Below are 144,179 nucleotides of genomic sequence, written 5' to 3' on the forward strand. Positions count from 1 at the left end.
ATTTAAAATGATTTCAATTAATTCTATACTTTAAGACTTATTCGTGTGCATTGAAAATAAATGCAAAAATTGAAATTAAGCTTGGAGTTTTGTTCGTTTTTTTTTAATGGGGCTTACCATGGCGCACGCTTTATAGTTTTACTTTGGACACAAATTGAAAAAAAAAAAAAAAAAGATACAGTTAGTGAAAAACATGACAGGTCTAATTCATGGTACATTTCTGAATATATTTTTGAAATATTGCAAGTGGATATAACGTAATTAATTCTTGAACTTCCAATATTATGTCAAGATGTACTTTACCTATATGCTGCTGTATGTTTCACACACACTAGCACCTCAGTATGCAACAGTTGTGTCCCCTTTCAAACTGCTAGTAAGATACTCACACAAACAGTACTGTTGACTAAAGTTTGTGTTAATGGCTTTAATATTCATCTGTGAATAAATGGCCATTGTGCGACATTCACATTCCCATGCAAAACATGTGAAATGTAACTTTGTCTGAATGTGGGCAGGAAAAAAAAAACAAGCTAATACATAGAGGATACAGCCTCATGTGGTAAAAATCTACAATCATGACAGTTTCACTCGTGTTTTTAACATTATGTACATGGACAGACAACAAAAGTTATTCCATTGCCAAATAAAAAATATTCAAATTCTTTTGTACAGTGTACATACAGCTGAAAGTGCAATATCATATATAGAAAATATATATATTTTTGAGAGAGTTCAGTGCTGCAGCATTCTGTTTGACACAAAAACTCCTTCAGAGGTTGTTGGTGCTGTATTAGAAGATTACCGATAAATATGTTCTCCATTCATCTATTGATGTACATAAATAGAGTTCCAGGATCATTTAAAAGCCTCTTTTGTAGAATCTGGCTATTTGTTGCCATTGTCGCAGAGGTTCTTAATGTCCAGAAATTGCTTGAGCTGCAAAGGACAAGAAAAAGACAAGAACAATATAAGTGAAGAGAACAGGTGGGCATTAACTGTTTACATGCCTTTAACTCTTTCACTAACACTGACGTATCTGCTTATCTTTTCAAGGAGAATCTCCCGCGATCTCTCGCTCTCTCTATTGTATATTGTAGATATACGTATACGTATACATATACGTATACATACTGTACGTATACATAAACGTATACATACACACACATATATATATGTATATATACATACACATAAGTTCCCTCCATAATTATAATAATTATTGGCACCCCCGAAAACTATGTGTTTTTTAGCTTCTAATATATATATATATTTTTTAATTCAAATTATATGGGACCTTAATGGGAAAAAAAGAGAAAAATCCAACCTTCAATACAAGTGCATTCATTCAGTGGGGAAAAAAAATCCCACATAAAGAAAAAATTATTTGACATCAAATAATGTGTGTCACAATTATTAGCACCCCTGTCGTTAATACTTTGTACAACCCACTTTTGCCAACAAAACAAGGTCTGGGGACTGAGCTGGCCATGGGAGGAGCTTGATTTTGTGTCTGGTGAACCATTTCTGTGTAGATTTGGCCATATGTTTAGGGTCATTGTCTTGCTGAAAGACCCAGTGACGACCCATCTTCAGCTTTCGGGCATCTGACCAAAGCACACAGTCCCAGTTGAAGCCTGGGACCGTGTTTATTTTTGTGTGAGACCAAGATTGAGCTTTTTGGCAACAAACACTAAGTGGGTCTGGCGTGCCACGAAAGATGCGCATGCTGAAAAGCACCTCATACCCACTGTGAAGTATGGGGGTGGGTCAGTGATGCTGTGGGGCTGTTTCGCTTCCAAAGGCCCTGGGAACCTTGTTAGGGCGCATGGCATCATGAATGCTTTGAAATACCAGGGCATTTGAAATCAAAATCTGTTGCCGTCTGCCCGAAAGCTGAAGATGGGTCGTCACTGGGTCTTTCAGCAAGACAATGACCCTAAACATATGGCCAAATCTACACAGAAATGGTTCACCAGACACAAAATCAAGCTCCTCCCATGGCCATCTCAGTCCCCAGACCTTGTTTTGTTGGCAAAAGGGGGTTCTACAAAGTATTAACGCCAGGGGTGCTAATAATTGTGACACACATTATTTGATGTCAAATAATTTTTTCTTTATGTGGGATTTTTTTCCCCCACTGAATGAATGCACTTGTATTGAAGGTTGGATTTTTCTCTTTTTTCCATTAAGGTCCCATATTATTTGAATTAAAAAAAAAATATATGTATTAGAAGCTAAAAAACACATCCTTTTCAGGGGTGCAAATAATTATGGAGGACACTGTATGATCGGGACACTAGGGGCACTAACCCCCAAGCTGGGTGCATGGCTCCAACAGATACCAGGAACAACGACTGACATCTCCGTTCAGAAGAGCGCAATCCTAGGGACAGCTAAGATCCTGCGCAGAACCCTCAAGCTCCCAGGCCTCTGGTAGAGGACCCGAGCTTCAGTGGAGAGACCATACTGCCCGGGTGGGCGAGATAACGATTTATTACGTATATTAGGGCTGTCAAATTTAACGTATTTACGGGCGGTAATTAATTTTTTAAATTAATCACGTTAAAATATCTAACGCATTTAACGCATGGGCGGAATGACCCGCTCATGCATTGCCTCAAACAGATTACAATGACGCATTTGAGAGCTAAGAGGCAGAGAAAGGTGTCTTGTTTTGTGCTTTTTCTTAACAAAGGTATGCTATACGCGACGTGCTGGCACTTTGTTTCTTTATTGGCACATTCAGCTTCAACATTAACACAGCTTATGGCTCTCGGCAGGCCGTAACTCTAACTCACTCCTGCATCATGTGAGTAAACAACACTGGCGCCGCGTGCACTTAAAGGTGCCTCGGTTAATTCTATATCAGAATATTACAAAAGGCGAGTCGACACAGGCTTTCATTGGACCGTGCCATTTATTGGCATAAGCTTCGGAAACTCCTTCACAACAAACATAAGTATCATTTAGTGAAAGCACAACAAAAAGAATATCGCTCAAAAAATGTTCACAAAAAGAAAAGCGCTTCAATCTGTATTAATGAGGCCCTATTCTCACACACTTAAACAACAGTGCAAAGAGAACTGGCATTCCCAATCAAAATCGCTATGCAACATACACATAAAAGTTACTGAGACTTTGGTCCAACTCTATTTAAACATTTCGTATAGTTCAACAAATACACTGGATGGAAATATTTATTCACAATATAAAAACTATGAGAGGTCAAGTACGTTGTTAAGCCAGCACTCAAATGAACGTAAGGTACAACGAACCCACAGTAAAACAGGAAACGACGGCGTCAGTCGAGGGACAAAACACACTATTTGGCTTGATTTCTAAGTTAATTTAAAACTCGCCATTGACACCTTGTGGTGTATTTAGTGTACCTAGTTTATTTTTTGATTGAAAATTTTACAAATTTTATTAAAACGAAAACATTGAGTGGTTTTAACATAAAATTAGTATAACTTGTACTAACACTTATCTTTTAAGAATTACAAGTCTTTCTTGTGGATCCCTTTAACAGAAAGAATGTTAATAATGTTAATGCCGTCTTATTGTTATAATAAACCAATACAGTATTTATGTACAGTATGTTGAATGTATATATCCGTCTTATGTCTTATCTTTCCATTCCAACAATAATTTACGGAAAAATATGGCATATTTTAGAGATGGTTATAATTGCGCTTAATTACGATTAATTAATTTTTAAGCTGTGATTAACTCGAATAAAAATTTTAATCGTTTGAGAGCCCTAACACATATATATATATATATACATACATACATACATATATATACATATATATACACATACATATATATGCATACATACATACATAAATACATATATATATATACGTACATATATATACATACATAAATACATACATATATATATACATACATACATACACATACATACATACACATACATACATACATACATACATACATACATACATACATATATATACACATACATATACTGTATATATATATATACATACACACACACACATATATATGTGTATACATACATATATATATATATATATATATATATGTGGGTATGTATGCGCGTGTGTATGTTTATATTTAGTGTGTGAGCTCATCACTCAATAACTAATACATCCAATTAGGTTTCCCAATATATATGAATTGAAATGGCATTGATGCATTACAGCCCTAAAAAAAATTCACTGCCCATGATGAACACAGGCATCAAATATCCATATGTGAAAAATAAGAAAACAATTTTTAAATATAAATATGGATGCATATTAAAATATAAATATATAAACTGGTTTTATGAACATTTAAATGAACACCAGTTTACAAATAATGAACGACGATAAAGCAATAATAGATGACCGTATCTACTGCATGTCAATCATGACAATGCTTGAATTCCATTGTTTTTTTTCCTCTCCGCAGTCCTAGAGCTAATTGAGGTGCAGCTGTTTCAACGAGTGAACAGTAAAAGTGCTAATAAATCGCTCAGCGACTCTTCTGTTAATTTCACACACCTTCTTTTGCCAAACGTTCACAAATGTTTCAGCCAAAGCACAATTTGCACACAATTATCACCGTGGGAAAGCAAATGTAGATTAGACTGGGAGTAGATACACAGGTATAGTAGGTTCATGCCGACCACAATGTGAAGTACACTGCATGCATTTCTGCCTTACTGTTCTTGCTGTATTACACAAAGGTGTAGTGAATCCCGTTGCTTAGAGGAGAGGAAGAGGAGGAGGAAGATACCGCAGATACAGGAGGAAGAGGAGGAGGGGGAGGCGGAAGTGGAGGAGGAGGAGGTGGTGGTACAGGACTGGTAGACTGTAATGGAACTAAAAACGAAAGACAGAGGGAAAAAGAGGATATGATTTGGGCAGCTTTCCAACTGTATCGGAGCATTTATTGGTGAATACAATCTGTCATCAACTTTTCTAAATCATATTCATCTGTACAATACAAATTGAAAATCGTTTTCAGTGAAACTGACTGTGAAAGTATCCTTCTGTTTAAAGCATGTACATTTGTAAATGACATTTTAGAACACAAGTTTTTTTTTATATTTTGTGTGTCCCACAAAAGCAAATCATGCACACTGACTTCATGTTTCTTACACTGAGATAGTGAAAGCATTGAAAGCAGCAGTGAAAGCCAGTCCATTTGGTTTGTGAGGAAGGGTAAATAATCATGTTGTCAGTGCAATGGCAGCCAATGAGTCCAAATAAACTTAACAGCGGAGGTTTTTACTGGCCTTTGATTTCAAAGCCAAGCATCTTTCTATTTGTTCTACTGTATATAGGTAATACAAGGCGATCATACAGTTACATTATATGAGTTCACCGTCATATTGGCTTCATGAGGTAAACCATAACTACAACGTGTCCCGCAACAGAATGAGTTTGGCACCTCTGTAAACACAAAACCTTAAAGTGCCTATGACAAAGCATGTTTATTTCATATTACATGTGGTATTTTATACACCTGAATGAAATGGATCACTTGGATGTGCTTGGAAGCGATAAATATACGTATTTATTAAAATTTTTTAATCCCGCGCTATGAAAATGAGAGACTTCGACCACGGGCTCAGATTGAAGAAGAAGGCGAATGTGACGCCAGCGGACTAATCATCTTCACAATACAGCCATTACTATTGCATGGGGAAGGACAGTGGATTCATCTGATTTTGTGGATTAATTGGTTTATTTTTTGCATCCCGTCAGCCCAACGTGCTGCAGGCTTTTGTTGCTACACCAGGGATAGTGGTGTGAGGCTTTTTGGATTTCAAAAAGATCCTGTTCACCACAAAGAATCGTCAAAACAAGACCGACAATCAAGACACCATTGGATGGAATATGAAGTGGTAGACTACGTGTTTTATGTAATGTCAAATACTTGGATTGTGGCATACATTTTAATAAGGAGGTGGCTTGCATTTTGTAGGTGACAATGCTCCCTGTCCACCGAGAAGGCCACTCGGCCGACGAACAGCAGCTTGTCACACACCATGGTCGCCGCCCGAAAAAGGCGTGCCCGCCTATAGAGCCGCTCAGTTCGGGTTAGCATGTCGCTCTCACGCCTCCTGTTTTGCTTACGCTCTTTCTCCCATGTCTGAATCCGTGGCAGGGAAATGACAAAAGCCCGACTAACTCCAGTTGCATAAAATACCGTTCAGGAGGTTTAAGAAGTTGGCAGTTTTGACCAATATGCAGTAATTTAGCCCTGTCGTAATGAATAAATCCATTTTTAATATTTCATATTCGATTTAGCGCAAGACTGTTATTTGTAATGACCGTACAATTCATTTAGCAATTGGGGAAAAATACTTACTACACAAAAAGAATATCCTGTAAAAATCTTGGAGAATAGAGATAAAAACAATAATGACATTTTGCTGCTCTGTCGCATTTTCCTCGTTCTGAATCTTCCTCCTCCATTGGGCTGAATTCTAAATCAGCTGAAATCGTTACTATGCTGATGTCGTCACCCAAATGGTGGCGCCAGAGCGCGATAATGACAAGGATGATAATGTCAGAATGATAAGGAGTAGCTAAACGGCAGATTGAAAGACTCAATTCTCGTCATCTGCGCTTTGCCAAATTGATGTATATAGTCGAATCGTCTCAAAATATGATTTTAATTCACATAATAATGCTATTTTTTATGGTGTCTTCCAAGGATGTAGGTTTGGTCTCAACATTGGTAGGGACGATATAACAGCATAAACTGCATGTACACTTTTTGCTGGGGAAGGGACATTAATAAGTCCAAACAGATTTGGTGAATGCGGGTCAGGGCTACATTTCTCACGAATATGAACCTAATTCATTGATAGGCTAAATGATCGATGCAAAATACAACATCTGTATTGACTTATACTAACTTTCATATGTATTGGTTCAGGTGATACACCGTTCCATTCAAACCTTTGTTTTAAAAAACTACTGAAGAAACGGTTTGAAAACTTCCAGAATAAATGTCAGGATTTAATTAGCAAATTTATATTTCACTATTTGAACATAACTAAAATTATATTAAAACACACAATAAATACAAACTTTTTATTAATCTTTTCACTAACCAGGAATTTAAAAAAAATAAACATTTCTCTTAAGACCACTCAACATTGTTGAGAAATCTATATACTGTATGTATATATATATATATATATATATATATACACATGCATATATATATATATACTGGACTGTCTCAGGAAATTAGAATACACAATATTCTAATTTTTTGAGACAGTCCTGTATGTATGTATATATACAAAACAAAAATTTTGAACACGAGGGTATTTTAATTTTTAATTTTTTTTTTAAAACTACAAAACCCTAATTGGAGGCGAGAGCATGCGCGAGCAGAATTAAAGATGCCACGATTTTAACGAGATATTAAAAACTCCATGTAGCATGTAACACCGAGTGTCAAAACACAGCTGTGAATGGCCACAGTCGGATTTTTTTTTAATTTTATGGGTGAAACATGGTGATATAACAAGGGTCGCGATGCAGAAATCGCAGACAACAAGGAGCGGTTGAGATTTTCTTTTTCATATAGTTACCCTTTTAAACGTTATTTTTCAATGTTTTTTGTTTGGATCGATTATTTATCATCTAACATATCGGGGAAAATATGACAGTAACAAAAAAAAATACAATTAAGCAATAGTTATGAGGTAGATATCCGTGACTTTTTTACAGTTGCCAAATTTTTCATTGTGACGTAATTCGTTTAAAAGTTTAAAATATGCGAGTAAATAATTTTTTTTAGTCGTTTTTTTTTTTTTTTAAACTAAATATTAGACATCAATTAATGATTCTAAGCTAAAAATGACAGACATTTCGAATAATATATATAATTACTTACCTTCTTTTAATGGCTAGGTTGAAATAAAAGCGGTTGTGCGACGTCTGTAAACGGGGGTTTTCAGGAAAAAAACGGACAAATTCAAAATAGTCCGGAGGCTTAGTGCGTCATAAATCTGCTATGGCAGCATATAGACATATTGTTCTATCAAACACAACAGTTGCTTTGGCTTAAAACACTGCAGTTTCTTTTAAAGAGGGGTGCAAGAGCAGAAACTGCTTTTTCAGTCTTGTCTGTGTTTTCCGCCATATATATGTATGTATATATGTGTATATATATACTGGACTGTCTCAGGAAATTAGAATACACAATATTCTAATTTTTTGAGACAGTCCTGTATACAGTGGGGAGAACAAGTATTTGATACACTGTCAATGGAAAAACCCAATGGGAAAACCCATTGGCAGTGTATCAAATACTTGTTCTCCCCACTGTACATACATACATACACATATTATATATATATATATATATATATATATATATATATATATATATATATATATATATATATATATATACATACATATATACATACGTATATATATATTAGGGCTGTCAAAATTATCGCGTTAACGCGCGGTAATTAATTTTTTAAATTAATCACGTTAAAATATTTGACGCAATTAACACACATGTCCCGCTCAGACAGTATTCTGCCTTTTGGTTTTACAGCAAGGCTTTTTGTGCTGTCTAACAGCGAACTCTTGTGGTCGCTTTGCGACATGGTTTATTGTTTTCCTGCCACTTCAATATGGCTGCACGACGTCTCGGGCTGACGCCTACGTTGTAATGTTGTGCTTATATGATCCTTGGACAAGATTTGTCCGTAAGTATGGTTGTTGTAAAGAATGTACATATTATGTTAGTAAGTGAAATGTTATATTTTTTGTATGAGACGCTTTTTGTTTATGTTTAGTGAACCTGTATAGCGTGCTAAGCTAACGTTGTTGCTAATGTAATGCTTGTGTACTTTTTTTTGTAGTTTTACGATGGTCTAAGAGGACAATGGTTTGAGGCCATTTTATTAATAAATCAGATGAAAAAGGAAGAAGTCTGATTATTAAGGCATCGTTCACTAGCTGTCTAGCTTTGGAAAAAGTAGACGCTTCGGAGTGAGGACAGCATAGACAGATTTAAATGACAGTAGAGTGAAATGCCCACTACAGTCCTTATGTACCGTATGTTGAATGTATATATCCATCCTGTGTCTTATCTTTCCATTCCAACAATTTATTTTACATAATATATATATAATTTACAGAAAAATATGGTATATTTTATAGATGGTTTGAATTGCGATTAATTGTGATTAATTACGATTAATTAATTTTTAAGCTGTAATTAACTCGATTAAAAAATGTAATCGTTTGACAGCCCTAGTATAAATATATATAAATATAAATGGAAAAAAAAAACACTTAGGGAATAACAAAAATAAATAAAAATTCAGCCATCCTTCAGGTAAGACACTACTGCTTTTGTCCGCAAGCACGGCAAAACTGAAAAAAGCCCCTTTGGGCTGCATTAAAACTACATAAATTAGATAAAAATGAGTATTGGGAAGAAAGGGATGAACCTCGGTTTACGAAATTTCTCACAATTTAATTAACGTTAACATTAGAAAATACATACAGGAGGACACTTCTCTCTAAGCAGCTTCCTACTCAAGTCTTGCAGGTTAGCAAACTCACACAGTTTAATGTTATGCTAACACTGATACAGGTTGGACTTTCAAATGCAAAATTAGTGGTCTGTTCCCCACCTTCACAACATTGACGTCTTTTTACTTTACTTACAGTGACTGCAGCTGCTGCTGGCTGAAAAAAAAAAAACCTTGTAATATCCCTCCTCTTTCAAGGGGGCGGAGGAGGCAGCATGGTGCTGGGGCTGTGAGTGTGTGTGTGTGTGTGTGTGTATGTTGTCAAATCATCAGCCAATCGAACGTGCAGTGGAGGGGAAAAATACGGACTGGCACACTCAGCAGTGAAAAGGGGTAAATGTAACTCTGAATATAATGAAAATAATTCACTTAATAATCTATCCTTACAACATGTGGGGAGACAATCCAAATTACCAATATGACTGAAGTCATTACATAATGCAAATAAGGTTGCTTAAAAGTTGGTGGGGACAATTTGACCATCCTGAAAAGTTGATAGTGGTATGTCCCAACCGTCCCTATGCAAACCTACGCCTTTGGTGTCTTCTATCACGGAAAACTTGCATTCCAAAATAGGTGCCTGGACTTTGTTTTTTTTTTTTTTTCCAACCGTTTCATGGACAGTGGGCTGCTATTTAAAAGTAACCCTTTATAGAACAAGGTACTATTTTTAGTAATTGAAGCCAATCAATTGCCATCAATTGAAACCAATGAGTTAAATGTTAAAAAATATATATAATAATTTGTGCATGAAAGAGTTAAATGAACTGTCCAATTTAATTTGCTGATTTAGCAGAAAGCAAAACCTTAAATCAATTTTTTTCTAATTAGCTGAAAGGAATGAAATGGTTTAACTGCTTTACAGTCAGGATAAGGATATAGCCACATTTTGACCCCACTAAATATGTGCTTTTTTTGCCATACAAAATGTTGCTATATTTATATGTAATTACACTGTTACTATATCGTCCAGCTGGAGGAAGGCTTTCATGTGCATTAGTATGGAAAAAGAAAGATTTAAATGAAGGGTGTAAACGAGCATTAGTAGTTTCTTTCCCCCTCTTCTGACAACATGCCACCAGTTCTATTCTCTGACATTCCTCCACACTGGAAATAATGTTATAATTGTTGATTTTTCCTCGGCACAGCTCGACAGTTCGCATGTGACAGGTGTGCGCACGAGCGCGGCCGTGAGTGTGAGAGCCGGCTGGCTGCTATAGAGCAAGAGGAAGATGAAATGAGAGTACGGCGTCTTTCATGCGGCTTCAGAGAGGTGCCGTGCGTTCAAAGAAGTGTTAATGCGATGCAGCGTTTGACTGGGTCATTGATCAGCACACAAAATGGCCTCATCCAACGATTCCTCCCCCGTTTCAAACATTCCACACGGACTGCAATTAGACACCATGTGAGCTCCTGACACGGAATAATGTGAAGTTATTAAGGAATGAAGAGCCCTGCTTGACTCGACACCTCCTCCTCTCCGCCTTCATCTTTTTCAAGCATCAGTCCAATTTTCTTAAAAAAAAAATAAAAAAAAAAAAAACTCAAATGTAGCCCTTTTTCTCTTAATACAGAACTGTTTACAAACGTCTCTCATTCGTAATTAGAGAGATCTAGAATTAGTTACTGTCCTTTGGTAGAAAATTATTATCTGTACATCACCTGATTATTTTATTCCAGACGTTTTTCTACCATTTTTACTACAATATAATATAAAATGTAAACCTTTACTGCTATACATTTCCTCAATAAAACGAGAGCTCTACTCTAACTTTTTAGGTAACACTACAAAATACAAATATGTCATATTTAAGTAGAATTTCCACAATTCAGTACAGTTTATTTACTATATACTGCATGTATAATTTTAATTAATTTAAATAAATAATTTAAATCATGGGGGAACCCAAAGAAAGTGCTTTTGTTGAAACTTTCACCTTTACTCAAGCACATTTCCTAAATAAAATGTTTACTTTGGACACCTGGCTTTTTACAGAGTTCTTCCCCTCTTAGTTAAGAATTTTTTAGGGTTTTGGGTTGTTGCTGTTGTTTTTTTTTTCAGTACACCTAGTGTATAATATGTGTCATTTGGACCTACCTGTGACCCGTTTGCTCTTGAGGGAGGCTTCAGAGGCCAGCATATAGGACATGGTGATGATCCTCTCCTGCTCCTGTAGAACCGAGTCAAGCCCCAGCAGGCTCACTTCAGACTTGTCAGCACATAATGCCGGTGCCAGGTTCTGAACGCTGTTATGTAAATACACAGTGGATATTTTATAGGGTGACGTGCAAAGATTAAAGTATACAGTCACAGACAAAACACATATGCAATTGCTGTGTAAAAGTTTTGCATTTTATTTACTGTAGCAATTATATAGCAGGTATAAAAAATTTTTTGTATTGTCAATAAAATACAACAACTAAATAACATGGAAATTGTAACTCACACTTAGGAAATAGCACGAACACTTCTGTCATTTCCAAGACACAGTATGTGCACTATGTCCTTCATATTGGTTTGCTATGTCAAAATGACTGACGTGATAATAGTTGTTAATATAGCAACGCTTAAAACACTTGGCTCTTCAAGTACTACCAACATCGCTAATATTAAACTAAAGTATAACTACAAAAGACTGTACCATTACGAACAGTTTGAACATCTACAGTGTTCCTAAAAATGTGAGCCATTACACCTAAACCAGATTCTACTCAGGCTGTCGAAATGATGCACAAGGCCCTCTGGAGGGGACATGTGTACCTTTTTATTTATTATTCTTCCTAAGCTAAAATATTTACAAATAAACACTAACCTTAAAAACTTTAACATACAATTTTGTATTCTAATGCCTCCCCGCACCACTTTAAGGGAAACATGGATAGAAAGACTTCTAGGTCTTAAAAGATAAACGTTGGTATGAATTAAAATAATCTGATATTAAAACCTCTCTTGATGTTTTCGTTTTTATACAATATGTAAAATTTGTTTAACTAGTAGCTCGCTATTGTTGTTGACGTCGCAGGGCGGTGACATCACTGGGTTATGCTGCCGGGCTTCCAGAGTATGATTCTAGCAACATAAATGTCATCTGTTCGACCCTTTCAATTTGAACCCGCGAACAACATTAATGAGCATGACAGCACTGTCGATATTTTACAAAATGAGCAGCAAAAGCAAAATGAACACGAAAGACAGGATGAGACGAGACGAGAGTAGGACAAAACCGGTGTTCTGCCAAACTGTGCTACACCGGCGAAACGTTCTACAAGAGACGAATTTGACACTTAAAGTACTACCTTGCGTTTTCAGCTGGTTTTGTTTAGATGCATACAGGCAGACCATACTTAAGATGCGATAAGAAAATACTTAAACGTAATAATATCAAATAAGGGTGGTTTAAATACGCTACGTGACTAATGTGGTCAACGGATCAACAATTTGCTTTAAAGCTGCCACATGAAAACACAATGCTTAAAAGTATGAGATGGAAACAAATGCAAAAAGTATTTTAGGCAATGAAAAAGTAATAAAAGACTAAATAAAAACACAGTAAGATCTTGCCGCTTTTAATTGATGTGCGCGTGTGTTGTCTCGCCGCGATTTAAGGAATTACAGAATAACAGTCCGCGAATACGGAAGCAAAGTAAAACCCCAAATAGCAGACAATAACAGAGGGATTACAGACAAAGGTTTATTGAACACACACAAAACACGCAATCACGAAAAGGGAAACAAAAAAAAAACAACAAAAAAGGGGAAAACCGCAGTGAGAGACAAAAAAAACAAGGCATTGATGCAACAGTAACAAAGGGATATACAAACTGTCAAATGGGAGCAAGTCAATATCTCGACATCCTGCCTAAGATCGGTTTAAAGTCACTACTGATGAACTGGAATTTGATGCAGGTACGACCTCCAGCCATGCCTTACTAGCTTGGCTTGCTAGCTAGCAGAATGTGAGAAAATCATGCCAGTCAGGCCATGCCATACTAGCTTGGCTTGCTAGCTAGCACAGCTAGTCTCCCAGTCCAGTCCAATTACGTCATCATCCCAAGCGTCCATTGTGCGCATAAAACATGGCGCTCTCCGTAGGTCAAAACATGTACTGAATATTATAGATTTTTAATGGTAATATTTATGTATTTGTAATTAATGATTTTAGTAAAAGACAACAATTGTGTCTTATTAGAGCCTACAAGCATTTAAGTCCGGGGTTCCCTTTTACAGATATCACATATTGCTAAATGCAATACTTCAGGCAGTACAGTGGTGGCACCAATTTTCAACAAATGATTAAAATGAAGGTCAGATACCTTCTTTGAATGAATTATGGTTGCTAAATACTTTTGAAATTTAAACCTGCCACGTGGCGTCTTTGGCCATTTTATCAAATTTAGGATCTTAAATTTCCACAAATTTGTTGGATAAAATTAATTTGTAACCAAATCTCAAATTGCAATTTTGGAAAGCTTGTCAAAAGCACAATAAGGACAGCTAAATATCTATTTTTTTCCCCCAACTGTCTGAACTCAGTAGTGTATAGGAAAGAAAAAACTGCACATGAACGATATTTTATTTTAAATATATTTCACATTTAAGTTAATGGTACATATATAATGTGATCCAGCATTAAAAAGTAGGTTAATTCACAGATTCAGTAATTTCACTGCACCAGCAGATCGCCCATAGAAAAACACAGTTTTCAGACTTTTGCAATGTTATTAGAACTTTTGAAGAATTTTCAATAACTAACCTGGACTTTGCTAAAATGCTCTTGATCCGCTCCACCTTCCGATGACGATCCTCCATTTCCTCAGGACTCAGAGGCTCCTCTGGCTCCAAATCTACATATCGCTCTGGAATCAAGACCTTCTCAGGCTTTGACAGCTGTGGAAAAAATTTGAGTCATTCTCGGGCATGAGAAGGCAGAAAAGCACTACTTTTAAAATAGACAGTGCTTTGTAATCACTGATAAAAAGAAGAAATGGTGACTTCCTCTACCTCTTTGATTAAGTCCGCATCGTAGTCTGATGTTTCCACGCCATCTTGGACGGCGGGGGTCCCCGTCGCTGAGCTGAAGGTCAACCAGTCATCCGAGTGCGAACGGGGTCTCTCTTTGTGCTCGGGGGGCCTCTCCTCCCCCTGGACGCTCCTCACACTTTGAGCCTCCTCACCTTGAACTGCCCTTTCCAAAAGTTGCAGGTCAAATTCTTGCTCTCTCCGCCACTGTGCAAAAACACACACGCACACAGCAAGGACACACCGGGACAATTTGCGGGATCAGTGATGAACTACTAATCCAGACTTGCCTCACTAATGAATGGAAATGGGTTTCTTAACTCATTGGCTGCCATAGCCGGCGATAGATGCCCAATCCAATGAATTAAGAACATGGATAAGTACTAATACATTAAGCTTAAAATGGATATCCACAATATGGAATAAAATATATTAGGGGGCAATATTATGATTTCTTTGTCAAACCTTAAGTTGTTGTGTATGTGTGTGTCTGTGTTTGTGTGGTTAAGAGTGAAACAAGGAAGGAAATACACCGTAGCATGCATGCAAACACAAGTACACAAGCATGCTACTAACAAGCTACTCACAATGACAAGGCCAGTACAATGCCGTAAAATGCAACACACATAGATGACACATTCATCAAATTTCAGAAAAAAAGAGAATGACAGTAGGAGTTCATACATGTTTATTCATTGGAGCGGGTGGACAATATGAAAGAAATCACTGTGGTAATACTACCAATGTTTTATTTCGATATTCTGTATACAAATTAACTCATCAGTCAATTCATTAAGTACACCTTTACAAGCTGGTAAGAGCCAACACAAAGCTTTGTTGAATTTACAAAAACAGAGCTCTTGCATAGGGACTCATGATGTTGTAGGCATATTGTGTGACTGTTATAATACTGTCAAACACCAATTACTCATCTTTCAAAGATGAGTATAACAATAAAGAGATTTATTGGAGGCAAGTCAAATTATGATGTTACATGAAAAGCCAATGGAAATTTGCGTATTTAGACCTTATTTTACTCTATCACACACAAACACAGATTCCAAAACTCTAGATTATAAACAATGAAAGCATACATTTTACGTTAGCTTAGTATTTTCTATAAGCAGTGATGGTTTGTGGCTGGTTGTTGATGAAAAGAGGTGGTTGTCAAATTGAAATATAAAGTTTAACGCAGCGCAAGAGAAGTTCTTGATCAAGTGCATCACAGCGGAAAGAATCTTGTTTGATGATTTATAAACATATATATTCGAATTTCCATTTTTCTGCTGTGTATCAGTGTAGAAAAACTTGAACGACAGCCAATATTTCCGGGAAGTAAACAAAATTGTCGTTAGCAGACATTTTTAAATGCCAGAACTCTTTTGGCTAATCACATGCGAGTATTTCAGATAGTCTACAATGACTCGTGACGTCAGTTATACCCACAATTTCCTAGACTATTGCGATGCCGATGTTGTTTACAAGCGAGCCGTCTCTTAAATAGTCAAATATACAAGGATTTTCCTTGAAAAAAAAAAAATAAAGGAGAATGTTGTGTATTTTGTCCTAGTCATGTTTCTATAAATTGATCGATGTTGCCGTAGTTTTATTTCAATGTGGCATATCCACTGCTACCAGTCCGATACAACATAGGAATTATTTTGTGGAACCACCGGTATGAGCACCAAACGGAAGAAGCGACTTGTAAATCAATCATAGTTGAATTGAGTCCATGAGATATACATAGGTTCATTAGCTGGAGCCCTTATCCTCCCCTGGGGCACTGCGGTCTATCCCAGTTGGCAATGTGGCAGAAAAGGGGTTGACCCTACATTGGTTTTCAGCCAATCAAAAGGAACAAAGAGAACCAACCATTCCCACCTATGGACAACCTGGCATGTTCAATCAAACTTTGTGGAGTGGGAGATAACTAGGAGAAAACCCACACAGGCACAAGGAGAGCACGCAAAGTTCCTACAACAATGCTTCAACCTGGGCCTGAACCCTCAATCTCAGAACTGTGAGGCATTGTGCATGTTTTAGTTGTAAATGCTTACTACAGCATATTATTTACAAATTTTACTATGGTTGTACAAATTCAGGGAGGAGCTAATATCAGAGAACATTAAAAGATGGAACTCTTTGGCTTTTTGTAGAACGACTAAACAAACAACTTGACACTAATTGGCAAAGAGAGGCTATGATGCCCATTTCTTTTTTTGTTTTCCTATTAATAGTCACAAACATTTTTACACTTGTATGACAAGTACAGCGTAACCAAATTTGTACTTAACCCATTGTATCCTCAAGTTTTCCCAGACATTTTAACATCCAAACCAAGTGTCATTGGTAGCCTTTCAAAGTACCATATAATAAATATAATCAAAAATTGTTTTTGGTCACTATTGTGACCAGAGGGTTGAAATGGGTTGAGTTAAAACACCGCATAGCCTACCAGTTACCTAATATACAAGTAAAGTCTGAATTGCAGTACAAATATTTGTATCAAAATGCTTTTCTTAGCCATATATACAAAACAATCAAATTAAAAACAGTCCGGCCATATTCTTACACCGCTGCATAAACTACATCGCCATGAGTGGAAAAAAACGAGGCTGCTTTCTGTTCAAGTCAGGGCGAACTCAACGGAAAACACGCTATTTGACTGTAATAAAAGGGGTAATCGATTTTAGAATGCAACATTGGTAAATATTGGTGTATTTTCACACAATACTGTAGCTTTCTATGGTAGTTTACTACGTGCAAATGTGCATATTTGTTAGATGAAGGCATGCCAGACAAGGACAAGAGGAAAGATAGCTTGTGTATTATAAGGGATGTGTTAATGTCAGGAAATGATGATTGCACTGATTGCAACAACACAATGTAAAAAAATCTCCAGAAATCTAACATGATTTGCCTTAATTATGAATGCTCCTGTACATTTCAAGCTCAAAGAAGCAGCAATACCTATATGTATGTGTTTGTAATTTTGCAAACAACATGCGTCAAAAAATAAAGTCTAACATGCAGTGGTAGTGTGGAATGTTGGGACGGTCACTCTCTGTTTGCCTGGCGCCATGCGTGAGAGTGTGGCATGTGACGACGTTGAAGATTAGAAACATACAGATCCAAAGTCGTCCGAGAGTGGGCGGGAGGACACGGAGGCGGAAGAACGCTGCGACGCAGAGGCATGGCGGTCCCCGTGGCTTAAGGTGCGCTTGCGCTGCCGCACCAGAGCCTTTTGGTGCCTTTTCATCCTCTCCAGCTGCTCATCGGCACTCATCCGCCCGCGCTGAGGCACGGAATCCGCAGAGTAGAGACGTTCTAAGGCACTTTTGGATCGCTCCTAGAAAACCAAAGGAGGACAGACAAAAAAAGAACGCGTAAAACATTGGACAGGGAACAGAAAGGAAGTAACAAATTTGGTTTTGGGGGACTGAGGGAAATTGAGCATATCTGTTTATTTCGTCATATTAAAAAAAAATTTGGAAAGCAAAATAGTGTCAATACATTGTCATATAAAATTTCTATGAGTTGTTTCAACATGGCTGCATGTTTGTGGCAGCGGTGAACATTGCTCCAACAGTTCTAGAATCTCAAACTTTTTCATCAAAATAAATCTATCAGTGTGTGTTAACTAATTTACTGCCATAGGCAAGGATATACTGTATGTCCAATCCATTTGATTTACAATATTATTTAAGCATTTAACAGAATAAGTTCCATTTCAGCTAAATAAACAAAAAGTACCAAGTAATTTTGATGTTTATGTCAAAGTTGTTGTGGAAAGATTTAAGACTTTTGATGCCAAGGCATTCTTCTTAGCAAAACGACATATCTTAAGGATGACGATGTTTATCGATGTTTTGCGTTTCAATGATTTGATTGGATTGTTGCTTAACTGATCCATGGATCCAGAACGATGTATCGTTACACACTTAGCCATTACTTAGGATGGAAATCATGTTTTATCAGGATGCTATACGCTACGATATTAGTTGGACAATGATATAAAGTCTACCACTATTCCAATTCAAAACAAGGGGCATTAATCAATTTATTAACCCAGATCGATTTATCGTAACCCTTCTACAAATATATATCTATATAGAATTTATCTGCAGCTATAAATGTATTACCTTAATTTTTGGACTTTAAGGTGCATCTGAGTTTAAGCCGTAACCACCAAATTTCAGTAGAATATTTTATTTTTCCACATAAAAGATGCACTTCATTATAAGCCACAGGCATTCACATGGTATTATGGGATATATATGTACACCAAAGGACATGCAGCTGATTAGCTACTAAAAATCCACAGATGAACTGCACTGGACTATAAACTGCAGGGTTCAAAGCAGTTGGCAAAAGTAGCGGCTTAGTCCAAAAATTACATTAATAACTGTAATTGGAATTGCTATAAAACATTATTACAAGAGCAATATAATCCACACAAATTTGTCCAAGTGACGTTATAAAAGCATTAATACTCGCTCGTCATTCAGATCATCATTATTTGTTCTATGAAGCCTCACCTTTACACCAGGAGCTGAAGTCGCTCTTCGTAAGGTCACATAAGAAGAGATGCTTGAGGAGTGATTCATTCTGAGGGAGGAGCCGGATACTCCTGAGAGGAAACAAAAAGCACTCTAAAACATTCCATCTCAGGTCTTAGTAGATGTGTAAAGTGCAACTTTCCAGAAGCAGACGTGTCAACCTGGCCTTACCTCTGCTTGGTAACGTTTGATAACCTCCGTTGTGTCCTGACGACGTCATGCCAGTGACGCTGGAGCCGTCTCCTGCACCCACCAGCTCAGGATCGCTCAGGAAAGGCCTGAGCTCAACCTGTCACATGCGGAAGTTACATTAACCAGGAACAACATACATTAACAGGGTATAACATTATAAAATGGGGGCGTTGTTTTGCTGCTCATGACATCGCCTGTTTTGACACAGAAGAAATGTTAAAGACCCACCTGTGATGTTATAAATAATTGTTTGATATTTATCGGGAAAACACACACTTTTGTAAAGGACATGGCTAGAAACGTAACATTCTGCATAGGAGTGGGAACCTCTTGGTACCTCACGAAACGATACGATTTGCAATACAAAGCTCACAATGATACAACGATTATCGATACACTGGTCAGGAAATCCTTCTAGGATATTCTACAAACAACTAATAATCAGAAAAACAAGCTTCTGCTGTGAATTGGAATGAGTACATCACTAGTAGACGTCCAATCCATTTGAACTGGGAGGGTGGCAGCAAATGAACCATCGTTCATTCGCTACCATCCGTCCCACTTCAAAAGGATTGAACATCTACGGCCGTCAGTGGCAGCCATTGCCAGGCAATGAGGTAATTTTGGGCCATTTAAGGTCATTTACCCGTTGATGTTCAGTTACTTCCTGTTGATTTTGGGGTATTTTATGGGTCACTTCCTGTTTATTTTGAGTTACAGAACAGGAAGTGACCTGGGAATCACCCAGATGAATAGACAGTGACTCAAACTCAACAGGAAATGACCTGGAAATGCCCTAAAATGAACCGCAAGTGACCTGTAAATGCCCTGAAAATCTGACAGAATGACTGTAAATGCTCTGGTTTCGAATGAACAAACGTTCCCAGTCTAAATGGATTGGACGTCGTGCAGCGTCAATGGAGCCTTAGAGTTAATTGAGACACTATTATGATGGAAGATTTTGGTAGCAACTTGTTGGTTCCTTTTCATTTTTTACGACATTGACACCTTTTTAAAACTTTATCTCGATACTTGGCAGGAGCATATCGATAACCTTTCGGGATACAAAGTATCACGATTAGGGCTGTCAAAATTATCACGTGAATGGGCGTTAATTATTTTTTTAAATTAATCATGTTAAAATATTTGACGCAATTAACGCATGCACTGAATGACCAGCTCGCACATTGACTTAAACATATTACAATGAGGCCGTTTATGGACATTAAGAGTGAAGAGAATGCCACCGGCCGCTTGGGGGCAGCGCCGTTCCATACTAATGTTATTTCTTTTAAACGTGGGAGAATTAGTAGTTGTGAGATGTTTATGCTGTGCTCCACACATATTTCGGTAAGTTTTCTTTCTTTTAGTGGCAATTAGGTGTCTCTTGTTGTATTTTGGGTAAGATATGTACAGAGATATACAGTATATTTTATAAAGGCGAGTGGACAAAGGCGTTCTTTGGACCGCGCTGTTTATTGGCATAAGCTTCTCCTTCACAACAAACATAAGTATCGTTTAGTGAAAGCACAACAAAAATAATATTCCTATCTCTCTCAAAAAAAAATAATGTTCACAAAAAGAAAAGCACTTCAGTCTATAGTAATGAGGCCCTATTCTCACAGTTAAACAACAATGCAAAATGAACTGACATTCCATATCAAAATAGCTATGAAAAATACACGTAAAACTTACTCAGACTTTGGTCACTCTATCCTTATTATTGTTATTTTTATTCTTATTATTATTATATTAACTCTACTTTTGATTGAAAATTTTACAAATTTTATCCAAACGAAAACATGAAGAGGGGTTTTAATATAAAATTACTATAACTTGTAACTATAACATTTGTCTTTAAAAAACTACAAGTCCTTCTATCCGTGGATCACTTTAAAAGAAAGAATGTTAATAATGCCATTTGTGGATTTATTGTTACAATAAACAAATACAGTACTTATGTACAGTATGTTGCAAGTATATATCCGCCTTGTGTCTTATCTTTCCATTCCAACAATAATTTACAGAAAAATATGGCATATTTTAGAGATGGTTTGAATTGCAATTAATTGCGATTAATTACGATTAATTAATTTTTAAGCTGTAATTAACTCTATTAAAAATTTTAATCGTTTGACACCCCTAATCACGATATATCACCATTTCAATATTTTGTCACACCCCTAATTCTGTAACACTGCTCTGTACCTTAACATCTCCATTTTGGCCTATCTCTCGGTCCCTCTTCCGTTCGTCAGACTGTCGCTTGAGTCCGCGCACTGACGTGTGTCTGATAACTGTCGTCTCCCTGGGCAGGGGGGGCACGGCAGGAGGGTGCTCATCAGGACTGTATACTTGAGGTAGAGGCGGTCGGGGGGGCACATCTTCCTCAGCCTGCATATAAAAATGATTTATTACTTAAACTACAGTATTTGTTGTTGAGCCAACTCCCTTCCAAGTTCTCTTTTGCCAAAAGCACCTGTTTTCTTTGTATTTTAGTAAATTAAAGCATATAAGGTAACTTTTATAAGTACCTCAGCATATCTGGAATTCCTGCCCCTCCCTCCTGAAACCAGGCCACATCCAGCAGGTGTGCATGTTTTATCCAATTTACAGGTTGGACGTCAAACAGGTGGAGCGGCCACATGTGCAGGCTATATCCACGAGCAGCCTTGAAAAAGCCATTGGACGCCACACTTGTTTAGTTGTCAGTTGCATCATGCCATGTTTGCATTTTCTCTGTGATTCCCGGCTAATGGGTTTTTTGCCCTCATCCCAGGACCTGTCTGCATGCCTCACGTCGGAACCTCATGCCTGAATTTACCCTGAGCCTCGTCTGCCTCATGCCTGTCAGGATGCTCTGGATTCTCGCAACAAAAAAATGTTGTTGACCACAGTCAGTTGTGCTCTTGTCTGCATTTGGATCCCCTTAGATCCACTAACCCTAACAATAAGTAGAATTAAGAATATTTAGCAAACCTTTCCAATCAATCAACTTTATTTGTATAGCACATTTTAAAAAGCCGCAAATGAGCCTAAAGTGCTTTACATACCATAAAACAGCAAAATAGGTTAACATTCAAAGATAAAAGAAACACATAAATAAAATAAATAAAAGACGAGGTCATAAACAGTCATTGCACATTACAAGCTGAAGAAAAATAAAATGTCTTAAGGTGTGATTTGAAATCCTTAAGTGAAGGGGCCTGTCTAATAGTAAGTGGTAATTGGTTCCAGAGCCTGGGCGCCATCCCCGCAAATGCACGGTCAACCCTAAGCTTCAGCATTGATCTTGGGACTTCTAGAAGCAGGTAGTCAGCTATCTGAGGGTTCCGGTTGGACTGTAAGGCTGAAGCAGTTCTGACAGATATGGCGGCACAAGATTATTCAAACATTTAAAAGCAAATAATAATATCTTAAAACGTATCCGGTAATGTACTGGGAGCCAGTGAAGAGATGCTAAAATCGGGGTGATATGTTCGCGCCTGCGTGTTCTAGTTAGGAGTCGAGCAGCAGAGTTTTGTACAAGATGCCGACGGGCCAGTGCAGCCTGACCGACGCCTGCATACAAAGAATTACCATAATCCAACCGAGTTATGACAAAAGCATGAATCAATTTCTCCAAATCAGAGCGTGAAACAATAGATTTCCCCTTAGCAATCGGGCGAAGCTGATAAAAACTTGCCTGGCACAGCCAGACTATTCTCCCTGTATTTTTCAAACACTGTGAGAAATAGTCTGGGACCCAGCCCATTAACGGCCACTCGAGCAAGGTACAAAATCAACCCTCCAATCAGATTCGTTTATTTGCGTGACATGTTCTCAACGAGTAACGTCACTCTTGCGCGCCGAAACTCGTCTCTACAACAACACAGATGGCGAACGGGAGAGCCGAGAATATGTTCCAATCGGCGGTAAAATCAGTTTTAAATTACCAAAAACACATCGAAACAAGTCATTGACAACAGTCAACATGGCTCGCGCTAGCCACGTTGAATAAACTTCTCCATTCTCCGCTCACGCTAATTACTTTTTGCTTTAACAAAGTCACGTCTGCCCGTCGCTGATTGGTCCACAGCGCTGTCTGTTTGCTGTGGCTTGCTCCGCCCTCGGAATTTGATCCGCAGGACGGTCGCCAGACTCAATCGCTGGAACAGCGGTGAGTCTGGTATACCAGGCAAGATAAAAACAGTCCCGTACAACACAAGAAATCTGCTTCTCATATTTAAAATCAGAATCAAATTTGACCCCCAGATTTTTGACATAGTTCTTAAGAAACGATGAACCGAGGTCAACATTCAGGGAGGTCTGGTTCCTTGGTCCGAACACCACGATTTCAGTCTTGCTTTCATTCAAACTTAAAAAATTAAGTTGAAGCCATGACTTTATATCAGTAAGGCATTCAATGAGTTGACAGAAAGTGCCATTTTGGGTCATTGGAAAATAAATCTGACAGTCATCAGCATACAAATGAAATCAAACACCATGTTTCCTAATAACAGAACCAAGAGGCAATAAATAAAGCAAAAATAAAAGAGGGCCGAGAACAGATCCCTGGTGAACCCCGTGTGGAAGTGATGCCTTTTTGGACATGAAATTGCCCATTTTTACACAAAAACTCCATTCTTTAGGTATGACTTGAACCATTCAAGAGTGACACCTTGAATGCCCACACTGTGCTCAAGACGAGGAATTAAAATTTCATGGTCTACGTTATCAAATGCTGCAGATAAATCTAAAAGAACTAAAGCAACAAACTCGCCAGAGGCTGGAATGGTTCCAAAATCTGCTTTTCTTTAACGAATGGTAGCAGCTGACCATAGATAACCTTTTCTAATATTTTAGAAATATATGGAAGATGAGAAATGGGCCTAAAATTTGAACAAAGGGTGGAGTCTAGGCCTCTTTCCTTCATTAAAGGTTCTACTACTGCATGCTTAAAGTCACATGGCATTGTGCCAGTAAGGAGACTACAATTAATAATTTTGAAGACGTGTGGGCCAAAGATGTCAAAAACATCATTAAATAAGGGGGAACCTGAGGGCTTTATATTACTAACAATGTCTTTGACAATAGAAGGAGAAACTTGCTCAAACTGAGCAAAAACAGATGAACAGTGCACGGGAAGAGAAGGATCATTGCAGAATGGTCTTTTGAGTAGAATTGTCTGATATTTCTGGCCGCCCCATAATAAATGATAATATCGGCTGATAAAATAATTAAAAATACTATTGGAAAAGGTCTGTATCTGTTTTGCGCCAGTATGCATGTTGCGTTATAAGGTAAGGTTATAGCTAGTGTTAGGTTTTGTGTTTGGTTTCTCCTTGTGTGACTTGTCCCTGTGATTACCCATTGCTCTCACCTGTGTGTGTTTTCCCAGTGTATCCTGCAATCTGCATCCACCTGTGTTACCCAGCTGTTCCTCGTCTCGTTACCCCTTGTCTGTGTATATAATGACCCAGTTTCTTGTCACTCCTTGTTGCGTCATTGTCTATGTCCGTCTTTGCAAACTTCAAGTCCGTTCCAAGCCCTCGTGTACCAGTCCCTCTGATTTAAGTAAGTTTTGTTTGAATATTGCCCTTTGATCCCCAGTGGTTTTGGTTGTACTTTGTGTTTTTGTTAGATATCATTAAAACGTTTTTTGAGTTCATCGCCATCTGCCTCCTGCCTTGCATTTTTGTTTCTCTGCATTTGGGTCCACACCACCTGCCTGCCCGCGCATTCCCTGACAGCTAGGGACAGTAGCTGAGCTTAGAGTGCCCTCTGGATGTCTCTAAACTAAGATGCTTGGGGTTTGTTAACTGAGGAAAATACTCTTACCATTAATGAACAATAAATGAAATGAAATATAATGAATTTTAAACTTTTGAGAAAGTTTGATAACCACACATTTACAAGAATGTTGACCCTGTTTTAACAGAGAAAATAAGAAAAATATGGCCTTAGATGTGTGCAGTGGAAAAACATTAATAGTCGTTGTACTAATGACAACTAAGAGTGTACATAGCTGAATATCAAGGATATCAAATACATAAGAAAATTTGTCACTCACCCATGTACTTCCAGTCGTGGTGCTTGTAGAGTGCAGTGAGGGCTGATGACTGTGACTGGTGGATAGCGTGAAAGTTGTGGCATTGTGGCTTCTAGGACTGAGGTGGGGGCTGTGCTGCTGCTGCTGCTGCTGGGACAATCTCATCTCCATAGCAGGCGGGCTTCCAGATATTGAAGGCACTGATGACGCTGACACACAAGGCACAAATTTCCTCTCTGGGGAGGATTGGATGTCAAATGAGTACAGACTTCACAGAGTGTTTTCTCCATTGGGCACATTCAAGGCATTTACAGTGGAGAAAACATTACGGGCTATCTGGGGACACAGCTTATACATTACTCACAAAATGTTGGGGATGTATGGATGCAAGGTTTTAGTGTACAATTACCTGGGTTAGTCACAGAGGAGATAGTGACTTTGTAGTTGTCTTTACTGCTGCTGAGGCCTGCGATAACATCCTCGATTCTCCAAAGCTCTTTCCTCATCTGGACTTTTTCTTGCTGCTCATAAACAAACAAACACACATTTAATGTCGGCCTTGATGGTAAACAGGTGATATGACAATTAAGTGTTCCGCAGGGCGAATTGATTGATTTTCAACAATGGAACTCAGGAATGCCAAAAATAACAGCCCAGACAAACAATGTTAGTTATATATCTTAGTTTATATATAAATATTTTTAATACAGTGGTATGGAAATGTTTGGGGACCCCTGATTATTTTCAAGATTTTCCTTTGTAAATCACTGATTGCTTGGAACAAAAATTTCAGTTAAAAATCATATGGCAGATGAACACAGTAAAACTTGAGAAGTTTATAGGGTGAACAGAAAGTGTCTAATAATTATTTAAACAAAAATAGGCTGGTGCATAAATTTAGGCATCCCTATCTAAAAATGATCAATATTTAGTAGAGCCTCCTTTTGCAGAAATAACAGCCATTAAACGGTCCCTATAGCTTCCAATGAGGGTCTGGATTTGGGTTGAAGGTAATTTTGACCACTCTTCTTTACAAAAATTCTCCAGCTCAGTCAGGTCTCCCCCTCCCAATCACTTAGCTTTGAGACTTCCTTACCCCCCTCCCCTTCTTTCCCTCGTATACAGGCCCCCCACATGGTGTCAACCGGAAATACATTTAGCTGACGATAGCACCAACATATTAATAGATAGTGTACGCGTTTAATGTATTTTTTGTTGTTTGTTTCTTTTCTTGTGCTTCTTTTCTTCTGTTCCCCCATAACTCCTTCTTGTTCGCTGCTTTGTCATAATAAACGAGGTATGTTGAATGATCACAATGGGAATATGTCATACTCTCAATTTGAAACATTAAAACAGTTCAGACCAACCGGACACTTAGACTTCTATTCTCCGTGTAAAACAGCTGAACAGGACAGGTTTTAAAAAAAAAATTTAAAATTAAAAAAAAAAAAAAAAAAAAAAAAAAAAGACTTATCAAACAAATTTTGAGTTCCAACATATAGTACTAAAGATTTTTTAATCAATAGAAACACAAGGCTGCCCAAATTTATGCACCGGCTATTTTTAACTATTACGAACTTTCTGTTTATCCTGTGAACTTAATTTCACTTCTCAAATATTTCTGTGTTAATCTGCCATATGATATATTTAATTGAAATTTGTGTTCCAAACAATCACTTAATTTACGAAGGAAAATCTTTACAATTATCAGAGGTGCCCAAACTTTTGCATACCACTGTAAATAAATAAACACAACTACTGCCTAACACTGACAATACTTAAAATACACCCAGAAAAACACAAAAAGGACTTCATGTTACATCTTGTTTGCTCAAAAACGGCTCTATTTGATGTGTAAATGTCAAGATTTTGGAATCCTCCCACATGTTTACATGCATTCTAGAAAACAAACAACATTTTGCACCTGAGAAAGGTCAGTACGAGTCATATGTCCATGCAGGGCCGCTTTTAGCCAATCCACATCTTTCTCCAGCCTAATGTACTCTTTCCACGCATTTTCCATCTCCTGCAACACAAGTCCTATTTAGTGCTTCAGTAAGCACCGGCACATTTACTGACATTTACTTTGAGAGAACAATACATGAATCTGACAAAAGTTCAATGTGTTAAATTGGACTACTGAGACAAACGTGTGACTGACTGTGGATACTTGGGATATTTCCGCCCTGATGTGCACCACATCCTCCTGCAGTAGTTTTTGCTGGTAGGCAATTTTCTCCATATGGGCTGGTTGATCTTTGTACTGCTCCATCTGCTGGTGGGATACATCCAACACTGACTCCAGCTTGTCCTGGACAGAGACGTGAGCATATTCAATGAAAGACATACTTTTTGTCTCATTCACTCGACTATATAAGGAGATCTAAACCTTATCTTCTTTTAGTGTGCGTATCCTAGCTTCTAGCTCCTGCAGAATCTTGTCTTGTTCACACAGTCGGCTTAATTTCACCTGGAGAGACAAAAACAGATATAATAAAAGAAGGAATAATTGTTCCTTATAACAGTGTAAACGTGTAAATCAGGGAGAAGCAAACAGAGCTTTGCTGGTGGACTCATTTGTGTTCACTTGAGCAAGATCTTGAGCAAGATAGCATTAAATGATCTTCTCTAAGTGAATATGTCAATAAATTTCAGCTAAATCTCAGGAGGGCATTCTCTCTGCAGTGCGGTGGGTAAAAAAAAAAAGGGGGGGGGTCTCTTCATGTAGTAACAGCCATTATGAGCAATTGTAATCAAAAATCCATATAATTTCCAATTCACTTTTTGTTCAAAGTGTGTTTATTGAGAGTGACGGATGTGTTTTCTCAGAAATGGGTTATGTGTTTATGAAAACAACATAAGCCTGCCAAGTTCACAGTGGTTCTCACACTGTGTATTTTTCTCCCATCTACTTATCATTCTGTTCAATTAATTATTAAGCTGTTTTTATTTTGCCGAGGCCGTATATTGTTGTTTTTAATTGCATGAAATATTCATTGTTCAGACAAATTTCTTATAAATTGTTAAAGTGGAACAATGCTAATGATGAAAAGCCAGGACATTCATCCTATTTACCTCCATTCGCCGCAAAACAAAGAGTGTGTGAAGCGGCGGCGAGCAAATCAAACTGAAAAATTTAACAGCTCAACATCCAAAAGTCCCATTACATGTATTTTTCCCTTTAAATTGCAGCAAGGAAAATAAAAGCTGTGGTCGATACTCTCAGGCCCTCACTGTGCAGTCTGCTTGGGAGTCCCCACTGTGTTGCAGTGTACTTACGCTCCCTTGCCCCCTCCCCTCTCTATTTAACATAATTTAACACACACACAAAGCACACTAAAAGTCCCACTCCTGACAGCGACTAAGAAGAAGTACTTGCTGGGGGAAAAAGCCCATAAACATCACGATCCACTTACATCAGCATCACTTTCAGCTATTTTCACCGGCCTTTGCGCTTCTTTTCTGAGGCTTTCTCGTCCAGTAACCTGAAATGGCCCATAGCCGCAAACAAAATAGAATATTTAATACCATTATGACCACACAGTTCGATGCTCTCTTGCTCCCAGTTACTACATAAATATTTCAGAGAATCTTAACAAACAGCAAACAGTGTGGCTACAAGACAAGTCAAGTCATATGGATTTAGAAAAAGATCACAGAAGCAGAAAGCGCATGAGCTGGAAAAACATAAGAAAACATAACAAAAGTTAGAAACTGAAGGCATGAAAATTTAGGCGACTAGACACCAATGAAATATTACTCAATGTGCGTGTGTATGTGTATGTGTTCTGCATACCCTTAGAGCAGTACTTCTCAAATAGTGGGGCAAATAGTGGGGCGGGCACCCCTAGGGGGGCGCAGAGCGATGCCAGGGGTGGCGTATGTGACCTCGGGGAACATATTTTTTTGCCATACTAGAATAATGTATCATTTTCAAAGTATGCGCACTATTTTTTAACAAAACGAGCACACAGCAAAGAGCAATGGAGAAATGACGAGCTAAGACGAGGAAATATGACTAAGCATATGTAGCATTTGGCTTTGACTTTTAATACAGTGGGAGATAAGACCAGTCTGTGTCTAAAATGTTTGCAACGGACAGCAGGAAGCCACATCAAATAAGATGTCACTTATAAACATTAGATCCCACTAACATTGATAAGCCACTTGATTTTTTTTCAGCCAAGACGTGCCGAATATTGCCAACAATCGTCCTGCTTTGTTTCGCAGTGTTACATCAGTAAACCAGCGAGCACTGTTAGCATCTTATAAGGTGGCATACCAAGTTGCTCAGTGCAAAATAGCAAAAATAAAAAACTTTCCTACTGTCTAATGACACTGTTGTTTTTGTTGGATTATTTTTTGTTTTTACAGTTAAATGATTATTTGAATTTATTAGTATTTATTGATTGGTTTTATTAAAATTTATTTTTCAGTATTAGATGGTCAAAAAATGTACCATGAACATATTTTTACAGATTGGATGTGACTTTTTTTTTTTTTTAATTCAGGCAAAGTGATGCACTTTGTCTTTTTTATACTTTTTTGCAAGTTGAGCTACATATTTTTTCTTTAATATTAAAAAAGACACAATATTAAGCATAGGTATACTTATATTAATAATTTATAGGCAAATGATACAAATTACTGTGGTGGCAAAGAGTTGTGTGTGGGGGGGCGTGTAACGTTTACGTCTTCCTATGGCGTAACAGAAAATAATTGAGAAGCACTGCCTTAGAGTATTGCATCCCTTATTTTCGCAATATGACTAACCCTGATGATTTGTAATTAGAATTGGACAACGGTACAAATTGATTTTCTAAATACAAAAACAGCAAAGAATATAGTAATTTGTTAAATGTTAACATAGTTTTTTAAGTTTCAAAAATATAGGTCATGCCATTATTTTATTTGCACCGTGAGTAGGGCTGCCACAAACCATTTTGACCAATTTTGATGGTCAACTAACTCATTATTTTTTTTCTAATTAGTCTACTAATCGGCTCACATGAATCACAATTTATTTACTGTTACCAACTGTATAACACTGGACTTAACATTTTAGCTGAAAATGTGCTTTGAAACCAAATACTATGCACGGAATAAAGTTAGGTATGAATACCCTGGAACTATGTAACTGTACTATTGTTTTTCCAAAGCAAAAGCAGATGATTGCAATGTCTTTTGATTCATTACAAAGATTATCAAGAAATCTGAAAATATTTAATGTTAAGAGGCCCAAAGAAGCAGATTTGGTATACAAACAGTAAAAAATTCATTAATTTAATACTTGATAATTCATTCATTCATTTTCCATGCCGCTTATCCCTCACTAGGGTTGTGGAGGTGCTGGGGCCTATCCCAGCTAACTACGGGCAGTAGGCAGGGTACACTCGAATTGGTTGCCAGCCAATCGCAGGGCTAGATGATTATTTGAAGATAAATTCAGTAATCGTGGCAGCCCCAATCATGAGTAAGGTTAGTATAAAATTAAGTGAATACCTACTTTTTCACTATGTAACAGAGATGTAATAACAGCCCTTGTGAATATATATTATGTATGTGCAATAACCCTGAAAATTTACATCCAGACAAAAAATATACACACAAAGAGATGATGCATGCACTCCCAATAATCCTGTAGACGATATCCCATCACCAAATCCTTTAAAAGCAAAAGAAGTGTATACACTAACAAATATTCAAATGTACGGTAGTCATCCAATCCTTATGACATGCAGGAAAGTACTAGTATTTTGTATTAATCACATCCTTCCCATCATGTCAATTATGTAGCAGGACATTATTGGCTCATATAACCCCAGCGGATGTAGTAAATTTGATCCCAAGCAGATTTAGATTGCAGGAACAATTTTTTCTTACATTCCAACAGCTTCCAAAAGTTGGCGTGGAATTTTCAAAGCCACTGTAAATTGATACAGTCAGCGGCTCATGACTTTGAATCTGTTTTAAAACAGGAAATGAAGAGGTTTACAAAAAACACTGTTCAGCAGTCAATGGACTTGCTGCAGGTCCGGATGCAAACTGGTAGCAAACGTTCAGAGATCTGGAATGATTTTTAAAAAAAAACAATAGACGGACAAAGCATGCATCAAGAACCCGTTCATTTTTACAAACTACTGTGATGGAAAACTACAAAAAAAAAGGAGATACAGTAAATAAAGAAGATGTAATATTATTCAGAATAAAGTAACAATTTGCAGACTTCATCAACACGATCCAAAAGAGATGGCACAGGGTCATGTTTACCACTGTGTTGCATCAACAATCAATAAATGTTTGACAATGGAATAATTGTCGAGGCTTTGTAGGTGGGATTATTTCCCATTATTGCTTGACATACAGCTTCAACTGTTCAACAGTCCATGTCTAGAATGCAGGCAGGCCAGTTCTCGCACTCTTTCACTACGAAGTTACGCTGTTGTAACACTTGCACATCGAGTTTAGGCATTTACTTGAGAAATAAGGTGGGTAGTCCATGAAAAAGATGTTGCTTGGATGGCAGCATATGGTTCTCCAAAACCTGATTATACCTTTCTGCATTGACGGTGCTTGTGAAAGCTCCCCATGCCACACACTCAAGCAAACCCATACCATCAAAGATGCTGGCTTTTAAACTGAGCGCTGTTAACAACTTGGATTTTTTTTTTTTGTCCTCTTTAGTCTGGATGACATGGCATCCCAGATTTACATAAAGAACTTCAAATTGGGATTTGTTTTACTACAGAATAGCCAAATGACTAATAAACATAGTTAGCGATAAAATGGACAGCTTTTGTCACCCATCACAGTGACAGAGTTAATAAAAAAAATAAAGGCAGTTGACAAGAAAGTTATTCAATTCAATGTTTAGATTCTGGTAGATAAGCATGCTTTGTAATTGTAAGGCAGGTGAATTGAAGAGATGGGATGGTGGAACACAAAAGGGAGAAAAATAGGACAAAAAAAGGATACTGACATTTAATTGAATGAGGCCCACCTTCAGATCTAGATACTCCAGGTCCTTCTTCAGTTGTACATAAGTATCATCAGCCTTTAAATGAGGAGTGAAGAGATACATTATTCAAAATGAAGCTAAAGAGGATTATGAGCTAGGCCAAAAAACATTTTTAAATGAGTTGCTCTCAATTTTTATCATCTGGAAATACGTGCGACATCATAATGAAAAGATCCATTGTAGCTCATTATTGTCAAGCCAAAATCAATATTAAGCCATAAATGAGCAGTGCAGCATTGTCACACAAAGTGAAACTGGTATCACTCTCCTATGACTCGTACGCTGCCTCAAAATAACAAATGCAGGCATGAATGTACTTTGTTTATTATTATGAATGCAAGTGCAATCCACGAGCAACATGCTTTCAAAGTCATTTAGAGTGTGTCAAATCTTCACACGGCCTCGTGCAATGAAGTCCAAGACGTCAAAATGCCAGTGAATGACAAGGAGGGAATGCTAAGGATCAGCTGGGTTGGGAAAGGGATGGGTGGTCAGTAGATGACGGCGCACTACTGAGGGGTTGGGGGGCGACTGTGTTGTCGAGGAGGTTTAAGGAAGTGCGAGATCCCTGACCTGCACGCGGGGGCCGTGGAGGCCGTTGTGCTGCTGACGCTGCAGATGAGCGAACGCACCACCCGCACCGGCACTGGCTGGGCTTTGTCCACCGGCCATCTTGGCCTGGTGTCTCCGCAGCTGAATGAGGAGAAGAGTCAGCTCCTCGGGCTGGAGCCGCACCCGGCCGGGTTTAGAACACAGTGGGAGCCAGCGGTTACTCGTGACTAAACACTCTTTCAAACCCCATTCAAATAGTCGTCATATTAAAAGGGCCCAAAGGGAGGGACACCAGAGCACTTTTATCGACGGACGTAAAGTAGGCCAATCCTGATCGGGAAAGGTATGACATAGAATATTTAATGGATGTTGAGGTTGGTCTGGATCTAAGGGGACAGATTGCACATGTTATTTAATTCTTTATAATGCAGTGGTTCTGCTCAGTTTGGGGAAAAAAATCTGGAAAACGGGCTTTCAATTGATCTCAAATAAAAATTCAGTTTCAGGTACCAAGCCCTGATGAGAAAAGTGAAAATCAGTATAATAGTAATATTGTCTAGATAAAATACAAGTTTAACAATCAAAATAATGTTTTAAAATGTAATTATTTTAAATCAAAATAACTGTAATGGATTAGCTCCTTGATAAATAAATGGCAATTAAAGGATATATAGACCCTACCCACGTGACGTCACAACTCCGCTCTCCTGAATGGTACCGCCCAACTGTCCGTCAAAACATAGTGTTAACCTGTTACGGCTACGTACATTCCTCCTATTTACGGCGTGTTTTTCTGATCCTTAACATTAATAATCAAAATGGTGAAGGCGTGTGTGGCTGTTGGTTGCACTAACAGAGAAGATGGAAGGAGAGACTTGAAGTTTTACCGTATTCCGAGGGATCCAAATAGGAGAGCGAAATGGACGGCTGCAATTCGACGTGAAAACTGGGCACCAAAAAAATCACCACAGACTATGTAGTAGTCATTTTATACCCGGTAAGATGCATTTAAGATATACTTAGAGGGTTTTGGGCTGACAAATAACCACAATTAAGATCATTGCTAGGCTAATCGCCGACAACATACACGTATGTATGTAGTGAGAGTGCTATCGCTAAACCATATAAACATTAAAAGCCTTAACTCCATTGACAAACGACATGAAATACATTAGACTTGACAGTGGATGTTAGCAATAACAAAAGATTTTGAATTGAAAATTTCGTAACTCACCTTTCCAAGCACAAGATAGATTCCTGCCGAATTTTCGTGGACGAGGACCTGTTTCACCCAACCAGCAACGAAGTATTTATAAGCCTCCAAGCTCTTAAAGTTTTTCAAATTTTCGTGACAATAGGCTGATTTTGTGTGGACAAGATAATTGTAAATATCAGCGTAGCAGATGTCAGGCAGACAGGGCGAAGACAGTGGGTCGAAAAACATCGATTTGGGCATCAAATATGGATCTGGCGACTGTATAGAACGAAGCTTTTCCACATTACGCCTTTTATGCAACACATCCAGTGAGTTTACGGCATCAGAAAGCACCGGGTCTTCCATGAAATGCATTTTAAATTCCTCGATCAATTGAAACCAATGCTAATACAGAGACAAAATGACGGACAAGTGGGAAGAACCATACAGCGAGCACGTGGTTTTGTGACGTCGGTGGGTAGGGTCTATATATATGAATTATGATACATGAACAAAAAAAAAAATTAAATCATATTTAAAGTCATTTTTAACTTTAGGATCAAAATATAAATGATTAAAAAAATAAATGATTTAAAAAAAAAAAAAAAAAACTCATTTCTTTGTTTCCCGTTTTCCCCCAAAAAGTGTTCCAAATGACGAACTTGTTATTGAATTCGATAAACAACAAACATAAAAAACCCAACAACAAAAAAACACCAATTATGATGAAACATCTGTTCTAAGAACAAAAGTTGGAATACATGAATTCAAGATACACAAGTGTGAAATGTTCCATGTTCCCCAGGAAAAGTGAGAGGGTTCAATGGAAACGGGCACATGAACTACAGAAATGTGATAAGTAAATGCACTATATATGAGTCTAAAATAATAAAACATTGTGATACTCAATAGTCATCAAAAATGTGACATATCTTCTGGAACATGAAAGTATAAGGCAAAGAGTTCATACCGTTTTGCCATGCAAGCTGGGTGCACTGACAGTGTGTGTGATGTAGCCCATGGCTGGCATGGAGCGTCTGGCAATCTGGGAGGTCTGTGGAGGAAGCAAAAGGAAACAAGCCCATCCACATGTTAAACGAGCTCACATAGTGTTAAATCAAACAGAATGTCTAAAGGCTTCAAAGTTGAAAACATTGCTGGAAAACAAATATGCCTACACAGCATTTTTTTTCTACTATTGGAAACAAGGTGCGCCCCTGACTTTTCTGATGCTACAGGGCTCGGAAAGATTTGACATTTTTGCTTACAACACAGAATTAGTGAAATGCGGGCGGGCCCGCTATGGCGAGCCTTAAAAGGACACAAACAACAAGAGATTTAATTAACTCCACATAAATTAGAGCGAACCTGCTTTCTTAAAATAACATTTGTTTGCTACTAGCAAGAGAAGCACTGTGAGCCGTTCCCTCAGAGATTCCCAAGCCACTATTTTTTGCTGTATAATAGGTTTTTTATTTAAATGCGAGATGAGAAGAAAGGGCGCGCTGCTGATGTTTGAGATAGACTAGAGATGTTTATAGGGTGCTGGCGAGCCCTGGGCACATTGGATTAGATGCTAATAAAACATCTCTCTTAATGATATTCCACTGGGACCAAACGCATCGCTATTACCAGAACCTCCACAGCTTTAAAGATGCTGGGTGCACCAAACTTAAGTTCAACTGTGGGTAGTTCTCGCAAACATTTGCTCCCTTACATGGTCACTGTGGTTGCCTTTGTTTGGAAAATATACTGTATCGCATCCATATTATGAATGTATGCCTATAATTAGTCTCAAACACAAGGGGGAAAGATCGCGTGTATGAAAGGGGTCAAATGTATGTATGAGTGTGTGTGGTTGGAGATGTTTTTGCAGGGCGTGGACGACAGCACCGCATAACTGCGGCAACGTTAGTATCAAAAGACGTAGACGCTCAGGCTCAAACCACCTGTGGAGTGGAGTGATGTGAGTTAACTTGCAATGCAGGAGTCGGACATCTGTCGTTTGTTTTGATTTTCATAACAGCTTCAATATCTTTGATGTAGAATAAATGCTTGGTTCCTCACTAGTATGCATCTAAGGTAAATATTACCAGTGTGTGACTACATACAGGACACTTCTGCATATCAGTATGGTAACTTTGGCATATGAGTAGGACAACCAGATGGACTGAAAAACAACGTTACCTAACCATTGACAACTATGCGCTACTAGTGTTACTAGTGAAATGGAGAAAAGAAGAATAGAAGCATTAGGTACATTGAACATTGAATCATCCATTTTGAGTGGGAGGACTGGAAGTGATCATTCCTTGCCAGCCCCTCCCAGTTCACATTTGGATGTCATCAACTGGAGCAAACTAGATAAACAGTTTTACATAAAGTATTTAAGAATATATATTCAGTAGCGTGGACAACCGGCTTAAAGTCCCGGTTTTAATTAACTAGAACTACCAAGGGTGGATCATTTTAATACAAATCCCTTTTGTATCCAGACAAGGGTCATCTGACCCTAATCAGCATTTCGTTTGTGAGCATTGAGGTCCTCATTAGTCATTCCCATTCACACTCACAAAATCACAAAGTTGGATTGCTCCAATTAGCATCTTGAGTGTTTGCAGGGCAGGACCACCTTGGCTTTGTCGGACAGTGGACCGTTCAGGCAAGCAATCGGGTGGACAACCTTTTTACATATTCTAAAAGCTGCAGTTTGCTTACGTACAAGGGACGGTGTACTAAAAAAACAAAACATTTTTATGTGGTGATATATGACACTTCACCCTTTTCCCGAGGCTAGGTGTTGGAGGTTGTTGCCGAAGCAATTTTTCATTCTGTGCCTTCTTTGCGCCCACACGAGATTGAGCCAATTCCTTTGCAAGACCCACCAAGAAGTCCACCCATCTCTCTTGCCTTCCGATGCATGCCTGATACAACGCATATGCATTCAGTGCTGCAATGTCAATCATATTGTAGAACACGGCGACTGGCCATCTCCGTGTTTGACGAAGCCAAGGGAGCCCTGGATTTGCAAATATTCAAGATGCTAACTGCAGCCATCCAGAGTGAATCCCCCTCTTCACACCTAGGCAGCGACTCCACAGGAGTGTGTAGGGGGGTTTTAATACGCTCTATGTACTCACTAGTAGCTCAGCAGACTAGTCGAAAGATTGGGTCTTACGAACACTTTGCGATACACGTAGAAGTTAAGTTGGATGTCAGGGATATTGAATACATTTTTCTACATTTCTTGGTTCAAGCCAAGGTATTATGGGCATTGCTTTGCCCCCATTTTGTGGCAACTTGTTGTCAATGAACTATGTTTAAGTGAGAGGAGGAGCTTTCATTAACATAGAACTTTACTATCATCTTGTGGCATCAAGGCCATGGAACTGTACTGAATTGAGTTGAGGAGCTTAACTAAAGGGGTCAGACCTGTGAGAGGCGAGTGAAGATGTGAGCAGGGGATGTCGCTCCAGTTTTGTCCTCACTCGACATATCATCAAGAGGCCTGACTGTCCGTCTGCCCGAAGGTGTGTGCGGCCTGCGAGGTGACAGGGGCTGGAAAGAAGGGGAGACGGATGGTGGGACTTCACACGGCGACGGCGGCACAGAGATGGAGCGTGGCATTTCCACAGTGACCGTGAAAGAGGATGAGTCAGTGAAGTTGGGGCCGGCGTATGCGGGTGCTGTGGGGCTGCCGTGCCGGAACTGCTGCCTCTGCTGCCACTCGTACAGCTGCCACACCATCCCCTCCTTGCTGGCCACGCGCTCATCTGTGGACATGCGGAAGTGGCTCAGTCGGTCGTGGGCGTACTTGTAGTCACTGGGGAGGTTAAACGAGGGGGAGGTGCTGCCGGACGGGAGGCGGGGGGACTTTGGCATTGACTGGCAGGACGTGTCCGCTGTGCTGACTTTGGACTGTAGGGGGGGAGTTCGCCGAGGGAGGTTGTACTCAGCAGAGGGGGCGCTGACATAGAGACAAATCACAAACAATTAAATGAACAGAAGCTCAAGGGAAAGCTGTTTGAGTGCTTATTCATTCAATATAATTGACATCCAACCTCCTGTCTGTGTGCTAGTGTACTCTTTGTCCTAGCTCGTGAGACAATTATGGCATTTTTTTTCATTACTGCATAACATTTTTGCATACTAGTAAGTACAACTTAAGCATACTGGTAAATACACGTTCCTCCTAAGGCAACTCCGGTCAGCACTTTTAATGTAACTAGTAGGTTCTAGGAAGTTATTACTGTGACAAACTCTACACTAGTTAGGCAAAGTACTATAGTGCTAAATGGTAGACACCTGTGATATCATAATATATATGTAATAAAAAATAAAACTGCTTTTCCAAATACAATTACAGTACCTTGGGGTTTTTCTGTACTTTAAAAGTGAGGATCTAATGTTGGCCACTAGAGGGAGTTATTTAGCCTTGTTTGTGTCACATTGCTTTCAGACTACAGGACACTTACTAGTACATTCAAACGAACTAGGAAGACTCTCACTGACCTTTTTGGCGGGTCGCCCTTCTGAACTTTGACCCAATGCTCCACTTGAGCCAGAGCATTTTTCCTCTGTGCGTGTTTCTCTGCATCAGCCCCCCTTGGATACAACAGGTTTCCATTGTGGTGTTCCGAGGGCACAGGCACTTGCTGGACGCTCAGATGGCCATTCCTTTGAGGGGCACCATCCACAGAGTTTGGCGAGAGCCTCTCCCTTGGATCAGAAAGTCTAGGCCTCCCTTGGACCTCCAACACATACCTCCTCTCTTCTCCGGGGGATAGTCGAACACCATCTTCCCAAGGGTGCTCTCTGTCTGTTTTTGGAAAGGTTTCTGTCTGGGTTGTGGTCTGGTTGACGTGGTTGCTTTGAGGAAGCACCTGCTGTACACTTTTCTCTGGCTTCTCAATCTCTCTGGAAGGAGGTAAAGAAAAAAAAAATATGAGTCACTGATTAAAACTTTTGCTCATGACTCTAGATAATCGAACCAACTAGTCAAAAAAAAGCTCCATGATGATACAGTATTTGATTCATAACCACTGTCAATCTGCCACAAGAGACAAATTTTCCTATTTCAATTAACTGGTCAGAAAATTATTACAGACAACAAACAATGGATGTGTTGTCATCTGTCGGAAATATACAGTGACTGAAAATTAACTGCTTTTCCACTATCTCTACATCTACATTATTTGAGAATATGTAATATGGCGGAAAACACAGACAAGACAGAAAAAGCAGTTTCTGCTCATGCACTCCTCTTTAAAAGAAACTGCTGTATTTTAAACCAAAACAACTGTTGTGCTTGATAGAACAAGATGTCTATATGCTGCCATTGCAGATTCATGGCGCATTAAGCCCCCAAACTATTTTTAATTTGTCCGTTTTACCCTGAAAACCCCTGTTTACAGATGTCTCGCAACCGCTTTTGTTTCAACCAAGCCATAAAACGGAGGTAATTAATTATATTTATTATTCAAAATGTCTGTCATTTCTGGCTTATAATCATCAATTGATGTCTCATATTTCGTTTAAAAAAAAAAAAAAACGACTTTAAAAAATTATTCGCGCCCATATTTTAAACTTTTAAACAAATTATCTCACAATGAAAAAAATGGCATCTGTAAAAAAGTCAAGGATATCTACCTCATAACTCGCGTAATTGTATTTTCCTTTTTTTTTTTTTTTCTTGTTACTGTCGCATTTTCTCCGGTATGTTAAATGATAAAAAAAATCGATCCAAACAAAAAAATAGAAAAAAAGTTTAAAAGTGTAAATACATGAAAACGAAAATCTCGACCACTCCTTGATGTCTGCGATTTCTGCATCGTGACCCTTGTTATATTACCATGTTTCACCCATAAAATCTAAAAAAAAATCACGCTGTGGCCATTCACAGCTGTGTTTTGACACTCAGTGATACAAGCTGCATGGAGTTTTTGGACGAAACAAGGTAAGTACGCGATAATATCTCCTTGAAGTCATGGCCTCTAATTCTGCCCTCGCGTGCTCTCACTTCCAGATAGGGTTTTGCTGTTTAAAAAAAAACTTTAAAAAAAAAATTTTTTTTTAAATGCCCTCCTGTTGAAAATTTTTCTTCCGACAGAAAATTGAGATTTTAAGCTTTCCAATAATGTATCACACATGCATATTGGACAATTTTGATAGTTGGCTAAATTGGGGGTCTCAGAGCGGAACTTCAAGTCATCTGAGTGTTTTCCGCCATATACTTATAAGTAACTCCCTATTTTGAAAATACTGATATATTGTATTCAAATGTTGCAATATTTTTTGTGTATGTTCCTTGATGTATGGCAATCAAATCCATGTTCTCGTTTTCTTTTCAGTTCTGTTAATTTGTTGTAATTAAGTGGTGAATCAGGACTACTGGCTGGCCACTTGAGCGACCCACTAAGACCCAATCATCTTCCAGAAAAGTTTCTTAAAGGGGTTGGTTGAAATAGCAAGTCCACTCAAACAAACTAACGACTTTGGAAAAACTTGAAGGGCATATACAGTGCCTTGCAAAAGTATTCGGTCCCCTTGAATCTTGCAACCTTTCGCCACATTTCAGGCTTCAAACATAAAGATATGAAATTTAATTTTTTTGTCAAGAATCAACAACAAGTGGGACACAATCGTGAAGTGGAACAACATTTATTGGATAATTTAAACTTTTTTAACAAATAAAAAACTGAAAAGTGGGGCGTGTAATATTATTCGGCCCCTTTACTTTCAGTGCAGCAAACTCACTCCAGAAGTTCAGTGAGGATCTCTGAATGATCCAATGTTGTCCGAAATGACCGATGATGATAAATAGAATCCAACTGTGTGTAATCAAGTCCCGTATAAATGCACCTGCTCTGTGATAGTCTCAGGGTTCTGTTTAAAGTGCAGAGAGCATTATGAAAACCAAGGAACACAACAGGCAGGTCCGAGATACTGTTGTGGAGAAGTTTAAAGCCGGATTTGGATACAAAAAGATTTCCCAAGCTTTAAACATCTCAAGGAGCACTGTGCAAGCCATCATATTGAAATGAAAGGAGCATCAGTCCACTGCAAATCTACCAAGACCCGGCCGTCCTTCCAAACTTTCTTCTCAAACAAGGAGAAAACTGATCAGAGATGCAGCCAAGAGGCCCATGATCACCTGGATGAACTGCAGAGATCTACAGCTGAGGTGGGAGAGTCTGTCCATAGGACAACAATCAGTCATACACTGCACAAATCTGGCCTTTATGGTGAGTGGCAAGAAGAAAGCCATTTCTCAGATATCCATAAAAAGTCTCGTTTAAAGTTTGCCACAAGCCACCTGGGAAACACACCAAACATGTGGAAGAAGGTGCTCTGGTCAGATGAAACCAAAATTGAACTTTTTGGCCACAATGCAAAACGATATGTTTGGCGTAAAAGCAACACAGCTCATCACCCTGAACACACCATCCCCACTGTCAAACATGGTGGTGGCAGCATCATGGTTTGGGCCTGCTTTTCTTCAGCAGGGACAGGGAAGATGGTTAAAATTGACGGGAAGATGGATGCAGCCAAATACAGGAACATTCTGGAAGAAAACCTGTTGGTATCTGCACAAGACCTGAGACTGGGACGGAGATTTATCTTCCAACAGGACAATGATCCAAAACATAAAGCCAAATCTACAATGGAATGGTTCAAAAATAAACGTATCCAGGTGTTAGAATGGCCAAGTCAAAGTCCAGACCTGAATCCAATCGAGAATCTGTGGAAAGAGCTGAAGACTGCTGTTCACAAACACTCTCCATCCAACCTCACTGAGCTCGAGCTGTTTTGCAAGGAAGAATGGGCAAGAATGTCAGTCTCTCGATACGCAAAACTGATAGAAACATACCCCAAGCGACTTGCAGCTGTAATTGGAGCAAAAGGTGGCGCTACAAAGTATTAACGCAAGGGGGCCGAATAATATTGCACGCCCCACTTTTCAGTTTTTTATTTGTTAAAAAAGTTTAAATTATCCAATAAATTTTGTTCCACTTCACGATTGTGTCCCACTTGTTGTTGATTCTTGACAAAAAATTAAAATTTTATATCTTTATGTTTGAAGCCTGAAATGTGGCAAAAGGTTGCAAGGTTCAAGGGGGCCGAATACTTTTGCAAGGCACTGTACGTGAAGTGTTGACTCCCTTCCTCCCTCAAGAGTTTCTTGTGAAATTAGTTAATGCGGTTACCTGGTTGGCTTGAGAAGTTGGTGGTAAATGCTGGTGCCCATATCAAATTTTAAATACAGTAAATTATAAGTATTTTGAAATTAGTTACTTTTCAATCACCCTGCATAACTTTTATGTCAATGTAAACCAAAAATGTTTTAAGTATTCCAAAAAGTAACAGAATAAGTTGTCTTTCAGCTAAAACTCAGCGTATTTAATTTCCATCGACATGCGGATACACTCTCTCTCATTGCTGTCTTCACAGGCAATCCCACAAATCAAAGTATTCAAAGTCAAACACAAAGAAATAATAAAAGTAGTACTATAGACAATTAAGTCCCATCCTGCCATCTTGTGGCAAAAAGATAATATTTAAATAATAACAAGCAATAGGAACATTATTTCAACATCAACTGAGGACACATTTATGAATACAAAATATTTCTCCCAACATTTCTCTCAACACGTAACGTGCAATACTGTAATCCTGTCTTCTTGATATTTAATAAAAAAGACAGTTCAGGCAGGATTCCTTTCTATGACATTTTACTTATACTATTATACCTAGGCATGTCTAGATGAGTAATGACATTTTACACTGTAATTCTTGAGCTTGAATTTTCTCTATGCTTATATAGTAATACACATGGGGGGTGGGATGTCTATGTACACAACTAAAAATATTCTGTATCTAAATTTTTCTGAAATTATTGTATTAAATATGGTGGTCTTTACAGCAGGAATACCTAGGTGACAGGATATATTTTTCATTCTCTTGTTTTTATACATCATTATTTTTTTAAAGGTTTTGTGGACAATAAAATAACATATTGATCGGTATGTTACATTTTTGGATATTTCATAATTGTCCCTTGGCTCAATCAATATTGGGAAACGCATGTTGAATGTGATTCTGTTAAGTCACACAAGCCTCCAGGTGGCGTCATCACACAGTCCAAAACCAGTGATATACTGCACTGTATTTTCATATAAGACAGTCAATTTTATCCATATAACCATTTACATAGGGCAGTTCACATTGTCTTGAGGTGCAAAAAAGACCCCGTGCAGATGTGCCACTCTTGATTCGAGCTAACGTCCAGCTGGCAGAGGTCAGCATATCTAGATGCTCCTGAGTCATTATCATGGACCTAAACAGATGGCCAGAACCTGACCTGCTAAAATGGAGCCTCAGACAGCTGGATACCTATCTATCATATTCATCGGAAATGCAAATGTAAGTAGAACTCTGTCAAAATTGTGCATTTAGTTGTTTTTTTTTCATCAACATCTCACTCTGTTTGTCATGCTTTAATGGAGGAGGCAGGATGTTAGTTCTACAGTTAAAAGGACAGCCAATGGGAGAGGAGAGGCTTACTCCTTGGGGCGAGACCAACCTCTTAATGGTGTGACTCTGCTGCATCAGCGCTGCCTGGTTCATGGCCCGGATCCAGCCATTCATGTCCTCTTGTGTGTCCGCACTAAAGAAATACGTCCGCATCCCGCAGTGTTCAGCCTGAGAGCCAATCACAGAGTTCTTATTGTAGATGTAGGAGCGCATTCCTGTGTGGCTTGCCTATCAGAGGTACACAGAGGAAGAGTGCAGATGTGAGAACTACAATAACCATTAGTCATGTTTAGAAAGACTGACAACTGCTAATTAAAAAAGAAAAATCACCGGGGAAAGAGGAAGCAAGTGGTGCATCATAAACAAAAGCTTTGTTTAGTTTATGGCAAAACTAATCAACCATACAATGGAAAAGATACGATTAGCAATGGGATATATCTTAATAATTAATAATTATTCAAACACAACCTTTATGAATATAATCCTCTTTTTTGTATATGACATGAAAGGTTGATGCGGTACATGGGCTTCCCTCTATTGGTACACGAAAGAGTTCTATTTACCTAATAAATTTGCATTCAAATTGAACTGTTTCAAACCTTTTACTGATTAACGGAATCATACGCTGTATCCCACTACTCAGAACTGTGGCTTACAATAATTTTAAACCCACTGCCTTGATTGTTCTGATCTTACCACAATGCTGTCTTTTAATGTTAGGTCATGGTGGTGGTACATGTAAAAAGTTTTCAGTACTACTACTATATGAGCAACATCTGTTAATTATTTCACTCAATGAAAAGGGATCACTTATGTCCACGATCATAAAAACACATCTGCTGATATTACAGAGAAAGAGTTTCTATGACACTGCATCAAATGTCTTTTACAATGCAATCATGTAAAAATTAGATGCCAATATAAGTAAAAAAAAAAAAAAAATCTTGAGTTAAACAGTCTGTATGCACAAAAAAACAGTCATGTATAAAGTTAAACAATCCCTCTATAGGTTTTTTTTTCTTTAAGAATCAAGCAAACATCATTTATTATCTTGTATAAATCAAAAATAGTATAATCTTTGAAAAGTACACATATGTAATCGTACCCTTGCCATAAAAATCACTGTAGCAATTTTACAGTTCTGTTGCAGAAACACCTCTCCTTTATGTTGGGAAGCTGTGAGTGATACATTGTAATAAAATATACTGGCTATAGTGGCCATATCCTGTAGCGCAATTCAGATATTGTAGGATGACTAAGTGTTGATGGAGACAAGCGACACAGATGTTTATAAATAATGAAAATGGAATGTGTTGAAAATGTTTTTTTTCACAAAGGTGGCAAAAGTACTCACACTTTACAAAGTTTGTGAAACACATAAAAAGAAAAAGACTGGAAAATGTAAGATTACTGATTCAACTCCAGTACATATTCTCACATTTTTGGACTATAAGCCGCACTTACCAAATTTGACAGGATACTTTTTTTTTTCATATAAACATCACACTGGACTACTAAATTATACTACAAACTGAAGGATTCAAAGCGAGGGATAAACATAGCGGTTTTGGTATTATGGTATTTAGCTCTTAATATGTTACAAACTTTTGAAGATAATTGCTAAAAATGTGAAAAGACTAAAAGCTGTGTAGTACCCATTTGAGGAGATGCAGCGTTAGAACTATTTTTTTACGATTCCAATTTTTTTTCCATGGCTAAAACAACATTAAACATTATGTTAAAGACATTACTAGCCTATTTTGACCCAATAAGGAGTGGAAAAGACTACCGTATTTAATTCAGGTAACACAAATGGATAAATAAAACACAGATTCTTGGACAATCTACTTAAGAACATTATTTTACTTCCCATATTTATTTCCCACTGCTGAACTTTTCCACAGCGATGATGACAAAATGATGAATGAGGATGACAGGACAAATACCAGAGCCGATGGGAGCAGGATCTTTGATGGTAGCTCACTAACTCAATTACTTACCTCTAAGTTGTAAGAAAAACAAAATTGGGACCACTGAAACTAGAATTTGACACAAAACTATTAGAAAATTTGGTAAATAGTGCAAACATCATATATTTCAAACCTGCACTGAAATTGCAGTTTCCTGAAGTGCAAAACCAAAAACAAATGTGCCACCATCTAAATAAGGCAAACTATTTACTAAGATTGGTGACTCCCCAAAGGGCTCTGGCATTGATGCACCGAATACGACTGTTTCATGACAACACCCCACTAATGCACATTTAGGAATGCACATATAGATCAGAAAGAATGAGGTGAGATCAGATGGGCTGAGGATCACTGGCGGCGATGCTGAAGTGAAATCAAATACCTACAGTATTCATGCAAGACAGGAAGCTTGCGCGATTCAGGACGGCCTCTCGCAGAGAGAACAGTACTCACGCCGCCCGCACACACACAACCGGTCACAATGGAAGGCAATTGACCAACAGGGAATGAGAGAAACACAGTGAGATGAGAAAAATAAAAATAAAGAGAGAACAATAAGGAGATCAGAGCAGAACACATGAAAAACAACTGATGGCTCGGACTGTTAACTTTCCTTGACAGGTCATTAGTGAGAACACGCTCGATACGGGTTTCCAGATGTCATCAAAACAAAAGTTAATGGCAAACGCTTTTAGATGGCCACAATACATCCCACTGGACATTTTCTAGGCTTCCTCAATGCATTTCAATATACAATTGGATGAAAGTTAACCCCCGAGTTTATTACTTGCCACTTGATCTTAATTATTTTTTTCTGTGCAGTGTTGTTTTTGGCAGTCCTTTAAATTTTCGTCTTACTCTTTTGGACGATAATATTTATTAGTCTTAGTCATATTTTAGTAATCTCAAAATATGTTTGTCTACGTCTAGTTTTTGTTGACAAAAACTCAAGACTAATTTCGTCGAGTTTTAGTCGACGTTTACTAAAAATGCTTTCGCCTGTAAAACTAAAACATTTTACTCCAAAAATTAAAAAAAATAAATGTTTCCAGTATTTATAACTATTTCGAGTGAACATCGAGAGACGGGCAAATATTGTAGCGTCTAACATGGACAACGCCAACTTAGTGATTGAACACTCGACAGGAAAACAGTACATTATTTTCAATGAATTAAACCATATATATATCTGACACTGTTACGAAGCAGGGTAACTGCACATAAATGTCACAAATTGTGAACATGAACATGTTACAGAAACCATTGCGCACTTTCGTCTCGTTCTCGTCTCATCTGACGAAATCTGGCATCAGGCATGTTATGTTTTAGTCTCCCAAAACACGTTTTTAGTTCTTTATCGTCTCGTCATCGTCATGAGAAAAGTTTTGTTGACGAAATATTTTTGTTATCGTCATGGTTGAAGAAAACAACACTGTGTGTTTTCAGTAGGTTTCGGCACTTTAAAAGTCTTGATGATTGCGTCAACTAACATTTTTGAATGTCAACCATGTCTGTTTTTTAACCCTTTAACACCGAACGTGTCGGCAGTGACGCGTTTACGCATATCTATATATATATGTCACGCTGTAATTACATAACCCACGTGCCGCTGGTTGGTCTCATTTGAAAGTGCAGAAGTTGATGTCCACACCAGTTTTTATTTGAAGTCAATCGACCAAGAAAAACGAGAGATAATGTCATTTCAATTTTATATTTTTATTGCACTCATAAATATGCATTAAAACGCTGCATGGACCATGTATCTATCTCCATATTTCCATCATTTCTTGTCCTTTTTCAAAACCGAAAGCAGCACTAAAGACTACATACACAACAGCCGTTGTGATGTCAAGAAGGACGAACCGAATGTGATCATTTTTAATACATTTCCGACGAACCGAATGTGATCATTTTTAATAAATTTCCGAGCGAGGTGCCAACTAATGAGAGGGAGGCATGCCAAGCAAGCAATGGCCGGTTGGTTTGAGCGAGCGACTTTGAAACGTGCAGAATGAATCTAAAACTACATTTAGCGCAAGCTAATGCATTATTTCATTAACTCAAGGAAGAAGGTGAGCCATGTGTGTCATTGTTTTCTTTGGATGAGTCGCCGTCTCGGCGAGTAGAAGTGACAGCAGCGCGCAAACGGCGAAAGAGTAGGCTGTGTGACGTGTGTGACGCAGCTCTGAGTGCGCAAAAAAAAAAAAGAAGAAGAAGAAAAAAAGAAAAACTTTATTTGGTCGCATGCCTGATAATATTGAAGTGAATTGAACTATTTGTCAATATTTTTGAAAATACTTTTTTTTCAATGTTATTTTTTTTTTTCTTCACTATAATCTTTTCAATTTTATGTAGATGTGTGTTCGAGAAGCTTGATTGCATGTACGTATTTACTTTTGATAAGGTGATGTGTACAACACCTAACTTCACAAAGAGATATCGTCCAAACCCTTTTTGTGTTAGATGATATATATAATCTTTTTCTCACTATTTTGCACTGTATATAACCTGTTTTGACCATAGTATGTGTAACGGCCAAAAACGCCTATGACCATACCTGCTTTTTGTGTTGAATTGTCAAACATAAAACTATTCAATCTTATTTTTTTCTATTGAATGTTTATCCTAACAAGTTGAATAAATATTATCAGGCTTCAAAACGGTTGGTCGAGCATGTTTGGTTGTCAATGGGACATCAACATTACAAATTTTGAAAAAAGATTTTGGGATTTTTTTTGGCTTTTTGGGTCCAAAATGTGGATTATAATTGGTCAGTGAAGAAAACAACAGTTTGGACATGAAGTTCAAGGTGTTCTGAAAAAAGGGACCCAACTTGGCAATTGTAAACATTTTTTTCTTTGAAATATAAAGGCAACATCAAATGCATGCAAATTCGGCCAAAATAGGCTTAGGTGTTAAAGGGTTAATCAACATACTAGTTGAAATGGGAGTTATGGAGTGTGATATGATTTACAATACATACAGTATACAATAACTATAATTGAAAACATACCAGATGGTTTAAAAACTAACTCAACTAATACAAAACGCGCTCATGAAAAAATGATTACAATATCCCCTCAAGCTTTGTGGTTAAAAATATGGTCACAGACAGGTCCACTACATTTTGGTAAATTATTTTCATCAAACTTTTCACAAACTAAAAATAATATTTTTTCCCCATGTTCGTATTTCATGCACTGCAAGTGTAAATGTTACATGGAGGGTGCCAATGTAAAATCTAATTTGTAGTTAATCTTCATCCAAGACAATGTTGACTATACATACTGTACGTTTACTGCAGTATACACACCACTGTATATTTGAAGTGTTGTCAGCACGGCTATGCATTGTATGAAAATAAATACATGGACAATTTATCAAAGATGTGATAAAAGTTGACAGAAGTGCTTTTCACGCTACTTTGCATATTAGTCACAGTTAACTGCAGTCTGCAGGGCTGGAGCGGGCTACATCTATCATTTATACTCCCAGCAGCACAATTACCTTACATTGTTGAATGATAGTCTAAGACAAAACTCATCCAGAAAGTTTCAAGACACTGAGTGTAAGCCTCCATGTTAATCCAGCAACAAAGTACTAGTAGAATATAGAAGCATGGATGATTGCAACAGAATTGCCTGCAGCTCCAGAGCTACATCAAATATTCAGGCACTTTGTTTCCACAGAGGCGTAGTACAATATATAAGATTGTCACTGTAGTGGAAATAAATGAATGCTTTAACCGCCTTCCCGTAAAATACACAAGAGACGTGTTTAAACATTATCCTGAACAAGCGCCTCTTCAAACTTTACCACTGTTGCTGTTATACTGCTGTTAGTTACAGTATGTAGCCTTCAAATTCCTTGCAAAAATTGTGACTGTCACAGTAACTGGATGGCTGTTTTAGCGCCATTAAGGCAACTTTACACAATCGTTTTTCCTTCTGCCCACCATCAGTGAAAACAAAAGAAAGAGACCTCAGATAAGTCTCCCTTTCTTGACGTACTGTACATATGCTAATTCATGCTGGAATCATGCCTGGAATACGTAACAGATCCTCTGCAGCAGAAGCAGCCACCAACGGAGGTTATTAAAAAGAGGGTTAACAACCAGATCCCCACCATCTGGAAGAAAGAACTCCTCGGAGCTCATTTTCTGATGTACATACAAAATACTCTTGATCCAGAACGTAAACGTACTGTTGTTGAGAGAAAAGGCTGACTATTTTAGAATAATTGAATGATCACTGCCAGCCTTCCCAGTTAAAAAAAAAAACTCAGCTAGTGAGTTAATACATGTATTAATACCTAACATAGACCCTATAGTACACTCCTAGGCCACAGTTCAAAGCGAGCTTCTACAGCATCAGCGAGCTCTCGTTCTGAGGTATCAATTAGTATAACAAAATAATTTACAAAGTCTTAAATATACAAGAATGAGACATGATCTAGTGGAGAATGTCTTTTGTAGTTGTACAAATACAGAGGCGTACACACTACAAAAATCTATGTGGGAAGAGTTGGGATATCCATTAGCAACAATTTTCCCCAACCGATAGAGGATATGTGACTTCATCATGGTGTTGCCAAGAAAAAATATTGTTACCTTAAAAGCATACTTGCGATTGACATGGTCCTCAGGCGCAACCGGTGAGATTACGTAACTGGGCAGAGGAATGCTACCAAGGACCGTCTCCTCACGGCTGTCTGAAGCGACAACCCCAAAAAATACAACAACAGCATGTCAGTAATTTCAACCAAAACACACAAAACACAGAGTTCTGCCAAGATGTTTTACGATGTTTACAAGAGATTTTGGATTTACGAGCCGCAAGAAAGTGTGTCGTAATTCGTGGGTGAAAACTGTACGAGCGAGGCGATTTTGCACCACCAGAAGAGAGGCGAGGGCTCAATGCTAACATCCTTCACTTACAGTATATTCAACAACAAAAAATAAAAAGTTATTGTGGTTACCTCCTTTCAATCCTTTCACTATTTTGTTTTGTGTAAATATTTCAACTCATAAATGTCTATTGAACGTCTGCTGACAGGTTAAGTGGGACACCACTAAGGTCAAAATATTTTCAGAGCAGCCGATTCCATATTGCCAAGAATTTTAGAGCATTTTGTCAACATTTTCAAAGCCCAATATTGTGTTCTATGAATATATAAAACTATTGTTCTAATTAAAAAATGCTCTTGTTTCACCAGAAAAAAACAATGTTGATTCTCCTACTTTTTATTATTCTTCAAGTAACCAGAAGGGATTTATTTAGTAATCAAGTAAGAAATTTACTATTTCTTTATTTAGGAATCAGTAATCAGGGAGGCAAAGTAATTAGGACTTTGAAAAAAACACAGTCGACTGAGAACCAGGACTGGACACCAACCCTTGGGCGGCCACGAGAGAGTCTCTAAAATTTGGCAGCAATAAGTTCAGCGTGTCCCCTGCCTACTGCCCGTAGTTAGCTGGGATAGGCTCCAGCACCTCCGTGACCCTCGTGAGGAAAAGTGGCATGGAAAATGAATGAATGAATGAATCTCGTACATAAAATGGTGCACTAATGCCACCTGCTGGAGGTTTTCCAGCAGTAAAGTTGCCATGCTCGAAATCAAGGCACAACCTCACAAAAGGAGGAAGCAAAACTTAATTTCTATGTTTCTAAATATTATTGACATAAATAGCTTGGCTTAGCCACTCTAGGTTATGATCGTTGCAACATTTTAAAAGTATGTGCAACATATTTGTTGTGTTAAGATGACGAACACACGAATGCCCAAAAATATCAGGTGAACAAGTGTCCCTGTATATGAGTAGGTTGCCAGTGCGAAGTGAAGTTGACTCGACGTTCAATATTTACTTTACACACTCCGCTCAGTGAACCACAACAGGAGCGATTAACAGTGCTTAAGTGTTACAGCTTTAGTAAAGATATTATTAATAAAAAAATGTATCTTCTCCTTGCAGACAGACATACTCCGATATCATCAATCATTTTGATTATTGCTTTGAACCTGGAACCAAAATGGCACTCACCTTTGTAATAAAATAAGCAGAAGTCGGACAAAACAAACCACTTTCGCTTCCAGAGTCGCATTCCAGAGCTGTCCTGGAGGTTGAGAAGGAAATGCATGTTGTGGTTAGGGTAGAACTATCCGATTTTAAGATCGAGATCATTGATCGAAAAAAAATTGTGTTCAATTCAATGATCAGTCGTTTCATATTTAATTGAACATAACATGATGCTGATGGTAACTGACTAGTTTAGAAAATAATCAGATGTTGAGGATTTTTATGACGTTTATTTTAGTTAGTTTAGTTTTACACTTCAACTGAAGTCAACTCTAAACACATACAGTAACAAGGAAAATTACACATACTGAACATCAATATACAAAAAAGATTGTTTTCGGAACGCGCTCGCTAGCTTAATGCTAATCTAGAATCGAATACGCCATTCGAGCGGTAATTAAAATTTGTGTAGTGTAAAAAGAATAAATATTAACACAAACAAATGCCACCACATTTAAGCTAGGTTCATACTGCAGGTTTTAATGCACGAATCCGATTTTTTCGTGTTTTTCCAACTCGAGTGAGGCATTAACTTGACAGTCTGAGCGGGACAAGTCGCATAGAAGTGAATCATTTCAAATCCAATCTGGGTCACTTTCGTATGTTGTTTCAATCCGATCTGGGCCACATTTTTCCAGAATGTCACGGCGGTCTGAACTGTCAAGCCCCCCAAAATCGAATTAATGCAGCAATTACGTCATCAAAGAGCGAGAGAGACAGGGTGCTTCGGTTGCCGTGCAGCTGTGCGTTAGCGCCCAGCTTGCTTTGAACACGGCTTTGGGGAAGGGTCGGGCTTGACAGCAGTCATGAAAAAATAAAATGGGTTGAGGATAAGCCTGAGAAGGCTCAGTTTTCTCTCTGCTTCATATGAGCAATATTTCAAGATTGCTTAGACGGCCGTGAGTCGGGTCAAACTGTCCGTATGTGTGTGTGTCATGCATGGACAATGCGTGCATGCTATCGATCCATATAAACTTTGAATATAAGACTAAACGGGGATTATTTATGTCCGTTATTTGTGTCCTCTTTTTGGAAATCAAAATATGATCACCTTTAAATGACGTTGAGCCAGCATGTGTGTTCATTTGTTTGGATGCGCCTGCACATGCGGGTCAGTTTCCTCAGCGCATCTCAGACTGCAAATTAGTGTGCATGCGTGATACTTGAACGGGCTCAATGGACAAAGGCAGTCTGAATGGGCAGGCCAAAAAAACAGATATGACAAGAAATCGGATTTGTGCATTAAGACCTGTGGTATGAACCTAACCTTAGTGTCATATAATAGAAATATAAAAACACTCACACGAATATGCTCTTTGTACATGGCCCATAACAAGTTATATCAAACATCGACTCTAAAAAAAAAAAATGAATGAAATGAAATTTTAAAAAAATAGGGAAAAAAAGAAAGCGCTCTTCTTCCTCCACCAGTGTTTGAATGCTTGCACTTTTCTGCCTCCCAGTGGCCATGGTGCATGCATTTAAATGCAATTTGAGGGAGTTCACGATATTTTTAATACTGTATTTATTTTTTTATTTAATTAATAACAGAATTGACTTTGCATGTTTGCATGAGAAGCTTAATCGTAAGAGGTGACGAATGAAGTGAAGTCATTCTGGATAACCCCAAACTTTTGAACAGTAGTGTAGTAGAGTTGTCCGATAATGACTTTTTAACCAATAACCGATATCCCGATCGTGTCCAACTCCAAAATCCGATAGCGATATCAAACAGATGCCGATATATGCGGTCATGAAAATATTTTGGCTAATTGTATTATAATGCCCCACTGGATGCTTTAATAATGAGGAATGTAACAACTTCAAGGTTTTCCAATTAAACATTCTGCGAAACATAAGAGAACAACTTCAACTGAAGTTATGGGAAAACGTGCCAATATTGCACCATTATATTAATTATTCAACTAAAAATAGTGCAAACATCAGTTTTTGGATCAGGTTCTTGCTGCGATAATCCTGGTAAGTACAAAGTGTCAATAAGGAACTACCATTTCACGTATGGCTCTCACAGTCATTTATTGTTCATTTTATTTGTGCACCATGAATGTAAATTGACTTTGCTCACTTAACAAGTCCCAGGCATTTTAATTAGGATATGTCTAGAGGTTATTCTAAGCATAGCTGCTGTGCTAAGCTGTGACTAGCCATGTACAAAGGCTGCAGGCTTGTAAATTAACTTTGAAACCAACATTCGTATTTGCGCAATCCAATGCCGATATTTTACGCTATTATTTTAAATGATTTAATAGGCCGATATTATCGGTCACTCAATAATATAGAGCACCCCTAGTGTACAGTATATAATTATGTTCACTTACTGAAAAGCAAAACTGGTGAGATAAGTATGATGAGTCACCTGTTTATAAAGCCAGCCCCTTACAACCACTGGGATGTTGAGGTTTCGTTTAATAGCTTGATCCCTCTTGCCAAAACTATGGCATTTGCTCGAACCTCTGGATCCCTGCAAGGACACATACAGATAAACTGCTGTTAAAATGCTTGGCTGATTTATTGATACAAAAAAGTAGTGAGTCTACCTGTTTGAGAGGTGCATTGACCTTCATCAAGTAGATACTATTTCAAAAAGTGTCATGCCTTTACAACAAGATGAGAAAATACTAAACCAACCAAGGATGAGAACATCCATTTATAAATATACAAGGTCATTGCACAGTGTGTAATACTATCTGACATTTAATTACTTTTCACAGGATATTTTTTAGCAGAAACCTTCTGTCCGCTTTGCAGGCTTACAACAAAAAGGAGTTATTCTCCATTTTATGGATAGGGGGGACAAAAAAGACATTTCATTCAAGTGACACAACCATGTATTTATTTTATAAAGAATAAAGCCAGTATTGTCCATAAAAAATGTTAAACAACCCTGTCAGTGAGACCATTTTCAGAGTTTTTTGCTTTATCATCTTTTGACATTTTCTGACATTTGTATGCTTATATACTTTTCTTGACATTCGTGTCCCCGTTATTAGACACAAATCATGAAACAATCCCAAACTTCAAACATTTTCTCAGTGTTAGGTTCTCTTTCGTCCTGGCTCGCACTTTTTGCGACACGAGTCTGCATTTTGGAAGAGATGGATCACTGTAATTTTGCGGGTGGGGTGGGGGGTAATCAGCATACCAAAATTGCATATAAAGAATTTGCAAATAGTTGTGATATACTGCACTCTGCAATGCAAAGCAAGGCAAGGCCAGGCAAATTTATTTGTAGCATAATTTAACACAAAGTAATTCAAAGTGATTTACATAACACGAAAATCTGAAAGACAATTGAGAAATAGCAACACAAATAAAATGATACATAAAAGTCACATTAAATCGATAAGAATGTTAGAAAAACCAATTAAAACAAGAAATAGAAATAAAACCAATAAATGGATTTAGGGGTTATAGGAGGGAAGTTATGTATACGTTGTGGTAAATAATTGCTTTTTTAGCCATGATTTAAAGAACAAAGAAATTTGTTCTTTGTTCTTTGAAATTTGGGAATCATACAACAATATGCTGTGTCACCCTGCTTGGTTCTTGGTTGTCAGAACATACAGAAGACCGGTTCCAGACGACTTAAGGGGTCTTGATGCTTCGTAGGGGTCAAACAGATCAAGCATGTATTTTGGTCCCAGGTCGTTAAGTGTTTTGTTGACCAGCAGTAAGATTTTATAGTCTATTCTTTGACTCACAGGAAGCCAGCGTAATGACTTCATGACCGTTGGAATAAAGTCCACTTTCTGTGGATTTATAAGGACTTTGGCAGCAGGATTAGCTGCATCTTCCTGACTTATAATATTTTGTAAAGACCTGTAAATACAGTGATCCCTTGCTCCTTCGCGCTTCAAACTTCGCGCCCTCTGTCCATCGTGGTTTTTCTTTTTTTCAATGAAAAAAATAAATAAATACAGTATTTGATTGAGATGGACCAATCCGACCACGTGCAGCCTCTCACTCTCCCTCCTATTGCTTTTCTTGCTCAGCAGGCAGCTGGACACAGAGTTTGCTTTTTTAAGTTTACGATGAGTTACAGGGGTGCTGCTTTGATCATGTCAGAGAAGCTTGGTAGTAGGGTTGGGCATCGTTTGAAATTGAACTATTCCGGTTCCAATTCCGATTCCACGTTTCGATTCCGGTTCCAAACGATTCCCGATTCTGATTCTTTTAAGAGGCAGGGTAAAAAAAAATAAAAAATGCAGGGTCCAAAAATTGCATAGTTTATATTAAAGTCTTAACTTCTCAACATTTTTTTTTAAATTAAATGAACTTCTCACAGGGCTAATTATAACTTGTATATAAATATCAGTCCATTTTTTCCGCTCGGCGGTCAGGGCATCGAAACAAGGAATCAAAATTTTAAAATTCGAACGATTCCGGGAGCATCGGAGTGTTAGAACCGGTTCCCATCGATGCTCGATGCCCGATGCCCAACCCTACTTGGTAGCGCTATCTTCTTAGCCGCAAATCTGTCAATCATCGGTGAGCTTGTTAAACACTAGCGGTAGTGTGCTTTGGCAAAAGAGTGAGAGTGACAAGATTCTTAGCCGTGTGAGTGGATTGGAGTGGACTCACTCAATAAAGCATTTAATAAAGACAAGCATTTTGCTACGTTATTCTTATTTAAAAACAATTTAGTTGGACAGTAACATGTTAAAACTTTTTTGTAAATTATACTTTAGGGGAAAAGAGGGGAAAAAACATGTCACATGTATCCCCTTTCCAATGCTAAATCTAAATAAATACATTGAACACACCAATTTTTTTTTTTTTTTTTAAATTATGCTTTGGGGGTAAAAAAGGAAAAACAGGTCTTATGTGTATCTCTTTCCAATCCAAATCTGAATAATTACATTGAACACACCACAAAAATAATAATAATATATAAAAAAAAAATATATTTTTTTTTTATGTAAATAAGCTCTGCCTCTACTTCGTGGATTTTCGATTACCGCGGTAGGGTGGCGGTCCCCATTAACCGCGAAAAACAAGGGATCACTGTACTCTAGTGCAATTCGATCTACTAAAAATAAATGCATGGATACCTTTATCCATGCCTTGTTTGAACAGAAGCCCCTTAATTTTGGCTATAGTTTTTAAGTGGCAATAGGTAGATTTAGTGATGAACTTTAGATGGCTGTCAATGTTACAACTGCACTTTACATTCATACTGCAATATTATGGTGTGACTTAATTTGTGATGGCATAAAAAGTCTAAATGATTCGCCTTTTGCTGTCCAGTTCTATTATGCAAGGAGAAAATGAAAAAATGTAGCACAATGAAGCTATTAATCAGAATGAGATAACGTCATCTACAGTTGATTAAATCAATTTATCAACATTGGTGTTTGTGGGATCCCAGGGGAGAGAAAAAATAGTTTTCAGACAAATGATTTTTTTCACCTTTGAGGTCGAGGCAGAATCCATAGTCGCAGAGGCCATAGGCTTGGAGGACTTTGTGACCATACTGGGTGATCTGTGATTGGACATGCGGGACTCGATCCTATGCTTGCAGAAGGAGATTTGGTAAAAGAAAAAAAATTGTCATAAGAGCACAACTGCATTGTGATATTCCTTCTACCGTTCAGACGTGAGAAGTAACAAAATTTGATCATTTTATTTCGCTAACTGCAACGAAACAGGTTTCTAATCAAAATGGATAGTATTACAATTCTAAATATCTCCTGCAGAGACCTGTAGTGCAGGCACACTATTGATTTGTAGTGGTGGTTGCATGACATTGTCCCATCAGCCTTATTGAATTCTTACAGCGATGGACTTACCACGGACATTGATTATGCAAATATAAATGTATTTGACATAAACACTCCAGTGTTCAGAATAAATAGATATTTAAGCGACGAAGCTGTCACTTAATACTTTAGTAAGTCCACATCAGTGTTCAGAAAGCAACACTAGACCACAGTTGGAAAAGACGTACAACTGTGCGCCATATTATTTTCAGGATTAGAGGAGATTCCTGTGCAAACCTGCTATGTTACTTTGAAACCTTAAGTAAATATATGTTATTTATATAGCACTTTCCACATAGAGGACTGTGCGAATAGTCTTACATATAGTATCTAACATTTAAAAGACCCACATTAAAAAGGTAACACAAGAAAATACCAAGCACATTAAATCTACCACGAGAAACTGCAATTTCTGGAGAAATTACTAGGGGGCTTTGCTGTGTGGAGATACAGATCTTAGGCCCGCGCAGGTTGGTTTGGGGACATGTCCTGGTCATATAAGGTCATTTGGGGACAGTTGGGGGACATGCCCTGGTCATATCAGGTCATTTGGGGACGTTTCCTGGTCATATCAGGTCATTTGGGGGACATTTCCTGGTCATATCAGGTCATTTGGGGGACATGTCCTGATCATATCAGGTGATTTGGAGACATTTGGGGGACATGTCCTATTGATATCTGGTTATTTTCTGTTGATTTGGGGACATTGTTTTTTTCCCATTGAAAATAAATGGGAAATTTGAATGTCCATGGCCGTCACTAATCTAACCCTGTATATTCATCATCAACTCATTTCTGTCTAAAGAACAGTAGGGCATAACTAGAGGATATAGGTCTATACAACCCTATTGAAATATCAGGTTTTGAGTGGAAAATTAAGACAAAGATTAAGCATTACAAGATTATCGATTTCAGGTACAACCGAAATGAGTATTAAAATTACTAATAAAATCGTTTAGGATTATTTTAAGATACATATACATTTTATAGAGTATTCGACGAGGGATACGATAGACCTATTAATAGACTTTTTGGGGAAAATCACCATTTCTTTAAGTAGTCTCATGAAGAATCAATCAATCAAATTTATTTCTATAACCCTTTACAAAAACCTGACAGGCCCTCAAAGTGCTTCACAACAAAGACAAACATGGTACATGAAAGATAAATGACCTGGCCTGTAAAAATCATTGCAAAATCACTTGGCGACGGCGCTCCAGATTATGTTTGATGAGTGGTTACTCTCTAAATAAAGACGTAGCGTAAATTACGTGACGTAATTTGTGCTGGTTGGAATCTATGAGAGAATCCATGGATAAACTGCCAAGCGATTCCATGGAATTGAAACGCACAGAACTGGTTCTCTATAGGAACCAGTTTTCGATTCCCATCCCTATACATTGATGTAGTATTTGTGTTACAAAGTACTTCCAAGCACTGGTGACATGCATGTTCCTTTTGGAAAGATACTTCCTGAGTGAACTTATGATTGAAAACAATCTGTGACTCGTTTCCCTGACATTTCTGCCACTGACACTCCAGCATTGTTTCACTGCAGGGTGAAAAAAAGCTATCTCACCTCTTCCTGCGGCACTAACACTATCAGGCCACAGATGTGCGAGTGAATAAGTGGAGAAATCGAGATAGCCAAGTGAACATGTTTTTTTAATCTATTCTTTGCTGCACAACCTGCACTGCAGCCGTTTTTTCTCCCAGGATCTTTCCTGTCATATAAAGGGGGTTGTTTTATGTGACACTCACTAGTGTTTACCACTGCTGTCATTGCACAAGTTTCCCAGGAGATTTGCTGTAGTATGTGCACTGGAGAGGAGCTACATTTGAACTTGGTTTAAATTTCTACTTTCCTATTTCAATTATGGTTACTGGAAGACATTAAATGTTATATTAAATGTTGGACATGACAAACGGGAATTTTAGCACCTAAATTGTATTTCATATTTTTAATAGGCCAAAGTTTGTTTGTGTTACTGCCTCACATAAGAACAGGTACTGGACCCGTTCTCATAGGGAAATGTTTTTCTCTCTGACGTAGTCAATAAATCCCTGGAAAAATGTACTCAGTAGTATTAGGAAACGCTGGATTCCTCTGGGATTAAATGAAGATTCATAGTGACAACCAACATAGAACTGCAGCAGAACAACATAAACAAACTGACTGATGTGTATCGTTTCTTGCTATAACTTGCACTCACCACATGAATGTACCGTATTTTTCGGACTATAAGACGCAGTTTTTTTTCATAGTTTGGCTGGGGGTGCGACTCTGGAGCGATTTATGTGTGAAATTATTAAACATTATTATATCATTTCACGTGTTATTTTGGTGTTTTGGAGTGACACTGATGGTTTGGTAAACCTGTTAGCATGTTCTTTATGCTATACTTATCAGAATAACTCTTAATAGCTATGTTACGTTAGCATACCGGCCACGTTCGCATTTCGTTGTTCATGCATCATGTCACATTATCATACTGTACACTTATTCAGCATGTTGCTCTCTATTGTATTTTCATTTTAAATTGCCTTTTAAGATGACACATCTGTTCTATGTGTTTGATTTTATCAAGTTAATTTCTCCCAAAAATTCGACTTATACTCGGGTGCAACATATATATGTTTTTTTCCTCTTCATTGGGCATTTTATGGCTGGTGCGACTTATACTTCGGTGTGACTTATAGTCTTAGTCTTATAGACTTTTAATAGTAAGTGTTTTCAAAATTGGCTCGCAGATTATTTCTGCATTCGGGGCAATATTCACCTAACACCCCTCTAAGTTCGAACTTGTGTAATTACTAAATGATATTTATGAAAAAGCCTGACCAATAAAAAAATATGGCTGGTGAATCAATGTCAGGTCATAACAAAGAGAATGGAAATAAATCATTTTCACGTTTGTGCTGCTTTATGCAAACATCATTCTATCCTCTTTCATCATGTTGCACCTGCCGGCTAGAATATGATCACACAAAAACAGGGCTTTAATTGTACTCTAAAGTTGTCACGCCGCTTTGATGGCTTTGCAAGCATGACATGTAGACTGTCATAAAACATAGGCTGGTAAATTCAGCTGCCATACATTCATTCATTCATTTTCCATGCCGCTTTTTCCTCACGAGGGTTACAAGTTTAAACACACACAAAAAACGACAGCTTATGGGCCTCACTATTTTCTGATGTTGGTTTTTCCCACACATGTATAAAATAATAGACTTGAGCACATGTGCATGTGATAATTGGTATTAATGGCATAACAAAAAAGGGGAGACATTTGGGATTCTCCCATTTGATTTGCTAAAATAATATCGCCATTGATGAAATGGCTGCTCCTATGTCGGGCGAGCACATCCAAGAAATGCTGGCTTTTATTTACGTTTTTCTCCACTTTTACACTAGCCTTGCAAGTGATACGGTACTTCCTGATTCATTGATTCATCATGCAGTACCATCTTGCAAACCTAAACTGTCAAACCACTTTCCTGGTCATCTGATGTCTGAGCCAATCAGTGGAAAGAGGCGGGAGCTGCAGATGCAGCCAGGAAGCAACTATCTGGTTGAATACAATGTCAGAGTGCAAAGCGGTTCTTGTAGATAATTCAATATCTGAAGTTTTGTTTAAAACCATTTATTTTTCTCATTAAAAGAAGAGAAAAGAAGGTCATGAAAAGCTTTTCTTGACAGGAAACCATGTTTTTGCTCTTCCGCGAACCAATACGTCATACTGTGGCTTAATGTGGATTGGTCACCGTCTGATGGGGGAAAGAAGCGGGAGCTACAAGAGTGAACAGGAAGAGACTATCTGCTTGAATACTATGGCGGAAAGTAAAGCATTTTTTGTCGATAGGTTAATTTACCAAGTTTTGTCTAAAACACTGTACTCTTAATTTCCTTATTAACCCTCTACGGTTGGCAGACGCGCCGGGGCATATGACTGTGTGCATGTCATCTTTCAAGCCACGTAACTTGGTGATTACATCACCCACGCACTTGCGCTACACCTCATTCAAAAGGGCGGAAGTTAAGCTTCACCCTCATTTTTACTTGAAGTCAATACACCAAGTAAAACAAGAGATAATGCCATTTGAGTTTTTAAGTTTTATAGCCCTCATAAACGCATTAAAAGTCTGCACCGAACATGTGTTTATGTCCATATTTTTGTCGTTTCTTCTCCTTTGTCCAATCAGAGAGCATTGTGGATAACTACAGATCCCATGATTCCATGCTGACATCATACCGGAAATAACGATTGCTACAAGTGAGGCCAGGGTTTTGAATTGAGAAGAGGAGGAGGCTTGAGTATCACTGATAGCGAGTGGGAGTAGTGCGCAATCGAGTTTATTTGGAGGTGACGATCCGTAAACTGTATTTTTCTTTGTTTCAACAACGTGATGAAGAGGATCGTATAACCTGTTTTCATCACAGTCTCTATAAAGGCCAAAAACGCCTATGACCATACCTGCTGTTTCCAATGAATTACCAACTATAAAAATCTTCAGTCGCATTTTTTTTCCTGCTGAATGTTCATATTTACAAGTTAAATAAATATGATCAAGCTTGTTTGTTGAGCATGTTTGATTGTCAATAGGACATCAATATTACAAATTTTGACAAACTAAATTACTTTTTTGTCTTTAAGGGCCCAAAATGCTGATATAATTGGTCAGTGAAGAAAACAGTTTTGGCATGATGGTGTCCTGAAAAACCTAACCAGGTCATTATGAACAACTCTTTCTTTGAAATATAAAAGCAACATCAAAGGCATGCCAAATTGGACAAAATAAGCCCTGACCCTAAAGGGTCAAAAGAGAGAAAAGAATGTCACAAAAAGCTTTTTTGTTTTTTGAGAGTGTTTCTGTGAGTGTGACGAGAAGAGCCATCGTAAATTTAGCGGCTATATGGCACAATCAATCTGGTGTGCCAGGTTACTAGTAAACATCAGAAAAAAGAAATTCACCATTTTTTGGGAGGGATGTATTAAACAGGAATCTTTCAGCTCGGGTAGAGATGATAAAGGCGTTGTCTTTCCATTTAAGTGATTTCCCACTATGACTTCATTATCACTGAAATAAAGCCAAGAAAAAGTTTTACAAAATAAAAGTAGACCGTTCAGCTTCCCTTGGACGTGGTGCAGAAAAAGTTAAAATATTATGTTCATACTTCGTTTATCTTTAGCAGATGTGATTTACACCTCATACTAAAAATACTGTGTGATAAGCTTTTATCCTTCAATGTCACTCGGGTTATGATAGCAACTCTGTTAAGAGCAAATGCATCTTTTGCTTTTTGTTGTGTCGATATCGGCATTTCAGACCAAAGCACCACTTTTAGTGGTTTGATGACATTTTTTATGTTAGCGTATAAATGTTTAAACATATGAACATGGCACCTTAAGGCATCTGGAAATAGTAAGTTTAAATAAGATTTGTGAAAGTCCACAATTACTTTTTTTTTTTTTTTACTTTCCCGTGACATTACACCAAGAAGCAGGTGTTCCATAATATAAATTCATTCATATGTGTGTTTGTAACTCAAAATAACTAGAAGAATAAACATATAAGAAACCTTATGTGAATGTTTTTTTTAAAAGGCACACTAATCTTATTATTTGTAGATGTTTATAATTTAAAGAAACTGATGAAAAACCCTTCACAGAATTTTCTGGCATTTGGCAAACATAACGTTGGTAATTTTTACTGATTTAAAACAGGCCACATTGTGTAATGTATATTTCTTCTTGCTTTTTGTCATGTATTTAAATATGTTTTCAACTGCATACAGTGCCTCCAAAGTCAGTAATTTTCTAGAAGTAGGCCAAAAAAAAAAAACCACATACCTTTCAGTTGAATTGAATTTTTCAGAAAAAAAAAATCTACATTTAATATAAATGTTTCTTGTGTATATTTAATTTAAACTTAATGATAATTTAAGAAGAATTATTGTTATTTTCCTTAATTCAAGCACAGAGTAGATTTTTAGGTGGGACTTGCTGCTCTGGGTGTTTAGTGGCTGTACTAATTTTCCCATTAACTCTTAATTGAAAATTTCTCCATCGCTTGTTCCGGATGATTGAACTTTGACTAGGCACTTTTCCATTCTAATTAGGAACACCCATTCCCTGACCTTGAACTATCCTTCTTACAAAAAGCAAAATCGTAGACGCACTAACTTGTCCTGTAGCGTGTATTCCGTGTTTTCTGGAGAAATCTGCCCAGTAACAGGGTGGCGAAATGATGTACACCTCACGTTGTGGCTGCAAGAGAAGAGAAAAAAGGAAATGAGCACCATTTTGAGTAGTAGCCAGGCTACTGCACATTGAACAACCAAAACAGAATGTGTCTTGACCTACAAGTTTAAAATTGGAAATAATGTATCAAACCAAAATTTCCCAGATGTTTATCTTTCCACTTGCTGCAGCCCAGCATGGTCACGGCTACATCCCAAATCCTTCAAGCTTCTTTTACTTTGGATTAGCTCCAAACTGTTTTTTCAATATGCACAATATTATTGCCACCGAACAGAAGCAGGACAGCTTTTTGTTAGATATGCACCCAGACCATTTAAAATTTAATCACCACAAGCATATTTGATTTCCAATCATAAAATTTATTATATAACTAAAAATACAGTACATAAATGTGTCTTTATATCTTTTACAAAAAAAAAAAAATGCTCAAAAAAAAAATTATCGAAGATAAGCATGTTTACATGGTTTTCTGCCTGAAGTCCACTAATGCTATATATAAATTACTTATATTACTTATATGTTTCAGTTATGATTAAAACAGCAGAAATGTGGAATGATACAAATACAATGTCTCACTGCATTGCCATGGAGCAGAGATTTATGAGTTGACATTTTGGGAAAGTTCACACAACATATTTAACACGATCGATGCCAAGAGATTCAGCACACACAAACAATATCAGACATCACAAACACTACATGGGCTTTGTACGAGTGCTGGTATTGTTTCCATATATCACACATTTAAACACAAACACACAGGCACTGGGCCAGGCTTGTTTCTGGTACCAACTCATCTTGGGCTAAGCTGCACTGGACACACTGAAGACCATTGCACCACAAAGCACACCCCGCGTTAATTAAAAAGCTGCATTCTTTGAGGCTTTTGTTTCAGCCACATTACTTCTGAACTATTTGTCACGGAATTTGCAGCATCCCCTGTTGGTGCGGCAACACTGCAGTACAGTACTGCTATTTGTTTGCCGCGAGCTTCGTTAATGCTGGTGGCGCTGTTGTCCCCACTGACAAAATGAACTCTTGCTTACCCAAAAAGTGTAGACAGTTATGCACTGTAGACCATGAAGACTATACGTATGCGTGTGTGTGTGTGTATATATATAGATATCATACCGTAGTACCTCAAGCTTTAAAATTAATTTGTTCTGAGTGGCTTTCGTTTCATGATTTTTTTTCGTATAATGGATCATGTTTTATATTTCAATTAGGGCTGCAGCTATCGAATATTTTAGTAAACGAGTAATCGACTGAAAATTCTATTGATTAATCGAGTAATCGGATAAAACATTTTTCTAAGGTATAGAGCAGTTATAAATATACATGAGAAAAAAAGACATTTAATCCAATACTGAACAATTTTCAGTCAATCAATGTCTTTATTTTCGATGTACATTGTTGAAAACAGCAAACAATTGCATCTCAGATGTGACTAGAAAAAAAAATTCACTGCTTTCACTCAAAAAACTACTAGATCTTATTAAAAAAAAAAAAAAACATATTTCTTACCTAAAAATGTAAATACGCATGATAACACACATCACTTGACAGCTACATGTTTTTCCCACGTGTTTCAATTTAATTTCCATTTGTGTCAAGCTATTTTTTAAGTTCTAGTTAAGTTTTAAGTTAGTCTAAACTGTAAGTACTGATAGGATTTTGAGTTTTTGCAGTGTTAAAAATAAATGTATGATACCTGCTGTATTGGAGCACATTAGGGACCAGTGCTACTGTGTGTTTTATTCAGCAATGACTACTGAGCTAAAACTGACAGTTATCTTTATTATGTTTTAATTTTACACCCTCATCACTCTACATCGCTGTGTTTTTACAGATTAAATAAAGCCTGTATTTAAGACACGTTAGCCACGCATCGACAGTGGTCATAATCAATAGAAACCTAGCCCTCAGAAGGGTTAACGTTACGTCTACGTGAGCGAGTGACAGTAACATTATATTTATTAGCGATGAGAAGTCTACTGCTTAAAGATGGCGGCTGTTTACTGACGCTGACCAGACGCGGCCGAGTCTGTCATTTCGCATCTAGTCCTAAATGCAGGCGATATCTATGAGATGCATTGGACACTACCTGCTACCGCACTAGCATCATGCGGGCGTAGTTTTTAGCAATGTCGGCGTTGTAGCGGCTGTCGGCTGCAGTAAGTTTTTTTTTTTTTAATCATTGCTTCTTCCTCTACGCACGTGAAGTCAGCGCGTTGTCCCGCATTAAAAGTAGTCCGGGCAAAACGTGATCCTTAGAGCTGGCAAAATTAAACGATTTCTCGAGGTGCATAAAATTACTCTGATCAGTTTTTAAACTCGAGTTACTCGAGTTGCTCGAGTATTCGTTTCAGTTCTAATTTCAATCACCTAATTCGTTACAAGCTCTGCAAAAACACCAGATTAAAATGTTTAATAAGGGTAAAACCAGAATAAAGCAGGAGCCAAATTCATTTCAATCATTCAATACACCTAACCCATTGGGTCCGCAAACTATTCCACATCGGGCCGCAGTGGGTGCTGGATTTGTTTCCAACAAAACAGGACTCTTGCACCAACCTGGTCTCTTACAAGTGTAATCAGTTGATTGTCGTCAGGTGCTGCTTGTTTTGGCAGAAACCTCATTGTTTAAACCACAGGTGTCAAACCGATTCCAGAAAGGGCCTAGTGGGTGCTGGATTTTGTTCCAACGGATAACGCGCAGAGAGTTTAACCAATGAAATTCCTGCTGAAACAAGCAGCACCTGACAAAGTGTAACTGTTTACACATGTAAAAGATCTAATTGGTGAAAAGGTGTCCTCTTCATTGGTTGGAACGCAAACCTGCACCCACTTGGCCCTTTCTGGAATCGGTTTGACACCTGTGGTTTAAACAGTCTGTGCTCGATCGGTAGGAACAAAAACCAGGATCCACAGCGGCCCATGAGGACCGGTTTGGACACCCCTGATAACCTAACCATTAATACCTGTAATGAAGTAGATAATAGAACATTATGCAAAAAAAAAAAAAGAAAGAAAAAAAGGAAGAAAATGTAGAACCTTTCTTTTCCAGTGAGGCAATGTCCAAAAGCGAACGTGATACCAACAATAGGCAAATAGGAGAGCAGGATCATGGTACTGTACATGAGAAAGATTTTGACCAATAGGGCAGCAGGATTTTATCATGCGTTCGTGGCAAACATTTCTGCGAGCGTCAGTTACAGTGGGGAGAACAAGTATTTGATATGGCAGTGTATCAAATACTTGTTCTCCCCACTGTATGTATTACAGTGTGTAGTATCTTTTGTATGCTGAATAATTTTTCATAAAATGAAGCGAAAAAAATCTTCACGCATCTTTTCATAAAATTAATTTTTCATGTACTGGAGCTTTCGTGTCACGAGGTACCACTGTATATATATTTCCATACATATAAGGCGGAAAACACTCAGGTGACTTGAAGTTCCGCTCTGAGACCCCAATTTGGCCAAATTTCAAAATTGTCCGATATGCATGTGTGATACATCATTGGAAAGCTTAAAATCTCTATTTTCTGGGGGAAGAAAATTTTTGAACAAGAGGGCATTTTTTAAGAAAAATGTTTTTTAAACAGCAAAACCCTATATGGAGGCGAGAGCACGTGAGAGCAGAATTACAGACGCCATGACTTTAATGAGATATTATCGTGTACTTACCTTGTTTCGATCCAAAAACTCCATGTAGCATGTATCACTGAGTGTCAAGACACAGTTGTGAATGGCCACAGCTGGATTTTTTGAGGATTTTATGGGTGAAACATGGTAATATAACAAGGGTCGTGATGCAGAAATCGCAGACATCAAGGAGTGGTCGAGATTTTCTTTTTCATATATTTACTCCTTTAAACGTTTTTTTTTTTTCAATTTTTCTTTGTTTGGATCGATTATTTATCATCCAACATATCGGGGAAAATGCAAAAGTAACATAAAAAATACAATTAAGCGATAGTTATGAGGTAGATATCCGTGACTTTTTTACAGACACCATTTTTTTCATTGTGACGTCATTTGTTTAAAAGTTTAAAATATGCAAGTGAATAATTTTTTTTTAAATCTTTTTTTTTTTTTAAACGAAATATTAGACGTCAATTAATGATTCTAAGCTAAAAATGACAGACATTTTGAATGATAAATATAATTAATTACCTTAGTTTTATGGCTGGGTTAGAGCAAAAGCGGTTGCGCGACGTCTGTAAACAGGGGTTTTCAGGGTAAAACGGACAAATTAAAAATAGTTCGGGGGCTTAATGCGCCATGAATCTGCTATGACAGCATATAGACATATTGTTCTATCAAACAAAACATTTGTTTTGGCTTAAAATACAGCAGTTTCAATTTCAGAGGAGTGCAAGAGCAGAAACTGCTTTTTCAGTCTTGTCTGTGTTTTCCGCCATATATATATTTTTTTATATGTATCGTATTTTCCGAACTATAAGGCACATTTATTTTAAAACTGTTTTCATACATATATATATATAAGGTGCATCGGATTATAAGGCGTACTGTCTGCTTTTGAGAATATTAACCCTTTCTTGCCAAATGTATCACATTTTATACAGTTAGACGTTTATGATTTTGAGACTAATTCAGAATTTTGAAATATCTTTCCTCAAAAAAAAAAAAAAAAAAAAAAGGATGCAAGTCAACTCATGCATCTGCAGGTTCCATGAGGGAAAAAAACAGGATTTGGCAAGGGTTATAGATATTAGAGCACTTATTAGCACTTTTTTTAAAAAATATTTTTTACAAATTTGAAAAAAAGGTTTCATTAAGACCCTATTTTTCAAATTCTCTGACAATTGCTTCATTTTGCAGGCATTACGGGGTTAAAGGCTTTTAGGTGCCCCATATAGTGCTGAAAATATGATATATATTCAAAGATGCACGGTGGCCGAAGATGTTGGTCGGATTTGTGACTAAAGATGTGTTTTCGGTCCAAAACACATCTTTCTCTAAAATTATCATAACCAAAACAGAAAGTTTCTTTGGTCCAAGGAAAAAGCTTTCCAATGCAGTTCAGTGCATCTATTACAGTGAAATAACACCAACATTCAACTCCCACCTTTAGCTCTTCTCTCATCTTGCCTCCTTAGAGACGCTATAAATCGGGCTACCAGGTTCTCTTTCCAGCTTTAGAAACTTTTATTATGCTCTTATTCGCACGTGTGCACAACCACAAACTACCTCTCTTCTCTCACGACTGGACTGGACTGAGTTGTGTTCAAGGGCCATTCTGAGAAAAGAATTTCAAAAAGATCCATTCAATTACCATCCGGAAACACAAATAAAAGGGACAGAACTGCAAAAGATAATACAAATAGTGAAAATATGGTGTTAGTTTTGTGTCAAAAAGATTTGTATAAAAATAAAGTACAAAGGGCGTGTCTGTAAACCAGTACTTCTCAAATAGTGGGGCGCGCCCCCCTGGGGGGGCGCAGAGCGATGCCAGGGGGGGCGCGTGTGACCTCGGGGAACATGCTTTTTTTTTTTTTCTTTTTCCTGCCGTACTGGAATAAAGTGTACTTGCGCATCCACTCAGTGGGTGGCAGTGGCGCTCTCATTTTCAGAGTGCGTGCAGTATTTTTGAACTAAGGAAGAGCACTCATCACACAGAAAACAAATATGAAGAGCAGTGCGCCGCCGCCATTTTCGAAAGCCGTTTTCCGACCGGACTCACTCACGCAGCGACCCACTGTCTTGTCCGGTTCTCACGCCGCCGCCCGATAAGTGCCATTTTCGGCTTGGGATCGTCACGACGACCGCCCTCACCTACGGTTCTACCTCGGCCGCCGAGAATGCGCTTTGTTCGTGCCGTTTGCCTTTTAGCTTTGACTTTTAATACTGTGGGTGATGAAGAAAGACTGTTTACTGTGTCTAAAAATAATTATAGCGGACCGCCAGAAGCCAAATCAATTAAGACGCCACTTAAAGACATTCGACCCCAATCTCATTGATGAGCCGCTTGATTGTTTTTCAGCGAAAACGTGCCGAATATTGCCAACAATCGTCCTGCTTTGTCAGTGTTATATCAGTAAACCAGTGTGCATTGTTGGCATGCTCATTGCAAAATGACTCCACACCATTGCAAAGGAGGAAATACTGAGTGTGAGCAGCAAAAATAAAAACTGTCCTTCTGTCCAAGGACACTCTTTTTTTTCCTTCATTCATTTTTGTTTTTTCGGTCAAATTTTTTGGCATATTGTCCTCATGAGTGAATGTTTCTAATCAATTTGAATTTGTTATTATTTACTGATTTTATTACATTTTATTTTTCTGTATCAAATGGTCAAAAATGTACCTTGAGCGTATTTTTACAGTTTGAATGTGACTTTTTTTTTTTTTTTTTTTTTTTAAATTCAGGCAAATTGATGCACGTCAAGTCTTCTCTGTTACAAACAAAACCTTTATTAACAATGTTAATAAAGTTATACTTTATTATAAGTTGATCTATGTTACTTTTTTTCTTTATTAGAAAAAAAGGACACAATATTAGGCAGATGCGTAATTATAATAGTAATTTTATAGACAAATAATACTATTTACAGTGGAGGCAGAGAGTTTGGGGGGGGCGCGAAACATTTACGTCTTGCTTGGGGGGGCGTAGCAGAAAATAATTGAGAAGCACTGCTGTAAACCAACAGCATGATTTTTACTCAATAGTTGGTCAATTTAAGCATTCAATTTTGTGTATACTTATATTTTATGCCGTGCATTTATAAATGGCAGTACCATCAAAATGGACAAAACAATATTTAATATTTATCTATTTTAATAGTAAAAATATTATTTATTTAATATATAATATTTAATTCTAAGCATTAAAAATTCATATTTAAAGAACTTACAACATAAAACTTTTAAACAATGTCTCTAAACGATTAATCGATTAGTAAAATTGTTAATTTTAATTGATTTATTGATTAACTACGACAGTTCTATTATATTGAAAAACCATACAAATACCCAAACATCCCACTCTCATTTAATACTTTGAAGATATATTTTTTTTTAAAATAGGAACACCAAAAAAAGTAATTATGACTCCCAAAAATTAGTATTGCAATATTCTTTCTGGGACAAAGCCACACACTTTCATCTTGTTTCTGGACACCTAACACGAGTCTGATGGGGTTTGTCTCCATACAAAAACCTACATAGAGAAAGGTGACTCAAAAGTACATTTCTTATTTGACACTGTTTACATTCACAGTGTAAATGGTATAAGTACATTTAAAGTACACGTTCAAACAACTGCAAGCTGCATTCTGTGATAGAAAAATAAGGTGTGTTGCAGTTATGGTAAAACTTATCAAAGCTCAATGCTTTTGTGTGCACTTGCCAGCCCTGCAAAATTTAATAACAATACAAGAGCTGCCTCTACAAAGATAAAAATGCTCAGTTTTGTTTGCCAACAATAGAAGTAAATGCATGCCTATTATTGAAACTGAAGTTTGCCATGGGCAGGATCATTGCAAAGCAAATTTCCTTGTATTAGACGCCATAAGATAGTGCAGGTGTATTGTAAAATATACTGTATAAAGTAAAAATAAGTAAGTCAGTGCTGTGATGTGTGATCTCAGGCTGAGATACCAAAAACAAGTATTGTATTTGTGCGTATTAATTGACATTTTACATCCATTTTATACCCCAACTGTCAGGTAGACCTCACCACTATGTGATTTAAGTCCACCACGTCAATGTAACAAACCTAGTGCTTCCAACTACCATTAACACAAACTGAGACAACTCATGTCCACCACAAACATGACATCATTAGTCTTGACTTCTACTCAGTATTTCTCCATCACAACAGCATGACAACTACTACAAGCACGGACACTGTACAGCATGCACTCAGTGGACACTCTCTCACCTGATGTCGAACACAGAGTCATGGTCACTCAGTTGTGTTGCTGTAGCATCTCATGGGAATTCTCTCAGCACTACCAGGGCAGGTGTTGATGTTCTAAATGAATCAGAGAAACGTGGAGGCTCAGCGTGTCCAGTTGGGGGTACAAATCCAACTCCCTCCCAAAAGGGAATACCTCAGCTGCTTATCAGATCCTCCTCCCTTTCCAGTTTACTCTGCAACTCTAGTCTGCACTCCCCTTTTCCAAGTATTAAGAGTTGCTCTGCTCTTCTTCATTATTGTGTCATGTTTAACACTAAATGACATTGTTTTATAGCGTATACGTTATAAACTGGTTTAAAACTCTTGTAAGGATAAGTGGCACGGAAGATGAATAAATCACTCAAAAATCTGTGTTTCCAGTGCGGCAGAAGAGGAATTAACAACATGAACTCAACGGGAAAGAAGTCTTCACTTAAATCATTTTTTTATTTGGCCAAATAACCAATGCAGTGACTGAAGAAAACCTACAGTTCAAGGGCATGTTAAGGTCACGGTACCAACTGGTTTATGAGTCATGTTGACCTGTGACCTATGCTAATAAGGAATTTCAAACTAATCCTATGGAATGCGGGCTAAGGGAGCAGGTGGTAACAACATAAATTTTTGGTAAATATTGAATGGCATTAGTTGCGGAGCTGGAGTTTTGAAGGCCTTATGTAATCACAACACAGTATTTGGGAAATCCTAATAAGTTTTAAACATGTTACTGTCATAGTGTGAATTATTTTTAAACACGAATAACATAGAAAAATGCTTATTTTTATCTTTGTCATTAAGTGAGCCCACTTAAATCCACTCACACTTTGATGCTCACGCTGCTGAGAACAGCCCCTCACTTACACATTGAGTTGCCACAGCACACTACCGCTAGAGTTTAACGGGCTAAACGATGATTGACAGATGTGCGCCTTTGATGGAGAGCTACCAATCTTCTGTGGCAAGATCGTGCAGCACCACTGTCAATCATTTTTACCTTTAAATATCTAACTCCAGGGCACTGCTGACCAAGAAAAGCAGCAGGCGGGAGAGTAAGAGGCTGTACGATCATGAAACAGAAAAACTAGGGTTGCCACCAGTCCCGGATTGTGCGTAAATCCTGAAATATAGGAAGTTGTGATCGGAACCGCTTCCGCTGGCAGTACCAATCGGAACTTCCGGGACTTGGCAACCCTAGAAAAAACACACATATACATTTTTTTGATTAAAAACCCAATCCCGAACCTCGGAAAAATGGCGTGATCGCACCGATTTCCGATTACATGATCGGATCATCCATAAAACTTGTGTACTGTAGTTACTGTAATAATTAACCAGAATTGTGTTATCAGTGAAAATGGACAAATTGCCTCGTTGCACTGAAATTACATGTTTACAAAAATATGATAAGTACATAAATTATACACCAAACTAAGGAGGCCTAGAGTGCAAAAATCTTAGGTGATTTAAGCATAAATTCACAGTCACAGTCAATACTTTTAATATACAATAGCCTAAAACTGTCTAGTTGCAGTTTGGCTTTGACAAAGTCACATTTTCAAAGATTTTGGAGGGGAATGTATTCTCTGTTACTCGCAGAAAAACTACAGGAAAAAAACCAAACTTTTTTGTGATTGGTCTCAATTTATTGAGGGACCATTGGAAATAGGTTAAATCTGAACTGCATCAAGGATTCCTGCCCCCCCCCCCCCCCAAAATGGTTTCAAGTCATCCAAGAAAAAAATATCTATAACAAAGTAGGGGGCGGCATGTTAGCATGTCCCCCTCCAAATTCTGAAATGAAGGGTTCAATTGCAGGCGATGGCCAACCTGTGTAGAATTTGCATGTTCTCCTTGTGCCTGCATGGGTTTTCTCTTTCAATCTGTTTGTCCACTACAGGTGTTGAAAAAACATTACAATATACATTTTCCATCCACTTCATGTTATTTCAAACTAAATTGCAATCAGGTGACAATAGTTGCTAATTCATTGGGTTAACTTGTTGACAAACACTTTAGTAATGAACTAACTAAAGTCATTAACGTGATGGTAGGCCATAAGTGATTTCAATAACAGAGACAAAACAAAACATAACAAACATACAACATAAAATGTTCATGGCAAAATACGTGATACACTATGGTGATACAAGAGCGGGCCTTAGTTGGGCCGCTTAAACGCAGGTTTGATTGAGTGGTCTAATGCAATAAAACTATTATGTTGCCATCAATCACTTGAATATGTTTCCCCATAGTTCAGCGTCGAAGAATTACACAAAATTTCTCTTGCAGTGGGCAAACTAAAATACAGTGGTACCTCTACTTACAAAATTAATTGTAGTTAAATAGTTTTAACTACAAAACTTCAGACATATTTTATGATGCATAAAAATGCATCAAAACATGTAACGAATACATGTTACAATTAGAGTATTGCACAATAAACATAAAATAAGAGTTAATGTAAAAAAAAAAAAAAGAAAAAAAGAAAGTAACACAGTCATGTAAAGCTGTCGGAACACAAGGGGCGAATGAAGAGGAAGCAGGGATACACATACACATACAGTAGGGGTCCCTCTTAGCCAATTGGATGCCAGGAATGGTAGCCAATAGCCTATGGCAGAGCAGCTCTGTGGGCAAACAATTCCACAAAGGGCTGTAGTGGGTTCAGGTTTCTGATCCAACCAATTCAGAGAAAACCTTTTCCCCAATCTGGTGTCTTGCAAGCAAAATCAGTTGATCACAGTCAGGTGCTTCTTGTTTCAGCAGAAACCTCAATGGTTAAACTGTCTATGCCGGATCACTTGGAACAAAGACCAAGAACCACGACGGCCCTTGAGGACAGGTTTGTCCACCCCTGAGCTATCAGCATGTTAAGTTCAGTAAACTCTGGGAGCTCCGTTGAGGTGTGTCTTAACCTGAAAATTATGTGTGTAGAGACACTCGTAAGTAGAGGTACCACTGTATTGAATGTTTTAATCATACACAATAATGACGTAGTTTAAGAAAGGGAAAAAAAGCATTTTAAACAGTTGCATCAATTTCATTAACACTAAATGCTGTTGCAGTTTGAAATGAGTCAACCAAAAAACATGAAGTTGCAAAATTCCTTTGGTCCCATATATGATTCACAGCCACAAAGTGTTAGCAAATAGATGTTACTTCAAATAAGAGAAAAAATAAAGGGACAGTTCTACACACACGCCACAGAAATAGTCAAGTCATCCCATCCAATGTAATTATGTGTAGGAGGGTGCGGCAGCGTCCAGTCAAGCAACCCTTAATAATTGTGCACGCCGTTTCTCAGCGAGCCATTAAGCAGATAAGCATGCTGCAGCACCACGTACACATGTTGACCAACCTCCACCCATTTCACAGCAGCCATACATTCTTCCCTAACTGGTCGATTCTACAGCAAATCAAATGCTGACCTGTCTGTCCTCGTCATTGTCACTCACGACAATCATTATCACTATTAGCAGATTTTCTACAGAGTACACTGCAGCCATTTACGACCCTTCTAGAGGACAGCCATCTGTCTGCTAATATATGCCATCTAAGACTGCAACAATAGCGCATGAAATGATCATCTAATCTCCCTGGTGGAGGTATAAAACACTTGAGAGAGTTTGCAGTGAAAGGCAAAGCGAGGCCAGAACATGAGCCAGGGCTTGCCAGTGTCTTAAAAACAGGCGGTCAGAAGGTTTGGCACAATTTGAAAGAGTGGTCCTGGCTAACACCTCATTAACATTCAAGGCACACCTACCCTTCTGACACATCTCATTTTATTGTCGTCCCGGAGGTGCGTTCAAAAACACAAGCAATCAGAAATACAAGCATTGCAGCCCACTAACTGCTCATGCTTAATAAAAAGCCATGAAGTCCCCAGACCCTGCTTAAACACAAATTATGAAGATTGAAAATGCTAAGTTCTTATTCAAACGCTAAAAACGCTTTTGTTTAGCACTGCATATCCATAACTGGCTATATATTTCAATCTACCTGCTTTCTATTCCTCTTGTGCATTTCTCCATTGCTGATTTCAATTATTATTAGTAGTAGTAGTTTTTGTTTTATTTTTATTTGTTTATTTTCATTCTATTTGTGATTAAATGCAATCTTTTGTCTTGGTTTTTACGTTGTATTGATTTAAATGTGATTTTTATGATCTTCATGTGATGTAAAGCACTTTGAATTGCCTTGTGTTGAATTGTGCTATATAAATAAATTTGCCTTGCCGTGCCTTCAAGATAAACATTGAATTACATTTCCAGACAGTTAGAAATACAGTTGAAGATCACTCAAAAATTGAGGATATTCAAGGGCACCAACTGGTGGAATAGAAATATACAGTATTGACACACGAACAAAGTAAGTGTTCCAAGCTCTATAAAGGTCAGGGCCCGTCTCGGATGACGAGCCCATGAACATCAAGAGCCATTGGCTTCAGGAAATCCCAGGTTAATTAACAGTAACTGGATGACTTTTCACCTCAGTGCTCCGGGGGATGAACCAACCATGTAAAGCATTCAACAGTGATATACTGTTCTGTAGTTCAAAATGTAACAGAGGTGATTGCTGTAAGACTGCAAGGTAAGCTCAGCTTCCGCTAAAATGAAAATGAATAAATGCATTCTGTTGTTTGTACATGTCATTGACGAATTATGCACTACAAAGTGCTCAACTATTGTTCAGAATCACTTCTTTATGACTGTTTATGGTGCAGCTTACTTTTCGTTCATTCCCGCAGCTTCACAGTCCTTAGACAACGCAGCTCTCCGGTCCCCGCCCGCCTCCACCTACCTACACAACAGCTGTCTCCTCCCTACGACCGCCAGTAAGTTAAGGTGACAATAAATGTGATTCATTTTTTCATAATTGATTTGTTATACATGTGCAGGGCTGTCAACAGACTTGCAGGGGCCCGGGGACAAGAGACCATTATAGGGATTTCGATCATCTTGAATCATTACAAAAAAATGTAACAAAATAGCTCAGTGGTGCCTCCTTGAATTTTTCAAAAAGGCGTTTCCTATTAGGTTTTTTTAACGTAGAGCAATGAAATTTGGGGAGTCGATACCTTGTGCAAAACTGCTCCAAAAAGTCTCTTGAACCCATATTCCAAACCCAACTGGAAATCGGGTATTTTGGATCGAATGTGAAATTTTTATCAATTAACAGGGTGCACATTTGAGACCTTGTCACAGAGGGAGTTAGTTGGATCATCTTCAAAATTGGTGAGACTATTCAGGAGACATAGGAGATCTAAAATTTTCAAAATGGTTCGTTTTTATTCATGGGTCTGACCTGGGCGTGGTGCCAAAGTCGGCCATTTTTTTGGCAAAATGACAAATTCAGTAAAGGACTAATAGCTCCTTGACACAACGTTCAATCTTTTTCATATCTGGCATGTATGTGCAGGATCCCACCCTTAACACGAGTGCATTGAAACATTACCCATTAGGCCTAGCGCCCCCTAGTGGGAACAGGAAATGCCTTTTTTTACTAAACAGCCTCCTCCTCCAAGGAAAAAAATATATTCACCTGAAAGGCTGAAACTTGCATCAGGGGAGCCATAAGACATGTGTTCAGGTGCCTGATGAAAAATACTGAGGTTTGGTTGAAGCAGAAGAGTCCAACAGGGGAAGTGAAAATGACTGAAGCCATTTCGTCTCACCACAAGTTTTGAACAGTCATAACTTCTACAACATATCTGCGCCAAACATCTCGTGCTTGTTGAGTCATACTCTGAAGGGTTCTGTAGGGGTCATTTGCATCAACCCACAGCGCCAACTAGTGGCAATAGAAATTCACTCATTTTTCTAATATATGTCCAGTTCTTTTCAGGTTGGTCACTGTAGTTTCAAGACCTTTTGAAAAACTTATTTTACGGCTCATGTCTGTTGCCGTGATGACCCTTTTTATTCGCTCCTTTTTTGTAGTACTCTCTCCAATAGGGGTTTTTATCTCTTAAGTGTGTGACTGTAAAGAGGCGACTTTCGAGCATGTTAGGTTCTAATGAGATGATTAGAGAGGACGATCTGCCACAACCCTGACCTGCACACTGTCCGAGTTGCGTGACGTTCGAGTTGCGCTAGATTGCGAGGGCCCGTTCAGTCCCGCTTGCAGGCCTAGTTATTATTATTATTCCGATCTGTATTTACAATTCATTTGTTTTGCAACGTGTAATTGCTATTAGTAATTGAACCTACAGTATTTTTTAAGGATTTAGTGTAGGTTTTTGGGCAGTGGAACAAATTAATCGAATTGTAATGTATACTTATGGGAAAATCCTGCTTGACATATGACCATTTCGACTTACAAACCAAGTCCTGGAATGAACTAAATTTGTGTGTAGTGGTACCATTGTAGTGCCTTACATGAGAAACCTTCTACTTTATTTTCACTGCATTTGGGCCTTGATCTGGGTCACAATTTTGCCCAGAGTCCAGTTACGAAGCATTTTTCCTTTTCAAAAACCTCTCAATCACTGTCACCGTTATAGTTTTGCTAGCGGTTAGCGGGTATCCACAATGCTAGTGTCACCTCCATCTGACATATCACCATAGAAAGTAATTATCTATGTGTTGCCACCCACCGATATGAAAGAGACAGGATTTGCGGATTTATAAAAATAAATAAATAAATGAATAAATAAACATTTCTACATAAATTAGTTAAAAGTGGAAGATATTTCATGGTACACTATTCACTACGTCACTGCACAGTGGTTAAAAAAAAAACTGCTTTTGAGTTTGTGTGTACAGCAAGGGTATCCAACTCCGGTCCTTGAGACCCGATCCAGCTTGTTTTCCATGTCTCCCTCCTCAACACATCGGACTCAAATAATCAGGATCATTATCATCGTTACCTGCAGAGCTTGCTGATGAGCTCATCATTTGATTCAAGGTGTTTTAAAGGAGGGAGACATGAAAAACAAACTGGATAGGGGCTCTTGAGGACCGGAGTTGGATATCCCTGGTGTACAGGCATGGTTTCTGCTTCTAGGGTGCAGAAATTTGAAGTACCTGAGAATTTGCAGACTCGTAGAAGACAAACCGTACACAAACAACTACTCACAGCCATATTGTATATTATTTACCCTCTGCAAAAAGTACAATTACTGCAGTTTACGGAGAAACTTTAACTGGTTCTTTTTCGGGGGGGCAACTATTTTTTTTCATGCCACGGCTTGATGCTTGTATATTGACATGATAAAATTGGCTCATCTTATTGAAAAAAATGAGGTTGCAAATTGGATCTGACAGAACACTATTTGATGGTAGACAGGGGCTGATGGAAAAAAAAAGAGGAAAATGAAGAAGATGAGGTGCCACATTGGCACACCTTGCTGCCTTCCGTGTGAGACTATTGATGGAAAAATACTTAGCCTGCAGTAACAGTAACAAACCAAGCCTCGCTCTGCTGTCAAAGGTCACTTTGCCTGCGCTTAGTATGTAGTATAACAGGGATTTTTGTATATACCATTTCCTTTTTTCTGTTGAAAAAATCACTGATCCACAGCATCTGTTGCAGCCAATCAATCCAAGGGTACTGCAAAACCAAACAGCTAATCGCTTAGGCGTGCAATGTAGGACAGAAATGGGATGCAATGTGCTCGGAAAAGAGGGAAAGCTGAAAATCTCCAGCAGGAAATAGCAGGCTGGAAAACAATACGTTCAGGAGTAGAAAAGAAAGCGAGGCAAGGCATGTTATGTGAGGTAACTAAATGTGAAATTATGGTACACAAATCAAATGTGGCAGCAGCCCTTCATGGGACTCATAAAACACTTACTGTACCACCATTATTCATACTTTTGGGTGACAGCGCCGTCACTATAAGAAAATTGTGTCTTTTAGAACACTTAATATCTAACAAACAGATCAATAGGGAACTTGTGTAGTCTCATGATGGTGATTATGTTATATTACATCCTCAATAACTACACCCAAGCATTATTTCATTTGAATTTGAATGGCTCACCTTTGAGTCCCTTCAGGAGAGCTCCACCCATGGGTAGGAAGCTCAACGGGTAAACAATTGCCGTGCAGTCAGCAGAGTTAAACTAAAACTATGAAGCTCAGAAAATAAAAGAGTGACCAAAAACCTTCCTGAAGGTTCAATGATGTGGGGAACTACCTTTATATTAAAATTGTCATTAAGTCATGAGATTAAAAAAGAATCAAAATGTCGTTTGGAGACAAACAAGTTTTTAACTGAATTTATTGTCAGGCAGGTTCATGTATCGCGGTCCACTCGACATGAATACTTCACTAAACTGGCTTTGCTACAAATCGTATAATTCGGAATGAAGAAGCACAAACACATACAGTATATTAAAACAAAAGTAAACATAACCTACCTGCATGTTGCCAATGCCACTTTTATGCAGAGGTCTGTCATCTCCTGGCATTTCTGCACTAAACACTAGACTGCAACATTATCCAGTCTGGTTTTTTCAAACGAGACAAGCTCGCTCCTGTCAACTGGCACACAATCTCACAAAAATTGCATATGTCCATGATCAGATTATCTTTCTGATCTCTGATCTCCATAATCCTTCAACATCCGAAAGGAATCACACACAAAAAAATACTCTGGGTTGTGTGTGACCTCGTGTTTTTTTGTTTTAGTGCATCATTAAACCCCCTTTTAGCCTGGACATCAGACTAATTAAACTCAATTAGTTCTTAGCGCAGCACTTTTCACTATTTGAAGACACCCAACCAAAGATAAAACACTTTGTCCATTCAAGCATAAAACATTAAGTAGTATGTGTGCTGTTGTACAATGTATTTTGGTATTGTGTGTGTATATATAGTTGTGCCTTAACGCAGTTGCTATTGCTTTTTCCCTAAAGAAACAGGGACAGATATATAACCCTTCCAACAGTTAAAATCCTTGAACAGTATCAAACATACAGTATAACTCATAAAACACTGTCAGGTTTCAAATGACAGCAATAGATATTGAAAGATGCCAATGCATGGGAATTCCATTAAATCTGTTCAACGCCCTATAAAATCCACATCACCAAAAAAAAAAAAAAAATGTAACACGTTTTCTCTTGAGACAATAGCACTCTACGGGGTTAATCAATCTGCTAAAAATAATTAGCTAAATCTATAAGGTAAAAAAACAAAATACAATATAAAAGAAAGAAACTCAATTGTGCATTAAGTGTTTGCATTACCCAGAACAGACTTTGTGAAAACAACATTGTTGTTCTAAATTTAAATCTGTCTTTCATCATTTGTCTCTATTAAATGAGCACTTTAAATGACCTTGAGTCGAATTTTGCTATACAAATATATGTGCCTTGCAGCCTCTTTCCTGAAGAATTGTTCAAAATGTGCCAAACATAAAAGGTTGCCAAAACTTATAAAATAAAAAAATAAAAAATCTGAATTTTTTCGCTTGCAAGTCACAGCGAAAACTATGATGTCGAGCTCGTATAAATCCGCTCAGTCATAAATTGTGGAAGCAAAATACAGAGGAACACATTGGAACCTGGATTTGCACCTCTTTGTAAAAGGTAATAAGACACATTCGGCCAAAATTTACCTAAATTATTTTGCTCACAGACTCTGGCAGGCTATCAGACAATCAGTTTAAACAGATTAATTAAATACATTAGCAGAGGTTGGCTTACTAAACTTAGAGCGGATAACTGAATTCACTGGTTATTTTTAGATCTCTGTATACTGACAGTTGAAGACTGTAGAGGATTATTAAGTCAGGAAAGAAGGTCTACAGCTATTCTTAATCGAAAACAGTCTTCCAAGCAAAAGTAAGATTCCCCTTTACTGGAATTTGTTCGACAGGATGATTTGCGTTAATCACAGTCTGGGGAAATGAAACGTCACAGTTATAATAAGCAGAGAAGAGACTCCCCATTTCTAAATATCTCAACCTTCGGTTCGGCATCACCATGATGTATTTTCTCAGAGGGCATCTCCTTGGAGATGTCCTCCCCCTTCCTGGGTGTAATGTCCCGTGAGCCAGTTTTAGGTGTGTCATTTTTCAACTTCATCCACTCAAATATGCAGTTAACAAAGCCATGACCTGTAGCAGCCGAGCATACAAATGTGTCACAATGGCTGCTGGCCACTATATATGTACCAAATGTTTGGACATTATAGCGGATATAGTAGGTGTTGGTACATAAATCACACCACATAAGTTTGGTCATGATATACTGTAGATTCCAAGCTCACTGACAACTAATCACCGACTTATATTCGAGGAAATTTTACACTGGCTGCAAGGCTATAGTCACTGCAGAAGGGCCTATAATTGGGTACACAAATCCCACGACCTTGTTGAATATTGAGTTCCATCATAAATGTTCATTGTTCTCTAACAGACTGATAGGGTTTCAATATTACTGTATAATTCAATTGAAGATGAAACTTGCATGAAACAAAAACAAAAATACAACTATTCAAACTCCTGAAGTTCAGAAGATAGAGAACTTCTAAACAATAACTACACTGTAATTTATCTGACAAAATTAGGAATTTCAAATGTAGGACAGATCATGTTGAAGCATCAGAACATGGAAAGCCCGAGTTTTTAAAATAGTTTTTTTTTAAATTGATTACAATCAAGACTGTGATACTTATAAATTAAACCATGAAATAGTGGTTGAGCAACCACTTAAACAAAGGAAACATAATGGACTTCACTACAGTACTTAGTTCACTATGTATTAAATAAGATGCGACCCAAAGCCTAAATAAATATGTATATAAAGGGGAAGTTGGGCAGGAAGTTTTGATTTCTGAACATCATAAATACAGTACCAAATAAATATCGCAGAATGTTTTAAACACAAACATCACCCATGACTTTGCTTCATATGAAACATAAGCTTTGGTCTGACTGTCTCTACTATAAACTAAATGTTATTTTTCTAGAAACAATATGCTGCATTCACGTCATGTTGTTACAGTTGATTTCAATGCGACAGAATTGAAGTCACTTTAAACAAGGTATTCGATATAATGACATTTGTTTTCACAATAGATTTGTGCTGCCGAACACTTTCATTAAATGTTTTTACTACAGAGAATGACAATCAATAGTTGTCTCTCAATTTTCCAGATCTATAGATAAATGAAATTTGTGTGCCCACCCTTGAGTTTACACAATACATCAGTGTATTGCATATCTGCCTGTGGGTTGGGCTTAAATAGCAGCTATGCTCAGGACGGATGTAAACATTCAATTATGTTTTCCCTTAGGAGTGGTTAGGATAGCAGCACACCTTCAATATACCTGTAGTGATGCCACCAGATTATCCATCAAAACAACGAGTATCGCTAGAGAGGATAGTTCTTCTCACTTGCTCTCAAATGGTCAGTGACCTGTGTTTACGAAGCACTGCAGCGAGGACCTCTCACTGTCCTTTCACCCACATAATGAGACGATACATCAGCTTGCGTGAACGCTAAACTCCCTTTCCTGCTCTCAGACTATTATTTAACTACGTGCGATCCGAAGCACTTTAGCTATAAAGCTATAAATTGCGTGTGAGATACACACCTGGAAGCTGCGCGATACACTGGTCGCCTCTTGTAACCCACTTGAGAGGACCGTCCTGGTTGGCCCAACATGTTAACGGCGGGTCTGTGATTTGTTGAGCAATCCTCAATGGTGGCTGAGTGCACCTACTCGCTCAGCTTACACTGCCGCTCCTGCTGCTATCGCTGCTGACGTCCTCTGCTGAGCACACTGGCATTGATTCATTCAAAACATCCTCCTTCCCACTGGTCCCGTGTGAGCCTGCTAAGGTGCAGCTACAATTACAGGCAATCTGTCCTTTCTCCGAGGGCATTACCTTTATGATGGGTATTATTAAGATCAGCCAAACACACCGAGGAATCTTTTAAGAGGCCTTCAAAGAGCAAAATTAAAGCACAGGTACAAAGCTTTTAGGCATAAACCATAATCTTTCTCTCTACCACCTTACATTCCCTCCCTGCAGCCGTATTCTTTCACACCCCCATCTCATCAGAGCTGTGCCTCTTTAGCACAAAGCTTCCCCGAGCAGGACGCCCTCTCTGCTCCATTCTCTCTGCAGTCATCCAGAAACAACACGCATGGCCATGAGGAGAGGATGTACAATGACAGTCGTGTCAGGACAGGGTCCAGTTATGCCGCTGATAAATGAAGTAAATTTAGAAGGGAATAAAGTCAAATGGAAAATTTAGGATTTAACCTAATTTGTGGTGCAAATATGCTTCTAAAGTTGTAAATAACGCATCAAGTCCCACAAGACTTTAGTATGCCTCACTTGACATCTCTTCGTCAACCACAAAGCAGAGAGAACTCTGCAAATGTTTTGCCCATTTCTCCAAAAGAAGGACCAGATCTGGTGACAAAAAAAAAGACAAGAAAATGCACTAGAAGTTAAAGTATGAAATGGAATTTATAGTGTTAATGGTAAATCCTCTTCCACTCCATGCATTTTCCACCAATGCTCTGATGTGTACACAGAGCCCTGAAATTTTAACTGAGACTAACTGCCCAAAAAGCCATTTTTCTGCTTTTCAATACAGAGGGTTTGGGACAAAGACAGCGCAAACATGTGCCTGTGCACGTCCATGAGCGTCCCCACGGAAGCAGTGCTGTTTCACCGGGCCTCCGCCTAATCTCCGCTTGGAAAAAACACAGCACACGCGAGCCGGTAACTGTCCACAATTTACCATGGATTCTGCAGACAATTAGAAGAGCAGCACAGCACAGCCCCAACTGTAGTACAACTCGTACAAACATGCGCATCATGCACAAGCTTAACACAGATACTGCAGTTAGCTTTAGGCCTGACGTGGCAATCGCGATTTAAAAAAAAAAAAATAATCTTAAGTGAAAAAAACTATATAGCACCCTTAAGTAAAGTTGAGTGTTGATGTACATGTAGTTTTAAAGCACATGTGTTGAACTCAAGTCCAGAAAACTTTATCTTTGTAATTATAATATTCGTATGCTAAATGAAATATTTGATTGCCACTTTTTCCCAGAGACCTCTGATTTCAAATGAATAATCTGAAATCTGGCAAGTTCTGTCAAGTTCTGTAAAGCTTCTCAAACTGAGTCGTGGACTATAAATAGGGAAGGAAAAAAACTTTGCAATTTTCTAACATAGCTCCAATGTCAAAGGTTTGAGTGATGAAATAGCTTTTCAAATCCAACCAAGTTAGAGGTCAAGCAGCGCTTTGGAATGGGCTGGGTCCACCAGTTACTTTTCTTTTCTTTTTCAGCTTTCCAGAAATCCAAACAGTACCATTTCGTAACAGTGCACCATCATAAAGGTTGTGTAGATAACCTTAATGCTGTACTTCCCATACATTACCTTAAAGGAGTGGCTCCATTGGCTACAAAGTGCTTTGCAGAATGTTAAGTTCAACAGTAAGCAATAAATCACGAGAGCAACCAAATATGTTTAATGGAAACATGACACATTTTGTGTAATAATTAATAGAAGGCATTAATAAAAGAAAACCCCATCCATCAATATTGAGGGGGGGTTGATTTAAGTTATTTTCTTAATCATGGAACATTCCTCCATTCCTTCCAGATCATAACGAATCAGCCAAAGCTTAAAAAGAAATTAAATTTAATTTGATATTAAAAAAAAAAAAGGTAAGAAAATAAACAAAAGCATAGTGTCAATAAATTATGAATTTCACAACAGCATAACTTTATAGACCACACCTGAACTTACTGGGATTATCTTTAGAGTACTTGCTGAAGTCTAATAGACAAAAGTGGACATAATGACATTCAACAACAGCCTGTAAAAGTCAATTTTATAGAAAGACAAAGTGCATTAAGTCTTAATACTTAAAGTGCATGTGTCATTAAGGTGTGCAGCACTTCAACCAAAGTATAGTTCATCAGAGCAAAAAGTGGCACTCACCTTTTATCAAACTGGAACAAGTAAATCCAACTCAACTAAAAGTTCCAATCGTGTTCTTTTTGCGAAGACAATACTGTATGTAGTGCTGCTCATCTTGTTTAAATGTGAAGCTCAGTGAAGAGTAATACCAGATGGGAATGTCCTTTGTAGCTGCTGTTTCAGCTCTCTCTCTCTCTTTGGCCAGACTTGATCACTGTGAGTAAAACTGCCTGCACTTTCATTCTATAGCACTCCTAAACCTCTCCTGGGTTGAATAAAACAATAACAGCGTCCACTTCCTCAGTTTAAAGATAAAAGGAAGAGGAAACCCCACCGGGAGCCGTCATTCTTATTGGTCACCGAAGATGAGCGGCTTTCACCTCTGTGTAAAGTGCTGACCTTGGTCTCAGTCTGCAACCAAAGCGTCGCGTCTGTGCCTGATCTCCTCTTATCAGATGACACCAGTGGCCCAGGGAGACAGGGATGGAGGACAGACTACACCCAGCCAAGTGGCAAATTCGCTTCGAACCCGCCACTAAAATCAATAATCCGCAGACAGACATATAGATAAGAGTAATAAGGCGAGGATGACGGTGGTTGTGCGCTATCCATCAAATGGACTGCCTGTACAATGTCCATATTTTATAATGACAACCACTTTAAGAGTGTTCTTTTTCAAAATAACATTGGGGCCAAGGATCAAAACGAGCGATAAATAAAAGTCTCACAGTCGCAACAGCAATATCTAGTGGCAAAATGCAGAAAAGCAAGTCGTGCTGCTCCTCTATTGGTCTCAGTTTCTCTAACCTGATCCTATCTGCTCTAATCTAAATCATCGCTCATTCACACCAGTGCTGTGGTGCCTTGGAAATAAGCAGCATTGTATCTGACTGGAGGCTGATCAAAAGATCAAAACAATACAATGATTATTTGTTGTTTCATGAATAAGAAATGGTTCTGGCGCACGCAGCTCTTGAGAAAATTGCATATGGATTCATTTGTGAGAAGTGACAAAGCGGAGTTCAACAATTGCAGCTCAAATTGCACAAACTCCAAGAGCAGCTCTCGCGGGTCATATAAACTGGCTCATTCATCTTTGTATTCAATATTCCAAAGATATTAAATCAAGTAATCATTAAAAACCGGTTTCCACAGCTCATACTTTCACTGAGCATAATCTTAATGAAATGTATTTGGAGTAGAAATAATATTTAGCCTTACATATATTTGGGAGGGATCACATTTTTATTAACATACTGTATTATGCAGAAAATATATAAAGGTAGTTGGAGTTATGACACTAAACAACTGAACTATTACAAAAGATGGAAATTGTTTTTGGTGAAGTTGTTTTGAGAATGCAAGAAAAAATATTCTGTGTAAGTAATTAACATCTCATCTACGTATGTAACCCAGAATAAATGATGATTCTTTTTAAAACCTTAATTTATTAAATATATGCTTTGTTGCTTATAGATTACTTCAATGATAGACATATTAGTCCTCCAATTTAAAACTGGTAATTGAAACATGTATTTCATTACTTATTTCGTAACCATATTAATTTGAACGATTCCAAGCGATTTTATTAGAGCTCCACTGCCTGCCTGCAGCTCCAAAGGAAAAACATGATATTCCTTTTCTGTCCACTACTCTTCTTCCTCATAAATGCTTCATATTCTGTATGGCTATTTGACCTGATGTGTTTGTTGTGTTATCGTTTTACTTCAAAATTCATTTTATTGGGAAAAATTCTCCAGACTCCAATTCTGTAACCAATGTCTTGTTCTCAACTTTAGACTTTAGACACCAAAGCAACAATAAAACCACTGTTTCCACAGTTTCTTAAGAATGTGATTTAGACATTTTAAAGCAGTTTTCCCCACAGTGTGTTTTCTTCTGTGTAAATATAAGCACTAAAATAATTACAATAAAGGGTAATATTTCATCTTTCGTCCTCCAGTTTTTTTTCTTGTTGCTTTTGTGACACCGCTGATATGAAACAACAAAATCAAGACTGAAAAAGGGCTTTCGATGGCAAAAATGGTCACTTGTTTAGAGATACACAATTAAGAAGCGTGCCATTAGCGACGCTTATTTAGTATAAGGCTTGATTTATAAAATGTATTGTTTTACATCCTTTTTTCTTTTCTTTTCTCAGGATCGTGACACACATTTCGAGCACATACTCTGGTTATCAAAGCGAATATAAATACTCCTGAGTTTGAGGTACATAAACTTGTCAAACTGTGTTGAGAGAAATGGTGGAGGAAATGTTTTGTATTCATAAATGTGTCCTCAGTTGATGTTGAAATAATGTTCCTATTGCATGTTATTATTGACATATCAACTTTTCGCCACAAGATGGCAGGATGGGACTTAATGGTCTAAAGTGCTACTTTTATTACTTCTTCTTGTTTGACTTTGATGACTTTGATTTGTGGGATTGCCTGTGAAGACAGCAATGAGAGAGGATGTATCCGCATGTCAATGGAAATTAAATACGCCGAGTTTTGGCTAAAAGACAACTTATTCTCTGTCAATTCTTCCTACGAATGCAACGTTGAGCTGCAACCACCTCAACAGGTTATGGGCCCAGGAGTCATTCGAAGGTAAAGTCAGTTTCCACCGTGTAGAAGGTCGTGAAGGACAGCGTGCTCACGGACTGCTGATTAGCGGAAAAAGCTAACAAGCAACATGGATCCACGAGGAACAAGTAGGTTACCTCGACTGGCATTTGACGGAGATGAAGTTAAATATGAACTCTGGGAAACTAAAATGTTGGGACATTTTCATCTGATCGGGCTAAAGAACACAGTGCTGGTAGGACCAAACACTGAAGCCGAGGGAGAAAATGATGAAATGAAAAATGCGGATGCGTATGCTGAAATGATGCAACTTCTTGATGATAAAAGCCTTTCGTTAATAATGAGAGACGCGCCAAATGACGGAATAAAAGCTCTGAAAATATTAAGAGAATATTATGCTGGGAAGGGAAAACCCAGGATTATAAATTTGTACACCATGCTAACATCTCTTCAAAAGGGAACCGAAGAAAGCATAGTGGACTACATAATAAGAGCTGAGACCGCCATCACAGCATTGCGAAATGCAGGTGAAACAATGGCAGATGGTCTACTTATCGCAATGGTCTTGAAGGGGCTGCCAGAAAATTACAAGCCATTTACAATTCATGTGGCGCATACCGATGAGAACATGACATTTGCAGAATTCAAAACCAAACTCAGAAGTTTTGAAGAAACGGAAAAGTTAAATGCAGCAGAAACAAGCGACAGAGTGATGAAGACTAAAGCAAGAGCTTCAAAGCAAACCACAAAAGCAAACGCTCGTGACCGGATCAAAGACGACACAGAGTTGGTGTGCTTCAAATGTGGGATCAAAGGCCACCGTGCAAAATCATGTCGACAAAAGACATGGTGTAGTCGTTGCAAATTGGACACGCACAAAGATGCAACTTGCATACGCAAGGTCAAACCGGACGGAGCGAGAAAAATCGCTGAAGATGGAGATCCTGACTTCGCGTTCAAGGTGAGAGATGAACAGCCCGACACCAGGCGGCAGGATACACACAGCATCCGGGAACGAGGTCTGATGGTGGACACGGGAGCGACATCTCATATCATCACTGATGTGACCAAGTTCAAAAGCTTCCAGGAGACGTTCAAACCAGAGAACTACAGCGTCGAGTTGGCAGATGGTACCCGGTGCAGTGGAGTCGCACTAAAAAGAGGAGATGCTGAGTGCTACCTGATCGACAACAGAGGACAGCAGCGCAAGGCAACACTCAGAAACGCACTCTTCATACCATCGTACCCACAAGACATCTTTTCGGTGAAAGCAGCAACATCGAGTGGAGCCACGGTATTTTTCAAAGAAGGTGAAGACGCACTGATAACCAAAGACGGTACGAAATTCAATATTCATGTGTATGGCAAGCTGTATTTTTTGCATACCATTGGTGAGTCTGACAAGTGCAATGCATGTTATGATATTCACACATGGCACCAAATATTAGGCCACTGTAATTATGAGGATGTGATCAAATTACAGAAAGTAGTTGACGGAATGCAGATTAAGGGAAAAGAAACAAGACCTGAACAAACGTGTGAGATATGCATACAAGGAAAATTTATCCAGACTCGAAATAGAGACCCAGATACTCGAGCAGATACACCCTTAAAATTGGTACACTCAGATCTTGCGGGTCCTATAACTCCAGAATCGATTGATGGTTACAAATATGTGCAGTTATTCACAGATGATTACTCTGGTGCAATTTTCACATATTTCCTGAAAAAGAAAAGTGACACTGTTCTAGCAACAGAAAAATTTCTCGCAGATATAGCTCCTTATGGGAAAGTAAGGTGCATCCGATCTGATAACGGGACTGAATATACTTGCAATGAGTTCCAAACATTGTTGAGAAAAAGTGAAATAAGACACGAAACATCAGTGCCGTATTCCCCACACCAGAACGGGACAGCTGAAAGAGGATGGCGTACACTATTTGAAATGTGTAGGTGCATGCTAGTCGAAAGTGGGCTACCAAAATACCTATGGCACTATGCAGTACAAACTGCAGCAATGGTACGCAACAGATGTTATAATAGACGTACAGGGCAAACTCCTTACCAGATGTTGACAAACAAGAAACCAAATATTTCCAGAATGCAAAAATTTGGGTCTGTATGTTACACATACAAACAAGACAAGGGAAAATTGGATTCTAAGTGTGGCCAAGGACAGTTTGTTGGCTATGACAAAAATAGTCCAGCATATCTAGTCTACTATCCAGACACAAAGAAAGTACAAAAACATAGGCTGGTAAAGTTTGTAAACAAGGAAGTACTAGAAAAACAGACACAGACATGTGACATGGATCAAGATGAAGAATACAACATGATGCGGTTGCCAAGGGCTGATCGAGCAAGTGTAGAGGTGAAAAACAGAACTGAAGATCCTGGAGAGCCAAGTGCACATAGTGAGAGTCCAAAGGAAGTGACACAATGTGAACTTGAGAGTAGAAGATATCCCTCAAGAGAGAGGAGAAAACCGAGTCATTTAGAAGACTTCTTAACAGAAGTCAGAGATATTGATGGAGTTCATACCACTGTAGACTACTGCTACAGGATGGTAGTTGGTATACCTCAAACATACCAGGAGGCCATGAGTTCAAATAAGTCAAAAGATAGGTCAAAAGCCATGGATGAAGAAATTCAGTCACTAAACGAAAATAAAACATTTACTTTGACAACACTGCCAAAAGGCAAGAAAACAGTGGGGGGGGAAATGGGTTTACACACTCAAAAAGGATGAAGATGGGAGAGATAAAGGTACTTCCGAAAAGAGCCTTAGTTTCAAAAGAGACGACAATGCAAAACTTGGTATTCAGACATATAGTGATGCTGACTGGGCAGCTGATACTAGCGACAGGCGCAGTACTTCAGAATACTGTGTTTTCTTGAGCAAGAATAGTTCTCCAATTTCTTGGAAAACAAAGAAACAAACTACAGTCGCACTATCTACCTTTGAAGCTGAATATATGGCACTGGCTTCAACCATACAAGAATGCCTATATTTAGAACAACTACTAGGTAGCATTGATCATTATCAGTACACTCCAACAATTGTACACGATGACAACCAAGGGACAGTCGCTCTTGCCAAAAATCATGTTAACAGACAGATGCAAGCACGTAGACATAAAATATCATTTTATTAGATCTACTGTGAATCAGGGAAGAGTAACATTGACGTATTGTCCAACGGATGACATGATAGCTGATATCATGACAAAACCAGTAACAAAGTTAATTGAAGAAGTTTGACAGTGTTATTTTTGGAATTTGAAATGTAAAATTTCATTTGGTTGTTAAAAAAGCATCAACATGAGAACAAGTGGGGGTGTTGAGAGAAATGGTGGAGGAAATGTTTTGTATTCATAAATGTGTCCTCAGTTGATGTTGAAATAATGTTCCTATTGCATGTTATTATTGACATATCAACTTTTCGCCACAAGATGGCAGGATGGGACTTAATGGTCTAAAGTGCTACTTTTATTACTTCTTCTTGTTTGACTTTGATGACTTTGATTTGTGGGATTGCCTGTGAAGTCAGCAATGAGAGAGGATGTATCCGCATGTCAATGGAAATTAAATACGCCGAGTTTTGGCTAAAAGACAACTTATTCTCCGTCAATTCTTCCTACGAATGCAACGTTGAGCTGCAACCAACTCAACAAACTGTTATCAATTCTCTTCCTCATAGTTATCATTAACCATATCTCAAAAACATACAAGAGATTTGTCTCTTTGGAGCCACTCTAATATTGCAGCAAAGAAGCCCCGACAACATAAAGCTCATTTAAGACATAACATATAGTGGTACCTCAAGATACAAAATTAATTTCGTATCATTTTTTTTTTCCAAATAATGATTGGCATTTTACATGTAAATCGACTAATTTGTTCCAAGCTCTACTAAAACAGTGCAATAAAAAGGGTAAACCTAGAAAAAAATATGAGCAAAATACATTTGAATCATTCAACGTACTTAACTAAACTGTTAATACCTGTAATGAAGTAGATAATAATACAACGTAATGCAAGACAAAAAAAGAAAAATACAAAAAAGCAAGTAGGTCCAGCTGCAGCCCGCAGTACTCGCCTTCCACGCCTCTTTTTAGCACCTACCGCATCCCATGACGCTGAAAAGAGGTTAGGGTTTATGGTTAGGTTGAGGGTTAGGGTTTTTGAAAGCAAGGAGCGGCAGGTGAATGACGAACACTTGATCTGATTGGTTGTTGAAAGCAGGGGTCACGGAAGGCGAGTACTGCTGGCCCATTCTCCCAAAAAGTTTAATCTTACCTTTCGCGTGAGGTGATGTCCAAGAGCAAAAGTGATACCAAAAATAGGCCAATAGGAGAGCAGGATCATGGTCTAGAGAATCTTGGGAAAGATTCTGACCAAAAGGGCACCTGGATCATGATACTGAGAAAGATGGGAAATGACCAGAGGCGAGTGCTATATCACTACAAGGGAAGCTCAGTTCATAATAAGAAAAAAATGAGTGATCAAATATATACAGCTGTGTTGGCATGTCATGGACTAAATATGCGCTACATAGCGCTCAACTTTTGTTCAGAATCAGCGTCTTATCACTGGTTACGATGCGGTTTTCTTTTCATTCATTCGCACAGCTTGATAGTGCTTCTAACAGTGTGGACGCTGAGCGTCTACAAAGAGAGTGCATTGCTCCACTGCAATTAAACGAGATGTATCATTGTATAAATGCAGGGCTTGTCCCGCCCATCGGATGTTCAGCATCTCTTAGCGTTTATGGGCAGTGGGCGAGAGTCAGCTGGCCTGAATGCTCAATCTCCCAGCATGATGATTGGATAATCTGTCTGAGGCTGAATCCCTTTTTTATTGACAGCAAAATAAGCGAATCATCGATATTGTGGTAGAAACATCTGCGGGAGGCATTTTTCAATTTTCATTCCATTGATCTGAGTTGACCCGGAGACTTTTCTAATCATCCTAGCGACACTTTCATTGTTAAAAACGACTAGCGAAAAATTGAGATTCTATTTCTGGTGTTTTTGTTTTGTTTTGTTTTTTTGTAGCTGCTTGTGTTTGGAGACTGCCACTCTACAGTTTGTAGTTACCAAGCAGCAGGTGCCGCTAAGCCCCTCAACCGTCACAAAGCACTCATGGCGGACACAATTTGAGTTTCCCTTCCTCGAAACACCAGCATCTGCCACTGATTCTGACCAATAGGGCAACAGGATTTTATGATGTGAGTTTTAACATTTTCTGCAAACGGGAATTATCTATTACAGTACGTATTATCTTACGTATGGGGAATAATTTTCATAATATGAAGCGAAGAAACTTTTCCTGTACTGGAGCTTTCGTATTTCAAGGTACCACTGCAAATAAGTACAGAGAACCATCAAGCAATGTAGATATAGGGTGGTAGTACTGCAAAATGGCAGTTGTGAAAATGATGCATAGATTTGTCAAGCTACAGTATATAAGGTGACCAGTAATGAAGTGGTCTTTGATCTCAAATTCAAAGCATTGCAGCTTTTAGTCATTATTTTGGTTAACAAACCTATAGTTTACCAACAAGCTGCACTACGCCCTCTTCAACATTTAACAATTGAAAAACATATCTGACAGTGGCAGTCAATAGGTAAATACCAGTAAATGAATATAAACATCCACTGCAGTGAGCGAGTTAAGCAACAATCAATTCCACACAGTCGACTAACTTTATGATCAATGATTTGATTCATTGGACACTATTCCCACCTCTAGTATGCAATTAATAGGAATCCAGTTCTGAACTGTCTCAGTGAACCAAAATGTTTCTACGTATTAATCCAATGTCAAAGCCCTTCACGCTCACATGATAACACTGAATAATACCACTTTCTTCAAAATACCATCTAACAAATGCACCTTTGTTGCTACTAACTAATCGTTGCTACTCTCACAATTGAGGTGAGACAAGAACAGCGCGCCTTCTTTCTCTGCAGTGGCTCCAGTCACACTGGGCTCTGACAGAATGCGGCAACTTTCATCTGAATTAAATCAGAGGGTGGGCACACACACACACGCACACACACACACACACACACACACAGTCAAGAGGCAGCTGGAAATACTCAGGTACAGAACTTCCTTCTTGGTTGACTACAGTTGTCAGTGGACGAGCATGTAGTTAAATATGGATGGGTAGATATATGGATCATGAATCAGTGTAAACATGAAACAGAATATCACAATCAGGGAATTCAATGCTCATGAATTCTGACATCTAAACGTTTAGCATTAGCACAGTTCCTAGCCTAATTTGATTGATAACTCACGTTAACTCATTCCCCGTCATTGATACCATAAGACAAATTCAAATTGGGTGGGCTGGCAGTTAATAATCATTGTTGAATGGATTTGATGACTATTAACGCCAATGTCAGCGAATGAGTTGAGAGGATTTCTAATACGTGTAAGCAAACCAAGACAGTATTTTGCCCCTGCTTCTGTGCATTGCAAAGACAGATGTTGGAAGCACGTAAACACGTTGGAAATGTCTTGACCTTTAAATGCGTTTCACCTTCAGAACACATGGTGTCATGGTGGGAATTTGGCAAGTAGTGCATCAACTTCAAGAGTTTCAAATGAGGAAGCAGCAGCTTAATGGTCCTGTCAAAAACAGTTCCACTCATCATCCATTTTGTTCTTGGCTCTATACTTCAAGTGCAATTTAACTGCATGGTCAAAGGGCCTCATTTGCTAGAACTGTTAACAAAGCCTTTCTTTACACCGTACGCAGACATTTATGCAGAAATGACAGCATGGTTTTGTTTTATGAAGCTAGAGGACTACATAGGGTTCTGTCACTATACTGATCTCATCAAACAAATTTCCTATTCACAGCAGGCGCCATAATCTTTTTAAAATGAAACAGGGTTTGAGATGGTCAGCATGTTATGAGAACAAATATGTGGATTCTCAACAATATTGGGCCCATTGCTATATCTTAAATCAATCTGGAGCAAAATATACTGTAACCTTCTATAATGCGAGTTTAATTAAGTAGTGTTGACTTAAAGACAACAGCAAATGCCTGGCAATGTATAGTCAACTTATTGATGCTCTTCCACTCTACTGCATTGGATCTATCCGATAGATATCCAGTAATTATGTTCTTGTCTCTAACAAGTATATTTCTTCCGAATGTTCAAGGTCAAACAGAAGTCCTTCACATCCATTGTTATGGATGCAAGCAGATCTAATAGATCAGCCCCAGCGATGATAACCAGAAGCATTTCCAATTTTCCGACGATTATTTGACAAACCAATTAAAATATTTTCCAGGAATTCCTACAACCTGATCCGAAAGGAATTTCAGTTGAGAAAAACTTCGATAGGGAACTCAAATACTGACAGGTTTCACTCTCAGAACAGACTTGAAAAGCATGTTTTTTAAAGAGGAAAAAAAAAAGAAAACTCAATAGCCCCTTTGATGTGAACTGTGCTAAGTCAATGGATAAAAAAATATATGTATATAATACAGTGATACAAGCCTTTCAATTCCTCACATCCCCAATGAAATCGAGCATAAGACCAGTCCCAAAACACAACAAATCTACCATTATTCTGCTGGATTTGTTGTGTTTTGGTCCCAGGTTTGCTGGTGCAGGTAACAGAATATTCTATATTTCTTAGCAGGGACAAGATAACTTAAATTATACTCTTATAAAAAGTACAAGCAGTATAGCCCAGCGTTTCCTAGCATACTACTTTTGCTGGATTGTTGGTGCCAATGTTTGTTAAATTGACACATAAGAAACCTTGAAATCAGGGCTTTCCGATGATTTTTGGCCGCCGATTCACTGGTTCGACACTTCCCACCTTGGGCCGCAAGTCGTTTAATTTTGATCCCTTGAAAAACTGTTTAAGTTTTTTAATATGAGTACGATGGGAACCCAAGCATGTCATTTTGCCTCGTTCCTAACAATCTGAGCCGTATGGGTACACTACTGGGGACACCTGCCCCAACAATAGAACCGTTGGGTTTGAACCCATTATTAGCGGTACGTTTTTAAGGTGACAATTTAACTCAGCAGCATCCAACTTCCAATCTATGGGACCCCAAAAGGGTCAAAAATAAATAAATAAAAATAACATTTTGAAATAAATACTATCTTGATAAATAACAGACAAACTGTGTAATTGGGCCCTTAAATTGTAAAATAAGGGCCATGGTAGTGTCTGGTCGTTAGCATTTGGTAGCATCGATGAACAACACGTTTGAAGTAGTCCTATTAAGGGTGTATCGATTGTCAATTTGTTGTTCTATTTGGGGACGCTCCGGAGTGAAAATTTCCATGGAGACTGTCAATGACCCCAACAACGAATCTCCCAATTTGTGTTAAACTCTGACATACGGTTTAGATGCAATCGGAATTTATCTGTTCTGCATTTTGTCAATTTTCTTCACTATTGAAGGCTCTGCAACCTTGGAACTTCTGCGAAACACTATTGAAGTCACGCTGTATGAGTGTGTCAAATTGGGTTAATATTGGGCCATTCCTTCTGCAACCCGATTTTTTCGATTACTGATTTTCGATTCTTATCGGTGAGACGTTGATACAAGACCTACATATAAACCCTCGCAGATGTTTATAGTACAAATGTGTAAAATTTGAAGAAAATCCATCAAGCCGTTTCAGTGTCCACAGTGAACAAAAACACACACGCACACCCACACGCACACACAAAAAGGTTCCATTTACAGTGGGGCAAATAAGTATTTAGTCAACCACCAATTGTGCATGTTCTCCTACTTGAAAAGATTAGAGGCCTGTAATTGTCAACATGGGTAAACTTCAATCATGAGAGAGAGAATGTGGGGGGGGGGGGGGAACAGAAAATGACATTGTTTGATTTTTAAAGAATTTATTTCCAAATTAGAGTGGAAAATAAGTATTTGGTCACCTAGAAACAAGCTAGATTTCTGGCTGTCAAAGAGGTCTAACTTCTAATGAGGTCTAACGAGGCTCTACTCGTTACCTGTCTCAATGGCACCTGTTTTAACTCATTATCGGTATAAAAGACAACTGTCCACAACCTCAGTCAGTCACACTCCAAACTCCACTACGGCCAAGACCAAAGAGCTGTCGAAGGACACCAGAGACAAAATTGTAGACCTGCACCAGGCTGGGAAGACTAAATCTGCAATAGGTAAAACATTTGGTGTAAAGAAATAAACTGTGGGAGCAATTATTAGGAAATGGAAGACATACAAGACCATTGATAATCTCCCTCGATCTGGGGCTCCATGCAAGATCTCACCCCATGTCGTATAAATGATAACAAGAACAGTGAGCAAAAATCCCAGAACCACACGGGGGGACCTAGTGAATGACCTACAGAGAGCTGGGACCAAAGTAACAAAGGCTACTATCAGTAACACAAAGCGCCGCCAGGGACTCAAATCCTGCACTGCCAGACGTGTCCCCCTGCTGAAGCCAGTACACGTCCAGGCCCGTCTGCGGTTCACTAGAGAGCATTTGGATGATCCAGAAGAGGACTGGGAGAATGTGTTATGGTCAGATGAAACCTAAATAGAACTTTTTGGTAGAAACACAGGTTCTCGTGTTTGGAGGAGAAACAATACTGAATTGCAGCCGAAGAACACCATACCCACTGTGAAGCATGGTGGTGGAAACATCATGTTTTGGGGCTGTTTTTCTGCAAAGGGACCAGGACAACTGATCTGTGTAAAGGAAAGAATGAATGGGGCCATGTATCGAGAGATTTTGGTTGAAAATCTCCAGCAAGGGCATTGAAGATGAGACGTCGCTGGGTCTTTCAGCATGACAATGATCCCAAACACACAGCCAGGGCAACAAAGGAGTGGCTTCGTAAGAGGCATTTCAAGGTCCTGGAGTGGCCTAGCCAGTCTCCAGATCTCAACCCCATCGAAAATATGTGGAGGGAGTGAAAGTCCGTGTTGCCCAACGACAGCCCCAAAAGATCATTGCTCTAGAGGAGATCTGCATGGAGGAATGGGTCAAAATACCAGCAACAGTGTGTGAAAAGCTTGTGAAGAGTTACTGAAAACGTTTGGCCTCTATTATTGCCAACAAAGGGTACATAACAAAGTATCAAGAGGAACGTTTGGTATTGACCAAATACTTATTTTCCACCATGATTTTCAAATAAATCCTTTAAAAATCAAACAATGTGATTTCCTGGGGGGTTTCTTCCACATTCTGTCTCTCATGGTTGAGGTTTACCCCTGTTGACAATTACAGGCCTCTCTAATATTTTCAAGTGGGAGAACTTGCACAATTAGTGGTTGACTAAATACTTATTTGCCCCACTGTATATGTAAGTTTAGATTTAGATTTTTTCAGAAGAATATCAAATATAAATCACTTACAGTATGATAATTGTAACATTTTCATATCTCCTGATTGGAAGCATTAAAATGTTTTAGTCATAGTTTTTGCAAGGACACAGGTCATTTGATGATTATTTGTGGAACTTCCTATTCTGAGCTGAGTGATTGGAATAGATAGACTGCTGTGTTTGCAGGAGGAGAAAGCTTCATTAAATGGGGATTAAGATAAGCGCCTAGAAGAGAAAAATAAAATATTTATAGAGCAACCACATTTGTTCAGGTTTGGACAGAAGCAATGGTAGCTTTGGCTTTCATTGAGGTTAACAAACACTGCCTTCTGCACTGACACACAACTGTTGCCTCTTTCCACAAAACATTTTGACCAAAGTCCAGTGACATCTGGACGGTCATTCTTTTGATTGGTGTAGCTTAAGTTATTAAAAAATATAGATGTTACTGAAGTATTTTCAGACTAAATTGTATGTTTCCTTCTTGCTTTGTGTTCACATTGTTTGATTTTAGAAACTTATATGTTCTGAAATCAATATCATAATATAAATTACCACCTGAAATAGGCGTCATTTATACTTCTTCAAATTTGACAGAAGTCTGGACTGACTGGGATAATGGTAAACAGCGTTCATTTATACAGCAAATTGCTGCCTTCAAGGTGTGATTTTCCAATGTCACCTCAGTCAGCCGTTCAAGTAATGATGATGATGATGTATGCTACTACGGCTTAATTCACACCCTGACGACAAATAGAACAACTGAGGGTTCAGAACCTTGCTCAAGGATACTTCCTCTCGGATGCAGAGAAAAACACCCTGGTAATAGGATACAGTTAGACTGTCATCATATTCCATGAGTTTGGGCAATTTGGTCAGCCATGTTTTGATTTTTATCTGAGCTGCCAAAAATGCCTTGACATAGTAGGGAATCTGCACTTTACGCGAATGATTCCTTTTTTGATTACTGATAAAAAGCAATCATCGATACTAGCGAATGCTAGCGCGCTCTGTGTTAGTGGTAGCAAGAGCAGTTAAGCACCCACCAAAGCCTGCATTCTCAGATGGGTTTTAGCACAAGTAAAAAATGTATTGTTTTTATAAAAAAGTACATTTATGGGCTTCTATATGGCAGCCATATTGGAAAGGGCATCATTCCCATCGCATTTTCTTTTTGGTTTTTTTTTGTTTGTTTGTTTTTTTAACTCTGGGATCTGAATTGGTGCTGCTGCCCCAATGACCCAACCTCGGTTAAAGTGGAGCATGGATCAATACTGTAGATGGATGGATGAATGGAATGTTCCCTCTTGTAGTTTTCCTTTAGATGGATGCTCAAATTTGCATTGCTTATTTAAAATGGAAAGACAACAGCTAGTAGTAATTACCTTTATTTAACCCTTAAAATGCTCAAAGTCACAAATCGTGAATTTCTTAAACCTCTGATAATAGATAAAATAATATTAAACACAAAAATAGCACCGATTACAGCTGCAGCCATTTTGTGATGTCACCCACGCACATATACACTGATTGAAACAAGCACAGGTGAATGTGATACAGTGGTACCTCTACATACGAATAGAATTCGTTCCAGGACCTGGTTTGGAAGTCAAAATAGTCGTATGTCGAGCGGGATTTTTTTTCCATAAGAATGCATAATAATTCTATTAATTCGTTCTACATCCCATTATCCTACGCTAAATCCTTCATAAATACTGCAGCTACAACTACATATAGTAATTACACGGAGCAAAACAAATAAATTATAAATACAAATCGGAATAATAATAATAATAACTCGGAACTAAAAAAGCGTTTTTATTGTCACCTTGTAGTGGTTTTTACATATTTCACTCGCAGAACTATAGCCGGGGGCGTTTTTGGTAAAGGAAAAAGCTGGAGGTTGTTAGTTTTTATCTGTGTCCATACTATTTTATTTGTGTGCAATGTTGCTGCTGGAATGTCAATAAAGCACCTTAGTTTGGCTGCTTATTTTGACACACCGCCTCAGACTCCCGTCCCTGCTACACGCTACAACATACAATACAAACTCATAGAGGCTAGCGAACAGAGGTCGGAGAAGACGGCGGGTGGAAGTCTCTTTATCCATAATCCATATCAGCGAAAGGCGTTCCATCTCCTCCAAAATAGCGCTTCGACGATTAGAGAGAATAGTCGTGTCCTTGCATGCTTTGACCATTTTTATCGCATGGATTCCATCTGCTTGAGGACCGTCGAGATCATAGACATATTCCAGCTGTATTGTCGAGCCAGTTCACTGATGCGCACACTACGCTCATATTTTTTTTAATCATTTCCTTCTTAATTTCAATGGGAAATGTAACCTTTTTCCTTTTTTAACCACTTGCATTAACCTTCTTGGGATGCATGTATTTTTCTCTCACAAGAAAATCCACCGTGCTGCCGTCTTGTGCGAAAACAATAAAATTGCGAAGCTATCATAAATCGTTGCATAACGAGCATGTCGTCGTATGTCGAGACAAATGACAAGTCAAATTTTACGTCGGATGTCGAAAGTATCATATGTCCATGTGTTCATATGTTGAGGTACCACTGTACTGGGTAAAAATAACGCAATGAGAAATGCCAGGACACTTAGGATACTCACTGTTGATTGGCTAAAACAGTACCGGCATTGATCAAATGTCTGCCCCCCATGTCTGTATTTTATTAACGTTTTCCTCCACTATTATGCACCAGAAAATTTGTGGTGTTTTTTTTAGCTTTTAAAGAAAGGTCTTTCTACTGGGATGATCATGATTTAAAAAAGTGTTGACTTTCCCTTTGTTTTCAGTTAGAATGAGTGTCCACTAAGCAACCTATATCAAACTAATGTAATAAAATTAGAAATTAACACCTGACTTTCCAAACATGCAGATCTATTTTCAGCCAAATATTCCTCAAAGGTTTACCATTCATTATCACTAAGTACTCTGATCAAAAACATATAAGCAAAGTAATAAAAATGTACCACAACTATGTATTCCCTCTTAAAGTTTAATTGGCTAAGTGCAGCAGTGCAAAACATACAGTACTCTTAATCAAGTGACACAGACGTCTAATTAGCCAAGATACGCATGGGACAAATGGAGAAACCTGGCATCATTCACATTAACAATTAATCAAGGTAACTATCAGAGCTAAACTGTAGCGGCGCTGTACTTTCGCACCACTACGGAATAATAAGTGGTCACATCAACAGAAAATGCCTCCCAAAAGAGTTGTGAGGCAAAGGTCACACTCAGCTTACACTTATCACCATTTCTCAAACGAACAACCCATAAATGTCACAATCACATGAAGTCTTATAGATCCGTATTTCACACCTAGTCTGTCCAATCAGTTATGCCTTAATGCCATCCTTACTGATATTGATATGACCACATACTTTGCATTGATTGGCAATTATCAATATTTATACAGTATATGTCAATCATATTTTACACAGAATCATACTAAGACCATTACACAGTATTGCTTTAACTGATCTGATTGTGTCACGTGTAGACACAATGAAGGACAATATCTCGTCAAAGATTGTGATACACCTGGGTACTAGGGGTGTAACGGCAGTGGCGGAGCTAGACTTTTATCCTTGGGGTGGCCAGGGGGTGGCCGAGGCTATTTCAGGGGGTCCACAGACTATAACAATGCATTTGTTTCTTGACTTATCAATTGCAATCGGAGTGTCAAATGTTGAAATGTACATACTAAGCACAAAGGAGATGAGATTTATGTATATTTAATTTGCATTTTATTAACAATGCAGAACGTTCAGAAAAGCATAATCTTCGGTTATTGTGAGAAGTCGCAAAACGTTTCACAAAGTATTTTTATTTGTATGCCCGAGCCCGAAACCCCCCCGAAATTTTACGTTTTATTTGTAGGCTCGAGCCCGTAACCCCCCCCCAAAAATGTATGTTTTATTTGTGAGGACTCAGGAGGAGGATGCGATGCGTGGTTGCAATGTGCATGACTACAAATTAAAGCCTGTCTTTTGTAACAAATTTTCCCAGTTAAACAATACTGTAAGATGCATACTTAATATACATTTATATCTTATATTTTATCTTTTACATTTGTGTGTCTGTTCTATCATGTGGATAATTCATGCGTCATTTCCATGGCAAAATGCAATGCACATTTATTTTAATTTCTTCGAGTTGGCAGAAAAAAACGCAAGTTTTCTTTGTTTAAATAGTCTACCTATTTTTATGATCATTATAAATTCATTTACACAACGAAATAACGCTGGAAAGGTTTGTTAAATATATTTCTGTGTGGGATATTGTGCTCACTACGCGCCTCTCTAACAAGGAGAGGAACAGCGGCATATACAAAAATAAACTAAAATACTTTTAAATAACATTCTTTAATTTAATGACTCGCATCAGAATACACAAAAGAACAACCTGCCTTAAGGAGCACTGAAACAAAATAAATAAGTACATTTTAAGGAACACAATGCACGAACTCCACGATGTCCTGCTTAGCACAAAGAGGTGCAGCCCCCGAAACAAATGATAATAACGATGTTTGACAAATACCTTTTAGGCCAGTACAATTTTTAAAATGCCTGCTCAGCGTCAAGGTGCCAGTCTTTCTGCTCTCGTACGAGAGCAAAGCGCCACATTTGTTGCATTCGGCAAGGCCGACACAGTTTTATGTAGCATCTTCCACTATCAGTTGAAATCCTTTCCACACACCACTCGTGGATTCTTGCCTTTTCAATCCCCCCGTCTTTAGTTTGCTTTTCACCTGTTGCTGCTCTATTCGGGTCGGTTCGGGTTCGGGCTCAAAATCTAGGCTCTACGGGCTCAAGATCTAGGCTCTACTTGGAAGCTAGACGCCATGGGATATAACGTTAACGTTTGCTTGATGCCGTGGCTCTCTGCTAGTAGCGAAAACAACAACAAATCTCCTACCTACAAGTTATTTTAAACATTGACTCATTAGCACACCAGCATATAACTTACTTTACGACGAGGATTTCAGTGTCCGTGAAGGGTATCATTCGTCTCTTTCTTTGTTGTCATCTTCTGTCAAGTTCACAGTGTCAACGATGACCGACTCAAATCAGACTCAAATCTTCCTCTGTTTCAGTGGCAATTCTTCTTCTCCTAATGAAAGCGGATTGCAACGCTTTGTGGTACATAGCGCCAACTACTGTACAGGAAGGACTTAGCAGTCGGTGCCGCGATATGTCAATCACCTGGGGTGGCACCTGGGGGGTCCAATCAGATTTCAGGGGGGTCCAGTGCTACCCCGGCCTCCCCTCTAGCTCCGCCCCTGTGTAACGGTACACAAAAATCTCGGTTCGGTACATACCTCGGTTTTGAGGTCACGGTTCGGTTCATTTTCGGTACAGTAAGAAAACAAAATGCAAAATATAAATGTGCTAGTTGTTTATTGCCCACCTTTAAACAATAGGAACATTAGCCTATACAAAGCTAGAATTCTGATCAAAAAGTAGCAGGTATTTAAAGATAATCCAACAAAAATTTGCCTTTCAGACCCCGCCTATTGGTCAGCTTTCTTTCTGAAAGAAAGAAGAAAAAAGTCCTTTGCTAAAGAGAAAAGCAATCCCAATGACAAAGATTTTAACATGTATTTTACAAATGAAATGCCTCAATGAATCTTTTTTTTTCTTATGAACGGTTTTCCAAAGCTTTATTTGTGGATTTTCTCAAGTTAAAGCGCCACACAGAAATTAATACATTCCATTGTGTACGCAGGATCTGTGTATCATAATTATTATTTAATTACAGGTGTTTTAGCTCATTTCAATTTATTTTATTTAAATGGGATATTATTTATTTTATTATGTGTTTATATTTTACAAATGTGATGTAGTATTCATTTATATTGTATATTTTATGTTGTATAACTTTAGTTCCTATGTGAATATTAGTTCCTACTTGTTTTGTTGTGGTAGGAGGGTTTTGTATTGAACACCGGGCCGTGTTGGTTATTGTGATAGCAGAGAAGACGGCAGTAAATCAACAAAGACAAGTCAACTGTGCCCCGATCTACCACTCAAGAGATCTGACGGACTGAAAAAGTGGGTTACGATTGCATATTAGTTTGAAAATCGACCGGATCCACCGTATTTTTACACGAGTGACTTCCGGTCTGCCCAATCCTAGCTAGTAGTATTGACGCAGGAGGGCCGCGTCTTGCGTCAAATAATAATCTCTGCTGTTATATTCGCGTGTGTCGCGTTGAGGCGCTTCTGGGACGCGTCTAACACGCTGCCGCACTGCGACTGGTGTGCATTGGCTGATTGACTTTAACGCCTGCATTTAACTGCGTTCTCGCGGCGGCCACGATGTCGCATCGTTGACGTTTCTGGGTTATTTACTGTCCTACCATGTTGGTCCTCATTATGGTAGAGAAGACTGAGTGAATATTATATACACATAGAAACTGTAACCCGATCGACTCACAGTCTCGAAAAGTAAGGGTTACATTACATCAGAAACTCGTTCGGTACGCCTCCGTTCCGAACCGAGCACCCCGTACCGAAACGGTTCAATACAAATACTTGTACCGTTACACCCTTACTGGGTACCATAACAAACAATATTTGAATTTTCGTAGTTGTAAGTACAGCCTTTGACTTTCAGTTGATTTAAGTTCCAGCCGTATCCCTTGGTCACAACCTTTGAATAGTGGCTTAAAGAAAGAGAGTGCTGGTCAGTGGCGTGTTAAAGTAGTCAAAGGCCCGTGGGATTCTCTTTGTGTGACCAGCCCCCCTCACTCCCTTGTGCTCATCTTGCTTAACGAAATGTAATTCATTGTCATGTGTAAAATGTGCTGAGAAATCTACAAAGCCCAAGTGCACACTTCTGGAGCTGGTTTGCATGCACCACAACACATATAGCAGCAGCTTTTAATCCGCTCACGGTACATGCATCCATCAACTGGTGAAACCACTTTGTCAACACCTTGAATTTCAACATTCGAATTGGACGTTAGGACTATAACAAAAAGTTTAAAATGCTATAAACAAAAAAAATAATAATAATTGAAATAAAATTTTTGAAATAAAATTGAGGGGTTTTACAGCACTTGGAAAAATGTGTTTAATTTGAAAAACACTGGCTTTCAGGGTAGTTCAAGTATCTTTCAATGTTTTACTGATGTAATCATGAGGTCACAGCCAAAGAAAGTCTTTGCAATGGCTCCAACTCACTATGACTACAGCCATTGGAGTCAGGCCATTGACTCATCTACAAGAGGACTTTTCTGTTTGTGATGTACCGGAGCGTATCACCGCCACGCCATAAAAAAGAAAATGTTATAACACTTTAGATATAAAGTTTTATGTGATAAATTCCACATTATAGCATGATAAATTTCACATTAGAAAGTGATATATCTCACTATAATGTGAAACTATTCATGGTATATTGTGAAATGTGTTGCTATAATGTGATCTCTTTACAAAGTTCTCGTGGCACAATTCTAATTTCTATTTTGCTCCCAAATAGCAACATTTGGATATGCATTCCTTCTGCATTAAGAGGAAAAAAGTTTAAATTTTAATGGATTATAATCTGCATCACATATATGTCAATCTGACTGCGATGTAAATATATCGATGGGATTGATGCTGTTACAGCCATCTAGGCATTATCAAAATAGAGTATTCCATTCAATACAGCATTGGCCAAAACAATATACAGTGGTACCTCCACAAACGATTCTTTCGACATCCGACATAAAATTTGACTCGCCATTTGTCTCGACATATGAGGACATGCTCAAAATACAACGATTTATGACAGCGTCGCAATTCCATTATTTTCCCGCAAGACGGACATACAGCCGATTTTCTTGTAAGAGAAATCAACATGGGTCCCAGGTGTCGGAGTCTATTGACCAAGAAGGCTATGCATGAGAAGTTTGCAGGTGGTGAAAAAAGGACAAAGGTGAAACTTACCATTGAAATTATGAAGTGAATGATAGAAAACTATGAGCGTGGTGTGCATGTGAGTGAACTGGCTAGACAACGCGGCTCATCGGTCCCTCCCACCCGCGCCAACAACAACAGAACATGAAAAGCGAAAGTAAAAACTTTACCCACTCCACTTTACCCACCAACCACATCTCTCTCTCTCGTCAGTACCACGGTGCGTTCAGGAACAGCATGCAAAAAACACAACTGCCACATTAGAACCTGATTCGCTACATTAATTTGATATTATTATTACCTGTATCATATTTATTTTTCCGATTTGTATTTATAATTTATTTGTTTTGCTAAGTGTAATTGCAATTAGTAATTGTACCTACAGTATTTATTAAGGCTTTAGCGCAGGTTTCTGGGCTGTGGAACGAATTAATTGAATTATAATGTATTATTATGGGAAAATCCCACACGATATGCGACATTTCAAAACCAGGTCCTGGAACGAATTAAATTTGTATGTAGAGGTACCACTGTACTTTTACTGCATATAAAACAAGATCCTAACAAAATTTATAGGATTGCCCTTCAAGCTGCCATTTATTAAACCGTGCTGTCTTTTTGCAGGGAAGAAAGATAATACATTTGTATCTGCCACACAATAAATGCCCTCAAGACACACAAAAAAATAAATCTTTAATCACATCAAGTAAGACCATATACCTAATATGTCTAGTAATGTGTATATGGTAAACTTTGTATCAGCAAAGCACAAACATCTTGTCAGCCAGGGACAACTAGAAAGACTGCGGCTACGTTTATTTAAAACCACTTGGGCCATGACGAGATTACAGCCGATGCAACAAACAAACTTTGAACAAGTGATTTTCAAACTCACTGCCTGATAAAGCATGTCAAAACTAAATAGCAAATGGTTTGTGCATCCAATGACTTATAGATGTCAATGATATAACTTTGTCTTTGTCAGATAGGTCAGAGTTCATTCTAATTTTGCACTCCTCTTGCAGCACAAACATCATTAAAGTTCACTGATACACTTGCAAAACATTACAAAAACTGGAAGTACTGGACAATCGAAAGTCACAGTACTTTGTTGATGTAAAATTATCCACAATAATTACAGATTGTGAGCACAGTACTTTTGCCACCTCTGCCTAGATGTGATTTTTACTGCAGTCATGTCTGCCTGCAGCATAACCAGCAGCATAGAATCTACGTTGCTCCCCAGAGCACAGAGCTCTCTGCTACCACTGCAGACACAGTTGTAATTTCTCCAAAATGAACAAGATTTCACTAGATGTGAGTTGAAGACTGGTCCTTTTTTGTGGTGGTCGCAGTGATAATTATTCATGGGGAGAAAGGCCTGAGTGAATAAGGTAGTGGCTTAAGGACCTAAATGTTGTCACGGGTTCAAGAGTTGTAGAGCACACAATAGGCTACTATTAGATCAAAATTTAGCAGATCTGGTGGTTAAGTGTTGTTCAAGAGACTGGTATTGCAAAAATTGGTTCAGTTAAACATGACTCACTCACTCTAGTGCTGTGGAATAATCATACTATAGACCAGTAAGGTTGGATAAATTGATCTTCATGATGGACATATTAATCATTCATAGCAGTGGAACCATTGATTCTTCGTCATGATGAGCACATTGATCTTTTGTCGTCATGGTTACACTAATGCAAAATGGTGACTTTCTCGTATGTAGACATAATAAATTTCTAATTGGTGACGTAAAATTGATTGATGACGGTGACATGAGGTAAAAGACCTAGAGCTTGGGATGCTACACAAATGTTGGGTGCACGGCACACTTCTTCTGTTTCTTCTACGGATTCTTTTACTTACTGCTTACCAACTAATGTATTTGTTCAACTGTAGTTATGCCATACTGAGAAGTGTAATTTTAACTACTTGGCAACTATTAATGGCAATCCATTGGAACTGGAAGGGCTAACAGTGTATGATCACTGCCAGCCCTGAAGATCCAATGGATTGGACGTCTACACATTGTCAACGACATCCAATTGGTTACGTGCCTTTTCACTAGATGGTAGAATTGGCAGCATTATTATCCTCTTTTTTTTAATATTCTTTGGGAATTTTGCTCATAAAACATCTGCCTTGACTTAGTAAACACTATTTATTGAGACAATGTGTATTGCGGCTGTTTTGAACAGTTTTGGTTTTGCATGTTAAGTTCGTTTCACCTGCATACAGCTCCGTGAGGAACCGAGTTCCTGTTGGAGTTTCCATTTAAGAGTCTACTGACCAAGAGGGTTACGGGTGAGTAGTTTGCAGGTGTGACAAGTGGCATCATGAAAAATGCAAGCGGGAAGCCTGAGCTAGAAGAACCTCCTACTTCACTACAGTCTCCTGTTTTGGAACACTTTTTGACTACCCGATTAAAGTTACCAATGCAAATTTTACAGTTTTGCTTGTTTATTTTATTATAAATTTTAAAATATTTTATAACTGTTACAATTTAATATTTAATTTTTTTTGCAAAATCACGCAAATGGGGTCTCTTTTATCTATCTTTTATTTAAAGAATTTTGAGTAATTTTTCACTGCCTTTTTTGTGCCAAAAATGAACCGAACCATGCACTTCAAGAAACTGAACCGAACCGAAATTATTTTTAGTGTATCTTTACACAGCTAATAAACACAGTTCTACTGTAAAGCAACCTGGTAGTTGCTGAATACATACATCTATACATATGGACATAAAATCTATACAGCACAATATCATTTACTTCCAAAGGTGAAAATGATACATCAAAGCACAATTGGTGATAGGGATGTCCCCATCGCAAATTTTTGCACCAGAGTCAGAGTCACCGATTTTGAGAATCTGACGAGTCCCGATCCGATACCAGGGGGGAAAAAGTTGTTGTTTTTTATTTCTTTATTTATCTTTTTAAACAAAAGTTCCCGCTTTTTCCAGTAGTGTTGCGGAATATAACACATATAAAACATTCATATTGTTGTTTCCTTTGGCAATGACATTCCATTTCTGAATTATTTTGTTCCGTTTTCGACCTTAATTTTTTTTTTCTTTTTAAATTAAAACCCCCCTCTGTTTCTCTATATTCGGATCCTCTGAAAAATCGAGCGATTTGCCCGATTCTCGATTACGTGATTGGATCGGTGACATCCCTAATTGGTGATTTTACTGGCTCTAAACACTTCCCCACAAAAAAAGGCCAAAACAAATCACACAGTAGTTTGTGACTTTGGAAAAATCTGTCCTCCCTGCTTCAATAATGCAATCATGCTATATATCTCTGTCACCACAAGGTCACACCCCTCTCCTGCAAGCTTTCCGGTCTCTCTCTCTCTCTCTCTCTCTCTCTCTCTCTCTCTCTCTCTCTCTCTCTCTCGCTCTCTCTCTTTCTCTCACACAGACACGCCAAGCCTCCACACCTACCTACTGGAGAGTACAGGTCCTGCATGAAACATGTGAGGAGAATTTTAATTTCCTTCTTCCTGCTCTGCTTAGACTACTTTTACTCAAACGGCAAACAGTAATTATTTGTCACCAATCCAGTAGCACTCCTCACTGTGCTATTTTTCTGTAACTCAAACTGACTGCTACACAACACGTTAGAAACACCAACAGTTGAGTGCAATAATGGCATTCCAGGCGTGCCTGAAGTACACACGGAAAACACTTCAAATCTAAACCAGCCAAACAATGCAACAAGGAGTCACTCACTTGATGAAGTAGCTCGCTCCTTCGTCCGTAAAGCCCTCTTCCCATCCTCTCGGCAAATCTGAGCAAAGGAACAGGATACCGAATCACAACTACGGCGAGGGCGATCCTGCAAGTAGTCCTCGATTCGGACCATTTGCGGCGTACCTAAACGTATCATGTGTCCGGAATTAACAGGTTCGCCAGTTCGCGGATGAAGCCAAGTGGTACCGCGAGTTTTGTCACTGGAAAAAAAGGACACCTGTTACTTTGTGAATGATGGAAGAACAAACCTCTGAATGAGTAGTCCAAAGAGTAGCAAGCTAAAGAGTGGCTCACTTGATAAAAAACACGCGGCCATCCCTACAAACTCCATAGGACCAGTGGTCAGGTAGGGTGTCCCGTCCGAGCGGTGCCGCCATGATTCCTCCTCTCCGGCTCGGCTCCCTTCCACCCTCCCCCTCGCCCTCTTTCTCTCTCTCTTTAACCGTAGCTCGTCCTTTCTCCCTCCGTCAATTTGTCCACGGAGCTCAAATAATCCCACGGCTAAAGCTGCATACTTTTAAAGGGACAGAAAACCAAGGCGCCATCCCCCTACAGCGGTTGTTGTGTATTAAGAAAGATATCCAATCCAGCATGGACTAGTACGCCTTTTGTCCTCACTGGAAGTCATAGCACTAGTACAGGGGTGTCCAAACTTTTTGCAAAGGGGGCCAGAATCGGTGTAGTAAAAATGTGGGGGGCCGACCTTGGCTGATATCCTTTACGTAGAACAATATATTTATGCAAAATTTAGCAAGCCATTCTGTGTGTCACATTTGCTTTATTATTTTTTTTTATTATTAATAATTTCCACAAAATCTTGCAACTACTTTGTGGCGTTTTCTTTCATCTCTTGGGCTCTTGCGGAATACTGCTGCTGTAAAATTAAACTAGCTTTAAATTGCTTCAATTTTTCGCTACGTATCTTCCCTGTAATCTTGTCAAACATGTCAGCTTGTCTTGTTTAGTAATATCGCCTCACATCGAACTCTTTAAAAACAACTACTGTCTCTTTGCAAATGAGGCAGACACAGTTTTTGCGTATTTTAGTGAAGAAATAGTGTAATTTCCACCTATCCATGAAGCATCGGCCGCCACAGTCAACTTTCTTTTTTTTTTTGTTGTTGTTGATTGTCGCCATTTTAGAAAATTGGGAGTAAAGGGTCACACAGGGTAATGTTGCTTAGAGTGCTAATGGGTAAATGAGGAGCAGCATTTAGTGTGTAAGCTACTTCATATACTGCTGACCAATTTATTAGGTCTGTGTGCGGGCCAGACATTATTGATTTTATGACACAGGCTGGGGGCCGGATGAAATTTGACCACGGGCCCCATTTGGCCCCCGGGCCGCACTTTGGACATGTCAGCACTAGTAGAACCAAAAGTGCCACTTTTGGCTCAGACGCCTAGTCGCACTACTGCTGTAACTTGGCATAATGCCGAAAGTCATCAGAACAAAATTTTCTCACTCAAATATTTAAAAAAAAATAATAATCTGAAAAGGGTTTGTACACAATGACATCATTACCCTACAAATTGGTTGGATTTCAATTACTTTGTGGCCTTTTCAATGGCATACCGCACGCAACTCGTCACTTTTGCTCATTAATATTCATGACGTTAGCAATTGTTGCTGGGCGGGTCAAGCTCGCGTTTGTCCCAATGCTAAATGCATGTTAATAGTAGCTGTGCAACGGTTTGCGGTTCAAAGCCGAACCGTACGGTTCGCCCTGTACGGTTCAATACGCCTTTATGAACCGCGCCCTTTCGGTTTTGCAATTAATTTATTCCGAACGCTTGTGGAATGAATTGGTCGAGCTCTGTGTGCCTGTGTGTGACGTGAAGTACAGCTGTGGAGAAATTCCCGAACCGCAAGTAAATGTCCGATCGCTGTCAAGCACCTGTGTAATAGAAGCCGAGTAACGCCCTCTCTCGCTTACGAGCGAAGTGAAAGTGAAACAAGAAAGAAAACAAAAAGCTATGGCGAGCGGAGGAGTGGAGAGACCGAATTTTGAGGAAGCACCGGCTTCTTTCAAATATGCGGTGTGGCAACATTTCGGTTTACCCGTGGACTACAATGCGGAGGGAGAGAAAATATTGAAAAAATAAATAAAACAATTTGCAAGCATTGCTCAGCCCTTGTTCCCTATGCTAATGGCAACACTTATAACATGACTCCTGCACCTCAGCCGGCATCACCCACAGATGCAAAAAAAAAAAAAAGCAAAACGCAAACCGAAACCGTGATCCCAAAACCGAGGTTCAACCCGAACCGTGGGCTAACCGAACTGTTGCACCCCGAGTAAATAGTGTACAAACGAGATGTTTACTGAGCTAAACTTACCAATTCTGTCCGAAAATGATGTCCCTGGTGCCAAATTCACTGGTAGAGATGTGGAAAGACATACAAATGTTCAATTCAAGAGATGGCTTGAGTATCGAGGGTTAAATAATACGGGAAAAATAGCTGACCTGATCCAGGGGTAGCTTTATCGACACCTTTTTCTTGTGTGCATCGCCTGACGCCACCGACAATGACATTGTCCTGTTTCAACAATCTATCCTTTACCACCATATGCCCTGTGTTTCTTATATATTCTAACATCTGGTTGTCTTACGGCTCTTACCGTTCTTGGAGGTAATTTACATTGCTATTTTTGTGTAGCGATCGCAAATGCTACTCAGTGACAGTCAACGAACATTTTTATTTTTTTCTTTATTAACAAATCTTAATTCAATAATGTATTTACACTTCCCCCATACTAAATTTGTAAGGGGGAACAGAAAAGGTAAGAACAGTGGCATTCAGATACCATTTTAATTTTTTTCAGGTCATTCATTGTCAGACAGAAACAGCACGGCAAAACACCACTCTAAACAATAGGTAAAAATATCAAAATGGCTTACCTCTTCGTCCTCTGTAGGTCCATGGCCCCCAACAAAATGTTTGCTGCATATGAAGGTGAATGGCTTCACCTAACTGGCGTTAAACTGATGTTTTGGACGTCCGCACAAGTTGATCCATTGTTCAAGTTTTTTCCTCTTTTTTTTTTTTTTTTTTTTTTGGCTTCGGGCAACGTTTGAAGAAAACATCCTTCATATGTTGTAATGTCTAGAGTCGTTTCTGCAAGTTCCATAGCAGCAGTGTTTACTTGGCATGTTCTTTTTTGAAAGCTTACTGGCAGAAAACAAGTAGTAATAACATGAGTTGTATGCGAGGGCGTGTCTATGTTGACCCTCTTCCGGGTTACGATGGCGACGTCACGGTCTAAAAATAGCATTCGTGCGGTACGCTATTACCGGAATCACCCTTTTTTTTGGTCCTTTGTTTCACATGTTATCACATGAGAGCAGTGTGAAAGAAAATTTAATTTTATAGCCACAAAAATTCTTCAAACTCCCTTCATAATCGAGATACTTCGATGATATTTAGAGAAAAGATACCATTGATTACAGAATGTACTCCTGATCTACAATTTGATGAATATAAATATGAACTAGCACAGGAAAAATAGGGCCTAAAATTGAACAATTTCAGGCTGTACACCTGCAAAAGAAATATGTTTTGACATATTGAAAGAAGCAGACGATATACACTTGTAAACAAAGAGCCTGATCTTCTGGGGACCACATCCCCCAATCCAGAAGCATAAAAAACAGATCATCATGGGATTAACCTTAAATTTGGTTAGTGATCACTTGAAATCATGTATTTTTTTCATCTTACCTTTGAACCATGACCATAAACTTAATCTAAATTTTATGAACATTCAAATCAAATATTTTCAGTGAAGCAGTCTTTTTGGGCAAGCCATCTGCGATGTTCATAAATACTGGAATAGGAAACTGGAACATATATAGATTGCGGTCACTGATCACAGTGCAACACACACCTCACAATTTTCACAGGCCTTCCTCAAATGTACATTGGATAATTCTCTGCAAGGAGTGCTACAGAGAATTTTGTTGTAATAGTGCATGATAACTTTCATTTATTGGCTGCTGTTGACAGCGATGTAGTCATCATTCACCGTCGAAGGTCCCAGTTCAAATGGATTGGACGTCTGTCACCTTCAATGTTAGCCGATGAGTTAAAATAGAAAAGATCCTCACCAGGCCAGCTGTGTGTGTAAAGTTTCATGAGTTTGGCGTATATCACAAATGTCAAATATACACTCAAACGCCTTTCCACAATGTGTCACTGGAGCTGATTTGTGGTGTTTTGTTGAAGTTCTGACCTGCGGCTAACAATAGAATATTCAACAAAGCCCACCACAGGTAAGGTATAGCGATTTATGTGGTTCTGCACCGGCACATAAAACCAGCATGTGGCTCATGATCATATAAAATGTGCCTATAAAACTTCTAAAACCTCGTCCGTAGGCTACCCAGAAAGGGTGTGCTTATCAACACTTTGGGCCGAATTTGGACATTTTCTTTGATGCGTATACTTACTATTTTTTCCAGTGGTTGAGACCTTAATGATTGTCTGATGACTCATTTTGAGGAGAAAGTAAATTAAGGCTGTCAGACACCATTTTTAAATGTAAGTGTAATTTATTCAATGTTGTCCCAATTAAAGACATGATAAAGTATTTACAACAATGTAAGGGATGTATTCACTTTTGTGGAATACACTACACACACACACACACACACATCTACAACAACAGCAAAAAATGTGTTTCTAAAGTTGTGCAAAACATCAGATTTAAAAAAATGCCATCACGTACTATGTATGACATAGAAGGCTGATAGTGGTATGAAAGGATTCATTCTGCATGTTTGCTTTTTATTTCATCAATAGATATTAAAGCAATAATTATGTACACTTAAGGTTACGACTTCAAAGCAGTCCAGCACTTGTTCTGAAAGTTAAGGTAGGTGCAGTTTTTTTACATTCGATGATTAACAATAGTTTTTTTTTTTTTTTTTCGTTTAACGCGTATTTAGACTACAGTATCTGTGATGTAGTTTACTTGCACATTACAGTTTTATTAATTATTTTTAAATTGAAACTTTAGAGTTGTATTCTATTATTCTTTCTTTATTATTTGTTAATTTGAACCATGGTTCGACTGTTTTTCAAATTTATACTACGCTGAACATTTTCCCGAATGTAGGCTTTATTCAGCTTCAATTTAATGACTATTAAAATACTGTACATGCTTGTAAACATAAAGAGGGAATGAGCATGTGCTGTAAATGCAACTTTTGGCTGCGTCATCTTTTTTGTGGTGTTATGTAGTAAGAGCTTCTTCTGACATATTACAGTAGTGCTTACACTGCATCACAGTATTTATTTACCAGAGCTGCCCCTTCATTTGACGTTGGGATTTGTGAGCGCCGAGCACAGCACATATAATATACAGTATCTTGGCTGCTTTGGATTAACATATGTTATGAATGGAGAAATAGTATGAGGAGCGTCATAGTACAATGACAACCTAGATAACATTTACAGTGCATTCCTGAAGTCTACGGATTCATTGGATGTACATACGTACAGTACAAGTGGTTAATCAATGACAGTGAAATGTACTATATATATATCGATATATATGTACATATATGCTGTTTTGTTCATTCAAATTAAGTTTTAAATGGTTATCCCCTTTTCAAAACTATCACAATAGTGCAACACTGTACACGCAATGCGGTAATAACAATCTTTTTTTCCTTTACTATGATGTATGACCTTGACATGATTTATCATCAACAGCACAACACACTAATTTACCCACAGAAAATAATACACATGCCGTATTGTATGTACTGTATGCGCAGAAACGTACAGCGTTTCAATATAATCTCAGCTGGATTCCTGCCTCTGGGCTACCAGTGGTTGAGCAAGGTGACTCAATGATAGTGTCTTTGCCTATGAGGGTCTCCTCATGCTGAGTGCACTGAAAAGTCCCAGAAGAATTAGATAAACACATCTGTTTAAATCTATAATACAGTATTAAATCTTTCTTCTAAATGTCAACAAATAAAAAGAATTATTCTGAGAATCATTTAAAAAAGAAACTTCTTATCAGCTGTCAGCTTCCAATTTCTATTTTCATGCTTGTCAACATACGTGCATGGTTTTTTAATGTGGGTCCATAATGGTAGGAAGCAGGACCCATAAAGAATGGCTGGAACAGTTATTTTAAATACCAATTCTCGTTTCTGAGTGGTAGATGTGGTAAACATCTTATCACTGTCCTGGAAGAAGATGATCATATGTATAAATTGTATTACTTAATAACACTCAGTGTATCAGAAATTGGAAAATTTTCATTAACATACAGTAATAAAGAGGTTCCTGAAAAGTGAATGTGGGCATGAACACTCAACAGACTAAACAAATATAACAAGAGGGACATCTGCTGGAGAAATAGTTTAACACACCTAATCGCTGAGTTGAGCTACAGTGTATCACAAAAGTGAGTACACCCCTCGCATTTTTGCGGATATTTAAGTATATCTTTTTATGGGACAACACTGACAAAATGACACTTTGACACAATTAAAAGTAGTCACTTCGTAGTAGTCACTCGTGCACTTGTAATTAGTGGTTTTTAACCTGTAGCAAAGAAAAAAACACCCGTTGAAAAAAAAAAAAATCACTTGCAAATGGAAAAAAACAACTTGTAGATTTTTTTTTTTACATTGTTTTTTTCATGTTTATTTCACAACGCAAAATTAGGAAATACAAGTTGTTGTTTTTTTTTGTTATACAAGTTAAAATTTGTCATTTTACAGGGATTTTTATTTTATAACTAGGTTACAACTTGGCTCATAAAACTCGACAAGAATGTGACAAAACTTGTGCACTTGTAATTGGTAATTTTTAAACCGTAGCGAAGAAAAAATACCTGTAGAACACAAAAAAAATACTTGCAAACAGAAAAAAACAACTTGTAGAACAATTTATTCCTTCGTGTTTTTTCATCTTTATTTTAGAACGCAAAATTTGGAAATACAAGTGTTTTGTTTTGTTGTTGTTGTTGTTTTGCAAGTTAGAATTTGTCATTTTACAGGGATAATTTTCATTTTACAACTTCCCTTCTTTTGGCACTATTGTAGCTCCATAATTAATATCTAAGCCCCTGGCAACAAAAGTGAGTACAGCGCATGGGAACTACGTACATCCCTAAATGTCCAAATTGAGTACTGCTTGTCATTTTCCCTCCAAAATGCCATGTGACTCATTACAGGAGTGCTGTCAGCATTGCTGCAGAGATTGAAGAAGTGGGAGGGGGGGGGGGGGGGGTCATTCCCACCACCATGCTTGACCGTAGGCATGACACACTTATCTTTCTACTCCTCACCTGGTCGCCGCCATTGGAACCAAACAAATTTATCTTCGTCACATCAGACCATAGAACATGGTTCCAGTAATCCATGTGCTTTGTTGACATGTCTTCAGCAAACTGTTTGCGGGTTTTTTTCAGAAGAGGCTTCCTCTGGGTGACAGCCATGCACACCAATTTGATGTAGAGTACGTCGTATGGTCTGAGCACTAACAGGCTAACCCCCCCCCCCCACACACACACACACACACACACACCTCTTCAATCTCTGCAGCAATTCTGACAGCGCTCCTGTAACGAGTCACATGACATTTTGGAGGGAAAACAACAAGCCGTACTCAATTTGGACATTTAGGGATGTACGTAGTTCCCATGCGGTGTACTCAGTTTTGTTGCCAGGGGTTTAGATATGCGGTATACTCACTTTTGTTGCCAGGGGTTTAGATATTAATTATGGAGATAGAATAGTGCCAAAAGAAGTGAAGTTGTAAAATGAAAATTATCACTGTAAAATGACAAATTTTAACTTCTATTTCAAAATTTTGCATTGTAAAATAAAGATGGAAAAAACACGAAGGAATAAATTGTTCTACAAGTTTTTTTCTGTTTGCAAGTATTTTTATGTGTTCTACAGGTGTTTTTTGTTCACTACGGGTTAAAAATTACCAATTACAAGTGCACAAGTTTTGTCACATTCTTGTCGAATTTTATGAGCCAAAAAGTTACTTGTAACGTAGTTTTAAAATAAAAATAAGAATCACTGTAACATGACTAATTTTAACCTGTATAACAAAAAAAAACCTTGTATTTCCAAATTTTGCGTTGTGAAATAAACATGAAAAAAAACAATGAAAAAAAAAATTCTACAAGTTTTTTTTTTGCTGTTTTTTGTCAGTTTTTTGTGTTCTTTTTTTCCCCTACGGGTATTTTTTTCTTTGCTACAGGTTAAAAACCACCAATTACAAGTGCACGAGTTTTGTCTCCACCTTGTCACATTTTCAGAGACAAAAGTCAATGAACGTCAACTGTGAACTATTAGCGAGCCCCCTTTAAAGAGCATGGATTTTACTCTGTTGTGACATGAGCACTTCATCACCAAGCCACTGAATTGCTCGCATCAGTATGAGATCTGTGTACGTGATGTACCCAGTACGCAATCCGAATACACGAGTACAAATATAGGCCCAAGCCTAAATGCCTATGAACTGCAGCTCAGCTTATCTTTTTACTTTGACATATTAGTTTTGTAGACTGCAACATCAGGTTTGAATTGGGTCTGTCTCTTTTGTCAAGCCTCAACTTTGCATTTTTAGGGGGGTGGGGGGATCATGAAATACAGAAAACAACCTAATTCTGACCACATTTAATATATTATTAATTTCATCTCAGTGTAAAAATTGCATGAACTGTTCGACTGAGGATGTACTGGTAGTCACCTTTGGCAGAGGCAGTTTTCAGCAGGCAAAAGTGGCGTGTTTATTTATCATATGACTTTCATTCATTCTCACAGGAAACTGTAAAACCTTTAAAAGACAAGACATTGGCCAAGCACTTTTGGAGGAAATATGAGTGCAAGGGTGTAATACTTTTCATTGCTTTATTTTGAGAAGTTTTATTGAGTACAGTATTTACAAGAGAGTCATTATACCACACTGTATACTAAATTCTGGTTCTAGACTATGGAGGACCAGGAGTGCAAAAATTCAATAAATAAATACACAATTAAATAAATAATTAAAAGTGTCATTAAAATGCTTCTATTTCAATATTTATGTATTTATTTCAATATTTATTTCAATTTATATTTATTTATTTCAATTTATATTTATTTATTTCAATATTTATTTATTTATTTCAATTTATATTTATTTATTTCAATTTTTATTTATTTCAATTTATATTTATTTATTTCGATTTTTATTTAATTATTCAATTTTTATTTATTTATTTCGATTTATGTTTATTTATTTCAATTTTTATTTATTTATTTCGATTTTTATTTATTTATTTCATCATTATTTATTTAAACATTTATTCATTTCACTTTTTATTTATTTCATTCTTGCACTCTTGTTCCTCTGGAGGTGCAACCATGAAATAATTTTATCCGTCACATTTGCTCGTCAAAGTTTCTAACGTCTGATTGGTTGCTCAGCAAAGTAAGTCTTAACTAGTCGATCTCAGATAATAGATTGACGCCTGAGGCATTGGCTAATTTTTATGTACACCCGATACATAAGGTGGCAGTGTAGATCCGTATAATCTGAAAAATAATTGCTCCCTCAAAATCACAAAGACAACGAAGATTAGTAGCGTCACTAGCGTGGTCAGTGTCGCGGTAGTAGGCTTTGACGCATTTCGTGTGTTGTCCAAGCAAAACATACATATGTCCAAAATGTGCCCAGAGCAAATTTAATCGAGGACACTCTGAGGAGAACTCCACCAGCAGCCCATGGTGGAGTCCAGTCTGTGGCTTCTACATCGCGCGGGCCAGCGCCTTTAAACGGGCTGATGTCTGCATACGGGAAACTCTAGTATAACTCAGAAGTGGAACGGTCCTTGGATATTTACCAGATTTTATGTATTTATTTATTTTTTATCAAGTTTTGAAATAAGGCTAAATGACAGAAATAACTAGCAGTTTTCTAAGTAGTTTTACTCTGAACTCCGACATCATTTTTACATGATAATGATTTAGTTTGGGTCTAGGGGTGCTCCAGTGTCTCTCTAAAGTGGACCCGTTATCGAATAGGTCACTGTTTTTTTCCCCATTTATTTTTTCCCCATATATTTAATAAAGGGACTTGCGCTCTGAAGCCACGTCATTGCATTCTGAAGCCGGCGCATTGCATTACCCTAATGCACATAATGCAAACAATAATCCAAATGAGGGGCGGCTGGTTTGACTTCGTTTTTACGAGTGGAGGCTGGCTTGACCGCAGTTCTAAACTATCGAAAACTCTTCGATCAACATCTTGATCTGACAGAGCCGAGATGATGCCAATAACGTTAATTAATTGCTCTGTTTTGTAGGACACGTACTCAGGATCCAAATGTCCTGCTTCAATTTGCTCTGAGAAATCTAACATGTCCCAAGAGAGCTCATGCAAAATCTCAGATAATGCCACCATGTTGGGAAGAAATAGGACGAAGCAATCGCTTATTACTCGATCAACTCAAACCCCGCCTAGTTCACGCCCGCCCACCGAGTTTGATGAGCCAATGACAGATAAAATTATTTCATGCGGCCACACGGGGAACAAGAGTGCAAGAATGAAATAAATAAAAAGTGAAATAAATAAATGCTGAAATAAATAAATAAATGATGAAATAAATAAATAAAAATTGAAATAAAGGCGGCACGGTGGCTGAGTGGTTAGCACGTCTGCCTCACAGTTCTAAGATCAAGGGTTCAATCCCGGGCTTCGGCCTTCCTGTGTGGAGTTTGCATGTTCTCCCCGTGCCTGCGTGGGTTTCCTCCGGGAACTCCGGTTTCCTCCCACATCCCAAAAACATGCATGGTAGGCTGATTGAACACTCTAAATTGTCCGTAGGTATGAGTGTGTGCGTGAATGGTTGTATGTCTCCTTGTGCCCTGCAATTGGCTGGCAACCAGTTCAGGGTGTCCCATGCCTACTGCCCCGAGTTAGCTGGGATAGGCTCCAGCACCTCCGCGACCCTCGAGAGGAAAAGCGGCATGGAAAATGAATGAATGAATGAATGAAATAAACAAAAATTGAAATAAATAAACAAAAATTGAAATAAATAAATAAAAATTGAAATACATTTTGAAATAAATAAATATAAAATGAAATAAATAAATAAAAATTGAAATAAATAAATAAAAGTTGAAATAAATAAATAAAAGTTGAAATAAAAGAATAAAAATTGAAATAAATAAATAAAAATCGAAATAAATTTTGAAATAAATAAATATAAATTGAAATAAATAAATAAAAATTGAAATAAATAAATATGAATCGAAATAAATAAATATAAATTGAAATAAATAATTAAAAATTGAAATAAATGAATTTAAATCGAAATAAATAAATAAAAATTGAAATAAATATAAATTGAAATAAATAAAAATTGAAATAAATATAAATTGAAATAAAAAAATAAAAATTGAAATAAATATTGAAATAAATAAATAAATATTGAAATAAAAGCATTTTAATGACACTTTTAATTATTTATTTAATTGTTTATTTATTTATTGAATTTTTGCACTCCTGGTCCTCCATACTATACTAGAGCCGTCATGGGGGAAATAATTTACTGGAAATCCACTAGGTGGCAGTCAAAACCCTGTAGAAAAATATGTGGCATTGCGGCACCAGCTTACATTTCTCCTTCCAGGAGGGAAAAACCAGCAATCAATCTACGCTGGATGTTCAATGGCCGCTTCCGTGATTAAAGGTTTACAGTAGTTGTTCTTAGGAAACTATTTTCAAAGTAAAGTAGCATGACTTATGCAGTACACATTCTATGTCGTCAGAATGTTAACGTGTCAAATTGATGTAGTGACTTCAATCCATTTGCCAGATTGCTTTGCATGAAATGTAGCCAGCTAACATCTTTCTCAGTTTGCTCTCTAAAAGACTGACTTTCTATTGTTTCTTGCTTGTTAGTTCTTACATTTCTACAGTATGTTCAAGGAACTCCTGGATGTCTTCTTAGAAATCTGATAATTGCTGCTACATGCTTTTATAACGTGACACTAAAAACATTAGCGCATAAAGCATATTTCATTTTAGATTATTCAACTGTAGTCGTGCTGAATATATCATATTTGTGTGTGAAGGGAGGCATTTTTAAATATGAAGACTGAAGCTTGACTGTGATGTAAAAAGTGGATACCTGAGGTGAAATGTCACTGCCAAGGAACACGTAACGACAAGTAAACTCAATGTACAGTCTGTCAAATAGGTTAATGGCGCCTGTAATATCTCGCAGGTACGTGAGATATGTGATATAAGAGGCGACACTTGAAACCATTTCCTGACACAGATCTTGTTCATACTTTCCCCCCTAGAAAACAATAAGTAGATAGCATGTCATGTGAAAGGTTCCAGTACGTATAGTAATATCGTCACAGTGCAGGGTACAGTCATGCTCTTACTGGTACATGGAAATATACAGTGCTGAAGAGATGCATGTATATACAGTATGTATGCAGTAGAATCAACAAAGATGGGAATAGATAAGAATAGCAATTCCAAGCCCATTTTCTATATTGCTTATCGATCCTGGTTTCGAATTAAGGTACACAAAAAATTGTGTTTTCTGTGACTCTTAATACCTTCAACTTTGGACGAAAGATATAGCAGATCCAGTATGCACCCATAATCTAGGGAGGGAAAAGCAAAGTAGGTGACTTTTTAAAGTCTGTCAACAGATCAGAGCTTAATGCTTTTATGTCCGGTTCCATGCACTCGATTATAGAAAACACCTTTTTAGTTACTGTCAACTTCAGAAATTGAGAGAAGCTTCCCAAGCACTTCTTTAGATAATGCATTATTTCATGAAAACAAGATGCACAATGACAAATGTTGATAAAAATTATTGTGAATAGATTATTTGTTTTCTCTTGTTTTGAAACTTTTCCATAATGTCCCATATTTATGGTGGATCCGTCACAGCAAATCAAAGCAGTTACTAGATAACCATGTAAAACTGTGAGCAGTAGATGAGAGTTCATAGAATCAAAGAAATGTCACTTCTTCTTACACATTATAATTGCTTATTTTCTTCCCACCTTAAAAAGCTTCAAGCACGAAACCACACAAGACATTTGAATCTTTGAAGATGCTGCCCAAGTGCTGGTTTTGCATGGGGTGAAGGGGGGGCAGACATAGGCAATGTGATTGAAGGATAAATTAATGATATGCCCTTACATTATTATAATAACAAAATTGTCTTTCAGACCATTTTGATGTTAATCAGATGGAAAAACACGTTGTGCAAGTGCACTTTTATAATGGCCGGAAGTACTTAAATAAAACAACAGCGTAGTAGGACAGATTCAAAATGTAGCACGTGGGAATTCTAGACTCTCAGTATACACACAATGATGTGGTCATATAAATGATTATATGAGCCATGAACTCTTGCTATATGTAAAGTATGTGTCATAGAAACTGTATTGACACTTCCCCAGCACCAGTCAACACATTAGCATCTACTGTAAATACAACATCCTAAAAAATGATCGGTTGTTGAATTTTTAAACAAAATTTCTCTTTGAAATTTGTGTTGAATATGTTTGATGATAAGTACTTCAAATGTGCAACGGTTAAGAACAACGTTGAACTAGTTCACCACTCTCAACTAATCCAAAGTGTATCCTGCCTCTCATCCAAAGTCAGCTGAGAAAGACTCGACCGCTTCTGCGACCTGAGTGCGGTAAAGTGCTATTTAAAATGGATGGATCAATTTTCCATAGCTGATGCAATCAGCTTCTGCTGATTTTAAATGAGGATTTTTTGGTGGATGAATGAAAACTAATTAATGACATTTTAATTCGGAGGCATAAGACATAAGGTCACTACCGGTATATCCACACACACAAAAAAAGAACTGAAAAGTCAAGAAGCTCTTTTTATGCAGCAGAAATCCACAATGCATTCTTTTAGACTCCAAATGGGCAGACAATTCACACTATGAATAGAACGCTTAGGTGCTGCATTTGGCGACTTCGTTCATAGTTTCTGAGGGCTGGAGCACTAACCTCAAAATATGGAGTCATGGATTTGATGCATAAATTTACAAGGACAGGTCAGCTGTGGGCTGGTGGAACAAAAAGTTGTTGTGATTTGTTATCCTTTTACCAAATGTGGTGTCTCAGGAAAGCAATAAGTACGCTACTTCTTGCGGTTCCTCCTATTTCCATTTCGCCTACTATATACAGTATTGTATTTGGTCTTTTGTGTTCACAGATAACCAGGCCATAGTCACGACTTGTTGAGATATCTTTCCAATTTTCAAACTTCAATATTTCCATAAAAAACATTAAAAAAAAAAAAAAAAAAAAAAAACACACACACACACACACACACAGTGAACATCAAACTAGCATGTTGACTCTCAGGATATAGATTATGACCGAATCACTGGAGATAATGGTCACAAGCAGCATGTGCTTATCTGTGCTCTACTGGTCACACTTTTTAAATAATTTTTCACGATTTGTAGTTAGTCCGAAGTTCACTGGAAACCAGGAAACTAATATGGATGGTGAATTTGTGCCATGCCTCTTAGTAAGGATGTAAATATTCTGTGTGACAAGATGAGAAACGTCTAACCACAATTTTACTGTACACTGTGGGAAAAAAAGCTGTTGGATTCACGGTAAAATACTGGCAGCTGTGGTTGCCATCAATTTACCCTCAAAATAACAAAACGTGAAAATCGTAAAATACATGTGAAAACAGTATAGTGCTTTGGTAACCATCAATTATAAAGAAGGTTTTTGTACATTTTTCTTTCAAAGGAATATCATGGTACTAAAATTAAATATTGTTAAATTTTTATACTGTAATTGATATACTAGTATATGACAAGTTACCATTCGTGATGGTGGTTACATAATGCTGTACATTTACTCATTGCCCCCCTCACCAGTCAGGGTTTGAACCTGCACCATCATCTGGTAGTCAAAGATGCTAACTATTGAGGAACTGCAGACCAGTTGGAGGATTTACTGTGTTTGTGGAAGGTAAGCAAATTATCACGCACTAAGAGTTTCAAAGAGTGTACTGGCATCTGAAGCTCGACTGCCCTGTTGGCTCAGTAGTCCGCACGCCTAATTGCCTCATTAACAATGTGGGTTCAAACTTCAGTTGGAGAAGGGGAAGAAAAAGAAATGGGCACTGCGATGTCAGACCGGTCACACATATGTACTTTATACAATTTTTTTAATATATAAAACAACAGTTATACAGTGCATACAGTATAGTACAGGCTACGTTAATTTGTTGTTAATTTGATAATGAACGTTTTAGTTTTTCAGTTTTTTTTTATAGTATAAATCTGAAAGCCACAGCTGCCAGTATTTTACTGCAAATTAAAAGAAATATTTTTTTGTTTGTTTCTTTGTTTGTTTTTGCTTTTTTGCAGTGAGTTAGAATGACTGTATTCACTTCTCCCAGGTTCAAGTAAGGACAATATGTTCGATATACACCCAAGTTCGATTATGATCAGATCTATAATGCACTGTTACCCTCGCAACTGCCGTTTCGAATTTGGGTAATAGAGTGTGTAATACAGTTATACAGTCTAAAAAAGGTTTGCTAATTTGAAGAAGCTTTCCACTTTGGTCTGATTTTAAAATGTCTTTAAACTGTTATCAGGGCCGGCCCAGGCCATTTGGGGGCCCTAAGCAAAATAATGCAAAGGGGCCCATATTTTTGGCCCACCATTTCGTCACAGTGTACTGTGAAACCCATACATGTAATCCAAGCCATACGTCCATATTTTGTATATTAATCAGATGTTGTTGCACTGCATACTTCAAACTTCTCACCCCAAATGATTGCCAGTACTTACAGTAGATAGCGCCAAACCTTTTTCTAAAAGAGGAAAGAAAGAAGTTAAGGAAGAACTTTTATTTTTTTTAGGCTTGTAATCAAGTATCAAAACTCACAAAAGTCAAACAAAGCAAACTGTAGTAAACAAAATAGAATATAATTTAAACAATTGCCAGATTGGGGCCCCCTCGTGGTCAGGGGCCCTAAGCAGCTGCATAGTCTGCATATAGGCTGAGCCGGCCCTGACTGTTATAAAAGGACCCGACTGAATGTCATAGCCCGAAATTAAAGTCATACTAATCCTATAAATGAAATTCATTCACAGCGCTCAAAATAATGTTATGTCGTACACCACCCAAAAATGCCAAACTGAGCAGGAAAGAAAAGTTCCATAATTTTAGATGATAGTATTGTACAGTTTACCATCATGGAAATCAGATTTCACTTCCATGACAAGGATTACTGTGCAATATTCCTCAAAATGTCAATATCCTTTATAACATTTTCGGAAAAATGAAGTCAAAGATGTAGTTTCATTCAATTGAGAAATGTTCTTTTACAATAGCATGCCATGTACTTCTGAACTGAACTACTGTGTATACATGATAGTACAGCCAGTATTTTTACGAGGAGTGTCAAATCGTCATCACACATATTTACACATTGGTGTCATTTTATACTTGACGGACAGAGAGGAAATTATTTGGTTTTTATAGTTGTAGTGTACACACTACACAGTAAAAAAAAAAAAATCTAATTACATTACATGGCAGCTGTTGTTGCCAGAATTTTGCCATTTATTAAATGGGGGGGATTATACATGCAAAAACAGTGTAGTGCTTCGGTAACTGTAAATTGTACTGTAGATTTAGTTTTAGTTTTATTGAAAATCACAGTAGTAAAATTTATTACACTTTATCCTGTAATTGATAATGCAACTACGGTAGTCTTGATGGTGGTGACATCATGTCATACATTATCTTATTGTCAGCCGTCTCCGTTCTGGATTTGAATCCAAACATACTGGCCACTGGAAATCAGTTTGAGGAAGTTCTGTGCGTGTTGAAGGTTAGGAAAACATGACTCCCTGAGAGCACAAAAGAGTGTTCTGGCAGCTGAAACTAGACCAGACATGGGAAGTATACAGCGCAGGGCTCTTTAATACGGCCTGCCAACAAAAAAAGAAACTTTTTTTGTCCAGCACTGATATTTATTTGATTGTGTCTCATTGCACCTTCTAAAAAATCTTAATCGTGCAATTACTTCATTGGCAGGATCTAATTTTCCTTCACTGCATCATTCATCAGGAGTCGCTGCATGTGTAAGTCTGTATTGCATCTGAACCATGTTATGGATCCAATTGTGAAACTTTTCGGCTTTATACAAACAAGGGAACTTATCATCGACAGTTCGTTACGTTCTTGGAGGAAACTGATGCAGACCATTCTCATGTCTGTTGGTTAAATTTGGGGCAAGCCTTGCAAAGAGTTTTGGAGCTCAAAGAGGACATTAGCTATTGGGGTAATCCGGAGAATTTCCCGAGCTCAGTGACATAAACTGGCTGTGAAATTTTGCGTTTGCTGTGAACCTATTTTCACCTATGAAGGAGCTGAACATGAAGCTACAGGAGAAAGAACAGTTTGTGTGCTGTTTTCATGAGGCTCGCTTTACTTGCAACGCTTCAGTATATCACACCAGGCCCCTCTTTCAAAATTTAGAATCTAATGTGGCCCTCACGGCAAAGAGTTTGCCTACCCCTGAGCTAGACTGTGCTATTGGCTCAGTAGTCAGCACAGCTGACTGACACAGTTGGTTCAAAATCCAGTTGTAGAGGGGGGAGCACAAGTAAGGGAGCAATCATGTCACTCCCATCAGATTGGTAACATGTGTGTACTTTTACAGTCATTTTATGTAAAACAACAATTATACAGTATCATATAAAAATATACTATATTTTTTTCACTGCAGTTTGTTGTTAATTGTACAAATAATGTTTTAGATATTTCCTGTTATTTCAGCAGTGATAATTCTGGCAACCTCAGCTGCCAGTATTGTACCACAAAAGTACCAAAATGGTGCCCTGCGATTGGCTGGTGTATCATGCCTCCTGCCCGTTGTTAGCTGGGATAGGCTCCAGCACCCCCACGACACTCATGAGGATACGCGCTTCAGAAAATGAATGAATGAGTACCAAAATGCCCACCGCTAGTTTTAAAATAGGTAGAAATGTCATACTGTAGTGAGGAGAAAACACGCATTATCGCGCCAGTTAGGGAAAATTCCATGCTAGTACAAGGACATGAATCTGCATATCAATATATATGAATGCTAAAAGGGTTTTCCATTGTAAACTTGCCAAAATCGATTAAACATTAAAACACAAAGAAATAGCAGACATCCCCGCGTCATTGGTTATGACGATGAATGAATTTAAGTGATAGAATACAATTTATTCCAAAAATTAACGATGAAAGTCAGTCTTGGGTCATGTGCTAAAGGCGGTGTTTAGGGGCGTGACTGCGGTTGACGGAGACCTCTGATTGGCTAAGATACTTGAGTCACCCTTGGAGAAAGTGTTTAAATAACCAATGGCGTAGCCTCGTGGTGTATGTGTGGAAGTGACAAGGAGCCCACGGTTCTCTCTTGCTGGAAGACCGCGTCCACGCGACATCTCGCTCCCCGCGCTTACCTTACACACTCAAAACCAAGTACCATGGACGAGTCGAGTAGTTGACGTTTCCTGCAACCTTCTCTTTTTAAGCTTTCTTCCGTCCGATCACTTAGCACCTGTCTATAGGAGTTTTTGACTACGCGGCGCTTTTTTTCTTCTACCAGTAAACCACCAGCGGAAACCATGAAGTACATCATCGGCATTGGCGGGTGAGTAACACAAATGAATGGAACGAGGGCGTTTAGCTAAGATTAGCTGGGTTTAGCCGAGGTGCTAGGCCTGTAAAGAGGCTAGGACACGTGGGAGAGCGGCTCTTCTCCGGTCGTGTGGATGCTGCCCAGTGCAGCTCATTGTACCTACACGCTGGATAAAATTGACCACAAAGTATTTTTGGGGCGTTGAAGGTATCGCGCACTGTGAAAACGAGTTTAGGCTATCCCTTATGTCGAGCTAATGCTAATAGTCCTCAGCATACATGTAATAATTAAAAAAAATAGTATCATGCATGCTGTTAAAATGACCATAGCCATTGTGGCATTCATCTTATCATTTCTGTGTGTGTGTTTTGTTTTTTGTTTTATTTGTAGTGAGATTTGTCACGTTCTATAGCTCTGATAACAATGGTAATAAATGAATAATGGAGATTGGAGAACATAAACTGCCAAACATGGAAACAATGCTGATAAGTGATAATCATTACTCTTACTTTCATCACTGGTTAACCGTTAGCTATTTTTTGTATTCTGTCCAGCGTAACAAATGGAGGGAAAACCACCCTCACCAACCGGCTGATTAAAATCCTGCCCAACTGCTGCGTTGTACACCAAGATGACTTTTTCAAGGTGAGCCTCAACCCTTTGTGTTTTTGCTTTCCAATTGTTAGTTTTTTAAAATCAGGATTATTGACCCAGGTTGGTGGGCCATTACAATGTAATTACTAGCTGTAATTCCACTCCTAGAACCTTCCATTTAGTCTATAGAACTAGTGTATGTACCTTGGTACATTTTATCAATGTATGTTTCAGCCCCAAGATCAGATTCCAGTTGAAGATGGCTTTAAGCAGTATGATGGTAAGCCTGAGTTTGTATCTGTGTCTAGGATCTGTGTGCATTGTCATCTGTAAAATGCATGATTTATGACTTGTATAAAGGCCAAGTTTTCATTTTTTTTCCAATTATATTTTGTTCTTCCTTCCCTCCCACCCTTTCAACTATCCTATCTCAGTCATTACTGCGCTGGACATGGACGCCATGATGAGCACCATCTATGCGTGGCTGGAGAACCCGGTGAAGTTTGAGAAGTCTCATGGCATCAATAACACCCTGGACACGGAGATACTCCCTAAGTCCGACCAGAAAGAGGAGACTCACATCCTCATTGTGGAGGGCTTCCTGCTTTACACGTACCAGTAAGTACTCCTCTCGATCTTGGGTCACTCATTGTCAAGAAAGAGAAAATCATTTAATTCGCCCCTTTTTGCAGACCTTTGATCGACGTGCTGAACCAGCGGTTCTTTATTTCCATCCCCTATGAAGAATGCAAAAAGAGGAGGTGGTAAGTTTCCAAACGTGACACTTCATTTGTTAAACTATGTCCACATTTTCAATAAGAGATTCCAAATTCAAGACCTATTTAGTAAAGTTAACTCCGTCTTTGATGTTTGACAGAATTAAACTATTCCAACTTGACAGTGTTCAGCATGTTTCAGACATCTTGTGAACCTTTCCCAAATTTTCAAAATGAAACATTTTACATATTTTTTGCCCCCTTCCAAATTCACTGACCAATTCAAGTGCGTTCAACCTCAAAATGTTTTTTTCCCTTTTTTATTTCTATTCCCCGAGTAAAAACATATACTCATCAGATGTTTAATAGACATATTTCACACATTTTCTTCCCTCCAACATTTCTTCCATGATTCAAATTATTCCAACTTTAAAATTGTCTCATTCATTCTGTCTTTGAAACTGTTCTACAATTTTTCCTGAGTAAAATACAAAACTCAAGATACATTTTATGTATTCTTCTATTAAGAACATTTAATCTAAAAATATTCATCTTAATCGGGACATTTTGTAACTGCTGCAATTTTTAACAAAATCAACAATTGATTTCAAATTTTCTTTCTCTCAATTACATTACTTATTGTTTGTCTACTGCAGCTCGAGGAACTACACGGTGCCAGATCCCCCCGGCCTCTTTGACGGGCACGTCTGGCCCATGTACTTGAAACACAAGAACATCATGGAGACGACAAATGTTGATGTTGGTAGGTGTCTACTCTTGTCAAGTTAAATGTACGTAAAAAGATTGATAAGAAAAATACTATAAATATTTTTTTTTTGTCACTACAGTGCAGCTAGATGGAACCAAGTCAAAGGAGCAACTGTTCAACTTTGTCTATGGGGACATCATGAATAATATCCAACATTCTCTTTAACAAAGGTATCATCGTTTACTAAAAATATATGTATTTTTTTGTATTGTAAAATGATTTCTAAACAATTGCTTTATCTATCTGTATTTCAGGTCACAAGATCAGCTAAAATGGAGCGCGTATTCAGCTTGCTTGAAGACCAGCTCGCCTTAAGTTTCTACCTGGCAGTTTATTTAGCTGACTGCTATGATTTTTAAATGTAAAAAAAAAAAAAAAAAAAAATTATAAATATGTAACTGGCGGCATTGAATGCCAGCATCATTTTATATCAAGCGTATTTATTGCTTCATATGGCCTGCACTCCGCAGAGTGAATGGATATGTTCAGAGGATAGATGCATATGTCAATAAATGATCCTCAAGCCAATTTTGTGTTGTGGTGATGACTGCAAAACAAATTAAAAGACGTCATAAGACACGTTCAAAACGGTACCAGTCACGTACCACTCTGAACATGTGATGCCCACTATCAGGGTCCATGCTGCTCTTGGTGCAAGTGATAAGTGGAGTCACGAGTTTTACGCCCCTCCCTCGTCACCTCCAATTACAAGTGTGAGCCTTATCTGTACTTAGACAGGGCTCAATTTTACTCTGAATTACTACATATTTGTGATTATGACGCCAAATATGCAACCATGTGATTTTCTGACGTGGGGATAAAACGTAAACAAACAGACCCTCCTCTGAGGAGATAACCTCACCAGTGAAAGGTGCCTTTTGGCAAAAGATTTACAAGAACTTGCTCTTGAATATTGTCATTTATTGGCAGAATATAAAAAATATGCAAAAACGGTCGATGTGTTTTGGGTCTTGTCATTTTTACCAGAGCTCTATGTGTCATTCAAAATGGCAAACTAGTGAAGTATGCACACAGCTTTGACAGGGACATTACCTTAAGGTGAAGCTGTACAGATTTTCAGCATGGGGGTGGGGGAGCATCTGATCAACGGACTATCACTTGGATGTGTTGCTTTTTGGAGAAAAATGTAATTCTGAGACTTCCAAATACTTATTATTCATTCCGATTTCTCATAGATTATAGTGTGTGTTAATTGCCTGCTATCTTTTAAATGCAGACATTTTGACTCTGTAAATGTAATGCAATGCAAGTCACAACCCCCAAGGTGCCTCAGCGGGTGTGGTTTGTCTTTCATTTTTGTTCTTTTTCCTAACATGTTGCATAACGCAACAGTTTACTCTATTGGGACAATCTAATGACATCCAACACTTTATTAAATAAGTAAAAAAAATAGCTTACAGAAAAATATGCAATTTTAGTACTAGTTCTCAGATAATGCCATACCTAATGTATACTTGTGAGTGCAAAAAGTAGGTCAATGCTTTATGAAGCCTGTACACTCACAGTAAGATGTTTTGACACTTTCTCATCCTACTGAATGGTCTCATATCTTTTGATCATGGGTGTACAAGGCATGGAAAGCCATGAATTACAATACAATTTCTGAAAGTGAATCTGAAAAGAAAAATCAACAACAACAAAAAATATTTTTTTTTTTTTAATTGAAAGTATAGGGGGCCATTCGACAGAAACGACATGATATACTGTAGATCTTGTTAGGTTGACATATACTTAAAATGTGGTAACGTGACATGGCCAATATAATTCCGCTGTAGGACTGTTAACTGCTGTATACATGACAGTCTAGCTGCAGTATGAACCCGCAGCCACGTGAAAGGTTTCACTCTGCCCATCATGTTCCGTCACTACAAGCTAAATGATATACATACTCAGCTTTATTGGGTTTACAGTTATTCAATGGAGGTTGGCGTGAGCTGGAGTCGGCAGTGAGGGAACAGTCAGTGAGTCAGAGATCACATTTCAACCCCAGCCTTCGGGGGAATGTCCTGCAGCCTACTTTTGTTCCATCCAGAGAAAACATTCAAATGGTTGCTCTCTATTGTATTATTGTTGTGAACTTTCAGTGTTACGCTTAAATACTTTTCATTTTCCAAGAACACTTTGTATACAAATTGACCCAGGCTAAATTATGAACTACATAGAACATTAATTACTTAATGTAATGTATTCTACATTATAATATAATTTACTGTTTCAAGGCTCTCACATGACCCATTAAAGGCCAACATGTGCATGTTTCTGTTTGGAACTGTGTAAATGCGCTAGCAGACAGTTTTTGAGACTGTTACATATTGCTGCAAATCTTCTGTAAATGCTGTCCACATACTCCCATTAAAAAAAAAAAATTATAAACGTGACTTAACCATCGATGTTACTGTATGTACTTTACAATCGACTAGACTCTCCTTTGCTGTCACTTTTCGCATTATAGTGGCAAAAATGTGCTTGCATTGGTGACAAACAATTTGCAGCTTTCCGCAAAGGCCCATCAGTTTATTTTAACGTGGGTGTGAGTGCACAGAGCTTGCCAGCTGGTCGGAGTAAACTTGAACGTGTGAGATAAGTGGTTACATAACTGAGCCGCCGCCGCTGCTGGTGCTGCTGACAGCCTCTGTGAGAAGAGGAAGACGGGTCCAGACTGTTCTAGAGCTGCCTTACAGTACAGCCAATAGCAAGAGAGCAAATAAGTCATTTGAATCCATACTTTTGGTGTAGTCGTAGTTTGCAGATGGGAGACTATTTTGAACACATTGTCCTTGGATATTGTAGGAATGCTTGTGTATTGTGGTGGAAGAAGTCTTGTCGGTTGCGGTGGGGAAAAACAAAGTAGCCTATACATTCAATCACACAATTTTATAGGTGTCTGTACTTTACTTAGACTACAGTGTTTATTTTTCAGACAACTTTTTAATGTTAATCCCTGACTTTAAAAATAGATGTGTACTTTCTACTACTTTGTTAAAATAGGGTAAGTACCTTTTTGGACATATAGTGCTGGCCAAAAGTATTGCCCCCCCTTGCAATTCTGTCAAATCTATGATGTGTTTTGGCCAGCCCTAAAATCACCAGTCCAGACACAGTACATAAAAGAATAGACAAAGTACATAAAAGAATAGCTGCCCTTAAAAAACACACACACAAAAAACAATAAAACCCAGCATTTGGACAAATTTTGTCATGAGATGCAAACATTTTTTTTTAGATATGGGTGGCTTCAGACACACACGTGCACGTACACACACGAGCAAATCTCTTGTTTTTTGGAGGGGCTGGGACAGATTGGAGATAGGATATCATGGAACATATCTAAAGCAGCTCATACACCCACAAACTTTTTCACCAGTCGTATTGATCTTAAGAACATTGACAGTTTGACATTTCCACTATACTCTCAATATCGTGCAATTTTCAGTTTGTGCCCAGCTGTCGCAATGGACAGACCAACAGTGCTCGTGCTGGCATTTTAGCCTTGAAGCTAAAGAAAACCAATAATAAATAAATAAATAAGAAAGAGGGCAAAAGTTTGGCTTCATCCGCCCGCAAAGTTTGGTCATACCATATTATTAAAAGAATTTCTAAATACTGAGCTGGATGATTATAAAACTTGGACTTCAATGGCTAGAGATTCATTTGATGAACCTTTGGAGCATGTTACAACATTTATAAGCAAACAAGATACAGGGGTACTGCCTTATCTCCTAATGAGGGACTTTCATAACATTTTGATTTTTGGTAGCTTTGAATGTATGCACTCCAGTATTTGTGTAGAAGAGTCTGAAATGCAATATCTTTTGTATTTCTATCACTATAATCCTCATTTCAATTTTCCAATGAGTGAGTAAACTCCGATATAAATCTATCAGCGCAATAATTTCCCACGTCAAATCATAAAGTAAATTTTGCACAAAATATTTATGAGGTGCTACCCAAACACAAATATTTTGATGGTTTGTGCAAAACAAATCAAATGAAAACAGCTCTGTCAATCCAGTATACTGACATCAATACCTTCACCTCGTCAATGCAATCCATACGTGATCAAAATGATGTCAAATAATTTGATTTCAATACTATTAACGAAATAGTTTGTGCATGTAGTGGCCGCGTAACTCGTATCTCAATACACCAAGTAACTGTACTTTAAAGTGTGTATGACAGGATTAAAAAAAGTCTTAAATAGCATAATTTGGTGGATTACAATCAGATTTTGAGACGATTAGACTATATACAACAATTTGGCAAAGCGCAGATGACGAGAAAATAGTCTTTTAATCTGCCGTTTAACCACGCCTACCATTATAGGGCTCTAGCGTCCCCAACAGGAGGATGACGTCGGCAGGGTCATGGTTTCATCTGATTTTGAATTTAGCACATTGAGGGGGATTTATTCAGTACGAGGAAAATTCCACGAAGAGAGCAGCAAAATGTCATTGCTTCAATCTCTCTACTCCAATATTTTTACAGGATATTCTTTTTATCCAAGCATTTTTCCTCAATTACTAAATAAATGGTATGGTCATGGCAAATAACAGTCTTGTGCTAAATGGAATATGAAATATTAAAAATGCATGTATTCAGTACGACATAGCAAAATTACTCCATAATGGTCAAAACTGTCGACTTCACCTTTACTGTCGCACCTCCCGAACGATATTTTATCCCACCGTAGTAAGTCCGGCTTTTGTCATTTCCCTGCCCCGGCTTCGGAGAATGTAAAAAAACCAAGAGACGTAAAAGCTAGCCAAAATGCTAACCAGAACCGAGAGACGTCTCAAGGTCTTATTTTTGCTTTTCGAAGCAAAAAAATCACGCAAAACTAGCCTGGATCATGTCACACAGCGGCGGGGTTGTCGAATGTCTTCGCTTATCGGCAACCCGCCCGGCGGCAAGCAAGTTACAGCTCATCCTTCCCTTGCTGCAAGGAGCATTGTCAGCCACAAAATGCAAGCCACCTCCGTATTAAAATGTGTGCCATGATCCCAGTATTTGACATAATACAAATCACGATGTTTACTCACTTCCTCGTAAGTCCAATGGTCCCAAAGTTGTCGCACACTTGTCTTGGCCAATCTCGGGCTAAACGGGAACTTTCTGAAACCCAAAAAGGCTCACACGCCTCTCCCTGGTGCAACAACAAAAGCCTGCAGCCGTTTGGCTGGCGTAATGCGAAAAATAAACTAATTAATCCACAAAATCTGCTGAATCTGCAGTCCATCTCCATGCTATAAAGCAATGCTGTATTGTGAGACGCTGACCCGGGTGACGTTACATTCGCATTCGTCCTAAACCTGAGACTGAAGCCAGACGTTACTCATTTTCATAGCGCGGTATTCAAAAATTGAATATATAAAACAATCACTTCCACACACATCCAAGCGGTACATTTCATTCAGGAGCATAAAACACTGTGTAAAATATGAATTAAACCTGCTTTTTAGACCGTGTGAATAGCTCTGCCACCTGCTGTGTTTAGACACCATGCTGCTGTTGTCTCCAGGCAACATAAAACCCTGCAGTTTGCCTCAAACCACCGACCGCCATTCTGGGGTTAGCAGGCCTAACGTACTGGATCGTGCTGGATCTTGTTTGTATACTTGGGGGATTTTTTTTTTTTTTTTTTGTCTGAGTGCACTACCACTCTGTGTAGCCACCCCCAGCCTTAACACACCTCGCCACAGTCAATACAAGGAGCAGCGGAAGCAACAGTCTGCTGTGGTTGACTCAAATAGAGGATATAAACACCATAAATCCCCTCTTCAGACCTCACATCTTCACCTCAGGCCAGACATCGCAAACACTGACTTAACTTTGCACCATTGGAGGCTGAATTTTTTTCTTTTATGTGACTTTTTTCTTTTTACTGAAGCAGAGTCCCATCCATATATCCATTTTCTATTCCACTTACTGTATCTTGCTCTGTGTTGTATAGAACTGACATCAGGTAAAAGAAAGACTGGACTGGATTGGTCGCCAGTCAATCCCAGAGGGAAAAAAATACACTCACATTTAAAACATCACTTAGTAAAAATTGAACCGACGTCCAGTCCCTACTACACGTTCAGTAAAAGTCAGCAGTCAACAGGAACGGGGAGAGCTCTATATCTTGTTTTTATATGTCTCACCTCCTTCTCAAAAAATTAGCATATTGTGATAAAGTTCATTATTTTCTGTAATGTACTGATAAACATTAGACTTTCATATATTTTAGATTCATTACACACAACTGAAGTGCTTTAAGCATTTTATTGTTTTAAGATTGATGATTTTGGCAAAAAAGTCAAGAAAAACCAAAAATCCCTATCTAAATAAAAATAAGCATATCATGAAAAGGTATTCTAAAGAAGCTACTAACCTAATCATCTGAATCAACGAATTAACTCAAAACACTTGCGAAAGATTCCTGAGGCTTTTAAAAACTCCCAGCCTGGTTCATTACTCAAAACCGCAATCATGGGCAAGACTGCCGACTTGACTGCTGTACAGAAGGCCATCATTGACACCCTCAAGCAAGAGGCTAAGACACAGAAAGAAATTTCTGAGCGAATAGGCTGTTTCCAGAGTGCTGCATCAAGGCACCTCAGTGGGAAGACTGTGGGAAGGAAAAAGTGTGGCAGGAAACGCTGCACAACCAGACGAGGTGACCGCACCCTGAGAAGGATTGTGGAGAAGGGCCGATTCCAGACCTTGGGGGACCTGCAGAAACAGTGGACTGAGTCTGGAGTAGCAAGATCCAGAGCCACCGTGCACAGGCGTGTGCTGGAAATGGGCTACAGGTGTCGCATTCCCCTGGTCAAGCCACTTTTGAACCTGAAACAGCGGCAGAAGCACCTGACATGGCCTACAGAGAAGCAGCACTGGATGAAAGCAAATTTTGCATGTCATTCGGAAATCAAGGTGCCAGAGTTTGGAGGAAGACTTGGGAGAAGGAAATGCCGAAATGACTGAAGTCCAGTGTCAAGTACCCACAGTCAGTGATGGTCTGGGTTGCCATATCAGCTGCTGGTGTCGCTATACTGTGTTTTATCAAGAGAAGGGTCAATGCAGATAGCTATCAGGAGATTTTGGAGCACTTCATGCTTCCATCTGCTGAAAAGCTTTATGGAGATGAAGATTTCATTTTTCAGAACGACCTGGCACCTGCTCACAGTGCCAAAACCACTGGTAAATGGTTTACTGACCATGGCATTACTGTGCTCAATTGGCCTGCCAACTCTCCTGACTGGAACCCCACAGAGAATCTGTGGGATATTGTGAAGAGGAAGTTGAGAGACACATGAGCCAACACTGTGGATGAGCTTAAGGCCGCTATCGAAGCATCCTGGGCCTCCATAACACCTCAGCAGTGCCACAGGCTGATTGCCTCCATGCCACACCGCATTGAAGCAGTCATTTCTGCAAAAGGATTCCCGACCAAGTATTGAGTGCATAGCTGATATAATTAACCCTTTATAGCCCTTTAACACCGAACGTGTCGGCAGCGACGCGTTTATGCATATCGTCTTTGAAGCTTCGTCACGCTGAAATTACGTCACCCACGTGCCGCTGGTTGGTCTCATTTGAAAGTGCGGAAGTTGATGTCCACACCAGTTTTTATTTGAAGTCAATCGACCAAGAAAAACGGGAGATAATGTCATTTGAGTTTTATAGTTTTATTGCACTCATAAATATGCATTAAAATGCTGCGTGGACCATGTATCTATCTTCATAAATCCATCATTTCTTGTCCTTTTTCAAAACCAAAAGCAGCACAAAAGACTACATATCCCAAGACCCGTTCTGATGTCAAGAAGGACGAACCAAATGTGATCATTTTTAATAAATTTCCGAGCAAGGCGCCAACTAATGAAAGGGAGGCATGCGAAGGAAGCAACGGCCGGTTGGTTTGAGTGAGCGACTTTGAAACGTGCAGAATGAATCGAAAACTACATTTAGTGCAAGCTAATGCATTATTTCATTAACTCAAGGAAGAAGATGAGCCATATTTGTCATTGTTTTCTTTGGATCAGTCGCGTCTCGGCGAGTAGAAGTGACAGCAGCGCGCAAACGGCGAAAGAGTAGGCTGTGTGACGTTGTGTGTGACGCAGCTCCCTGACCTGTTCAAGAAGAAGCTTTATTGAGTGCGCAAAAAAAAAAAAAAATAAATAAATAAATATTGGGTCGCATGCCTGAAAATTTTGAATTGAACTGAACTACTTGTCAATATTTTTTTATAATACTTTTTTTTCAATGTTATATATTTTTTTTTCTTCACTATAATCTTTTCAATTTTTATGTAGATGTGTGTTCGAGAAGCTTGATTACATGTGCGTATATACTTTTGATAAGGTGATGGGTACAACACCTAACTTCACAAAGAGATATCCTCCAAACCCTTTTTGTGTTAGATGATATATATATATATTTTTTTCTCACTATTTTGCACTGTGTATAACGTGTTTTGACCATTGTATGTGTAAAGGCCAAAAACGCCTATGACCATACCTGCTGTTTGAGTTGAATTGTCAAACATAAAACAATTCAATCTTATTTTTTTTCTATAGAATGTTTATCTTAACAAGTTGAATAAATATTATCAAGCTTCAAAACGGTTGGTCGAGCATGTTTGGTTGTCAATGGGACATCAACATTACAAATTTTGAAAAAAGATTTTGGGATTTTTTTTTGTCTTTTTGGGTCCAAAATGTGGATTATAATTGGTCAGTGAAGAAAACAACAGTTTGGACATGGAGTTCAAGGTGTCCTGAAAAAAGGGACCCAATTTGGCCATTGTAAACAATTTTTTCTTTGAAATATAAAGGCAACATCAAATGCATGCAATTTCGGCCAAAATAGGCTTAGGTGTTAAAGGGTTAATTGAAGGTTGACTTTTTTTGTATTGAAAAACACTTTTTTGTATTGGTCGGATGAAATATGCTAATTTTTTGAGATAGGGATTTTTGTTTTTTCTTGACTTTTTTGCCAAAATCATCAATATGAAAACAATAAAAGGATTCAAGTACTTCAGTTGTGTGTAATGAATCTAAAAATTATGAAAGTCTAATGTTAATCAGTACATTACAGAAAGTAATGAAATTTATCACAATATGCTAATTTGTTGAGAAGGACTAGTATCATACTGATAGTGAAACATCAAAGGTCATGACCCATTTCAGAAAGAGAACCATTCTCCACTTAGCTCAGGTTTTGTAGTAACTGTTTTCATAAGAAATTATTCTAATGCATCTTTTTGTCCTTTTTAGACCACCCAGAGCAGGGGTCTCAAACTGGTCCTCATGGGCAACAGTGGGTGCAGGTTTTTATTCCAACTGAACAAGACGACACCTTTTCACCAACCTAGTGTCCTACAAGTCTAATCAGTTGATTGCAGTCAAGTGCTGTTTGTTTCAGCAGAAACCACATAGGTTAAACTGTCTGTGCTGGATCGATTGGAACAAAAACCACGTCCCACTTTTGCCCTTTGTGTATTCAGTTTGAGACCTCTGGCTCAGAGGGATGGCTCCAGATCTCACTGAATTTGTGTTTTTTTGTGACCATTGACTAAAATACCATTACCTCCATTATTCGTGGACAGATCAGAATGAAATTTGGTAGGTATATCATAGGGATATATATGCATTAATCCTCAGAACCATATGCTTTTTTTTTTGTCAAAGGGCTGATAATTGCTTATTAATGTCTTTAGGGTCCAAATTAGCAGGGAGCGAGCATGTGCCCTTCTCGAATGTACTTCTCGTGCCTCTGGGCTGATGACACATTTAGGGAGTCGAGCGTCTGTAATTTTAATAGTTTTGCTTTGTGTTTCAACTTTGACCTTCAAGAAAAATAAAATCTAATATGCTGCAGATTGAGTGAAATGGGAAAAAAGTGAGTGTGACATCAGTTGATGCGCGTTTATTGTTTAAATGTTATGAACAGTCATCAAACACTAATACAACACGAAACTTGTCTGGAGTTCCAACACCCACCTCAAAGCATGCAAGATACATTTGTTTAATAAATAAATCCGCAAAGCCAAATTAGTTGTCTAGGAACTGCTTTCTATATTTAAACTGTATTTTTATAAGTCTACGAGGAGTCAACAAAACCATCCATTTATGCAGTAAAAACTTGGCGAGGACCAGAGTTGTTGCAGGCTTCTTAAAACGTGACCGTGGTGAGGGCACTGTGCTTTTGGTCCCAAGCGCTGCACCTGCAGGATCACTAGGGGGGAAAAAACACAACTCCTTACCTCCTGTGGTATACCACAAGCGTCTGTGTTTACACTGCATTCGTCTGCATTTGGGAGAAAATAGGCCACGACACCGACGCAAGACGGGGGTTCGGTCATCCAAAAACGCTCTGCAGCTCAACTATTTTGACCTTCTAATTTAACCGAGTCACAACAGAAATAACACAATACTATGTAGTACTATCTGTTATGTAAATTCATTAATCAAATTAAAAAGTCATTGTGAAAAAGCCATTGTTTGTCTGTACGATGTTTAATTAAGAGTGATTCCAGGAATGGGGGACAATTAAGGCTCCAACCATTTTGAAATACCCATACCCATATTTCAGGTGAGATAGCCTGGAGGTCTATTGCCATCAGTGGCAGCGAAAAATTAAAGCACAACAGATGGGCTACATTATTTTCTTTATCCTCTGCAGTTCAAGTATTACTGCATCTTTCTTATCATAGCTGTGGTTAATTTCATGTATGTCTATTTCATAATGCTCCTAGGTGGTCATTGTGTGCAGAATATTTTAGAGTGCTATTTTCTTGTACAGGTATATTCATGGAATGCCAAAAACGAGACAATATGTCAATTACTTGAAGGTTTTTATTTTTATTTTATTGCTGCATTACTATGAGTAGTTGACAGAGATACACCATTTAATAAAAATCAATTAGCCCAATCTGTGAAATTGTGGCATTTGGACGAAACCAACCAATGTTCTACTGGTGATAACTAAGAAATTGAAAAATCTACATTTGTTTCTACTGGGAAAATTATGCCCTTTATCCTTTCTTAGATTCAGTGTATGTATCACAAGTGAACAAAATATTTAGAAGGTCACCTTTTTTTTTTGGGGGGGGGGGGGGGGGGGGGTCAAATTTCACTTTGTAGATATTATTGGGATGGGGAAATATGATTGGAGTTGTTAATGTTAAGACTTACTCGCACGATCACGGGACAAATCAAATTTGTATCGCAAGGTACATCTGTGTTTAAGTATGAAGCCATACTGCAATAATTACAGTTTCCAAAAGAAATCTGTTATGCCATGTTCAAGAGACCACTGCAACTTTATTTATACTGTTTTGGAAAAACCCATTGGTTAAATACCAAACTGTTTCGATTAAATTTCTATTTTTGCATCTATTGAGTCACAGACACTTAATTACTAATGTTCTCCCTATCCACACAGCCAGAAATGCGTACGAAGTTATATAAGGTGTGGTGGTGAAGAGAGAGGGAAAGTAACCTCGCTTGCTGTAACATTGGTCAAAAACACCACAAAGTGATATGTTTTCCAGAGCGATGGGTCAAACACTAACACAAGGCAAAACAACTCCTTGCACGACCAACACCACACCGACCAAATGGCACAAACCTGAGGGAAATAATTACACCGTGCATCCGTCATCAGTGTGGGCCTGAGGACTATATCCTGTTATGGTGGGTCTGTGAGAGGCCTGGTGCAGCCAGTCTGAAGCAGACCACAGCCTCCCACTCCTGAGCCTTCCATCTGAATCACTGTTTACAGAGACAGGAAAGCCTGCCCGACACGACATCATCATCTTCTCCTGCTCCGTGTTTGTGGCTTTGTGAAAGTAGGGGCGTGTGTTATTTTTCTGACAGCCAATGTTCTAAAAGTGGAGACGAGTTAAAATCGTTAAAAGGTTTGGAGGAGCACAAAGCAGACTGTCTACCTTTCAGGATGCCTTCTACCCACGCCTGCAGGAAGAGCGTCTAATTGACTAATTCCAGCCAGTGGTGTTTTTATAGGAAAATTTAAAAAACTTGGGTATAAAAGACATACCAGAACGAGTAATGTACTTCCTGTGATGTCTAATGTCCTGTTACTGCCAACAATATACTGTACTGAACCAGTGATTGGGTCGGGGCCCCAAACGCAATGCCTTCAGATATGAGTTTCATTGAATGCATCAACATCCTTATAATGCAAAATACTTGCATTTGAAATCATTTAAAATCCTCTTTGTTTGAGGTGTGAGCTTTACTGGAACTACATTTTCTTTTCTTTGGATTTTTTTTTTTTTTTTTTTTTTTTTTTTTTTTTGAGTGGTGGTGGGGCGTCAGATAGAGTAGAGTGAGTGTGCAAGTAATGTTAGAAATGTTGAGAGCGGCCCCCCTCAGCCCATCTGAGTCGACCCCAACCAGTCTTAGGGAATAGGACGAGGACCTTCAACTGTTGTTACATGCAGCCGTAGGAATAAAGAACGCCACAGTCCAGAATTTGTTCTTTCCACATGCAAATACTGTACATACAGGTTTTTACAGGAGTGACAAAAAACATCTTGACGCAATGACAGTTCCCCTCTTTCCCTGAAGAAATATTTGCTATGTCCTGAACTGCCAACAACTCCCAATACTGTAAACATTGTATTGTTACATTTTTTTACCATGAAGTATTGCGATACTTTTTTTATTAGAACAAGTCAAAAGGTGACTTGTTTTTTGGTGTTACGTAATAAAATTGGGTGTGTCCATTTGAGGTCAAACAGGATGTTTGTCCTTTATTTAAAAGCTTCATATTCTACTGACCCAGTTGCTCACAGACAACAGTTCCTCTATTGATGTTGCGCTTGCTGACATTCATACATGAAGGAAGTGCATTTAAAAATACACTGACAAAAGGAGAAGTGTGTTGAGTGTGGCCACATTGAGTTACCAGTAGATGGCTCTCTAGTCTAGACCCCTTAATGGCCACTCTGTGGTTTACATTTAGCGCCAAGCAAGGCCAAACTACGCAATGTTGGTTTCCTGCAGTAGTAGTGGAGTATAAATATAGATCTTTATGTGAATTGACTGGGCTTCAACTGACACGTGGTCTTGTTGGGGTGCAGAGGAATGTAACCTACTTTTTGTCCACTGGGGAAAAAAAACAAAGACATGCCAAAAAAATTATGGTGCTGAAAATGA

General features: G+C 38.3%; 2 protein-coding genes across 7 annotated transcripts; one reads left to right on the forward strand and one right to left on the reverse strand.

The window, feature by feature from the left end:
* Positions 1-229: 229 nt before the first annotated feature.
* plekha7b (pleckstrin homology domain containing, family A member 7b) lies at positions 230-110,681 on the reverse strand. Of its 6 annotated transcripts, XM_057831102.1 has the most exons (32): positions 110,511-110,681; positions 110,340-110,416; positions 110,196-110,253; positions 63,675-63,758; positions 62,463-62,568; positions 57,140-57,244; positions 54,087-54,191; positions 51,674-51,746; positions 50,243-50,343; positions 43,713-43,891; positions 38,894-39,046; positions 38,642-38,806; positions 37,562-38,096; positions 35,100-35,183; positions 32,956-33,105; positions 32,365-32,418; positions 31,248-31,328; positions 28,781-28,849; positions 27,754-27,834; positions 27,526-27,675; positions 27,289-27,390; positions 25,774-25,885; positions 25,386-25,600; positions 21,542-21,727; positions 19,313-19,430; positions 19,121-19,212; positions 17,710-17,931; positions 14,565-14,789; positions 14,317-14,450; positions 11,661-11,809; positions 4,701-4,859; positions 230-939 (listed from the first exon to the last, which is right to left on the reverse strand). In XM_057831102.1, the coding sequence occupies exons 1-31, from the start codon at positions 110,591-110,593 to the stop codon at positions 4,714-4,716; spliced, it is 4,194 nt and encodes a 1,397-aa protein (XP_057687085.1). In that variant the 5' UTR covers positions 110,594-110,681; the 3' UTR covers positions 230-939; positions 4,701-4,713. The 6 variants fall into 6 exon arrangements, with proteins under 6 accessions (XP_057687085.1, XP_057687094.1, XP_057687103.1 ...); XM_057831111.1 differs by lacking the exon at positions 32,956-33,105 and having other exon boundaries at positions 231-939; positions 38,642-39,046; positions 110,511-110,679; XM_057831120.1 differs by lacking the exons at positions 31,248-31,328; positions 62,463-62,568 and having other exon boundaries at positions 232-939; positions 38,642-39,046; positions 57,140-57,239; positions 110,511-110,679.
* A 17,962-nt stretch (positions 110,682-128,643) lies between these two features.
* Positions 128,644-131,517, forward strand: mibp2 (muscle-specific beta 1 integrin binding protein 2). The gene is made up of 8 exons (XM_057839928.1): positions 128,644-128,922; positions 129,465-129,555; positions 129,739-129,784; positions 129,939-130,122; positions 130,197-130,268; positions 130,877-130,983; positions 131,069-131,159; positions 131,244-131,517. The coding sequence occupies exons 1-7, from the start codon at positions 128,897-128,899 to the stop codon at positions 131,152-131,154; spliced, it is 612 nt and encodes a 203-aa protein (XP_057695911.1). The 5' UTR covers positions 128,644-128,896; the 3' UTR covers positions 131,155-131,159; positions 131,244-131,517.
* Positions 131,518-144,179: the final 12,662 nt, after the last annotated feature.

The sequence above is a fragment of the Corythoichthys intestinalis genome, chromosome 1 (genome assembly GCF_030265065.1).
Source record: "Corythoichthys intestinalis isolate RoL2023-P3 chromosome 1, ASM3026506v1, whole genome shotgun sequence".
Taxonomy (NCBI): Eukaryota; Metazoa; Chordata; class Actinopteri; order Syngnathiformes; family Syngnathidae; genus Corythoichthys; species Corythoichthys intestinalis.

What these genes read in the sequence shown, in the direction of transcription:
- plekha7b (XM_057831102.1), bottom strand. Translation starts at nt 110,593, where the DNA reads ATGGCGGCACCGCTCGGACGGGACACCCTACCTGACCACTGGTCCTAT. An exon ending in GGAGCGAGCTACTTCATCAA is followed by an intron (nt 63,759 to 110,195) that starts GTGAGTGACTCC and finishes CTTCTCTTGCAG; the next exon opens with CCACAACGTGAGGTGTACAT. An exon ending in CCACGACTGGAAGTACATGG is followed by an intron (nt 21,728 to 25,385) that starts GTGAGTGACAAA and finishes TTTTATATGCAG; the next exon opens with GCTGAGGAAGATGTGCCCCC.
- mibp2 (XM_057839928.1), top strand. Translation starts at nt 128,897, where the DNA reads ATGAAGTACATCATCGGCATTGGCGG. An exon ending in ACCAAGATGACTTTTTCAAG is followed by an intron (nt 129,556 to 129,738) that starts GTGAGCCTCAAC and finishes TGTATGTTTCAG; the next exon opens with CCCCAAGATCAGATTCCAGT. An exon ending in GACGACAAATGTTGATGTTG is followed by an intron (nt 130,984 to 131,068) that starts GTAGGTGTCTAC and finishes TTGTCACTACAG; the next exon opens with TGCAGCTAGATGGAACCAAG.